Genomic DNA, 144,179 nt, shown 5'->3' with positions numbered 1-144,179 from the left:
GGAATTCCAAATGAAAGATCTGGGACTCCAGCCCTAGTATGCTGCCCTGTTAAGCCACCTTAAACTGTGAAACATATGGGGTAGACTTCAGTCTTTCAGCTTCATCCATCTCAAAATGTTGTCATGAGATCACTAATGTAGGACTACAAAGTAGAACTACTAATTTCCTACATAGAAAAAAAATCTATTGGTTCTAGATTGGAGTCAAAGTGGATACTACTCTCTGTGCATTCGGAAATGCTATAGACATGATGAATATCATATACATATTTCTCTGGGAAACTTTTCACACAGACCCTGGTAAAACGAATGGAAGAAGCTGATGTTGTTTTTGTTGTTGTTTGCTATACAGACCCACAGCTGAAGTTTTCTGGGTAGAAAGTATTCAAGAAATCCTGAAAATAGTGGGCTAATTCAAGTTTTAGCCATACTTAGAAGAGATGCATGGAGTGGGACTTAATAATAATTAAATTTCGTCTGCTTGATTTTGGTGGGTCTACTCAGAATTTTCTACAAAAAGGATGCAGGAGCAGCTTAAAAATTGTGTGCGCATGTGTGTGCACATGCATATGTGCACACACACACACAGTCTGCTCAGAAGCTTATGGTTTAAAGTGACACAAAAGAAAAGGAATGACGAGTCTTTCAGCAATTTGCAGCAACTTGGTGGAATGGCCCTGCTGACCATTCTCAGCTCTTTATGACAAAGTCTGGACCCAGCTATAATTGTTGTAAATATAATAAGGGTATTACATTATTATTTTGGTTTCTGTTTAAATCTGTACCGCGTTTTAAGCTATCAGTATGCCAGGGAATGAGTGAAACTTATTAAAAAATTGGCTTCATGTTGAATACCTCACATGGGATGCGGCCTGCTCACCTGGGATATGGTGCTTATTAGAAACTATTTCATTTCCTGTTATTGCAGCAGCTTGCCCACCCAAATGAAGCCTGAAGTGGCTGACAGTAATATGCTCTCCTAATACAGTGAATACAGTGATATCTAAACAACAACCAAATAATGTAAAAAAAAATTCTTACAATGTAATTTCTAACAATAGAAATGCTACAATTAAGTTGACATCTTTTCCACTATGGAACAGCACCTCTGTGGACTCCAATTGTCCATATGGAGAAAGTGAGATGTTTGCAATTATTTCCATATAACCAGTTTTGGTTTCACTGTAATGGTGTCATAACCCTGTACCCCAATACTCCACCCCTAGTTTCCAATTGGAATTGCTAGGCCAGGTGATGGTTACCATACTGTCCTATACTTCTAGTTCTTGCAGAGAAAAAAGAAAGGTATTTGGGAACTCCTTCACTCATATGCATAAGAACATAAGAAAACATGCTGGATCCTATCCTTTCAACTACTTAAATGTCGGTGACTAATAAACCAATGGGCATTTCCCTGATCAGGGTGGAGGTGGGGCCTCAAATGGCAATGATCTGTAACTTATTCTGGTCTGGAGTAGTTGAAGGAAGGATCCATATACTCTCTTTGAAAGAGGCCTAAAAATAGTACATGGTTGGTTTTGTTTGCAAGCCATATGAAATCTCATGGCTGCTCAAACTCCAGCATAATGTATGCTGTTTGCATGGGGTGCCAACTAAGAATGGGATGAGTATAATGAATCCTTCCACTTTTTATACAGTCATCCTCATCAGCCATTACACTTACTTTCCCGTAGTATATTTGCTGCATTTTTACTGAATGCACCCTTGAATAGCTTGGATAGATGGAGCACCACTGCAGCTTGAAGCCCTCCATGGGTGGACTGAGAGGATCAGATACATTACATAAACATATCCAGTATTCCCATGACCTACTGGCATGTCCTGAAAAAAGTGGGCATACAATGACAAAGATGAAAAGAAATCAAACAAATTACCGTTGTGTCCGAGAAATAACTCCAAATCATCCTGTTGCGTGTGCGTGCATGCATTTAGAAAACCCACATTCCTGTGATATCAGGGTTTTTGATGATTCCAGTTTCCCTCCTCAGTTTCCGTTCACCAGTGGTATTGTATATAAGAGGTGCGGCTGTCTTAATTTTTTTTCCACAGTTGGAACTAGTTAGATGTCACCCTATGGGAGTATGCTGTATTTGCTAAAAAATTAAGTCAACACGAATGCAGGTAACTTTGCAGGAGCAGCAGCGATAACATTCAAATGTTCTAGTGGGTGCAGTGATTAGTATCAAAGGCACATTGTCTGAAAATGGGCAGATAAAAGGGGTGTATGCTGCTGAATTCTGGGTGTGGTACAGTGACAAAGAACAAGCTCTATGAATTTGACTCCCACAGTACAAACTGTGTTTGGGGGTATACAGCAGTTTCTAGCTGGGACAGTGTCCATTTTGAAGTTTCTTGCACCATTCTTCTGGTTTAGTCTATTAATGGAAATGAGCTGAAAGTGGTCAGTAACTTGATGTTCACTGCATAGGTAACTGATGCTTCAATAGGCCAACTCTGTAATTAGTGTGCTACAAGGATTGCATCTCGGGGACAGGGAACTACCAATACCAATGGACCATGAGTCCGTCTAGCTCTGAAATGTCCATGCAGACTGGCAGTGGTTCTCCAGGGTTTCAGGTGGGTCTTTCCTATCCCTACCTGGATTAACAAATGATTGAACCTGGGACCTGCTGTGTGCAAAGAACAATACATGCTTTCTCTATTACATTGGAAGTGATGTTCAGAGGAAATTCAGTTGGACCTGAGTACATTTAAGGCTGGGGAAGGTCCTAATACAATGCCAAAGGCAGTCCAGTAGGCATATAGTACCAGGCAAGGAAGATTCAAAACACAAAGTCACATGATAATCTAGGATCTAATCTCAGGAGGTCCAGTAGTGGGAGACCATCAAGGCAAGAAGGTCAGGGACTAGAGTTAATGCAAGGATATTGTTCCAACAGCTCTTCCTACTGAGCACTAAGGCTTATAAACTGCAGCTTACAAAGCCCTATCCAGAGCTCAGCTGCAGAACATCAGAAGCTTCTGGAAGAAGTCTTCCTAGTGATAAGAGCCCTCCACATGAGGAGCCATTTATTCACAAGAAGTCTCCTTCTGGAACTGGGTACTTATTCTCACAGAGATAGTTCTGACTTGGACTTGACCCTTGTGATTCCACCACTCATAGGAGTTAGGTGGTCACTCATCCCCTCCCTCATGGGAAGGGATCCATAGATATCTCCCCCAAAGGTTCAGGCTTCTCCTAAACTGTTTCCTGGCCTCCTGGCATGGCCTGCTCCTTGCCTCTGGGAACTCTCTCTCTAAAGGGTATTAATCCACTGGGGGCCAGACTAGCAGGAGATACCACTGTTCAAATGTGCATCTGAGAATAACACAGCATCAGTGTTACTCTCTCTCCACCGGGTGTTCACTGGATTCATTCAGAAATGTCTGGCTAGTTTGAATATTTCTCAATTATTACCTATGATTTTTTTGGTGATCTTAGAATCCTACAGTTGCTGATTCTGTTGCACACCAAAAGCCACTGTAATATAATATGTACTTTTATTGGCATCAGCTAAAAAGTCACAATAGTGAGCTCATTATCTGTGACATTTTATTTGATCCAAATAAAGTTATTAACTCTACTATAGCACTGGGATGTTTTCCCAATGAGCTCACATGCGGTCCCAGATTAAAGCAACTGGAGGTCCTGGGCTAGGAGACTTTGGGAGGCCCAATAGCATCTGATTGTGAGAAACAAAACCTTGTTCTCTTCTTTATCTACTCCATAAAAGTAGAACATTATGGAATACTAGCACTGATAAAAAGATTGTTTATAAATTTATAGCCTTTAATGAAATTAATGAAAATGTTCACACAGAACATTCACAGGGAAACCATAACTATGTTACAACATTACACTATATACAAAGTCAGAACAATTTCTTTTGAGCTTTTTTTGGAGGCAAACATATAATTTATATCATTAAAATCAGTAAGTGTCAGTTTATCATTTTCTATGCAGAAAGTGCTTAGATCAGACAACCAATCTTGTGACAATGTTGACTGGAGATCGTTCTTTCTCCTTTTTAGTCTTGAAAATGATCTCTCACCTAGGTATGTCCCTGATTTTTATCATTACAAATGAAATAAAATTAATGGTAAAGAGGCCCTGAGCTGCAGCCTGCTCAGTCCATATGTAAATTTGGCACTGCTCACATGGATCTTCCTGTGAATTTGTGTCCTCCTATACCAGTTTCATTATTAGCTTCTTCTCAATGCAATTACCATTAGGAACTGTTCCTGTAGTAACATTGTCTCACAAAGGTTATATCCATTGGCTATCCAGTAAGCATCACATATTTGCTCTCTTTCCACTGCTTCCCAATAGGAATTTTACAAGGGGCATCCTCTGATGGAGAATGAAGGCATGGAATGTCAGCTCTTGTTACGTAGAAGTCTTGTCTGATAGAAACCACTGTTCTTACCAGTACCAATCGGTTGTATTTATTTCTCTTCATATAGTTGCTGAGTGTGTGGCTGGCCATGTTTTTGTGATGGCTTTCCCCCCATGAGTTGTAGCTGAGTATATCGTTGCTCAGCATTGCATCAAATACGCTTGACTGGAGTGATCACTGTACAGATGGCCATCAACCTGGATGGCTTTAAAAGGGGAATGGGCAAATTCATGGAGGAGAAGTGGTCAATGGCTGATGGCTATATGTTATCTCCTGATCAGAGGCAGTATGCCTATGTATACCATTTGCTGGGAATTCAGGCAGGAGGCTGCTGCTGCCCTTATGTCCTGCTTGTGGGTTCCCATGGGCAGCTGGTTGGACACTGTGTAGAGAAAATACTGGACTATATGGACCCTTGGTCTGATCCAGCATGGCTCAGTTTATAAAATGATAAAACTGGTCACCAGCACTTTTAGCTGAAGTCAATGATGTAGTCATAATTTATCTGGGAGTTGTGTTTCCCTATTGATCCATTTCATATGGTCTAATATTTGAACACTGTACTAGTATATTTTGTTTATATGTAAATCTTTGGACTGTCTTGAGTACCTTTCAATGTGGTACATTCTGTAACATATTATTCTTATTATTTCACAAGCATTAATAGAGTCACATACTTCCTTAATGTGGCATGATAATCCTTGAATATTATTTTCCTAATGAAGTGGCACTGACTTCCTTGTCTTAATCAGAATTATAATCTCTTTGAACAAATCTGCGTCATGTGTGTTTCATCTTTCTAACAGAAAGTTGTTGTTTGCTCATGCTAAAGGTCTATAAAAACTGGTTTGTCACATTCAGTGCTGTGGCCTGTACAAAGGAGCATAACCTTCATGGTCTGTAAAACCAAGTCCCACTATTGCAGGGCTGATCCATCCAAAATGAGTTGAGTTGCGTAACAGAAATTGCTTATATGGCCTAGAAGAGTTAACTATTAGGGAGAGAGATCCAAAATGAGAAGTGTTGCCCATTCCTTCCCCAAAATGTCTGTCTGTCTGTCCAGTATTTGTTTAATCTCTTCCTCAGTTAGGAACGATTGATTCATATATACCTGTCTGTAATGATGATGTGTAAGTTGATAACTTACAGCTTCAGCTGAAAAGCATGGTGGTGATGTAAGCTGATGTGAAAGTAAGCTGATACTGAAGTCTGGTTTCTGCCTCATTTTCCCCGTTCTTTCTTTTAATGATTTTCCCCCACCCCTTTGTCTGTGTGTGTGTTAACTTGCCGTCATACTGTAGCGATAGAGCAGACCAGGGACTTATTTTGTTTGTTTGTTTTTGGACAAGCTTCAGCATCCCTTTCTCTAAGTAGTTTTGTGACTGCACCCCAATTTCTCTGGTCTGCATGTAAATTAGCATACTTATCGTGTTATTCTTGTACAAGTATTAGTACAATTGTCAGATGTGCTTGATTCTTTTAACTGCTAGAAGAATGTACAGTATGGAACTGGCTTCTTGAGAGATAATAATCAGACTGTCTATTGTATTAACTAGATGGCCTGCTTCTTTATCAGATTAGAGATTAACATCCAGCCTCATAATACCCATGCCTTGTCCAGCTACCTAAACATACCACAGGCTTAGGTAATGGCCTATACATCATAAGCGCCCTGTAAATCATCCATCTTAAAGATAGCTTTCATTCAACTCACAGCAAGAATATTGTATTGACCATCTCTTGCAAATAAAGGTATCATGAATGGATAAAAGTTGAATTTGTTTCTAGGTCAGAGTTGAAGTAAATCAGTTGCAACAGAGTATTAGACCAGAATTGATGAGCCTGGAGTCCAGCAGGCCCCCTTTTACTGCTCACTGCAGTGCTGCTGGCTGAGCAGCTTGGCAAATTTATATAGCTCCCAAGAGCTATTCACCACGCAGGAGAAACAAGATTAATTTCCTAATTCTTACAGCCCTTCTGCCTTTCTAAACAGCAATCTATAAAATGACCATTTCCCCTTGTTTGTGTGTGTATAAGGGAATTTCTAACCAGTCCACAGGCATAGGGTGTGTGTTTCCATGGGTCCATATACCACATTTTATTAAGCTGCAGGTGTGCCTTGGGGCCACCTGCTGCTCTTGTCACCTCCCTATCTTCCCTCTCCCTAACATGGTCCTTGCTTGCTTAGTTCAGACATTCTTGGGAATTCCAGCTTAATGCAAGCTAGGATCTCTGCAGCAAAGTCAGTACCCAACAGGAGAAGCAGAGGGGAGAGGAGAGTGAAAAGGATCCCTGTGTATTTGATTAGATCTGAAGTATCTCAATGACAGTTTCCTTGGTAAAATCAGAAATAAAGTTACAGTGGCCTCTCTATATAGGCTATTGTCCTACCTTATCAACACCTGCCATCAACATCAGGTTGATTTCTCAGTGATCTTAAAGTTGGTTCAGCCTCCTATGGATTTTGCATTGATTTCCATGCATTTTAAATAGGAAAATGTTGCAAATCCTACAAAGGAGGTTACTGAGACAAAACATGAGTAATGATGTTAAAAATCAGGAAAACTGTAATACTAAAAATTAAGAATGAAGAACTCCCCAGCAATCATATACACAAAACCCACACCAAGCTCAGTCAAGGCACTAAAACCCAATAAATAATGACCATTTATCTCCATTTAACCCACTTCATCAATTCAAGAACCTGATAAAATACTGTTTTAGAGAATCACATGCAGAACAAGCACATCTTTAGACCATTTAAAAAGGACTTCTGTGTGACGGTGAGGCAGTGTGTGCTCAGCCTGGCGAAATACCTCATAAGTGCAGATCCATTGATGAAAAGTCCTCTCCTTTATGCCACCAGCCTCGTTACTCTCATGAGGGCTTTGTATTTCAGAATTAGTAGAATATAAACTTGAATGTATGTTTATCAATGCTGCAGTTACCTGGTGGTTCCTGGTGCTACCTGAATACTGCATTTGCTAGCCTGTTACCAAGTTTATATAAGCTAGTCAAGTTGATGTCTTTCTCAATTGGGGTTCATTTTTCCCTCCCTTTTGAAAGTGTTCATCAGTCAAGGTGGGTTTTTTTGTGCACAGATCAGCTGCATGTTCAAGTTACTGGGCAACACTGCATGCTGAACCAAAAGCGCAGGCACTCTTTCCAGGAGCCTGGTCTGCAAGTTCATCAACGGCATAATTCTATGCCTGTTTAGACAGAGAAAATGCCTGTAATTCCCAGCATGCCCCGGCCAGGAATAGCATTGTCTCTTAAGCCATCGCTGCAAATTGGGCCCAGAAATGCACTAGCGGCCAGTGCAAGCGGTATTATACAGGCGTCCAACCATCTAATCTTACGTAGCATTCAGGCAACCCTCTTCTGGACTGTCACATTTCTGAAACATTCTGGGGCTAAAATGTGCCCCAACTGAAGTGATTTGGGTCTCCTCGAGCACATATGGGAATGGTATCAAGCTGGCTTTCTGCTTGGTTGAGGATTAGCATATACAGTCTGTTATGCTCATTCTGGTATCTAGGGAAAACCGGTGCTCACCATTGTTCATTTAATAAGCTGCTTCATAGTTCATGGATGAAGATGAGGTTTAGATAGAGGCCTTCTTTTTCTCTCCATTTCAGAAATAGCACAAAATCAAACTTTGTGTCCAGACCACCAGTCTTTCTCTTGTGTTAACACTGTATCTGATGAATATAACACATTAAGGAGTTGCACCATGCTAGACTGGGCAAAGAAGCAATTTCCTATTCTAGGGGTGCAGCAGGGAAAATATTTACTCATTGTTAATTCAGCATAATGATTCATAGTATCGGGTTGTGTCATAGTATTATAGATACCTACAATGGTTATGCCCCTGCATTAACTTCAATCTGTAAACAACACCAGTATGTGTGTGTGTGTGTGTGTGTGTGTGTGTGTGTGAGAGAGAGAGAGAGAGAGAGAGAGAGGGAGGGAGGGAGGGAGGGAGGGAGAGGGAGAGGGAGAGGGAGAGGGAGAGGGAGAGGGAGAGATGGAGGAGATATGGGGGTCCTGTCTTCATCCTTGCCTGAAACCAGAGGCATTACACAGCAAAAAGTGCCATACCAACATACAGATAAAATGAGTAATCCATTTCTAAACATTTTATTCTGAAAGAACATTGACACTCCTCAAATTGCTTTCGCAGTCAGGTAGCCTGGACACTTCATTGTTTTCCTGCAAGTAGAACAGTTTTAATGTTCTGCAATAAATATGTTTTATATCTCACTTCACCTGCTTGAAAATGGGTGGGTAACTTCTATCAAACCTGGGACTCTTTTTATTATTGGCTAGAGAAATGGGACTTGGCTTAGATTTAAATATGTTTTATCACAAATGGAAAAAGAAGGGTGTGGGGACTGACCCAGCGGGCTCAATGTTTTTGATGATGGACGTTGTTTGTAGTTTTCTTTTCTTTTCCTTTCTTTAGGATTATAATTTCAAATAAAACTTATTTTAAAAAAAGAAAGAAAATGGGTGGGTAGATCAGCCTCGTACTTTCCAAATGTAATACGTAGTTTCCTGGGATAAGAGGGCTACATTACTCTTCTCCCCAAACCTATCCCAACCCATCACATGTGACACCAAAATTTGCTGGTTTAGCTGAGGAGGAGGACAATATCTTCATTTTAAAAGCAGAAAATGGGTTATGGCTTAAAATCGTCCCTTAAAATCTAATGAGGCTGATGCTGAATTTTAGTGACAGAAAATATATTGAAAAGGAGGTGGGGTTCCCCTGGTTGTACCGCTGAAATTTGGCAGTGACTGTGGGGCAGGTAAAAGGTTATAGAAAAAGTCAAGTGGGGGCAAAGAGAAGAGCATTTCACCAATGGGCTTGATGTTGTGCCCACCCTTGATTGATGACATGAGATGCTGAATTATGTCCTAACTGTACATACAAAATTTGAATTGCTGGCCTAGCTTTATGTTAAAGAGAACCATATCAAACAAGCTAGAAGCAAACAAATGGAAGAGGCAGACATGGATACTATGCAAATTAGACAAAGTCTCAACTTTACTCAACCAACTAATAATAATAATAATAATAATAATAATAATAATAAAATGATATTTTCACAAAGGTCCATTGTAAGCATAAAAATGATACTGGAGTCTTTTGAAAGCTTAAACACCAATCTTTGATAATGATGTGAAGAGGAAGTCACTTTGGAAGTACTGAAAATATGCCTTGCAATGCTGCGATAGCCCTCCTTTTCATTCATCATATTGCAACTGGTGACATTTTAGGTACATGGACACTGGAATAGGCTAAGCTGAATAAGAGATTTAAGTATGGAGGGTGTGTGTGTCATGTTGCACAATGCCATTAGTTCAGAGGAAGTCACCCTTCACTTGACCAACAATATTTGTCAGACCAGCAAGGGCTCCTAAGGGACAAAAGCTCCAGCAGCCCAGAGCATTCAACACTAACCGACCCAACTGAAACTCTGTTATCTTGCAAAAACATGTTGAGCAAACAACACCTATTAATGGAAACCATCTGATAAGGTCTGCCATAGCCTGCTGGTACACCAGGGACTTCAGTGTTCCCTTAAGCTTTGTTAGTAGTTTCTCTGCACCTGGCTGCAAAGAAGATACAATGTCCACCACGATTTGCCAAGTAATGGGCCTTTTTGTCTCAGCCTTGGGCTTTGCTGGCTGCATTGTTGCCACAGCATTGGATACATGGAGCACCCAGGACTTATATGACAATCCAGTGACATCGGTATTCCAATATCAGGGCCTCTGGAGGAGCTGTGTCAGTCAGAGTTCGGGTCTTACAGAATGCCGGCCTTATTTCACAATTCTTGGGCTTCCAGGTATGGACAGACAAGGGGCTAGCTAAGGCTTCCTCAAAGAAATAATGGAAAAGAAAGTGTTTTAATAGATTAGCAAGAAACTATTATTTTAAGCAGAGGCTAATGAGCTCTACAGTGTGGAGACAGATTTATTTATGTATATAGATACACTTGTCATACGGAGGATGTTGACATTGAAATATTGTTATGTTTACAAGAAAAGATGTCAAAATTGGTTTCAAGACTAACCAAGCTCTTTCCTGGCACCTGTCAAATCAAGATGAACTCAGTGTGTGTTGGTACATTGTCTAATTATTGACATGACGGAATGATTTGATACCATATCCTAGACATTGCTGTGCATCCGCCTGTAAGGAAGGTAAATCTTGGCCTGAAGATATTAGAGAACAAAACATGAGATTTAATCCCAGTCTCATATCAGTTCTGACATTTTCCTGGGAATTGTAGGCATTAAAGTGACTTGTGTTACTGGCAGAGTGTATGTTTAGTAAAAAGTAAATATGGACACATTTTGGTTTCCAAAAATGGTCTTGGTTTAAAACATGGGCCAGAGCAAATAAACTGCAAATGAAGCTCAACTTTGGAATAAAGAGGACCTGTGAGGGGAATAAGTTAGATGAGGCACATCTAACATTTTATGAATTTAATGAACTTATGAAATTTAATTTTAGACCATTATGAAAATAATGAATTTATTAACTTAAAGTTCTACATATTTCACATTTGGAGATGTTGACTAAAATCTAAATCTCATTTCTAATTTTAAAATGGGCAAGTTTGAAGTTGTTAAGATGAAACCAACTGGTGTTATTTTGATATACTTATGCTAGACGTATGTATTTTCTATCAGTTATATTCGGCTAGCTTCTAAATATTCTTGCTTCTGTCATTGGGTTGGAGAGAGTTAACTATCCAGTTATAGAAATAAGCTAGACCTCTGATAGATACCTTGATGCGTGCTGACAGTAGTTTACTGAGCAACGGTGCACAATATTTTAATTTGCTCACCCCTAAACTTGCAAATTTGAAAGTTTGATTGTAAAAACACTGGTCCTCCAATCCTAAAAATACTCCTAAATATTTTTGTTCTTAAACATATTTCCAGAATTTTTATACACACGGTTCCATAGAGCATACTGTTTAGAGAAAGTGTTAATACAGACCATGTATTTTATATGTTCGGGCAGAAGATTTCAGAAATCTATTGGTGAATGTACTTCCAGCATTTTGTCTATTCTCAAAAATTTAATTACTGCTGGAGCAATAGCTGGCATTTATATAACCATGCTGTTTCATACACATGCAATCACACAAAATTAAGGGAAAAGTGTTGATGACAAATACTTAATAATATAAAAATAGCATGCAGCGCTTTTATTCTGTCCATTACTAAAGCTAGGCAGAGCAAATCTAAGTGCTGTTGATGGTGGTGGTGGGAAAGTGAAGTATCAAATCTAAGCTTTCATCCTTGCTTGCACCAGCTAGGGCAAAAGAAAGCATACATGTGAATTATTTTTCACCAGGGAGGTATATATATTTCCCATTTTCTCCCTTTATTTATTTAAAGCTTTTATAAACTGTTCTTTAGTGAACACCCTCAGAATGGTGTAGGTTGATTAAAACAGTAGAAACATAAAACCAATGCATATATATATATATGATAGTCATAATTTTAAAATATAATATAAATCAAAAAAAGTAAAAACAACAACTTCAACAACAACACAAAAACAACTGATCTACAGTGACCAATCATCATATAAAAATTGGTATAAAAACAATCTACTATTCATCAATTAAAATGATGGGCAAATAAAATAATTATCCATTATCACTGTGAGGACTGACTACGTTAGCTTGACTGTTCTCGTAGCTGACAGAACCAGATTGCTTCTGTTTGGTAGAATGGAGTAATTTCAAAAGTGGGTCTTCTTTACCATGCCCAGTTTATTGTGTGGTGTTTCGTTCTTTTGGTTTTTTATTTTTTTATTTATTTATTTTTCGATTTATATCCTGCCTTTTTCCTACAAAGGGCTAAAGGCAGCTCACATCTCCTCCTCCGTCTTATCCCCACAACAACAACCCTGTGAGGTAGGCTGGGCTGAGAGTCTGTGACTGGCCCAAAGTCACCCAGTTGGCTCCATGGCTGAGCGGGGACCAGAACCCTGATCGTCTGAGTCCCAGTCCCATGCTCTTAACCACTACGCCACACTGTTGGTGTGGTACCATCTCCAGTTTGATGGTATTCAGCTGCTTCTGATGGGAAAACTGCTGTTGGCAGTTGTCCACTGTAGAGACCTCCACTGCAGTAGAGACCTCACTGTGTCATTATTTGCTTTTTGGCGCCAGACTAAGACCTTTTTATTTAAACAATATTTTAACAACTCTTAATAATATCTATTGGTTTTAATTTTGCAGCCAGGGTGATTTTTGGTTTTAATTAAATTATTTTATTATGTATATTTATTTTATGTGAGCCATCCCGAGGCTATAAGCGATGGGATGGCATACAAAAATTCTAAATAAATAAATGGTCTTCTCCACTGATGCAATACAATGGAGAAGCACCAACCAGCCATTATAACCCCTCCCTCCAATTATCAACATTTGGGGCTTAGATTCCACAGCACAATTCTAGAGTGTATATTATTCCAGGCTTCTATTTCTTTTTATTATTATTCAAATAATATCAATTTAAAGATGGTGTCTGTGTGCTACCCATTCAGATAGTGAAAGCAGTGTAAGTATGTGTCTATTTTTATAATGCTGTAATCTCAGTCCTTTAACTGTCAAAAGGGCATAGAATATCCATTTATTCTCTTCCTTTAATTTCCATGAAGCCAAACATTTATTCCAAGGTATTTTATGTTGTTTTCTTTTAACTGTCAGTCCTGTGCTAATGTTCAGTGTGTCAGCATGAAGGACACACAACCCACAGTTTAACGAAGTAATGAGGTTATTTGGTAGTGAGTAAGTGAGCAAGTGTGGAGGCTTGTCTGCTTCCATTGTGCTGAACAGTTTCATCCCTGGCATGTTTGGTGCATGATGCAAACCCAGACTTTAGTTTTATTAGGGATGGATCAATGCAAACTTGTGCCTTTCCCCAGAACCACAATTCTGTGGTCATACATCATGCGAAATAACCCAGGGATAGCGTGTCTCTGGCATGTTTATTATAGTGGGAGTGGGCAAACACCCAGCATATTTGTTTGCTCCTGCTCATTCACAACAACCTTGTCTTTGTTGTGATGTGCAGTCATGCCCAACTTATGGTGACCTTATGAGAGAAAGCCCTCCGAAATGTCTGTATCAGGCCTGCTCAGTCTTCCAAACGCAAGGCTGTGGTTTCCTTTATGGAGTGAATTCATCTCATATTTGATATTCAGTTTCTTCTTCTGCCTTCGACTTTCCCTAGCATGATGGTCTTCTCCAGTGTCCAGATTGTCTTCTCCTGTTTTCGCATGGTGCGCCCACAAATACAACAGCCTTAGTTTTGTCAGTTTTTTCTGCTAGGAAAAGCTCTGGCTTGATTTTATCTGGGACCCACTTGTCTTTCTGTTGGTCCAGCAAATTTCCAAAGCTCTGCTGTAGCGTTCTGTTTCAGATGCATCAATTTTCCTCCTGTTAGCTTTCTTCTCTGTCTAAATTCACACCCATACATAGTGATTGGGAATACAGTAGTGTGGATAGTCTTGTCCTTCATGGGTTGTTGTATCATCCAAACTGGGTCACTGCAAAGACTTAATAGGCTGTGCGTGTGTGTGCACACGTGCATGTAAAACTACCAATGACGGCTTGACCTACATATGTTGAGTCTAAATATAGCTTATGCATTGAAAGTTTGTCGGTGTATAGACTCAGTGTATACAGAACACTGGATTCATGAAATCCAGGGATTGCTTTTCCCTATGCATGTTAATCCTGCCCACAATGAATGACTGCATAATATCTGGATTGTTAACATTTGTTATCATGCATTGCCTAGTAAGATCTCTAGAATGAATCATCTAGCCTATGGAAGGCAGTAACCTATTTGTCAGATGGGCTTGAAACCTTGTAGATCCCAGCAGATTTCTGCAGTCCATTTTTTTCAAGTTGATTCCTAAATCAATCAATTTGCAATTTCTTGCAAAGCACACCTGGCTATGAGTGTAGTCCATATGAACAAGAGTATCCAGAATCTCCACAATGCTGCTATATACCCATCTGAGCACATTTCACTCAGCTATATTGTATACTGGTAGCTGTAGACGATACCCAGGAGGCTGCGAATAAGTCATGAACATCCACTGGTAAGAGCTTTAGAGCAAGAATGGGCAACCCAAGGCCCGCAAAGTTTGGCTTTCAACTTCCACCAGTTCTAGCTAGCATTGACAACGGTGAGGGCTGATGGAAGCTGTATGTCACAATATCTTGAAGACCTCAGGTGGCTCACACCACCATTTCCTGGTGCTGTGCTGAAAATTTCTCCTACACTTTTTCTGACCATTTTCATTCACTCTATTACAAAAGAATCAGAAGAAAAAATGGAAAAAATCAGTGATGGAGAAATTTTGGTTAGGTTTGTGGGATGAGTTGGCAATACTTAACTTAGCAGGTTGCCAAGGAATCTGCAGCACTGTCCTGGTTTGCACTGAATAATCAGTGCTATGGTAGCCTCCACAATATCCTGAAATTGAAGTAAAGCCGAAGGAAAAATGACATAAGATAGTTCCTTTGAAAGGGATACTGCAGATCAGGAAACGCAGGCAGCCTGAGATGCTGCTGAGCAAAGGAGGAAAGTGCTCTAGCAAGAAATCACACACACAACTCCCTTGGTCACCTTGGAGTGATTAGGCAAACGGAAACACTTCATGAAAATGAATTACAAAAGACCCTAAGATTAAATAAGGACATTGGAAGTGTCTCTTCTGGGGAAAGAAAAGTTTCTGAAAATAGGAGGACAGTTTTCGGCTCAACACTAACTCCATCCCTTTCTTGGAGCTGGACATAATGCACCTCCCAACTCTCCCCCCCCCACACCCACCTATATTGTAATGGCTGTTAAATGGGGATCAGCTTGCCAACACAACTGATGGACCACAAAGCCCCAAAAAGATTGTGGAAAAAGAAAGAAGCTGTACTTCAACTCTTGCCTAAGCTATGAGAAACTATTGAGACTTTTTCCTCCGTCTGGGGAAACACAGTGAAATTTTCTCTTCCCACAGTTTTTCTCCCATCAAATAGGGTGGAGAATTTTGAGAGGCCTTCTGTACATAGCTCTATCTTGTAAGTGTTTACTTATTGAGAAACCTTTTCCGTATTTCACTAGACATTTATTAATATAAGGATAAGATGAAATGAATTGTGTTTTAATAGCATTAGATAAACGTGCACTTTCCTTATAAAGGAGAGGGTTTGTAAGTCTGATTTTGTCACAAGGCTGAGATGTACCTGTGAATCAGTATGTGCTGGCTTTCTACAAGGTAGAAAACAACAATATGAACAAGAGCAAATCAACGAAAAAAGTGCGCATTGTGTGAAAATTCCGGAAAAATGCACCAGCCAGAGAAATGTGCTCAGAGGAGTACAAATTAAGTATTCTTCCTTGTTCTGCCCATGTAGAATGAGTGCATTGCGTGATGTTTGTTCAGCAAGTCAAACATGGGAGCAGGCTTTGGTTGCAAACTTTTTTTCAAAAGGGACTTTCAGTGCAGACTTTATTGATCATTGGAAATTTCTTGTTTCCTATGAACAACTGTCCCTAGCCTGGACATAAGAACAGTTTTGTCCGTGCAAGATTAGACCACAATCTGGGCTAGTCCAGCTGCCTCTTATCAGAAAGGAAACTTCGCGCATAATACTAAGTCATGGTTTATGCTTGTAGAGAGTAAAACAACTGGAACATGGCTTGCTTTCCCTATTTCTGCTTTGTTTCTCTCCTGTCCATTTTGCTGGCCTTTAGGATAGTTTCATTGTCAGGTCGCTCATGTGTGGGTGCCTTTTTCTCGGGAGGGACAAGTATGTAGACATGCTAGACATCACGAGATATAATTCAAAATAAAACAGACTTTTAAAACCAAAAACAAACATGGCTTCACTTTGTGGTTTATAGATGGTTAACAAATGATGGCATGTTTCAATGGATGGGCTCAAATACAATAGCAAACCTAACTTCAGCAAGCTTCATCATAAGCAAGCACGCCAATAGCTTTCTCTTGCTCTCTAGCAACCGATACTCAATGATAGAATGCTGTGAATACAAAAATCTGTTTAGCTATCAAATGGTAATTGATAGATTTACTCCATGAATTTGTCTAATTCCCATTTTAAACTGTTTAAGCTAGTGATCATCACCACATTTTGTGATGGTAAATATTTTTGTAAAGAAATTCTTGAATCAATAGTGTTCATGTGAATCATGTGTCTGTCTTAACAAACCGCTCTTGTTCTAAGAATTGTGAGCAATATTCTTTTGCTACTAATTTAATGCTCCCCCTTGTATTTTACAGCAATGTTCCAGGCTGTGAGAGCGCTGATGATTGTGGGCATTGTGCTTGGTGCTTTTGGCCTCCTGGTGGCTATTTTCTCCCTGAAATGTTTACGGATTGGCAACATGGAGGACTCTGCAAAAGCTAACATGACTCTGACTGCTGGAATATTGTCTATTGTTGCTGGTAAGTTATGGTTCCTCTGGGGCCCCATGGCCCTATCTGTTTTGTAAGAGGCAATAGGAATTAAGAGGCAGAAAACATTGAACAAACTTAGCAACTGGTGGCCAATAAAATTAAATGAACAAATGTTTTCCAATTCCCTGAGCTAAAATTTCATGAAGATTCTCCTGGCCATGAAACTTTCTAGCCCACCTGGCCTACACTCAGGACAACAAGGCATTCACTGTCTTAATCTCTTAGATACAGGCTTTTGAGTCTTATAAGGGACAATGTCATAAAATTAGTTGTGAGCCTGTTCTTGTACAGATAACTGAGGAGTTGTGGAACATTTGCCTGCCTGCCTTCCTTTCTGGATATATTTGGGATGAAATTGTTAAACTGAATTCTAGAGCACCCTAGCACTTACCAAAGATTTCATGCCATTGCTGGGTTGGGAAAAAAGCCCCAAACAATTATAAGGACATTTATTACTGATTTGTTCTGGCAACAACCAGGGTAGGCAGAAATGAAATGAAGCTGCAAAAGGATTTAACCACAACTAACACAGCAGTCCTTTTAATACATTGGGTTACAATTGGACTTAGTTCTACTCAGAATAGGCCCATTGAGATTAATCAGGATTAACTCAACCCACTGATTTCAGTGGGTTTACTTAATCAATAATGAAGTCTGGATTTAACCCATCATCTTTAATATCAGGGGTGAGGAAACAGTTACACACACTTTTGTCTCTTACGGCCTCTGAATATTCAAAGGCCTATCTGTTTCAACATCCTGTTTCCTTCAGTGGACAACCAGATACCTCTCAAGAAGACCCAAAGCAGCACATGAGGGCAACAGCACCCTCCTGATGTTATTTACTAGCCACTGGTTTCCAAAAGCACTCTACCTCTGATCCTAGGAGTAGCATGTAGCAGTCAAGACTAATAGCCACCAATATTCTTCATCCTCCATAAACATCTTAATAAAACCAACAAATGTGGCAAATCTTGCTATGGGAACATCTGCCCACTCCCACCTAGCTCATATACATAACTTGACACTGGAGGTGATTATGTCATACAGTTGGGTGATTATGATATTACCTGCTTTCTTCCTGTTTTGTAAGTAAAGGCAGACAAGCCTGGCATTGATAAACTTGAATTTCATTCTGGCCTTGGATTAATGATCTGTTCTCTTGGGCAGGTATCTGTGCTATCTGTGGAGTGTCCGTTTTTGCCAACATGCTTGTCACAAACTTTTGGATGTCAACAGCTGGCATGTATCAATCAGGAATGATGTCACTCCAAGTGAGGTAATTCCAGGTCCTTATATTCAGTGCTTATAGAGATCAAATGGTGTGCTTTAATCTTAATCAGGGCAGGTGTAATGAACAGGCATACCTACACCAAAGAAGTAAACATGGAATAGTCACTTCCTTCTTCCCAGGGAATTCTTTGAGATGTGCTTTCCCCAGTCTGGTGCCTTCCATGTGCTGCTGATGTCAACCCTTGCCAGCCCCAGGTATTATGGCCAATGGTGAGAAATGTTGGGTGCTGGAGTCCCAAACACCTGGAGCTCATGAGGTGGAAGAAGGCTGTACTCAGGACTGCTAGCACAATTGCCAGCAAACTGCATTTCCCACAACTCTTGTTAATGGTGGTTAAACTATATAAAACTGATACACCGTGTAGTATAGATGGACCTTGTACTGAGAGGGTTTTTAACTGATGGTATCATGGGTATACATGCTGACTCAAGCTGCATTATACCAGGTTAAAATGTTCATCTCCCTATGCTGGCATCATCTACTCAGATTGGCAGTAGCTCCCCAGCTACAGCTCCCCCAAATATGTATTCTATAATTGAACTGTGGTCCTTCCTAAGTCCCTGCCACCCTTTCTGAACTTCTTTGTGAACCCTTCCACTTCGTGTTCATTTAAATCAGGGTTGGGCAACTTGTGGCCCTCCACATGGTTTGGCCTACAGCTCCCATCTGCCCTAGCCAGCTTAGCTAGGGAGGGTTGAATGGAGCTGGAGGGCAAAACATCTGGAGGGCTACAAGTAGCTCAGCTCCAAATCAAATAATCAACACTCATGCCTTATGCTAGCCCACTATCCCTCCTAGCCATGCATGCATGGGGTGATAGTTTGCTGGGCAACAGGGCTGAAGTGTTGCAATTTTCTCTAGAGTTGTACTCAGGGTCAAAGGAAACCCAAGTGGGAAAGATATTAGGATACAGAAGAAACTAAAGTCAAGGAAGATGGATCCACAAACCACTTGGAGCAAAGCAGTTGCCTCTATGCTGATGCAGATCCACTGAATTCAGTGTGCATGAATGTCTCCAGTGTATGAATAGTACTTGATGCATATCTTTGGACAACTATATTTTAAATGCCCTTTCAAAGAAGCAGGATTGAAATATGTTGGTTTTTATTCAGGCTAAATTAATTATACTTTAGTGCCATTGAAATTAATGTGCCTAGTAAGTCATGATTAACTTAAATCTCACTGATTTCAGTGGGAATAAAATGGGACTCTTTTAAACTGGATCCAATCCATCAACTTGAGTAAAATATGTACTGTCACTTCTTATTTTACAGATACACATTTGGTTCTGCACTGTTTGTTGGATGGGTGGCCGGTGGCTTGGCCTTCATTGGAGGCATTATGATGTGCATTGCCTGTAGAGGACTGGTCCCAGAGGAAACCCAGTGAGTGCCCAACTATGACAGTTCTTCAGATTATGCTACTTAAACTTCTCTATCACAGGCTTTCTTTATTAGAAAGGGAAACTAAGTGTGTAAAACACAATAATAGCATCACGTCAGCAACAATTAACGTTTGAGCACAGGGAAACCAAAAGACAGAAGCAAAAGCTGGGGCATGCTGTTTGGCTTTGCATTTGCTTTGGTCATACTACAATGTCTTCCTAGTTGGATCATTGATTTCAGTGCCCATTAAAGCTCAGATTGCCAAAATGCCACTTTTTGTAATGAAAGTCAAACTGAATCTATTAGGTGAGCTTGTTACATACACATTGATGGTTATCTTCCTAGTTGAAATCTCACACTGTGTCCAAATCATGAACTGCTCATCAGAGAAATATCTGAAGAATACATGTGGAATGACCAATGAGCCCTTCAAATGTAATGCAGTGGGGCATTTACATAATGGGTTGAGTTTTTTAATGGAACAATGCACCGCAGTGTGGGGCATGTGTGTTGTTCCTACTATACATGCAAATACATGTCTCAAATACATCTTTTTAAATGATTTCCTGAAACACACCACTGAAGTTCAGCCTTTTAGTAATGATAGCTTCCTTCAAGGTGCCAGTCTTACCTATACTTACCTTGTAGTTGTGGAATCAACTCAGTGGAATTATTTCTCCATGGATATACATAAGCTCTGGCTGCAAGTATGCTACCAATACATGTTTTGGATAGAGCCAACTGCAGGATAACAGGGGGCACTGGAAAAATGGGGTAGAGCTTAAACTAGTATTTTTGCCAATTCATTGATTTACTCACCTAGCTACTTGCTCACTTGGTTGTAAGCTTACCTGGCAGTAGTGGATGAATCTTAGATGCTACCTGTCTTTTTAATTTGCCCACAATGGTTTGGAGTGACGCACTGTTGGATGGTCTGGGGGTAATGTGAGAAATTCAGGTTGGCAAATGGCAGCTCTGCTTGCCACCATGCATTTGTGATGAAGGGGGTGCACGGGCCAAACTCTACTAGTGGGACTTGCTGGACCTGCTTGGGCTCTGACAGCTGTCCAAGGTTACCTAGTGCCGCAACTAGTTCTTGATCTCACATGCATACCTCTGAACATATCAAAGATGGTTTTCCTACCATGGTCGAAGCAGCCCCAAATGTTATTCTAGTGAAATAGAAAATGATAATATGCATCACAAATTGTATAGCATGTACTACATGGCAAATAGTGCAGCTACGTATAAATGCCCCATTATCCTAGGGATTTCCACTAAGTAATATGCATTTTTTGTTTGTTTCAGTTATAAGGCAGTGTCATACAAGTCTGCTGGATACAAGTCTGGAATTGGATATGAGACCAAGAAGACCCCAGTAATTGACAATACCACTGTCAAAAGTGATGAAGGGAGACGCCCTTACCCTTCAAAATATGACTATGTATAGAGAAAAAATAGTTTTGTTGTAATTCTACTCTCACCTTCCTAAACCTCTAGTTTGAGACCAAAGCTAGACCTAAGTGCTAACTAGGGGCCTTTCTCATGTCTGCTTATTTACTTCCTTTGGTTTGGCCTGGTGATGCTGAGGATCTCTTCCCCAGCAGTTTAGAAATGCTCTCTCCAAGTGGCTGAGAATAGATCCTCCTGACATCATGCTGAACTCGAACAGAAAGACATTTTTTCCTGCTGCATTCATCATGAAAGGAAATGCTTCTGATTGTAATGATATTTGAGGGCAACTGAAGCACTGGCTATCCAATATACTATTTGCTGTTTTTTCATAGACATAAGCAGATATTCAAAACCAGAATATTAACAGTGTTTACTTTCACCAATTTGATGCCCTTCTAATGTTTTAGATTGCAAATCCCATCAGCCCCAGCCAGCATAGCCAATTGTCAGAGATGATGGAATACATAGCATAAAACATTTGAAGGGCACCAAGTTGGGAAGCATGAGTTCTGTTTCTTTTTTATATTCATTTTGTTTTACCTTTCTTTTTAAAATATACTTGCTGGCAGGACACAATCAGTGATACTCTTCTAAGTCTGTGACATGGAACAGGATGTATTGCAATTTTTACACTTCAGTCCTGAATACCTGTGTTGGCAAAATAGCCTTGTGACTATTGCTTGCTATGAATGATGCGAGTTATAATCCAGAACCTCTGGAGGGTGCTTGGGGGATGCTTTTGTAAAGAGCCGATTTTTGTTATAGGAAGGGAGTAATAAATCCTTATGGAATTCATTATTGCTGCAGTTATAGAAAAGAAAATGTGCCTTTAAAATTTTGGGGGTTTGTATTCTACATACACAATAAATATTGAAAAGGAACAGCTCTTGTTTAGTTGAAGTAGTTTGTGGGACAACTACTCAACCTTAATGCCGTGAAATTTATTGAAGAAAGGGTTTTTTGGGGAATGTTCCATGAGGGAAGGATATTCATAGTGCACAAAAATACCTACTCTGTTCAGCAAGGCTTGTTCCTGGGGTCGGTGGGACTGCAGCCACAGTGATTTGGAGGATACAAGAGTAATTGTCCTTTTGATAGATGATTAGGTTGCTATTTTGATTTCCATGGTCTGTAGCACTAAATGATAACTTGATTCCCACCTGCTTTTCACATAATTAACTCTTCCCTGCTGCGTTTTGAGGCAAATTAAAACAGCTATTTTGTTTGGATAGTTCTAATACTATGCACTAAAATTTACATTATTAAAAAATGTGAAGATTTATTCCTCTGTACTGATTTTGCAAAGAACTATGGGAAAGTTGGCATCATTACATAAGTCAAGACACACCCAGGAACATAAAAACTTGATGGCGAAAGAAATGGTACATCAAGGATGGAAAAGAAACTATTTGCAGAAGTCCCGCTGAAACTCAGGGTTGAAGGGAAGGGAGCAGACCATCTTCCATATTCCATGGGGCACCAAATGCGAGTCATGTTGCTATAGCAGACTACCAGTGCAGGTCCAAATAATTTCCATTAAACCCCCCATTGACCAAGTTTATGTAATGCTAACCGTGATTAAACACTATGCACATGAACTGAAATGAGCCTGGGGATACTTCTAGGCTCATATTCTTCCCTCCTGTGAGAAGCATTTGGCTGCATTTCCCCATTAATCTTGGCTTGTTGTGTCATATGAACCAGAGTTCATGCATATTACAAGCTCTGTTCATTTCCCATGCAAGACCACTTGGGGCCATGGGTTATAAAGCTGGCTTGTTTAATGAAACAGAATTTGTGATGAACCACCACCTTTGCTTTGTATGACAAGACAAGCTGACATCAGAGGAGTGTGAATATAAATAAATCCTTCTCCCTGTCATACAGGAGGAGGAATATGGAGAACATGTGAACTTGATGCTTTGCATGGACTCATTACTGTTCATCCATGAATTTGAAGGACAACTGAGTTTTGGGTGGTGTATTAGATATGTTTGTATTAACTGTGAACATATTTCTCTCTTGTTCCTAGAGAACAACCAAGGTGTGTGACAGCCCATTAATACTAATATATCTTAGAAGGGTCTAATGCTGTTATGATTTGGCTTTTAGTTTTATTCACCTGCCTAGTTATATAGTTCTTAAGAAATCTTGCATGTTTTTTTATTGTTGTGTTTTTATTAACTTACTTGACTAGTTTTCCATAAAACTGAAATGTTGGTTGTATTGAGTTCAATATTGAACTCAATATTAAGTTCTTGCTTATTAAAGTAAATGATCTCTGACTTCTCTGCAGTACTGCATTATGATTCTTTTAAAGACTTTTCAGTCTAATCCAGAACAATGGAACAAATCTGGAGTTTTGTTTCTCATGTCATTCAGACAATCACATCCTTTTTCAATTGTAGAATTCTTTATACAGTGCAGAGAACAGCATTTGAAATGTTGGCATCTGTGGCTCATACAATTCACACCTGAATATATTAATTAACAAACCTAGTGTCCTCAATTCCTCACAAAAAGAAGGCAAAGGCAATGACAATAATAAGAAAAAATAGTAATGTGATTTTCTAACCTTTGCTATCCCTTCATTTATGCAAGGATATTGAAACAGTTTTAGGGTTAACTCCTTATCATTTAAGAACACCCGCTTTGTCATAACACACAGTAATATCTCTAATATATAACCTCTGATAACAAATAGTTGCATCCTTTTCTCTCACTTCTGGAGTTCTAAACTCTAGGTTGCTGGGGATCTTGGGGCCAAAATAGGCATTAAATTAAATGTGGGTCTAGCAGTTAGGTCATTCTTTCCCTCACTTTTATTCTAAAGTAAGTGCAAGGTCCCTGATCTAGATCAGGACCCTATGGTATTGTGTGTTGGGGGGAGGGTGCTTTTCAATTCTGGTTTTGGATTTCTGTACCTACTCTGGAATAAAAATGAAAAAGCAGTCACAGTTGCTGCACACACACACGCACACGCACACGCACACATACACACACCAAGTCATGGATGTTTTGGCCCTTAAAGTGGGGTCTTGGCCAGTAAAGCCCATACACCTTCCTCCTTGTGAGAGCTTGCAAAAGAGTGTCTGGCTGAGCTGAATTCTGCAGCAGATCAAAGGGCTTCATTGACCCAAAAAATCCATTTGGCCATATAAAGCTGCCAGGAACTGGCCTGATTCTGAGAAATTTATGCAGCCCTGATAGAAGTTCAGCTGAACTTCCAGCTTTCCTGCCTGACTGTTCTCAGGCTGTTGACCCAAACATAAACTTAAGTGAAAAATAATTATATTTTCACATCCTGACATTAGATTTCTTTCCATTTTTTCTGTTGAAGAACTCAAAGAGGCCTACTTCATTCTCCCCCTGCTGTTCTCAGTCTTAGCCCCACAACCACCCTGCGAGGTAGGTTGGGCTCAGAGACTGGGACTGGCTCAAAGTCAATCAGTTCGTTCCATGGCCAAGTGGGGACTAGAACTCAGATTGCCTGAATTCCAGTCCTGTGTTCTTAACCACTACACCAAGTCCTACGAGATAATGTAGGGTGCAGTCCTGTGCATGCTTAGGCAGAAGAAAAGTCCTACAACTCCCAGCATGCCCCACCAGCATAGCCGTTTTTCTCTGCCCAAAATTGCATAGGATTGCACCCTTAACTGAGAAATAATGACTTGCCCTAGACAATGTATAATGACCTGTATAACTAAAAAAATAAGCAGGGCTGGGAGCTCAGAAAGGATGTTGGGCAGCCTTCTCCAACCCATGCAAGCCCTCCAGGTGTGTTCTGCTACAACCCTCACCCTCTCTAGCCTGCATGGCTGGTTGGGGAATAGTGGGAGCTGTAGCCAACAGATCTGGAAGGCACCAGATTGGGGAAGGCTGATGTTGGGCTTTCCTGGATCAGCTGAAGTAGGAGGTTCCACCATTGCGCTCCTTCTGAAGGCTCCCCCAAGCCCTCATAAAGCTACTTTTCCAGCCACTTGGGTGGCATAGCTGGATGGAACTGTTCCTCTTACTATTCTGCATCACCACAGCTGCACATGCCATTTTTGGCACCATGGCAGCAAAGATCTTCCTCAGGACTGGTTTCAAAGGGAATGCATGAAAAATGGCAAATAGAACAATTTACAACATAACTTCATATATCAATCTCTCCTACAGGGACACGGACTTATAAAGTATGGAGTGCTATAGATTCTTAGTGACTTTGACCAAGGGAGGCAAAGAACTGGAGCAGGAGCTACAAATTGGAGTATAAGATAAGCACTCTCCTGTAATCTATATGAAATTAAAGGACTCTATGTCTCGTTCTGTAGCAACAAGGTTATTGCTCTTCTACAGCTGAGCAGAGATGAATGAGACTATGAATAAATAGCCTTAAGATTTATGACATGGTTCTGGCCCAAATATTATGGAGCAGAGCTCTCCAGGTGAGGCATTCCAGCTGAACAAACTTGATATCATTTCCCCTTTCCTTTATTTTTCAGGGTCTGCATTATTTTGGTTAGTTTTGTTCTGTTTCCAAAGGTAGATGCTGGTGCCATTTGATTATTTCCTAATCGCCACTGTCATTTATATTCTCTATAAGGATTTCACTGGTAGACTCAGCCTAACATTTAGAAAGAAAGAAAAAAATGCCAACCAGGGAAATGCAATGCACACAAAAATACTGTTAAACAGTTGGACTGATTCATATGCTGACTGCAAATCATACAGGATAATTAGCCTTGAATATCAACCTATGTCAGTGTATATCAGGAAGAGATTGGCTCATAATGCTTGTAAATTGGGTCTGCCTAAAGATACAGGCATGATTTAGAAGCAGCAATTTTGGACACTCTGTTGAATAGGTTGGTGCACCTCCTTCCAAAGTGTTGGAATGTGCTCTGCATCCCATAATCTGGAGAAGTAAATGCAGACAGTTTGGTAGTGAGATTTGCCAAAGAACCTTTACAGGGACCAGCTAGACTGTGTTTTATTTAGAAAATTAAGTGTTACGGTTCTGATTTTAAAGTATAGCACCTTCAGGTGTGACTAGAGCTAATGTATGTGCAGCCAAGGGATGGGCAAAGCTCCCCTTGCTATACTCACACAGGTGAGTGTTGTGCACTGTAGTGTGATGATGATTGACAATATACTTTCAGTTTTTCTGTCTAACCCTTTTTGTCTAATCTGGGGCTTAGGCCAGAATTTACCTTTGAGCTTTCTGCTCCATCAAGTGTCTAAGTAAGACCTGGGTCTGACCCTGAATGGCAGGAGGAGGGATAGATTGGTGGGGAAACAGAAACATGTGGCCCTTCCCTTCTGGGTAGTGGAATCCACTTTCAGGGATAGAGGAGAGATCTTTACTAGACCATGTAATGGCATCTCCATGCACATACCAATTGCACTGTCATGGATTATTCTCTGATGTTCCAAAACATGTTCACGTGTCTCGTGTTCTCACTGTTCCAAAACATGCACATACAATATTCTGTCCTCGGTGCAGAAAAGCAACATATCAAACATATTCCACCTCAAAAGGCATCTTCTTTCTGGTAAAAAGGCCCAACACTGCTTGGTCTAGGCCCACAAAGTAAAGTCTGAAAGCTGCCATAGCTCTGAGACTTTTACACTGGGTGTTCATGGATATTGGAATTCAGAGTCCAAAACCTGAACTGAAGACTTAAGCATTGCCTGGATTAAAATTTATCAGCCCTGCTTTGATATCACAGCAACTAAACCAATGACTTCCAGAAGAGGCTCCACTCTGGCATGAAAGAAGTGGGGGCAAGGAAAGCACAAAGACAGAAATGGTGGTGGGAAAAGAAAATCGAGGCGAGAAGAGTGAAGTGGTGTGAATTACCACTAGGGTCTGGCTCTTCACCATTGACATTTATCCCAGCAGGGAGTCAATCTCTACATTTACCTTTCCCTAGTTTGGAGATTTCAGATTAGAAAAACACTTCTATGGTTCTCTTATCTTCATAGCCTTAGCAAAATTTTAATTTTGATCCTAAAATGAAAAATCAAATTATGATGTCAACCCTACCCTTTAACACTGCAACACTATTCAGTTTCACATGACAGAGAGAAGGAAGTGGGAGCAGGAACAATGATATCCCTTCTAGAATCTGCTCCCCGAAGCACTTGCATCATCAGGTTTCATAGCGAGGTTGGTCCTGGATATCGTCTTCTCTTAGCAAACCCATGGGAGATGGCATGAACTGTGTGCTTTCACCGGCTGCAGCAGTGGTTTGCTTTAGCTTTGTGCAGTTCATCACTCAAGAATCTACTTAGATATGGAGCAGTATACACACGCTGTAAACACGCACCCACACCCACACCCAATTTTCCTATCTTTCCAGCATAAAGGAAAACAAAGAGAGCCTTCTTCTGCACCCTTGTTAGCACAAAAAAATTTATGACCATTCTGTAAGATGAGTAAGTTTCACTGAGGATACTTCATCACTACTTATAGACTTCCTGAGTGGCAGCTGTGGGAAACAGGATATGGGACTGGTTCCTTTGGTCTGATCCAGCAGGGCTTTCTTATGTTACTATCTATTTGTTTACTGCATTTTAACTCACTTTCCAGACAAATATAATCTCCTAAAGTGACTCACATCAAGGCGGTGGGTGGGAGAGGAGCAGGCCCTGCCATCAGGTTTATGAGCTAAAATGACAAATCACACAAGGGAAGAGAAGTGGAGAGAAAAAGAAGAGAAGAGAGATTAATTTTTCAAGGCCAGAACAAAGAGCTATAAAGAGACATTTGAACGGGCTGTTCTGAGCCAAGCTGATCTTCTCTTGCTGGTTTTCTGGATTGCACAGTAATTGGTGGCCCTTTGGCAGTGGATGTCCCCAGTGAGCTCTTTCCCCTTGATATCTGCCATCCCAGGGCAAGTGTCAGTTGGAACTGCTCTTTCTGGCAAGAAGGAAGAAACAAGCACCCTCCACCCACTCCTTCTCTGGCTGACAGACAGGTCAAGCTGGTCTTCCCATTGGTTTTGTGCTATTCCTGGAAAGCAGGACCTGCAGTGGTTCTACATCCCCAGGCTGATGGCAGAAGCCAGAGTAAGCTTTGGTTCTTCTGTTCCCCAGTCCCAATGTATATGTTCACCCTTTATGGAACAGGTGCCAGTCGATCATCCTATTGCTATCTGGGGATGCATATGACATGTAAGGCTAAGCTGGAGGGAAAGTCTGGCATACCTAGAGCAGCAGTTGCTAAAGCAGCCTCCATTGCTGTGTACTGTGTTACTGCTATATTTTCCCCCATGAACTTCCTGTGTGTAGACAGTTCACATGGAATGAAACATAGGTAGACTAGACTAGGAAAGGAAACACTTCCATGAGGCAGAAGTTGAGTACTGAAGTTGGGCCATGACCTTTCATGTAAGACAGTCAACTAATTAGTTATGGGTGGTAAGCCAATGCATTTTGGGTATCACATGCTTCGGTAATGAAGTTTAAACAATTAGCCTTATCAAATTCATCGAAACATCAAGGAGGTTTGGACATAGGAACCCTAAGGAATAATAGAACATTAAGATTTGTTTTAGTAACACATTTGTTGCTCCCTAATGATAATTTAGATCAGGATGCAAAAAGTGGTGAAGCTAGTAGAACCAACAATGAAAGCTCTTTTCATTGATTTTATATTCTCCACTTGAAGGACACATTTTCATCCAACATTTTAGTCACTTAGATATTATTATTCTTTATGAATGCCCCTGTCGTCTCTTTCCTCCTCTTTCCAGTCATTATATGCATTATAGCAAATTAATATGTAGAGTTTAGCTGAAAGTATTTACTGTGTTTTGGGAACATTTTTCACAGTGCCAAAATTATCCTCCTCTCATAATAATGTTTTAGTAACATTTGCAAAAGTGTTGAAGCTTTTCTATTGCTCTTCCTCACTTCCTCAATAGGATCTGTTTGCCCTCAGTGTCATCCTCACATAGCCAAAACTAACTAGTCATGGAACATAGTGACGTCATCCCAGCCATGGCTTGATCCCTGATTGACGTACATCCCTCATGTAACTAACCCAGGGAGTATTGCTGTAATTCTCCCTTGTCTTTTTGGTCTGCAATGCTATCCCATAGCCATAGCCAACACAACTGACTTGGTTTTATTCTAATGTGATCCCTTTCACTCTGTCGCATCTGACTGCCTAAGACCACCCATTTGACTAGTCCAGGAAGAAGGAAGAAGCAGCAACGAGAAGAAAACTAGAACTTTAGCTGAATATTTTTAAATGGTGAATATTATTTATTTAATTAGTTTAATTAATTTGCCAGCCATTAGCAACATGCTCTCTATTAGTAAGTGCTTTATGAGGACATATTTCAGCCCCACAGTAATTGTCATGCTTAACCTGAGAATGGAACAGGCAAATATAAAACAGGTGTTTCTACTGGCACCGGTAGAGGCTTTTTGCTTTGCTTTGATCTAGTTGACCACCTAACAGAAGATTTAATTCTCCCTTCCAAGAACATGGCTGAATTTCAGTCAATCAGAATTTCAGCCACGTGTGCTTACACTAGTGTAAAACAAAATACACACTTCAGCTACATGGCACACTAAACGTGCATAGACATGAGGGTTAATGCCTTTCTTTTCATTTTTAAATGCTGTAATATCATGGCAAGTTTCCTACCATCCAAGACTCATGTGTTCAGGTAATAAATACATTTGGTTTTCCCAAACATGCAGCATTCGAACTTGTCCTGAGGTGCAGTGTCAGAGTTTTATTGTCTGTTGGGAGGAGCATTTCCTTATCTGCTAAGTTTCCATCTTTAGAATCCCACTTTCCCCAGTCTTCAGTTTAGGAAAAGAGTTGATGTGCCAATGGACTTTTCACTTTTATCATTCATAAATATTGGGAGTTGCACAGACTTACACCAGCTAAGGGTCATAACCAGAGATTCCAAAAGGCAGTTTTCTGTGTATTGTGCTTTGGTGCATCGCTGAATGCAGAATATGCTACAAGTCACACCACATATTAACGTTCTTAATTTGCATAAAATGCATTTCTACATTGAGTGTTAGCTTACCCCAATCCCAGTGGCATGTGCTGGTAATAGGATTTCATTGTCTCACGGTTGTTTTGGAATCTCATCTTTGCAGAAAGAGGGAAATTCATTTTGGATTAAGCTTTTGTTCCTTCCTATTTCTCTTGTGGGAAAGCTAAATTTGTTTTCTAATGCCATTACAAACAAATCTTTGTGTAAAGGAATTATCAGGGCACCTGTTTCTCCATTTAAACTCGATTAAAAGTAAGTTCCCTCCCTTCAATGTGCACTTTTTCGACATTGTCTCCCATGGATTTACACATTTATAGTTCTTTTCAGTTATTCTCTTGAATTCTGTAATCCCTTTGCTTCCTTTCCATTTCTCTGATGTGTTATAAATGCAGAGTACATCAAGAACATGGCATAATTGTAATGTGCAGTATATTAACTCTGAGCTTTAAAACAAGCACTACTGAGTTCCGGATCATAAGCATTTCTCCTTGAATTCATTTATCATTTTTATTTAAAAATCCTGATTTTGCGATATGGATATGCAATTCACAGGAAAACCACGATTCTGGCACCAGAAGGTGTATAGTACCACGAATGACCCTGTTACAGTCTAGAGTTGCCAGATGGCAAGCTAGAGACCCATTCTGTGCCTTTAGATCAGGGGTCTCAAACTCGCGGCCAGCGGGCCAATTGCCGGGATGGACAGGGCACGGGGGAGGGGCCCTGAGGCCTTCAAAGTGCCGGCGGTGTCCAGACCAGCCTCCGGGAGCGACGTGGGATGAGCGGCCCACCACCACCACGGTGGTGGAATACTTGATGCGGCCCAGCCTCAGCCAGACTGCCCCCAGGTAAGTTGAGTTTGAGACCCCTGCTTTAGATCCTCCAAAGCAATAAGAAATCAGGGAGGTGCCATTCCTCAGGCCCATTCTTTTACAATTGCTGTTGGCTTCTCTTTGCCTCCCTCCTTCACCTGTTGTAAGCAGCTGGAATCTAGGTATGCCACACAACAGGTTGGGGAAGAATTAAGCTATGACCAAGAAAAGGGCAACTGTGGGGAGGAGGCAAGTCGGCCTTGTCTGCCACTGTAGTATTCTATCCATCCATCCATCCATCCATCTAAAGTTTTTATAAACCGTTCATTCAGCAAACAAGATCTCTAAACAGTGATAAAACAGGGATAAAATAATGAAAAGGCAATATGAGATAAGCAGTTCAAAATCAATAAACATCAAAACACTTGGCAAGATCCAAAACATCATGAACAACAAATTAAAAAAATAAAGATAATACATATCACCAATGGCAATATACGTATCAATGACAATATGAATAAAAATCAGTGTAAAATTGAACAGTCATATTTCATGATTAGAATGCCAGGAAAATCAAAAGGTTTTGCCCTGGCACTGAAATGTATAAAGAGTCAGTGCCAGGTGTAACTTCCTGGGGAGCTGATTCCGCAGTCAGGGTGCCACAACCAGGAAGACCCTTCCCCTTGTAGCCACCTTCCTTGCTTCTTTTAAAGTTGGCTCCAGGAGAAGGCCTCCATAGATGATCTTAGGATCTGGCTAGGTGTACATGGTAGGAGGTGTTCCTTTCAATATCAGGGCCCTAAACTAAAGCACAGATCTATAGATTGCACTACAGGACTCTAACAAGGGCCACACTTTTGTATAAAAGGAAGAGACAGCCATCCCTTGATGATGGCTGAATGAAATGGATGATCCACCAGTGCTTATATGTCAGTTAGACAATCTGCCAGGGTGCGATCTAAAACCAGTATGGTGAAGAAAAGAAGTACAGATGAATCTGCCTGTTTCTGATCTGCATCACTTTCACATGTTTTTAGCCATAATTCTGTTTCATTTCCCCGTTAATATGTATTGTTTTTTCAACCCCCTCAAAATATGGATACATATTTGTACTTATATTTATTTAAATATAAATGTAAATAAATATGTATGTTCTTGTATATCTTCTATGACTTTAAAAGCACATTTTCTTTCAAAATTTAAATTATATTTCCATATATTTGAATGGCTAAGAACTTTCTTGCAACATTCAGGGAAGTGCAAAAGATAGTGGATAGCAAATTTCTGATATGCACATTAGTCTTAGAGGTCATCTTGGAAAGGAATTAATACAGATCAATTCCTCCAGAATTGTTCCATGTGAACAGCTGTTGAACACAGATCAGTTAGCCTGAAGAAATAAATGAGCACCATTACAAAGAAAAGGGCAATGACCTCCTTTGTCTTCAGCCAACAGTGACTGTTGTTGTTGTTGTTAGTTACGAAGTTGAGTCCAACCCATCGTGACCCCATGGACCACACTCCTCCAGGCCTTCCTGTCCTCCACCATCCCCCGGAGTCCACCCAAGCTCACACCAGCTGCTTCAGTGACTCCATCTAGCCACCTCATTCTCTGCCGTCCCCTTCTTCTTTTGCCATCAATTGTTCCCAGCATTAGGCTCTTCTCCAGTGAGTCCTTCCTTCTTATTAGGTGGCCAAAGTGTTTGAGTTTCATCTTCAGTATCTGGCCTTCTAAAGGGAAGTCAGGGTTGATCTCCTCTAGGACTGACCGGTTTGATCACCTTGTGGTCCAGGGGACTCTTCTGACTATGTGACTATGACTCACAGTGACTATGACTCACTTAATTCCTTGCCTGAAGGATAAGAGTATCCACCTATTTTTGGCCCAGCTGGACAGCAACTGAAAGTTTAAGTACTGATAAGAGCCTGGCATGGGCTGGGTGAAACCTGCCCCAGGAACAGCTTCAGGTGGGGCATTTGACTGAGGTGGTAGACCCCCATCTACCTTCTGACAGCTATTCCCTGTGCCTCAGCTTGGGGACTTTTACATACTTGCTCTCTCATTCTCTGGCCTCTGTGCTTTAGCCTGGATCTTACCTATAGCAGGACTGGTATCCCAGTGGCAGGCAAGGTAGATTTAAATTGACAAAACACAGATTGGGCATTTTGGAATTGGCCCCAAGCCATCACTCCCTGCCCTGCCAGTAATATCAGCCCTTCTCCTCAAACTTGAGCAATTACGGGGCACTGGTGCTTCATGCTCTTCAGCAACTGATGAAGTCCTTGAAGAACTGGCTTGGGACCTCTAAGGCTGAGCAGCAGTCTGAGTAAACTACTTCTCTTTGGGTACCTTCACTAAGGTAAGATGTGCTCAAGAAACCAGGAGGGAAGAGTTCTGGTTAGAGGCAGAGCTGTAGAACATTAGTAACTAGATTGTCTTGGAGGCTACTTCAGAGAATAGCATAAGGACAGCTGGTTCCATCACTTTACTGCCACCAAATTTATTTACTTGCCTCTGCTCACAGCATATATCCAGACAGGCAGAGACTGGAAATCCCTGGTTGGATCTAGCTGCCTCTGTGGAAAAGGAAGCTGCAAGCAGGAAGTATGAGAGTGGCAAAAATTCTTTGGATTCCTGGCAGTTTTCCCTCCCTCTTGAAGTGTGCTTTGGAAAGAATGCCTAGAGCTAATAATGTCCCTTTTGCACCATACCAGAAGACATTACATATGATTCTGAGTGCTATACTTGTCAGATCCATGGGCTGCCAATTACCCACTGATGGGCTAAGGCAGGAATGGGCAACTCGTGGCTAATGATGTGAGAGGAATCTGTTTGGGGAGTGGGAATCAGCCAAGTTCCCTGGGCTTTTCAGGATCTAAGTCTCATGTGACTGCCAGGAGCACCCCTCTTCCATGCCACAACCAGCAGCCATTTGTGCTGCTACATGGGACATGGAAAATGGTTGCCAATTGTGCAACCTTCACTCTGTGAACATTCACAGACGTCTTGGTTCAGCTCTCTAAAGACCAGGCTAAACATAGGAAAAAGTCTGCAAATCCAACATGAACTGATTCTGCTAGGCTTCATCCCAATCCTATTTGGGGCCCCTTAGCTTGTGGCCTTAACTCCTAACATTCCTCATCAGTTCTGCTGGCTGGGGATGATGGGAGTTGCAATCTAATAGCATCTGGAGGGCTATAAGTTGCCCACTCCTCTGCTAAGGTGAAGAGCAAAGTTAAAAAAAATGAAGGGCAGGGCGAGCTCTACCATGAAGCAAAGTGAGACAGCCGATTTGGGCAGCAGATTTTGGGAATATATTGTTACTGCCATGGAGGGGCAGGGAGATGCTTCTGACAAAGTGGCAAAATAACTTTCAGGGAATGACTAAATCTGGTACAATATGAAAGGCAAAGGTTGATGTTAAGCTCCAATATATGTGTCAGGGCTATTTGCATGCATTCCTGTATGAAACCCAGAAAGATTGATGCTTATTGAGTCACATTCTTAGTCAAAACATATCTCGTTTATCAGCTGGCAGCAGAGATAGCCAGTGATAATAACTGGCTTTTTGCTCTAATCAACTATAATGTAGCACAATCTCTTTAACATCTGTTATGTATTGTTTCCTGGCTTGGAAATTAGTGTTCAGAGGTGTCACGCTTATTTGTTTTGATCTGAAGGGATGGATATTGCAACCCTTAGTGACGCTTAATTAATGCAGTATGACATTCCCTGGGAAATCTATATATGATAGAGTGGCTTGTAGATGTGAAGGAAGCATCAACAACTTCTAGAAGATAAACGGTATTTCTATCAGAGTCTTGCATTCATGCTATGGCAGAGGGGCATACCATACTTCAATATTTCTAATTATTATTATCATCTGTATAGCTGTTTTTAAAGTCAAACCCAGTTTGCTATAATCTTGTGAGATAGGCTTGTAGAGAGATTGGTGATACATTAAATCAAAGCACAGAACACACAATATGAAGAAAAAACAGATTTTACCAGTTTATTCTCAACATCAGATACATCCAATAAAAGAAGCACCCTGAAATAAAGGCAGGATGCTATTTGCCTTGAAACTTAACAATTACTTTGGCAATTGTAATGTTTATTGTAATGATTGAAATCAGGTTTCCTTAGCCTTTGGCTAAACTTCAGGGCTGCTATGGAATGTTCTTAAACATTCCATCTCTTCAGAAGCAGAAGTTCGTTTGTAAAACATCAACAACTTGTCAACACATAAAGCCTTGGCTGATATCCAAGTCCAAAAATCCAAATCTAATTCTTCACTTCTGCAAATGGAAGGGACAACATTCATGGAAAAGATTCCCATCCTTAGCAGTCCCAAATCTGCTCTGAGAGATTGGAGGATGCAATGGAGCAGACATCAACTTGCATGTTCAATAGAGAAGGGATCATGTGTACTATCAGATCTCAATCAAGTATTATCTATGAATGTTAATATATTATTTACTGTGTAGAATCCCTTTCTTTGTTCCATTTCCAGCTTCAAAGCATACCATATGAAGGTTGATCATATCTCACTTCCTGCTCACTTGGTGTAATCCAGTCTCACACATATCCTAGGTGAGAAACTTGTATTAGGCTGATAATGGAGATAACCACATTCCAGTTATGGTTCTTTTCCTTCAAAAAATTATACAGCTACATAGGTGCTTTCTATTAAGGTTTTTATTGTACATGAAAGTAGTTTAAAAGCACCACCATGTGGCTAAATTCAAAATGATATCTTGCTTTTAATCCTTATGTGTTACAGTGTCATGAGAGCACCCTCATGAAACACAGGATGGGTTCACACGTCGTAACATGCAAATCGCTGTATGGTTACCACAGTTCCCAGTTATTTACCTGAATGTACCTGAAGGACAATCAGGCTCATGATGGTAACTCTACTCCCTCCTCCTATTTCCTTTCCTCTCAGTCCTCCAGGCAGTATCCAGGTGACACCCTGGGAAGGAATGAAGCTCCTTTCTTTGACGGCTGTGATTAAGAGCCATGTTTGTCTCTCCATGTCTCTCCAGCAGTTTCTGATGTGCAAACAGGTTCATGACCCTAGAAGCAGAGGAAGAGGGAAGATCCCGGAGTGGGGGATCTGCTTGATCCACACTCAGGCAAAAGAGGTGGAAATCCCTTGGGCGGTGCTGTGGAAGGGAGAGGTGTCACTCTGCTGATTCTGCCTCTGAGTCCTCCTGGGAGGGGTGAGAATCAGCTGCTCCTTTCCCAGTGCTGAGCAGCTTCCTGCCCACTCCTGCCCTAAAGAAGTCCTTTAGGGCCAGGTGCAACAGGAGGTGGCAGAGTGGGGACACCTCTGGCAGCTGAGTAGAACAGCAGCCACAAAGAGCTGGCTATCTCTGGTTATCTACTTGGCGAAAGCAGCAAGAGGCCACTCTTGCCAAGCAACTCTCTGGTTCTGACCTTGGTGTCACAATGAGTTGTGTTGTTCTGGGTTCATATGATACAGCAAGCCATCGTGGTACCAAGAAATCATACAACAGACCATTGTTTCTGTTTGTGGTTTCTAAACACCAAAAGTTCCACACTGAAATATCACAAAGGAGTTCAGATGACACAAGAGCCCAACAATGGTAAAAAACCACCATGGCTTGCTGTGCTGTGTAAACCCACCAACATAGTATAATCTAGCAAGTCTCATTAGTTTGTATGTCTGCTCCTTGGTGATTATTGGCTTTCTTTTCTTTTTGTTTTAATTTGTACATTTATAAGGCTATTTCAGAAATGAATGATTCAACTGGCTTAACTTTGCAGGTTTTTCTAAGAACCACTGAAAGAGCTTTGGCTATTGGGTGGTAAGGAAATGAAATAAACAATTACAGCCACCAAATAAATGAATAATTTGGTAATATGGATACTCATGTAAAGTTTTATCTCAGTTTCGGAACTTCAGAATGGTGATCTGAGGCTATGAAGATATAGTTATTGGCTGATTTTAAAAGAGGACAGATTTCAGACACTGATTTCATGAATTGAGAGTGAGACGTGAATACCTGTTTTCCCATGTATTGTTTAAAAATTCCAGCCCTCAAACCTAGGGTTTTTGCTTTAGGTTTATAAGTAAATTTGAATAAAATACCCGCAAATTATGCCTCTCATTTATGATCTGGACTGACATTCATGCACAGCTGGTTACTGGAATGATGTTTCCAGTTCATAGTGTCTGCTTATGGGTTTTGCCTCTACCTCTTGCACCATAGAAGAGGCTGGGCCACCTGTGTCATTTCATGCAGAATGGTCTGTCACACTGTTCCCAAGCAGTCAGCTGTGCAGCTCAATAATTGTAGACCCTGGACTTAATAACCCTATGCATATGCGTGCGCTCACATGTGTGCATGCATACACACTTTAGATGGTCATGTGTATTGCTTCATTTGTGAAGCCCACAACAAATTCATCCTCTAACTGCTACTCCTTGTTTTATAGCTGCAGCTCCATAACTAGTCAGTGCAGTGCAAAAAAAGCCCCGGAAGAACAAAACCTCGGTTTCAATAAGCGCTTTTTTTTTTAAATCATGATCACTTTAGAAGTGAGCTTGCATGAACCTTTGAACTTCATGACTCTTCTGCACGCAGTACTGGCCTTTCACAGCTTTGTTTCATATTGATTGCTTAAAAACACAGCAGTTTTCTGCATGGGAGGAAGGACATATCTATTCTACAGCTCCGTGTAGTAGGAAGTGATGTTCACTGAACATCTAACACTGTAGGATTGCAAATATGGATTTCCTTCAGTGACAGCTTGGGACATGGTTGCTCTTTCTCAAAGATAGCATTAATTAACACATGATTTGCAAGTGTGCTCCCTATTCTAATATGATTCCATATAGAATGGTAATTAAACATGACCTTGGTCTTGATCTGATTCACATTTAATTCATCCAGCTATTCTCTGAGCCATGTTCTCTCGTAATTAAGTATGCATTTAGTACCGTGCTCTTTCTGCACCTGTGACAGTGCCCTGGGAGCACCAGTTAATAAGGAGACACATTGTTTTTGTGCATGCTCCACCCTGTCCATAGATTTAGCCACTAGATTACAGTATTAGAGTAAAAAGGCACACTTTTTAAAGTAAATAAAGCTTCAATAATAGTATACCATCACAGTTATAGTTCCATTCCACATAGTTAATTAACAATGCTTATTCTTTTTCTCTAAATCTGTGTATTTTCTGAGCCAGTTTATTTGTTTGTGTTTGTTTAATCAGCTGTCAAACTGTTCAAATTGTGGGGATGAGCACTCATTGCAGAACAAATGGAAAATTCAACCAAAAGGATTTGGTTGATATTATTCAGTGCAATATCTAGTCATTCCAAAATGATTGTGTGTGTGTTTCATCATTCACATCCAGCTCTCCCCATTCAAGGATGAGGGGGCTTGCCTTTCTTAATGGCATCAAAGCTTCTTTTGGCAACAAAAGAAGGTCCTATGGTCTTCTTGACTCAGAACACCTTGTAGGTTGTGCTGTTCCAGATACCTGCCAGTAAACAGGGCACACATTGTGTTGTTGTTGTTGTTGTTCTCCTCTTCCTTTCAAGAAAGTTCTGGAGGATTTTGCTGCTGACAGGACAGTGCATTTTGCCAGAGGGAGCCAGCCTCCCCAGGCAAATGGCCACCCTGCTCTAGTCCATCATTTTATCTATGGCATGACAAATATTGTGTTAAGTAAGCAGCATTCTATGAATATTATTTGATACTTCATGCAAATATACAGCTGCTACATGAATTTTGCAAGGATAAATTAGGATAGCTTAATGCAGAATTGTGCATATGTATTAGTATTCTTTGATGGCAAAAGAAGAAGGGGGCAGCAGAGAATGAGGTGGCTAGATGGAGTCACTGAAGCAGTCGGTGTGAGCTTAAGTGAACTCCGGAGGATGGTGGAGGACAGGAAGGCCTGGAGGAATGTTGTCCATGGGGTCGCAATGGGTCAGACGCAACTTCACAACTAGCAACATTAGTATTCTGCAGGTAAAAAATCTTCACTTAACCACTATTAAACCATGAAAACTGCTGAAACCACAACACATTTTGCGATTTGTTAAACATGGGAATGTAATGTGTGCCTTTGGAATTTTAAGTTAAAGTCTAGTAAAAATGACTTTAATATTGAACATTTAATATGCTCACACCAGCTGCAACAAAACTTTGCATCAGAAAAACAAAACCCAATGTAGAAACAATTAGTTTTTGGAGATTATTCACCCCTTTCCTATCATCAGAAAATTTTACCAGTGATGGCTGATACTCTGTGGTTTGAATAATTTATAGACATTGACTGAAGTTTCCATGGCTGAAAAATTCCAGCATCCTTCTACAATAGAATCAAACGCCCGATTTACCACTTGGAGGAACTGAAGTTAAATTGTAATTATATTTACTTAAAAAATAAAATTCTATTTCTTGTCTTAAATTGGGAAACTTTTTTAATTGTGCAGTTTTTAGAGAAACATATAAACATATATTACTTTTTTGTGCTGCCAGAGCAAGGAGATCTGCCTGGGTAACTGTTCCTTCCCCAACCAATTCAGCAGTGTCTGAGAAGTCTTAAAATACTTTTTGTTTGAAGTGTGCTCAACTGCAAAGATAGCACATGCAAAGAATATGATTCTGGGAAATACTATAGCATTGCACAAAATAACAAAAATAAATGATTTTTTACTACTACTACTATTACGAAATGGTGGGGGTAGATTCATGATCAAGCCAGAGTGTTGTTATTGTACATTTCATTTTACACAGATGCTTATGATGGATCATTCAACTCAACTTCACTGTAATTTGAAAAAGCTTTCTTTAGCAAGAAGTGCCACTGGTGGAATCTAAAGATATTTCTTAAGTTGTGGTGCCATCAAGTGGCCAGCTTGATTCAACAACCTTCACTTTAAACTCGTTTCCTCAAATGCGCAACTATGAGCCGAACTCTCCGCATTCAGCTGACCAGGACTCTGAGGGGACCGCAAGTGGGGAAGGCGAGTGGGACCTTGTGGACACCCCTTTGGGAAGTTATACAAGTGTGGGACACATTCTAGCAAATAATGCAACATTTGGGAGGAAAATTATACCTAAAACTGGTGATGTTCAATTTGTTTTAAATCCCTTTCTTTTCTTTGTGAGTTTACAATAATTTTCTTTGGCTTTTCATGGGGTTCTGTTCCTTCTCAACCAGGTTATGTGGTCCGGCACAGCTCAGCTAAATACAGGAATCACCAGGCATCATTCCTGGGGTTGCTGGAACTCCAGAGCCTGATTCCCTGGGACTGAGGCAAATTCTGGCTATTCCTTGCATCTTGCTGCTTTTTCAGCCAGCTTTTGGTGTCCTGCTGGGTGACTTCCTCCAAGGAAGAAATCTCCAAGTCGCTGCCCTCCTGTTCAATTAACTAAAGCAAAGGGGAAGAGAGAACATAAGAAAGCAGTGCAGAAAACATACAAAAGCCTCCTAAACATTGGCATGTCTGAGGCATTGAATCTATGTGAATTCCAAGGCAAATTGACCAGATCCACACTTCCCAGAGTAATGTGCAAATCAGAACACAATTAACCTTCCAATTTTGCACTTCTCCCAATTTTTGATGCTTTTACTGGTTTAAAAAAGGTACCAAAGCAAATGCATATTTTGCAATCAGATATGTTGAGAAATGCATACATTTCAATAAAATGCTTTTAAAAGCAGCATTTTAATTTAAATGATTTTATCTGTTTTTTTAACACACCTTAAAGTAGAAATTGGATAGAAAGGACTTATGACTGAATATGTGTACAAATGACATGAACTAGAAATGGCTTGAACCATTCTTCATAACTATAATATCTAAGCTCTGGAGCAGGTGTTATTTGCTTCTTGAAAACCAGTATAAAATACTAAATATGACAGTTTTCTGGGGTGCCCGGGTTCTGAGCTGTGGATTAAATTGTTCTGTTCTATGCTCAATATCAGAACTTCTAGGAATGCTTCCTATACTCATTCATCACCTTAGAACTGAGCATATGAATGCCAAATATTCTCTATTAAGGGAAGAGAGGCATGCTGTGCACAACTGAAATAGAGAAGAACTATTCAATAGCACTCATGTAGTTCTTCACTAAACAATGGAAATCACTATTTCAAGATGTAGTTATTACATCAACTGGGATGTTTGGTCCAACCAAGTGAATTAGAGAAAGAGAAGAGGGGAAGCCCATCAATGGATACTAGTTGTAATGGCTGCATAATTCAGTATCAAAGACCATTTGCCCCTAAATGCCCATTGCATGGGAGCACATGGCTGTTTCTGTGCTCATGTCCTTTCTGTGCACTTCCCAGAGCATTTGGTTGGTCAGTGAAGAACAGAATACTGGACTAGCTAGACCTTCAATCAGGTGGAGCACAGCTATTCCTCTATTCATTTCCATGGGTCTTGTGCAGAAGAATTTCCTATTAGATTGTGCCTTGTTCAATCCTCAGCCATTGGCAGAATGTGGCCAATAGTGTAATGGTATCCAATAAATACAAATTTGCAAATATCAGAGAAGGTTAAATGGGTTCCACCAAAATGTTAAGCTCTTTTAATTGCTTGCTGCCTACTGTTGCTTTTGATAGAATGGCTATGATAAAGTTATGCTGTTTGCCAAAACACTACACACTAAAGCTACAAGACTATATTTACTAGGAATTAGGCCCATAGAACACAGTAAGTTTTACTTCTGAATAAATGTGAACAGGATTGTGCTCTTAGTAAACAGTACATAATGGAAACTGCACATGTGTGCATTAGAAGCCTTAAGAAATGAAAAAATGATGCCTACTGTCTGGTTTTATGATCAAATGCACATTGCAGAGTACCTGAAGTTTTTTAGATGAGTTTCTGGGCGTAGGAACTTTCTCAGTTTCGACAGAAAAGAGCTTCACTCTACCAGGAGGTTTTCTTCTAGGAGCACTCAGTGTCCGCTCCAGGTGTTTCGCCATTGATTGCACCATAGTTTCTATGCGGAATCAACTGATATCAGAATCTAATCACAGTCAATAGCAAACTTGTTTATAAGTGACTTCTTAAAGACCCATTTCTGAGTCAAGAAAGCTAAAGAGTTAAGGAAAGCACCCAGAATGACAAAGCTAAGAAATGGGCTGTTGGTGTTGTGAAATGTATGACAATAGACATGTAACATACTATTCCACTCCTCTGTGTGGCAAGAGTTTTTATCTTCACAAGAAACAGATTGTGGGCACACCACCCCTGCCTTTATGGGGCAGGAAATGGCTTTTAAATGCAATGGCAGTTGTGCGGAGCATCCACACTGGTAAGTCCACTGCTAACCAATCACATGTGAACTAGAGATGCTTGAGGAATTTCTCTTTGGCAAATTTTCTGTGTGAAATGTCCTGTCTGCACTTCTCAAAGCAGCACAGAAGTGATTCATATTAAAATATGTATTTAAATACATATTAAAATATACATTTTGAGATTTTAAAAATGCAGATCAGTGCAGAAAGAGAATGGAATGGAATTATAATGAAACGATATATGAAATGTGCCCATTTCTGCAATTCTAAGTGGGTGCCTTGTGTGATTACTTGTGGCATGTTGTGAGCAACAGAAACAGCAGTTCTGAGAGGGACATGAGATGGGGTTTAATAAAGGTGAGAAAGGGGAAGAATGGCAGAGGGTAGATCAAAATATGTGGGGATTTAATTAAGCTGAATCAAATTGCAGTTGTGCAGCTTGGAGTGCTAGCAGGCCTTCCCCCAAACTGGCATTCTAGATGCTGTGGACCAACTCCATTCTGCCCTTGCCAACATGGCCAAACGTCAAGAATTCTGGTAACTGCAGTCCAAAACTTGCCCAAACCAGGTTTTGGAAGGCTGCTGCAAGAGAAAGGGAAATAGATCCCTTCTACAGGGCTATAGTCTACATAGTAGAAACCCATGCCTTTCATGGATTAATGGGATATGCAAAGCTCAGATGCTGAAGAATGAAGTCTTGTCCTAGACATGGCAAGCAGCAGCCTTTCAGCATCTCATGCATGTTGGAACCTGTTGACACAGCACACATCCTCAGAAGACACCCACTTCCTGCCACAATGTTAGTATATGTGATTCATCCGAATTCCCATAATGCTGCTATTTCAGCTCAAAGAACTCAAAGCATAGTGAGTTCTTGCTCACTTGCTCCCACTTGCTCACAAGCCTCCTTGCTCCCACTTAAAGGAAGCAAAAGAAGAAAAGAAGTGACTTCATCCACTAGTGGTGACATGTGAACAGAACGTCAGCTCCTGAGCTTGTTGAAGCACTGCCTGAGAGTTGCCTTTAGTCTCTTGGCCTATAAATAAGTATTATTATTCACCTGAATTTGTTGCTGCTGTGGTGGAAAGAACTCTTCTTGAACTATCTTTCCTTTCAGAAGAATCTACATCAGATGAATCCCACTCACTCTCCTCTATCTGTGCTACTCTGGAAGATTCTGGTTCTCTCTTGAGGGGTGTGAGCTTTGGAGAGGTAACACTTGGATTTTTCTCACACTCTTCTTCTTCAGAGCTGAAAGGTGACGTGCTGATAAACAGAAACGTAACACAGAGAAACACTGAGAAATAAATATTCTTGTCTAGCCTGCTATACAGGGATTTGGATTAAGTTTTCATTGAGAACATTTTGGAGGATCATCAGAATGGTGAGAACTTGCCCTTCTTTCACAATGAGGGGGAAATAGCTGTCTTTAGGACAGGAATACTCAGCAGCATCACCACCATCATCATCCAGACACCTGAAGGGTTGTCACACAGAGGAGGGCCAGGATCCCTTCTTGATCACCCAAGAGTGCAGGGCACAGAATAATGGACATTTCTCTAAGCTACAAGAAATCAGATTCTGGCTAGACATGAGGAAGAACTTTCTAACTGTTCGAACAACATGATGATGGAACCAAATATCTAGATTATAGGCTGTCCCACACTGAAGGCAAAGATGCAGCTGGACAGCCATCTGTTAGGGATGTTTTAACTTGGACTCCTGCACTGAGCCCAATGGCCTGATGACGACAATGATGATGATGTTGATCAAGTTATACCTCATTGTCAGGATCTGGGCAGCTTCAAGGCTCCTCCTGCTGGCCAAACGTCAGAATAACCACACTGGCTCTGATGTTGCATTATGACTTGCGTTATGACTTGGACTATGATTTGGACTGGTAATTGGACTCTGGCTTTGTATCACCTTTCCTTGTTGCCTGGGTCCTGGTGCGTTATCTGTCATCTGGCCACTCATGCCCTGGACCTTACATTGCTTTACATTAATTAATTAATTCAAAGTAGCCTACAAGAACAGTTCATACAATACAACTAAGAGCAGAACAAGACATTTCAGCACGAGACAGGAAGACAGATTCTAACCCAGAACCTTTTAATAAAGGACTCACCTGGGATGATGAACAGCAGAGTGCTGCGGGGAAGTTGGGCTGCTCCTGGCTTGCTTTGGAGAAGGTAACCTGGGAGATTCCATGAAACTAGCCAAGGAACTACCTTTGCTCCGGGGAGCTGGTATGGGTACCTTTGAGGCATAAGTTTGTAATTCAGCCTGTTCCTTCCTTTGCTTGGAAGATGCAACCTGGATTGGAGCATGTTCACTCATTTGGTTTTTACCTGAAAGGAAAGCGTGGAAACATATGGAGGAAAACAGGTTGGCTAGTATGTGGCCTATTCTTACACTATTTGCAGATCACTCTTAATTCTGGAGAGATACCCCCATTTCAAAGGAGTGAAACAGAACATTACCATGACATGTGTTCATGTCCAAACAGGTCTAATTGATTGCAAACATATTAAAGACTTTGATTATATTAGATTGTTTTCCCTTTTTGGAAATCTGGGAAAGGCCAAGTATGTGTGTGTGTGTTGCCACGATTATGTGCTCACATCTCTGACTCGTGACCCTATGAAAGACCATCTTCCAAACTGTCCTGACCTTGACAGCCCTGCTTCACAAAGCAATAATCTAAAGGGAAATTAATACTAATAATACTAATATTAATAATAGGAATAATAATAATATCACCTCTTACCTGAGCGGACTGTGAATTGCAGGGGCATGCTCTCTTCATTTTTCTGATCCCAACGGATTCTTTTTTTCACTTCTTGCTCAAGTTGGTTTCTCAATTCAAGGAAATGGGGAAATGTGTTGCCCTTCTGTTGTTGCTGGATTTTAATCCCTTTTTTCAAGTGTTGATAGGTTTCAGCTGGGATACCTTTTGTACCCTATCAGGAAAAAAGAATCTGAATAACCATAGTGTTGCATAATTTTTATCTTGCTGCTCATTCAATCCCCTTTTCATACATTCCTCATAAGTATGGAAAGTGTATGTCGGTAGAGGGTTGGTAGAAGTTATCATAGTGGGAGACTCTTCCTCTGTTGAATGCACCAAATTTGCTTCAGTGTTGCTTCCAACACTGAATGGCATGTGCACAGGTAGGGGCAGAGCCCGTTACCACAACTCCTCTACTGATGCATGTTCACTATATGCAGAAAACAAATGAACAGAGCTCAGATCTAGATGGGACTTGACTCAAGGGGATCTTTTTGCTTAACTCCCATTCCTTTTAATGGAGAAAACACCAATGGATTTTTCCATTACCTCTTGTGGTTTTGGGAGAGACCAATAATTTTTCACTGAAAACAGATACCTCCCTCAGTTCTGGTATGATTAGTTTCATTAATAGAAAAATCTGAGAAACACCATACAGCACTGAGCTGAATTGTAGCTCATACGCCAGGTTCTCTGTTTGCTGCCCTTCTTTTCTAATGCTTAATTTAATTCAAAGCCTATGAGCCACCTAGGTATTTAATATCCCCAGGGTGGTTTTTTTTTTCCCCATAGGTAGTATTTTCCCCGACAATAAATTTAACTGACTCAATTCTGTAGCTGTTTATGAGCAGTAATGTTTCATTTAACATTAAAGGCAAGCATGTTAAAGTGCAGAATTAAACTGTTTCAATGCACAATGGCACACACACAATAAAAAGTTTTCCCCTTTAAATATGGGGTTGGTTCCAGAACAGACCACCCATGAACAGAAATGCTCCTTCTTGAAAGGAGATGCAGCAATTATTTTAGCTAATCCCTCCTTACAGTACCCCAGCCTCCCAGAGTAGATTTTCAGGAACATTTTCCAGAAGCTTCAGGCTGGGATTGAGAATTGGTGAAATTGTTTCCTTCCCCTTATATCTGTGGGGTCATTCAGTTTGTAGAATTGCACTCTTCCTTGCTCTGACCCAATCCAATGTTCACAGTATTGAATAATTCCACATTATCTGCATTGGATTTTAACAGTTTGCCTCGTTATACTTTTATTCTTTCCTGGCAACTTCTTTTTAGAAAACAGAACAATGGATCAATTGTTTTTGTTGTTTTTTCTAAGTAAATAAATTCATTGTATTGTATTGTGTGGTGTGTGTGTTTTTTCTCTGCCACAAGTATCCTTGAAAATGATATGAATTTCAAATAAGTGGGTCTTTGGATCCCTCCGGATAAATTCATATGCTGACTTGTATTACACTTTGGTCTTTTTCCACTTAATTAGATTTTCTACTTGGGAAATCTTGTCTAGATCCTCTTTCCAAATGGATGGCATTAAGCTCTTGGCATATTAAAACAGACAGACTTCCATCCTGTTATGATTGCCAAAAACGTTTGGTGGATAACATTATATCAATTACATTTTGATCCATTTTCTCATGCTAAATTGACTTTATGGCAAAAGGCAGACTTAAAAATTGATAAGATAATATTTTCATAGAAGATTTGGATGGATAAGCTGAGTTTTACTTTGCATCAGTTAGTGGGGATTGATTATGAGTATTTGTTATTTTCAGATTTGAGTAAGAAATGTTTGTCTGCTAAGGCTCAGTAGCAATGCTTATCTTTGCAATATTTGTAAGAATCTAGTCTTGGCCTTGTAGTTTTTACAGCTCCACACTCTCCATCACTGTTGGAACACTTGTTGAGGCTGAACAGTTATATCAACTCACCATCCATGTTTACAAATACTTATTACTGCTGCATAAATAAAATACATACCATGTAATGCAGGAATGCAATAGGAAATTAAATGTCCAATGCCATCTAATCAATGAATTGCACTTTAGCATCTATATCTGAAGTTGTGATGGTTTCAGCAAAAAATGCTTATTTCATGTTTATTGGAGATTACATCTTTTAAATAAGGGTTTAGTTAAGTCAGCTAACTGCTGCAATTATAATACCACTAATCCTTTTTTAATCATTTGTTTTGCACATGTCCAATGCTCACCTCTTTGAGGGAGGTGGTTATAATGTGATAAACATTGCAGTGGACACACTGCGTAATTTTTATTGATGTATACATTATTTTTAAATTATTTACCTGAAAGTTAATTTGTAGTCATCATAAATTGATTTTCCATGCTATTTTGATAGCTAACATTAATATTACAATACTGGAAAGAACAAATGTTCACCTCACATGCTTTCAATATTTGAATGGATAGCAGATAAGCACTTCTCTTGAATGGGTGTACACATGGATATTTGGTCTGCCTTTGTTGTTTACATATAATTGAACGTATTATTACTGTTATTATATGCATACCTCTTACAAGGGATCCAAGATGGCTTACAAGCATGTCTTCTTTTCCATTTCATCCTCAAAACAACCCTGTGAGGTCATTTAGGCTGAGAAACTAGGATTGGCCAGATATCACTCAGTGAACTTCATGGCCAATAAGGCCTAGAATCTGGCGCTCCCAGATTCCTAGTCCAACCCTCTAACCACCATGCTCCATTTTTTATATCTAATTTATTTTCTTACTTTTTTCTGTGGTATTGTTTCATTGCACTTAAAAATAACCCCCTTCCTCCAGTATTTCAGGACTTTTAAAAAGTGAATCAAACTACCACTCACGATTTTTAAAGGATCTCCTTACTCTTAGCCTTATGACTACACCTTGCAACTTCATTTCTTCCATTATTTGCAATATCTGTTGCACTAATCTAATCACATGTGTTGTTGTGATTCTAATCACTGCTAGCATGATTATTGAGTCCAGGAATGAATTATGCAAAAGGTTCCTTAACATGCACTTTGGGAAAAGGTACTGATTTCCTGATTTCCCCCTGGGGCAGTGGGAGGAATGTAGCCCCCTTCACAAGCCATGTTTCTCAAATAAAGATTCCTGGCATTGAAGAAGGAGAAAAGGCAACACCGTAGCACTCTTCTGCCTAGCTAGGAGTGAGTGGCCACACACACTGAGGATGATGCAGTGAGGTTTATGCTAAGATGTGACTCTTTATTACCAGACATATTAATAGGTATTGCAATCCTAGAAACAGGAATTCAGAGTTCTTTAAAGAAAGAGAAAAAAAGGAGAGAGAAAAAGCTGGTGTGTTAGGAAGGGAGGAGAACGTTCTCGTTCTCTTTCAGTGTTTTCTTTTCATGGATCTTACCTGCTTCACTCCCATTCTCTCCAGTTTCTCTTCAAGGATCTCTTCCAAAATTGTCCGGAACTGTTTCGGATTTGGATTCCTCCTCAGTGCTTCTAGAGCCCTCTTCTTCCAGTCCACTGAATCTGCCAGTTCTAGAGAGAAACCAGTCCTCAGAATGGGGAAACAATCTTAAACCAGGGGAAGGCAGTCTTTCTGGATCGCAATTACCTTTGGCAATCTGAGAAATTGTCCTGGACAGTACCACAAAATAGCTGCCTTGGTATGCATGGTAAATGACAAATAAATTGAGCATAAAGCAAAGCTACACGCTAAACAACACAGCATTTTACTGAAAGATATCTGCATTCTGAGTTTTGTATTCATTCAGGTAGTTCAAAGTAGATCAGTTTGCCTTGAAATGTGAACCAAATTATTTTTCCCCATCTGTTGCTGGCATCACAGAAATCTGCCTGTATTTTCATATTCCGGCCTATATAAGAAGAGATAATAAAGATTTACTCTTGATATTTTATTTTAAAAATAGGCTAAACAAGAAAGCCCAATGCCTGCTTGCCACGGTTGCTGGAAAGAATCCAATGCAAATAATACTTATAATAATGCATATACTCCTCAGCAGAAGTTGTAAAGGCTAGAACCAAATAATCATCCATTTTTGCACTACTTTTTAGTATAATTAGCCACTAAGTTACACGGTAGAATGTTTGAGAGGGACCCTAGCTCAGTGGTAGGGCACATGCTTTTCCTTCAGAATGTTCCATGTTCAATCCCCACCATCTTCAGGTAGGACTGGCAAAAATATGCCTGGAGCTCTGCTGGCAGTCAGTATCCACAGTATTAGGCTAGATGGACCAGTGGTCTGACTCAGCAGAGGGTGGCTTCCTTTGTTCTCTGACTATACATTGTCCCAGGCTCCAGGGCAAACAAATTAGCCTAACCTGGAACTTGTACTAAACTTTCTCATTCAGGCTGGGACTTTGAGCAACAAAAGGGGCTAGCATAAAATCAGAGCAAGAGTAGATGGAATTAGTGAAAGGTACCTTCTTCGGAGGACTCTTCTGATTTCTCTGACTTAGGAACCTCCTGGATTTCTGGAATTTAAAAGGGAAAAGGTCACCATATTCACATCCCAGTTGGAGGAACTCACAGATTCTGCAAATTGGCATAGACATGTCCCATTGAAATTGATGGCAGGTAAGAGAAGGTATCTCAATATATTTTCAAAGAGAAAGAAAGGTTTGAATGCAACTCTAAACTCTCTTTGCTGCATGGATTTCCATACATTTTTATGCCTGGTGCAAGTATATTTAAAAGGATCCCCATGTCCTATTGCACTTAAGCCTGTGACCAAGCTCAAACATGTGTGACTGCTCTTTCTCCATTTACTTCTGACTCCATGTCTTTTCCCCCTTGTTTGTTTCCCCGAACACACACTATGTTGACAGCTCTTCAGGGGAGGAAGTGTTCTTTACAGAGTGTTCTTGCACTCTGTAAAGCAGCACATACACAGATGGGATGGTGGTGTTGGTGTGGATTATTTCAGGTGAATTATAGACTCATACAGTTAGAAGAGGCCTAGAAGACCATCAGGTCCAACCCTCTGCTCAGTGCAGATTAAAGTCTCCCATTCAGATTCTAACCAGGCCTAATCCTGCATAGCTTCCAAGATTAGGCAGGCTCAGGCAATTCAGGCTATACAGATGATGATGATGGTGATATGAACTGATCATGAGCCACAAGATTTGTTTCACTTAAAACTGCTCGAGTCATCTTGGACTGATTCAGAGGTTGCTCATTTTGACACAGGGTTAATCCAAATCTGAATTAGAAAATCCAAACCTTTGTGCTTCCCACTAACTACTATTTGAAATCTAAAAATGATCTTAGCATTTTTGTTGTTTGACAGAATGGGAAATTTATAGGAACAGTAGCCTTTCTGAGGAAATGAAACCTGCCTGGTTCCAGATAAATCAGGTGCAAGATACGTATCTGCTAGATTCCATTTAATTTTGTTTTAAACCAATTGCCAATCACCAATTCATTCCTTGACAGAATTGTTTGAGATGTGCAAGCTTAGTTGCCCCTCCTGAGGAAATTAAACCTGCCATATTCCAGCCGAGGGGACATTTGATCAAGACAGGTTCAAATGAACAGGGGGAATATGCACTTTCCTTTTAAGGGGGACCCCCAAATATATAAGAGTGACCCTGGCTAAGAAATCTGCAAAATTTTGGAAATGCAAATACAGCAACTTTTGTGGAAGGGAATTTTGGGGTGGAAAGTGATTCAGGGAAATGGAATATAACATAGAGGTCTTCCTAGATAAGAAAGCTGAAAGAATAGGGACTAGAGAGTTCAAACAAATGAAACATGAATAAGACTTTTTTGGTTTGTTTTCCACTCGGCACAAACATTACAAGAAGTGAAACACCCTGTAATCTATTATTCCAACTTCCCTGCCCCAGAGCACTGGGATTGGAGAGCCCTGTTAAAACCATCTTCTGCTATTAAAAGCTAGAACTGTCAGTCTCCAAACTAAAACCCCACCACAAACACCATATATGTAAAGTTTGGGGAAGAATTTTTAGGGCCATCAATTTTTTGTAGGGTCAGAGATGGGGCCTGGGTCTAAATCTGGGTGCTTTGGAAGGTTTCTAATTAGGCTTTGGTCCACTTTGGAATAGTCATGCTCTGATTCAGACTTCTCATGAAACTTTCCAAATCATCCAGATTCAATTCAAGAGCAGGCCCTATCTGAAGTGCATCACTAATGACAGTAATTACACTGCTGTTTTTAGATATACATACGAATGTGGGAAGAAGGCTCAAAAGCACTTTACACTGAGAAATGGCATCTCTAACATCAGTCCAAAGTTTTTCCATTTTACTTTGTAACTCTGCTACAATTAAGGGATTAATTTGACTGCACATTTTGCAAGTCAGTGCCAGTATATTAGACTCTGCCAATAACAAAGAAGGATGAAGTTGCTATCATTCCAGAAATAAAACATCATATAGTCAACTAAATCTCGAGAGACAATTAAGGACCTCTGGCCTCTTAGTAGCATAATAAAAAGATGACTGTACAAACTCAGCCTTGTAGATGTGTTTTAAGTAAATTTCTCCTTTTAAATTGTCAAGTAGCCTGCAACTTGAGACCCACTATTCATCACTTGTCCTTGGTACTTATTTTGTATGAGTGCTTTAAGAAACTCTAGCCTCCAGAAAGCAATCTTTAGTTGTCGCTATGTACAACAGCAAATAACTATGGAATCCATTGGGCTTCTCCTGCTTCTAGGCCTGCTTCAATTTTAATTCCATGGGCACCGGGATCAAGGGTGAAATGTTCAGAATGACCTCAGAGCAAGGGCTTGATAATTAACTACACTGTGTGCTTTTGAATCACCGGATATGGCTTTTGAAGGATTTCCTTTCCTGCCTGCCCCAAAGTTGCCTGCATATTATACAGTTTGTCAAAAGAGAGAAAGAAGGATCTGGTGATAACTAGAAAAACTCATTTCTCTTAGATATTGGCCATTACCTCTGGCTTTGCTGGAAGACAGCAGCTTAATCTGCAAGGCAAAATAAGTTATTAAAAGAACAAGTTTCATTTACAACAGGGGCATTAACCTCTTTGAACTTGAGGGCCAAATTCCAGTTTGGAGAAGCTCTCAGGGTGCCATTCCATAGGGTTGTGAATCTGAGCATTATAATGATGAGGCCAAAATACCCCCAATACCAGCATATTTTAGGTTAAAACTTTTACTGAGGGTAATTGCACCATAGAAGAAGCATTTCAACCTTTTAGAATGGATGGAAAACTTCACAAAAGCCAGGAAAGGACCAAAATGGCTGGAGAGGGTACAGTTGGAGTCAGGGAAAGAGGGTTTGGCTATCTGGGGAACCCTGGAGACTTGGAATAGGACTGCTGGATTGGGCCCCTTGGCCTGAGGTTCTGCACCCCAATTTACAAGGACTAGTACTTGCTTACTTTCTATGACTCTCTGCATAACTGGGGACAATGGGAAGCAGTTAAAAGCATAGCTCCAAAAGGGTCCCAAACATATGTTATATCCTTTATGCTAAGGGATGGGTTGTAAAGCCAGAACCTCAAAGCTGTGCACTGCTGAAATAAATCCTATTGCAGTATGAAGCATTCCCTCCATCAAAGCATCTTGATTATCACAATCACCTTTGCAACAAGGAATGTTATATTAGGGGAATATTCAAACATGTGATTGGCCAATCACATTCTGAAATAGTTACTGGCCAACCGGTGTTGTACCACTTAATTTTGCTTATTGTATAGTTTGATTCTTGGAGCAAAGGAGACCTCTGGAGTACTACTGAATTTGAGCCACAAGAGGGAAATAAAGAGCTTCTTCCAGGACTGGAGGGAGGAGGTCATATTTGGCTTACTGTTTTCTCTTGAGATTGGATGATCTTGGCTTGTTCCCTGAGTTGTGCAGTAAACGATGCCATTTGCTGCTTGTTGTGCTCAGCCATTTTCCCTTGGCCAGAAGACAAGGAGGCACGGAGTCTCTCATTCTCAGCTTTCAACTGGGAGGAGAGCAAATTATTGAGAGATCTGGGAGTAATGGCCATTCTGTACGAGCAGAAAATTCTGACTTAGCAGAGCAGAGTGTTCTGAATGCAGCTACACCAGTCACCAGTTAAATGGTACTTGATTTGGCAGTAAGATCTTGCCATTTCAGAAGTATGCATGTAACAGGCATTCAGAAGTATGCATATAACTTTTAACTAAACCCTAGCAGAGCATTATGGAAATGCATTGGATCCTTGTGTTTTAGCTGTTGTGAACAGAATGTTCTCCCCTTCTCTTGGCTTCTTTTGGACACGGGCTGCACCAACTGGCTTTACTGTCCTGAATATAGTCACTTAGTGATAACCCAGTAGGTCTGCACTACTCCACTGAAGTCCAGTCAATGCCTATATATGTGTATAACTTCCCCAGGAGTGAGTATGCACAGAATTTATGAATGCAGAGCACAATGGCTCTCTTCACGCATAATGCTGAGCACAGAGAAAGAAAATGGAGCCTGCAGGCACGATCCTGCTCCTCCAGTATGTGTTGTGTGTACTCCAATGTGTTGTGTGTACTCCAATGTGTTGTGTGTACTCTAGTAACAGGAGAGAGAGCTGTGGGAGAACTCTTCAATGTACTCACCCCTTCCTTCTCTCTCTGGTGTTCTCTCTGAAGTTCCCTCAGTTTCCACTTCCACTCTGTTTTCTGACAAATTGGGGGGAAAAGCCTCAGCCTTATTCACACTTGTGGTACTCTTCAACAACAGTTATAAAACATTATTCAGAAATCATTTGAATGTATTTAAATGTGTTGTTTCCTTGCCACCACATTCTTTGCTGAACTGGATTTAGGGTGCTGAGCTACCTTAAAAGGAGGTCATGGGATCTTGTTCATTCTATTCATGGGATCATGGGATCGTGTTCATTCAGTGGCCTTGTGTGCCACTGTTCTGCTGAAAAGCCTGTGAGGACTGCTGGTGCCCACTTAGTTCAGCACACCTCTTCTTTGGGGAACCAGTGATCGGCCCTGCTGCTTAGGTGCCCAGTTGTAGAAATATGGAGTTCTGCAGGGCTTGGCAATAGGAGCCTCCTTGCGATGGAACCCTCCACTTGTCTACTCAGAAGTAACTTCCCTTGAGAGCAATGGGGCTTGCTCCCAGGATAGGAGGTGTGGATTGTAACCTTAATTACTTGTTGATCAGAAAGTTGATCAGCAAAATGTTGGCATGGTTCGGTGCCACTGGACCACAGAATGTATTAGATTGGAGAAGGAAGAGAGTATTGTTATGTGGTCTCCTACTACCTAGCTATTCTGTGTATGAAGAGGTGCTAGCCTGCAGATCTCATAGTACAGTGTGAGTGATCACATGCATCGCTGCATCCAGGTCCCCCACCTGTTGCTCAATATTTGCTTTCATTCCCTGTAGCTCCTTCTGAGTCTTCCTCCACTGTTGTTTATCAACACAATCGTCATCCTGCAGTGTCCCCAGATTGGAGACCATGACATTCTTGACTTGTAGTTCTTGGAGTTTCTGGAGGAGGAATAAGGTATATATGTAAAGGGTCAATGTCAAAGAGCATCTTGCAACAATCAAAATAAATAAAGAAAAAGGTATCTCTGAATTATTTTAGGTTTTCATGGCATGTTGTAAGTGAACGTCAGTGTCGCTAGGAAGGCCTGACCATATGTATGTGGAAGCACAAGAGGTGCAAGTTTCTCATTGTTTCAAGGACCATAAACAATCTTGATTGGAAAAAGATAGATAGATTTGGCATAGATGTTCTCCACCAATGTCATCATAATGAGTCACACAGAATCACAACATCGTAGAGTTGGAAGGGGCCAGAGGGCCCAACTCCCTGCCTCCACGTTATGCCACCCCTCTCAGATGGTTGTCCCGTTGAATCTTGAACTGATTCCATTGTCATACTGCTCTGACTGTCATGAATTTTTTCTTGATATCTACCTGGAATCTGGCTTGTCTACCAACTTGCTGTTCTTAGAAATGGTGTTGGAAAGCAGTGATAAAATTTGGCTTGCAGTGTTTCATTGTGGCTGTTCTGTGGCTGTCTCAGAACTTTTCTGAAACTCAGTCCTTGGACCGAAAGTGGTTCTATACCCATGCTTTAAAAGTACCTGCAAGGTATTTTCTTCTAAATATTTTCCTACTTTTACAAACCTTTGTGTTCATCCAAGTCTGCTCTTATCTCTCTCTCATGCCTGGATAATGTTTTTAAACCAACATATGGACAACTGAATGCAGTAATAGTGCAATGATTGTGCAGACTTCAGTGACTGAAGGAAGCAAGTATCTGCACACATCCTTACAATAATTTATGACTAAGAATGCCCAGGCATTCAAGAGAAGCATGACCTTGGCTTGTAAATAGTCCACCCTCCTGCTCTTACATTTCAACAACTTTGATTCGGGATTTCCTTTGTTGTCCTAAAAGACTTTGTCAGGCCTTGAAGAAAAAAATCCTGTTACTTACATCTGAGCATTTTTAGTAATCTGGCGCATTAAAAATCACCAAAGGTAGCAAATGCATTAACTGATCATGTGAACAGGAAGAGTGAGCCATGCATTTCTGTTACCCCTTCCAAGGTGGAATTCTTGCTGGAAATATCCTTGAATTCAGTGAGGAACAGTTGCCTGAGGTCTTCCATTTCCTTTTGAAATGTTGTCCTCTCCTCTTCCTTCCATCTCTCAAATTTTTTCCTTCTCTCTTCTTCAATTTGGTTAACACTTTCTGCTTCCTGCCAGGGAAATAACAATCCCAAGCTGGACGTAAATTGGTTAGAACAATTCTCTCAAAACTGTGACAATCCAGGAAGCTTTGAAGCTGTCTTTAAAACATTCTGTTCAACAGTCATTCAGAGTGAACTGGAGATATTTGGAGGCATAAGATGGGTGCAGACTTAAGACTAGGATTTGCCTATTTGGCTCCAGTATTCAGTAGGGCTTCAGCCCATAGGCTGGGGCAAGCAGGGAGCTGTAAAGAATGCTTTCTTTATCAAAGAGATTTGTAGCACTAACCTATTGAAGCCTACTCAAATGCAATCCCCATTGATTTCAATGGAACTTAATTGCTGTGTGTATAGTAGGGGAAGGCAGCCTGGTGCCATGCAGTTGTTGACATGCAAAAGCCCCCAGCCCACCCACCCCCTCAATGTTTCTGCACAGGGCATGAAATCTTCCCACTTTGGCTGCAAAACAAAGAGATCATAAAATCCAGCAAGCCAAAAGGTGTTTGGCCTTTGGGGATCCCCTAATTTATGTTCTTTTTAGTCCATACCTGAGCCCTGGACTGTCTCTCAGCCTCCAGCTGGGCATGGGTCTCCTTCAGCTTGGCTTTCAGGTCTACAATCTCACTTTCAATCAGTTCCACTTGTTTCTTCCTCTCCTCTACAAAGTTGATTCAAAAAGAGGCATCATGGTCTTCATTGCAAACATTTAAAGTGGGTATGGAAATGTTACATTTCAAACAGCTTCACATCTCCTTATCAAAAATTCTCTACAGTTTCAAGACTGTACTTCAGTTTAAAGAGTAAATAATTATTGTAATTGTACCATTATTGCATGTGTTCTGAGATGCATGGCACTCTGCAAAGTGCAAAAGAATACATTCCTACCCCAAGAAATTTGCAATCTAAAATCTGACATATGTGGGGGAGGATGAAGACAAACCTAAAAAGTGAAATTCAAAACTTTTACTTTAAATTTTTAAAATAGCTTAATTTGAAGAAATAGGCAGAGCAACCCTTTGCTTTCCAAAGGAGCACTTCAAATAGTCCGTGCTTTGAGAGCAGATGCTCAGCAGAGCAGAAGGAATGACAGAGCAATCTTTGCCTCTCCAGCGTCCTTCTATTGCTAGATGCAATTTGACCACATGTATTTGAGGGGTGGGAGAAGAGCTGAGAGCTTTTGGGATGGTGTGGATCCTCTGGGTTTCCCCTTCCTACCCCTCTCCCTCATTTGCATTCTCAGTTGAGGAAGGCACCATGATGATTTCTGCCACAGTTGCAAGGGGAGATGGGAAGAACCATCTCCATTTAGATCTTCCTTCTTGAGCTAATTTGATGCCTATGACCTTGGAAGAGGAATATCATCCTATGGTCAAAATATCCTATGGTCCCTGGGATACTTTTCTAATGACCATAGAATTGCTTCCTAAAATTGGAAAACTTTCTGTTAAGTAATTGAATTCATTCTCATGCAATTACAAGATTGACCTATGCTTCTGAAATGCTACATAATTGCTGGAGTAATTTGCAGAAGGGCTTGATGCTTGTTATGCCACAGAATCAGTTTGAACATGACAGAATTCAGATAACTGCTATGGATCAAGATGTCTTATATTGCTTTCTTTATTTGATCAAGCTAAATTTATTTGTTCCACTGAAATATTTTATGCTTATAAACAGGGATTGCTTCAGCTCTGACTCTGAATTAAAAGTCAGAAAATGCGTATAAGAGTAATTAGTAAAAATCACTAGAAATGGACCTAGATGCAAGGAGAGCATAAAAAAAATAAGATGCACCCAATATCAACAGCCCTCTGATGATCTTCCTTCCTATAATTTAGTTTCTGCCACCCATCCCAAACAGATTCAGGTAGGAATGACTCTGCCACTGCATCCTGAGTGGGCAAAACTATCTGTGGGGGCTCAAGCCCATGCTACCTCTAACTGGTCCTCTTCACAGTGATGTCAGTACAATCTACCCACTGTAATTTGTGTCACAGTGTAGGATTAGGTGATCTGGGATGGGTCCAGTAGGAATGTTTTGCCAATAGACCCAATTTGTCTATTCTACATTGCCTGAATGTGTGCCAGGGAGAAACTGGATTTAGGACTTGATGGGAGTCATGTAAATGGTGAATTAAAAGCTGCAGTACTTTGACGCATGATGTGATGTGGTTTTACCCAGACTTGTTATTTAGGGCTCTAAGAACTAGGAAGCAGGGAAAGGAACACCTTTGATGCAAACCTGGCTCATACACTTAGAATTGTGGGGCTCAAGGGCAGTGACTCAGGATGTTCTCAACCCTGAAGAGAGCAGGTAGGATATATTCTACCTCCAATGCAGGGACAGGTTAAGTTCATCCTAAGTCAGAGATGGTTGCATGACAGTTCCTAGAGTCCTAGGATCCTACAGTTCTAAGATCTTTTGTACATCTTTTGCTAAGCTGAAGTTCCAATAAAGTTGGGTCTTTAGACTGCAGCAAAGCAATGTGTCTTACTTCTTTATTATGGGCTTGAGGACAAGCAACCCTCCAGATAAACCTAGTTCCCTTCAGATGTTTTGAACTATAACCCCTTACCATTGCTGCCCTAGGATGATGAGAGTTTCAGTTCAAAATATCTGAAGGGCAGATATTTTATTCAGTTTTATCTTCCTGGAAATTAAAGGATCAATCAGTAATCTCAAATATTAATTCCTCATTAGGTGCCCTAACCCTAGAACCTCCTTGATAGGAAAGTTGCTTGATAGGAACTCCCACTGCTCACCAGCTGCAGTGGTTTCAGGGTGCCTCCTCTCCATGTGGCCTTGAAGAAAGGCATAGTTCATAAAGGTCTTGTCACAGAGCTGGCACTAGAGTAAATGACAGATGGAAGGATGAAAACTCACGCCCTGAAAGAATAAGCAGGTTAGACATGCTGCCCCCCAACACTCCTGTAACTTCTCACCCAAGTCTGTCATTTCTCAATCTCAGTAGGATAGGTGGGGATCAAAACGACCTCATTCACTTCCAGTCCTAAAGCAGAACCATCTTACCGACATGCTTAAACTATTTATTTATTTATTTATTTATTTATGGATTTATATCCTGCCTTTTTCCTACAAAGGGCTCAAGGCAGCTTACATCATTCTCCTCCTCCATCTTATCCTCACAACAACAACCCTGTGAGGTAGGTTGGGCTGAAAGTCTGTGACTGGCCCAAAGTCACCCAGTTGGCTCCATGGCCAAGCGAGTCCCAGTCCCACGCTCTTACCCACTACACCACACTGGCACCACACTAACCATGCATTCTGGGCTGTTTGTGAACTTCTGTAGAAAAACATGCATTGACACCATGGTAGCCATTAGTCCATCTTTGCTTCTGCTACCTTGACCGAGAGAGGAGGTGGAAGAAAAGCAGGATTCATTTACATGCCCTGTGACTGCCGTGCTCCAACTGTCTCCATTTATATCAGCTACGGTTCTTGCTTTCTCAGTCTCACTGTTATCTTTTTTGGGTGCTCTTTAGAAACAAAAGAGCAAACCCCAAAAAACCTTGCGGGGGTGCATGCTCACAAAAAAGAGTGCACAAGTTCCCCTTCCATCCTACTACTAACTGCCTATGTAAACAGCAAATGCAGATAAGTATGTTCAAATCTCGCATACAGCAAGCATTCAGCAATGTGTACTCATGACTGAAGGGGGGGCACGTGTGCCCTCAAAATCCTTACTGTGTTGACAGAAGTGCTGTCAGTGCCTAAGCATGCCTCAGTTTATGTATGTGAAATGTTGAGTGCTGTCACTGCCATTAGCTGAAAGAGTATCTTTTCCTCTTCCCCACTGAGACAGGGGTGATGCAAATCAGGCCTGCAGGCCAGATCAGATCCTCCATGGTTTCCCATCTGTCCCCCTTGGGGTTCCCTAGATGTCCATGACCCCTTCCTCTGGCCCTCTCCCCTTTCCCCCTCAATAATCTCTTAGCTTTTGTGCAAGTTTTACTCACACTCCAAAAGACAGAAATGCCTCGTCTAAGGCCTAAATTACTGGCCTGAAGAGCTTTAAGGGGGAAAAAATGCTGGTATTGGGGGTATTTGGCTCACCCACCACTGGACTGCAGCCCTCAGCAGTTTCTCTAAGCTGCAATTTGACCCTTGGGAGTTGATCCAATAACCCAGCCATGAAACTTACCTTGTGGTAGTTATTGGCCCCAGCTTGCAAGAGCAGCTGCTGGCTGGCAATCATCTTTTTCCGCCTCCTGCACTCTTCCTTAACATTCTTCAGCTCTTCAGCTTGCTTCTCCAAGTCACATTTGAGGTGCTTTTGGTCTTCCAGAGCTGCCTGGAGCTGCCCGTCCTGAAGTGCCAAGCTTGCGCTCAAGCACTCCTGGGAGTGCAGCAGGTACTCGATGATCAGCTGGGCCATCTTAAGGACCTTTAAGAGAACGGGGTCTACTGGCTGCTGACAGTAGGGGCACTTCTCTCCATCCAGGTTGCAAAAAGTGACGCCCTTGATATTGTCCTGGAGGGTGCTGAGATCCAGCTCACGAGCTACCCTCTCCACGTCAATGGCACTGAACCGTCTCCAGTCGATAGTTTCTTGCCGTGACTGGAATTTAAAGGCCGGAATCACAGTCGGATTGGCTAGCATGTTGCCAAAGAAATTGCCACTGCTTTGGAAGTTCACAGGAAATTTGGACCCTGGTATCCCTGTCTGATAATGTGGTGATGCAGGGTGTGGTAATGGGTAGTAGATATGAGAAGCAAATGGCTAAAAAAGAAACCAAAATGCATCAGAGTGGAAACAAACTCAGACCTGAATACATGTGATGGTGCAGCTAAGTAATTTCATACCCCCGACTTAATACTTGCAGGGTAGGCCCCTTTAGATGGCTCTCTGGATTGCCCGAGTTGTGAAGCACACCAACAACATTCCTCTGCCCTGCACTGGTGCACCTCAGCACCCCAACAACTATTCCATGCTCCACGACTGATTCTCCAGTCCTATTATATTAGAACATTTGCCACCCGTGACTTGCAAACAAGCAAAACACCTTGAGCATGGTCAATTTTTCATTTTAGATCACAGCACCATCATGACGACAGGAATAAAATGCACTTTGCTTTACTGCCTGCCTGATCGCCAGTCACTTTCTGGGAGGTCACGTCCTCTCCCCAGGTCCAGTCCTAGCTATAACACTGAATACGTACAGCACGGCATTTACTGATTTGAGAGTAAACGCAGCATGTACTCACTGAGCTCTGCAGAACTGATTTCCTTTGATGTTTTCCCATTACAATAATCAGTCCTTGAGTACGTGCATATTTTTATGTCAGCTTATGTTTTACCATATTGGATGGTTAAACAAAGACTGATTCATGACTCTACTAAAATGTTACGGAATCAATAAAATAGAAAGATAAATATGTGAATAAATGGAAATTGCTACTTTTATAGCTAAAAGGTTTGACTCATTACTTATTCATATTTAAAATTGACTCTCATTATTTGCATCTAGAGTACAAACAGGGTTCTCCAGTTTCCACATAAAAACAGGAGCAGGCTTGCACTATCCACAAGTTATATTCATATTTCGGAGGCACTCAAATGACTATAAAATGTACATAATTGTGTTGTGTGTATATCCCTACCCACCCATGGAAATCATGAAAGCTGCTGCATTTTGAGCACTGAAAAATTAATCCACTTGTAGAGAAAAATACATCCATGACATATATATTTTCAAGCTTGATTTGAAAATCTTTGCTACATAGAAATATAGTCATGCTGACCTCATAAGATTAAATATACTTCAGGACTGAGAAATGTACCTAGAATACAGAGAAGATAGCATTTGAAAGAGATAACCCCCAAGGAAACCAGGAAGCAGCAAATCTGTTAAATTCTACATTGAGAGAGTTGAACTCTGGCTCATTTGGGAATAACAAACCAGGATCCTGGTTTTGGATGCATTGCTTCCTGGTTAGTTTTATCCACTCACATAAAGTGGAAGAGTAAATAGGCTGCATGCGCTAGCATTGTGCTCATTCTCAGTCAGTCAGAACTCTTAGCTTATTTTGTGTGAACATAGCCTTTGTTACATAAATGACATAGACTTTGTTACATAAATGAGATGAACAGCTCATTAAGAGACAAACACATTTTAAAACTAGCAACATTTTTTAATTCCATGAAGAAGGCAATAAAGATTCCTTGGTTTCAGCATTAACTTTCAACTGTTGTATTTTTTCCACCAACAACTGCATGATAAAAATGGAGGCTTCCATTACCTTACAATATTAAAATATCATTTCAGACTCATGTCAGTTGGTTTTTCACTTCCATTCTAAAACCAACACAATTCACCAGGGATATAGCTGGATACTATCATTCCTGAACAGGAACCCATTTAGCTATAGTTAGAAAGGATGCTGTCTTACTGTTCACTAATGTCAGCTAAGGTGTTGTAGAAAATGAATCCATGGTGACATTTAAGCCAACTGAAGAATTAAAATAAGGTCATTTGATATTGGACCCAGAAGGAAGTTCAGCTACACTTTCTTTCAGGTAATTGTTAAGGTAGGGGGATATTTGCAAAATGGTACATACCATGTTTTCAGTTCAGAACTGCTGCCCTGATCTATCTGGACGGCTTGCTTATTCACAACAGACAGTTGTGTTGAGCAACAGTGGGTTACTAGGTGTGCCCTCCATGATGGTAACATGATTCCAAAGTTCTGCTTGCAGTAGAACAAATATGCCACTGCCAGGCAGAACACTCCAAGTGGCTAAATAGTTGTTCTCTGCTTTTTGTGTGCCAGTTTTAGGCTGAGGTATGAGCAAACAGGCTCAGGTGTGAGCAAACAGATAGGTAACCAAGTGATAATATTTTCATATACACTGCAGAGAAGCTGATCACTGTGTCACATTAGTCTCGTTAAAGTACCACTCAGGATTGGAGTCACAAGTAGCAAGCTGTTAATGTGCAATTTTTGGGAACAAGTAGGTTGGTACATCTTGGCAAGTGTTCTCGTGGGAAGTTAGTCATGCATTTTTGCTGACTCAGATTTCAAAGATGAATATTGCAGTGGGATTGAGGAGAGCAGGATGCTCAAAAGCCCTGGGACACAACCAGGGGAGATGGTAGAGCCGATGAGAACAAAGCAGAAGCAAAGATGGGCAGACAGACTCTGGGAGCATATGGAGATACAGGAAGCGGGAATGGCTGCTGAGACTGGGGAATCTTCAAGTGGAGATCAGCCCCTCCCCTCAGAGCTAGCCCCAGTGGGGAGGTGGCAGCAGAGGCAGGAAACGCAATTGGTTGAGAAGCATGTGGGAAAAAGGCAAGCTTGCTACCAAGCGCCCCTTCCCAAGGGTTGGGTTACGAACAGGCTCATTAGCAGGGTTTTGGGAACTGATCACTAGGCTGCTTTGTGCATGGTCAGAGACTTGACTGGATGATATACATGTAGAAAAGAGTTTAGCTGTGAATATCTCCAGCCGGTGATTTTCACTGAAGACACAAATGTTATTTATTGCAAGCATCAGAGAAACTCCCCAAACAAAAGCAGAAAGGCCCATTGGCTTGAACCTCACAGTTCAAGTCTTCTGGGCATCAAATATGACCCAATTTGCCCCATCTGTGCTCTCAGTGTACTGACCATCTTAGTTTGATGTTTATTATATATCATACAACCTCAACTTTAGTTGTAGGCCGTTACTGTTAGACAATACAGGGCACTTAAAGTATTCATCAATTAAAGGTGCTAAATTGATCTGCTTTTCTTATCTCTGCATATCCTGGAATTTCTAGAATTGTGTCTACTCTCCTGATATGAATTTTTCATTGCTAGCAAGAGGCAAACCCAGCCAACTAACTTGGGAACAGATGCATAATGTACCTTCAGCATATACAATTTAAGACAATGATGTTTTTATCACTCCCTAATGCTAGGAAACAGTGCAAAACAGAAAAGCTAAAAGGTCAGTAACTGGTTTCTATTTGGGATGTATGTGTTTAACTAGAAGCACTGCTGGCACAGCATAATAATCCATCACTTTTCAAAAGTTTAAAAAGAGAACCAGACATCACCTTTGGAATGATCAGATACATTGGGTTGAATGGAAATTAGATCTCCATCACTTTTAGACTTCCAGCTCCCAGCAGTCCTGACCATCGTCCATGCTGGCAGGTACTCCTGGTTTTGAAGGGCCAAACAGTAGGAGAGCTACCTTCTGTCCGTGCTGAGTTGCACAAGGGCAAAGCAGCATCACTACTGCTGGTGGAATCAGCTCAACTAAAATGTTCTTCCCCTTAATCTCTATCCAATATTTACTTTGATAATTGCGCCAGCCTTTATTTGCATCCTTTAGCACATCAGTCTCTGTGTTTGCTCAAATTGCCTGTTAAATTAATATTAACTATCAGAACGTCTGACAATATTACAGGCCAGGTGTGCTGTGGAGGAGGGCTTAGAAGCGGTAAAGTGCCCGGGAAGGCAGAGCAGGAGACCTTTTTGATTAGCATGGGCATTTATTAGCACCTACTCATTCACTAAGGTTTTCCCCAGGGCCCTCCTGTTGACTCCTCCAAGGATTGCTCATAAGGGGGCAAGGAGGCAGAGGGCCTTCGTAATGGTGACCCCCAGTTATAATCATCTCTCTGATGAAACCTATCTGGCACCAACAGCTATCTTTTCTGTGCCAATTAAGACCTTCTTTTCTCAGGCATTTGGCAATATATGATGAAGTTTTTAATCAAACCTTGATTTTTTCCTTGTTGTTGACAGTTTAAAATTGCTTTCAGATATATGTGTGTTTGTGAGCTTAAGTGGACTCTGGGGGCTGATGGAGGACAGGAAGCCCTGGAGGGATGTTGTCCATGGGGTCACGATGGGTTGGACATGACTTCGCGACTAGCAACAAATATGTGTGTTGTGTCTCTGTGGCATGTATATGTATGGATATCTATGACTTTTATAATGCATTTAAAGTATTTTCATTGTCTGAAAGCTGCCCAGAGTACTTTGGAAGGAGTATCAAAATGCAATAAAAGAAAAATGAATGAGATGAAAGCCTGCCACCCCTCCAGACTTCTCGAGCCTCCCTGAGTTTGGCCACAGTCCTCCTCCCTGAGGCTGGGCTGAGGGTGGGAAATGGACTTTCCCATCAGCAATATATTGTTGTGAGACATCCTGGCTGTAATGCAAGCATGTCTACTTAGAAGTAAACCACATTGATTTTAATGTGCTTATTCTTGGGGAAAGAGCTGTGTGTAATTTCAGGAATTGCTTTTGAGTGAAGGGGAATGGGAGTAGTGGATTTATTTATTTTATTTATTTATATTGAAAGCTTTTATAGACTGATCCTACTGGCATCACCTCATCAGAGGTGGGAGAATAGCAGCAAACAAAACCACAACCTTCCCCTCTTCTCTCCCTACCCCCTTTTCCACTGTTTTTGTGAGGAGGTAGGAGGAGCTGTAAATTGTTTTTCTTTTTAATTTTTTTTTCTCTGCTGGCTTGCTTCTTTGCACTGGCACATAGCCAATGGATGGGGAAAAATGGAGATGAGCCACTTCCCTGCACATATTCTTTTTCCAACTCCTCTGCAATTTCATTTGTGTGTGACACAAGATCACATAACAACACTGTGGCAATTGCATTGTATTCATTGTTCTGGGCTCCACATTATAGGAAGGATATAGCCAGCTTAGAAGTGGTGCAGCGTAGAGCCACCAGGATGGTATGAGGTAAGACTGAGGGAACTGGGTCTTTTCAGCCTGGAAAAGAGGAGACTCTGATAGGATCTGTTGGTGACATATAGGCATGTGAGGAGGTGCCCCACGGAGGGTACAGACCTGCTTTCCCCTGCGGAGGAGGGCAGGATGTGTTCCAACAGAGAAAAGCTCAGGGAACCAAGATTCAGTTTGGATGCCAGGAAGTACTTCCTGACAGTTAGGACCCCGAGAGTATGGAATGGACTTCCATGGGAGGTGGTTACAGCCCCATCGGCGAGGGTGTTCAAGGATAGGTTGGACATGCACATCGTCATGAGTGGAGCCAGCAGGAGCAGGGGGTCAGACTAGATGGCCCAGGAGACCCCTTCTGACTTGCTCTGTTTCTGTTTCTATGTTTCATTAGCATATGACCCTGTGATGAACATAAGAGAAGTCATACTGAATCAGACTAATGGCCCATCCAGTCCAACAATCCATTCATGCACTAGCATTTGTCCATAGAATCCCACAAGCAAGATGGGTACAAGAGTTCTACCTGCTCAAGTTCCTCAGCAACTGGTATATGTAGGCATGCCAGCTCTGATCCTGGAGGTAGTACCTGGCCAGCAACTGATAGCCTCCTCCTCCATGAATTTGTCCGATTCTCTTTTAAGGTCATCTAAACTGGTGGGAATCACTATTTCCTGTGGCAGTGAATTCCATAGTTTAACTGCATGTTGTGTGAAGAAATGTTTCCCTTTATCTGTCTTAAATCTTCCACCAATCAGCTTCATGGGATGACCCTATGCCCTAGTATTATGGGAAAGGGAGATAAATGTCTTCCTCATCCCCTTTCACCATGTCATGCTTAGTTAGAACACTTCTATCATGCATAAGGTCCAGAACAGGTACTTGTTCTGTATCCTCAGCTGTGAAGACAGATGAAAAGAATTCATTCAATGTCTCTGCAGTCTCCTTTAATGTTCCTTTAATTCCAGTATCATCCAGTGGCCCAACTACTTCTCTAGCTGGTTTCTTTCTTCTGATAATATTTCTTTATTCTGAATCTTGATGTTGTTAGTGAAAAGCTTTTCAAAATGTTTCCTCGCTTTTCTTATTGTCTTCTCCATCTCCTTTGTGCAAACTTGTGTTCCTTTTTGTTTTCCTCATTTGATAAATGTGTTTTGCATGAATGCCACCATGGGGCTCCCTGATAAACAGAAGGGGATCTAGTGTGGACCTCTCCAAGTGACAACAAATGAAAAGTTTAATTTTTTACTGACTGGCAAGTTACAGATTTACTTCAATCACTTGGTTAGGTGAGAGATGGAGAACCAATGCTCTTTATATTTACATACCTTTTTTGCTTGCTCCCACTTTTGCATTTGTCTAGTCAGGACGCTGTTTGTTAATTATGCAAACACGTGAGCAACTTGTGGAGATCCAGTTATTTTGGCCAAACAACTACGATCACCTTTAGCAAGCACCCTTTCATGTTGAGGGATCATGAAAGTGGTAGACCAAAATACCTGGAGAGTCACATATTGTCCACCCCTGTGCTAAAGGGCAATGAAGAAAGAGAAAAAGACAGATAAACAACATGATTATGGGTTGCATATATGGCAGGAAGAGCTGTATATTGCAAGGAATTTTGGAAGTGTGGACGATCCTCCTCCTTTGACATGTTTCTTCTCAGTGAGTGGGTCACCAACTGAGAAGCTGGAGAGCAAGTGATGGCCTCATTGTGCCAATAACCTCAGGTGCAGAGCTGAACACAGACATGGGTGGCGCTCACTTGTATGGAGAAGAACTAAATACATATACACCCAGATGCACATACACAAAGACAGACAACATATTGGAGGAGCTTGTTGGATTGATGCTAATCCTGCTCCATGATATGCCTGGCATTGAGAATCAAGCTCAGTGCTATTTGCATCACTTGCACAAGCCACATTGGTTTAACTTGCCTGGTCATGTCAAAGAGTGAGCTTGAGTGTGATGGGACTGGCATATCCTGCCCAATTAATGTGATCTGTTCATGAAGATACAGCTCCCACCCCTTTCTCATACTCCTGTTCCTGGGCCCTGCACTGCCTTCCATATTTTTACTTGGTTGAAGAATGTCTGAACTTGGGAGCTTGTAGGATTCAGAGACACATACAGCAGACTCCCTGCTTCAGACTCTGCCCGGCTATCCCTGGCTTGTCTGGAGGGAGCTAAGCCAAAGTTCCCAGCACACACATCATGGTAAACAGATCACGGGTGGCAGCTTTGCATTTGTTTCTCTAGAATCCTCCTTCTCTCCTCCCACCATTTGCTACTCCTGCTTCTCTAGAAGCCCCAGTGCCTAAGAACAGGAGGATGTAACAGCACCGTCCAGGCCTGCTGTCTTTCTCAGCCACACTCAAAGAAGAGGGAAGCTTCTCCTGGAACTGGAAACTGATGAGGAAGTGTTCACCAAGCAGTTGCACAAACAACAAAGCTGTTGCAATTAAATAATAATAATTTCAGGTTGTTTTATAACCAAAAGTGTGCCCTCCTCAGTGCTTCTACTTCCTTTCCAGTAAAAAACCTCCCTCCCTGCCACATCTCAAATCCTTCCCAGTGGCTTCAGATTCTCTATGGTCCTAAGGAAGCTTCCCGCAAATCTGATTTTCCAGGTAATGTCCTCAGTTGGGATGGATTAGCTTGGCGGCTCTTCAATTTGCTGATTAGTTCCTAACTTCACGATTCAGATGTTTCTCTTGAGGGTTGTGCTAAACACTGTGCAACAGCTGCTAATGTTTAACTGAGTGGTGGAAATATGCAACAGCCCTGAAAAGAAGACAAGAGCTAGCTTGAAGGAAGCGGAGTCCGTAGTCCCTCCCCTCCCCGTTCATTAGTCATGGTGCAAACTTTCAGTTCTGCATAGCGAACAAAGAAAATTCTTACCTGCTCTCAGAAAGCGTGTTTTATGCAGTGGGGCTGAGAGTGTGTGTGAGTGAGCATGTATGTGAGAAGTGGGAGAGGGGGGAGAGAAAAGGGGGCAATGGAAGTAGCATGGATATGGGGCAGAACTCTCTGAGCTGGAATCCTCCTTCTCTCCTCCCACCAAAGAAATTCAACACCATTCAGCCAAAGATCCCGGCACTGGTTCGCTGCAGCTGCAAATTGCTTTCTCAGTTGAAATTTGCCAAGTCAGGAGGAATCGTGAAAGCAGCTCCATGGTTCATCGCTGAAAGAACTTCTCCCTTGCGGAATGGAAACAGCTGCTCAGCTGTCCCCAAAGCCAAGCTGTTGCTGTAGTAACTTTCAGAAACACGGCACCTGATTGCCCTCAGCCTGCTTATTTCTCTATACTCTGATAATGCCACTGGCTAGGACCCAAGAGTCGAGGCGAAAGGCCCAAGGATCAGGCAATCACAGAGTATTAAAGCCCTGGCCCTCAGGAGTCTATTAGGGCTCTGCATGTTTGGTAACAAAGCTGCCTCCTTGTAGCTATAATTGGTTGCCATTGCTTTCCGCATGTGTACCTCAGAGGTATTTCTCAGAGCTTTGTGCAAAAGGCACACGCAAAAGGCCTCTTGAAATTCTCCCACCTATTTGTGGGAACTAAAACTGGTGCAGGGTGGGGGGAACTGCACAGAATTTCACTGAATGTCTCTAGGGAGAAAAGAAATTCCCAACAGGTAGGGTTCATGGGTTGCAGTGAGTCTTCTTTCTCCTTTTCCTGAAGGTTTCTGGGTCCTTTGTGCTGCAACAGCATCAGCTGTGTCGGCAGGCTGGACCCCATTTTGCATCTGCCACAATGCAGGTGTGAGGGAGGTGCTGTGTCCTGTCCTGGGGCTTGTGCTGAGCCAAACTCTGTCCTCTGATCCCCCCAAAGCTTCCCTCCCCTGAAAGAGGCCTCTATTGTTCTGCCCTGTTCTGAGGCTGCCTTATAATTCATTTCTATCGTGTTTCTGAGCTTACCTAATGACTGGGAGGTGGTTGAGGATGTCACGTGTGTGATTTCTTTTCAAGTCTCTCCATTGACCCTGCAGCCTCTCAGGCTGCCTGCACTTCCTCATCTGAAAGAGCCCCATGGCAGGAGTCGCTTCTTTGTGGCTTCCCCAGAGGCTGAACTGAAGTGCAGGGAGTGGAGGAGGGTGGGGACAGAGAGAGGAGTACCTTGTTTAGTGTCTCAAAGCAGAGGTTGCCAAGCAGGGAACTGCACAATTACTGAAGAATTAGGAGTTCACAAAATGTCATATGTTTTACATTTACATCCACCTTTTCTCCTGACAGAATGCCTAAGTGACTTTATCCTTCTCTCTATTTTATCCTCACAAGAACACTTTGAGGTAGGTTCACCTGAGAATCAGTGACTGGCCAAAATCACCCACTGAGTTTCATGGCTGAGTTGGACTAGAACCCACGTCTTCCATTCTAACACTCTAACTATTATGCCACACTGCAGCCTTGTTGGGCAGCCTTGAGTACCTCTTTTGGCAGACAAGCATGTATCACCACAATTCTTAAAGAAAGGAAGCTGCTCTGTCTTTTCAATGTTATGTAGGAATTCCTATATGGTGTCCATATGGAAAATCCATCCAAGGAACTGGAAGAGTATCATACAGACAACTCAGTAGTTAGTAAATTCTTTTATTTCTGCATTTAGTGACATTGTCATCACCAACCAGTTGTCCAGAGCTCATCTATTATACAGCAGGAAGAAAAAGCACCTATCTGCATGAAAATAAAGTGCCTGAGATCATCATTCACGTCAGGACCTATGATTCCTCTATCAATTACCAGTGCAATCTTATGCATAACTCTCAGGAGAAAGCCCCAATGAGTTCAATGGATTATACCCCCAAGTAAATAGGTAAAGAATTATAGACTTAAGGCACAATCCAATAAATGTTCTGACTAAAAAAAAAAAAATCCTGTGGCACTTAACATGCCCCAGCCAATGGAGGTGTAGAACTCCTTTTGGTTTGAACACTCACATGATTGCACCCTTAATCAAGTTTACGTGCTACTTCTGGAGGTCTTCACTATGGTTATCAACAGCGAGGCAACTAAGAGATGCAACAATTCACACAAAATAGTATATATAACCATAACACCCCCACCCCCCCGGAGCTCTTTCAGCATTATTTCTTTAACAAAATCATGCGTACCTTCAATAACAACAGTTGCACAATGTATAATTATCTGTAGCAAGTAACAGTTCTAAGTTCATACGTATATAGCAATGTTTTTCTAGAGCTGCCTTCATCCTTTTTTTTCACTCATTATGGAGAGTCCAGAAGACATTCTTTTCAGGTCACTGCGTTCCCTTGTTTTCATCTTATCTTCCCAACTTTTTGAGGAACTGCTTTTTAGTGATTTTTCTGCCTACAAACACAATTGTAGTACGAGGGTATCCTGTATGGGTTGGCGAAGCTGCATTGGTGGATCTAGCAAAAGAATGGCTTGTGCTGCTGTTGGTGGTACATTGTTTTTCTGTATGCCTTTTCTTGTATTTACTGGTTGCAAAGAGTGCCATTTCCAAGGCCTTGTGTGCAGTGAAGTGCTCCTATTACTGGAATTTAGCCTTTGAGTTTTCTTTTTGAAGACTAATTTTATTTTGCATGAAGTTGCAAAGGACACATTTATGTGTATATTTATCCTTATTTTTTGTTTCTTTTTCTTTTTTTCTTTTTTTTACAGAAGTGAAATTATGCCAATGAAAGCCAAACTAAACTATATGAATAGTTTAAAAACATGATTGCAATAATGCTACTGGTCAGGAGGAAAGAAGTGCAGGAAAGAACTAATTAAAAGGGCCATTTTTATAATGTTGGAAAACACAAAGGAAGTACTTGTTTAAAAACTACCATATTTTTCGCTCTATAAGGCGCACCTGACCATAAGATGCACCTAGTTTTTAGAGGAGGAAAACAAGAAAAAAAATATTCTGAATCAAATGGTTTACTAAACTATTTAATAAACTATAACAGAATACAGTAATACCGTATTTCAACCTTGTAAAGTGAACAGCAGTCAACAGTGGCATTAAGAACCATCATCACTGTCATTAACAAAAGAGAGACTTTAAAGTTCGAGTACTCTTCTAGTTTTCATTGAACCCATAGAACTCATCATCACTAGAGTCAGAATTTATGAAGCTCTGTTGCTCACAATCACTGACATCACTTTCTTAGTCAGTAGTGGAATTATTGAAGGACTCCACAATCTACACCAGTTATACAAGAGCTGCTGCAGACAATTCAATAACAAATCTAAAAAAGCCAGTAATGTCCACGCTGCCCTACTAGTAAATAATAGAAAAAAACTTCTGACAAAAAATGAGATATTGTACGGTAAATCAAACACACAGCGGACTAAGTAGCCTTTGAAGAATAAACTTCATACACGAAGGTAATGCTTTTCAAATATCCACTGATCCTAAAAAAAAATGTGTCTGATCAACTAACAGATAACTGATCCATGGAAAGCTTCTTGATAATCACAGGCACATTCCCCATCACTTCCCCATGGGCTTCATTAAAAGACGGGTTGCCATTTGAAAACACACACCGACCTGAGATTAACAGCTCTCACCTGCACCGGAGGAGGGGGGCGGAGCAGGGCGCGCTGAGCGCGTGCCGGCCAGGTGTGGTGCAGCTGGGCTGGCAGCATGCCAGTGGTGGTCTTCTGGGTGGCGCGGCGGCAGTGGCAGCGGCAGGTCTTCTCGGGAGGTGGGGGTGAGCAGTCTGGCTCTCCGAGCTCTCCGTGCGGCCGGCGGGTTAAAGGCCGCAGCTCCTCCTCCTCCGCCCGCCTCCCCCTGAGCGGCACAGCTCTCACCTGCATCGGGGGGGGGGGGGCAGAGCAGGGCGCGCCAAGTGCATGCTGGCCAGGTGGTGCCACATGGTGCAGGTGGCCGGCAGCATCTCGGGTGTCGGGCACACACGCATTCGCTCTATAAGACGCACAGACATTTCCCCTTCCTTTTGAGGGGGAAAAAGTGTGTCTAATAGAGCGAAAAATAGAGTAATCAGTTGATGTTAATGTTGGCTGTTGAACAAGGGTCTTACAAATTCCTTGAGCAAGGCATGGATCTGACACACATATCTTTGCACTGGAGATATTGGAGGACTACTGACATATGGACTGCAAGTTGAATTTGAAATCATTCCAGGCAGAGCTGGCTCCACTTGAGGCTTCGACCCACCTGAAAGGGTGCTTTCTGAGACCTCACACACTTTTCAACCTCCCACAAGCTTTCCATAAGTGGAAAGCTACAGACCAGGGAGAAGACTGGGTCTAACTTTGTGACTGACCAGTCTCTTCTCCCCAGGAATGCCTTTACCAGAGTTCTCCAGCCACATTGCTCTTGGAGGCAGCCACTGGAAACAATGGATTGGACGCTGTTCTTTGCTTTCTGTGACTGCTCCATCCATCACGGGTGGCAGCAGGTGCAAGAGGAGTGCGCCTGTGTTCTGTGGCTGGGAGCTGGTGTTCAGCTGCCTCTTCAGTGGCTTGACCCCTTCCTGATCAGGCATGTGGGGCTCCACCCTGTCGCACTATCCATACTCAATTGCTTCTAGTACATTCTGCCTAGCTGCCTCCCTCCTGTGAAATATGCTGTATGCCAGCAGCTTGCATTGAGAGATCGGAAGCTCCATTAGGCAGCCAGGGAGCATAAGCTGGGGTCTCAGGGGTACTGTCCTGGCCTGCTGCAGCACCGTTACACATCACAAATTGGGAGGAGGAAGGAATGCATTCGCTTTGAACTACTCTGCCAAGCGACACTCGGGTAACCTTTGGAATGGGTACTTCTTTGAATCTTGCAGTGGAGTTCTCCAATTTAGGTGTATTGGAAAAAGAGCAATTAGGGGAAATGGCATTAAAAGGAAACCTCACATGTTCAGAATGGACCAAACTGAAGACTTGGGAAATTCTCCAAGTTTGCCACAAACTGAACTTGCGACTGAAAGGACAAAGGGAAGTGGGGGGTGGTGGTGGAGGGAGAGACCGAGACTGAGACTGAGAGAAAGCTGCCTAGAGAGCCCTTGGGCTATGGGGCAGCATACAAGTGCAATGAATACATAAATGTACCAAAATGGAAAGGCAGTGCTCTTACAGGTTTTTTACAATTGGCATACATGCACTTTACTGAACAAAGGCAATGATACTTAGAAAAGAAAGAAACAGGGCAAAATCTTCACAATTTAAGGGTCCCCCTTCCATAAAAGGCCCAGCAGCCTTTTGTCTGAAACTGGGCAAGATCTATCCCTTCACAAGAGGCAGATGCCCCAAATTGGGAAGGACAGGGACTGAAGGGTGGGGAGGGGGTGGCGCACAGTAGGATTCCAGGGGTGTGACCAGTAAGCTGCAGCCATAGGAAGCCCTGGCATGTCACACCAGGGCAGCTTGGCATCTTCCATCCCTGTTCAGAGAGGGCCTTACGTAAACCTAGCTGCTTGTGCAGGCTCCATGGCACTCATTGATTCCTTTTTGCCTTACCTCTCTTATGGTCGGAGCATCTTAGAATTAAATTAGAAAATAATGCTCAGTTGAAAATGTAAAAGCAGAAAACTGACCTGTCTCCTGACCCCAGTGAGACTCTGTTATATGGATAGGTGCTATCTTGGTAATATCAGCATCCACATTGTCCCTTTTAGATCATGAAAGGAAGCTGTGTGTGGAAGGGGGTCTTTGCTTCCAGAAGACTTCTATATGTCTTGGGCACAATCTTAATGATCAATTCATTTCCTTCTAGTCTTGATAACATTAACAATTAACTTGCAAGGTCTATTTAGATTATATACCTAGTATTATGTGAATAGTAAAGTATAAGAGCCATTGCTGCTAATCCATTGCATCTACTTTTGGTTTCTTTGTGGAACTGAGAACCAGGCTCTGTACATAGAGCTTTTCCTTTCCTGATTTTCCACTACATAATCTCTAGAAGATGTTTTAGTACAGTGGAATTACAGAATTACACAAATGGGAAATGGCTTTTGTTTTGCTTTCAGAAATAACACTGAATTTTCCCCACTCTTAAAAAAATAAGAATCAAAACCAGGAAAGCATTCTTTAGAAACAGACATGACAATGGAGGTCATGATGTGGTGAAAAGCTGGGTAGAACTATCCAACTGTGTTTTACTGGAGATTATCACCTTGTTTTATTTTGAGACATCTGTTCACTTCTTTGTGCAGCTTGAGCAAGGCTCCTGTAGGTAGTAGGACAATATGTTTTGAATAGGTTTTCCACTAGTGTGTTACTTCCAACAGTTACATTTTTTTTCTCTTCCTGGTTCATGAAGTTCCACAAGTGCAAAGCATAGGAATGATTGAAGTTCGGCCTTGAATCCCATACCTTATAGTACTGCATCCATTGTTGAAACGGGATGGGATAGAAGCGCTCAGGGTGCAAGAAGGAAATATTCTGACATCTCTGATCCTTCACATCCTCAAAATTGGTGAGATTACATATCTTCTTTAGCATCCTTGTGATCAAATAAGGCCCCTGGTTTCCCCAGATATTTCCATTGTAGTTCTGAACAAAATCTTTCATGCAATCCCAGAGGAACCTATGATGTGGCTGAAAACCAAGGATCCCATTGCTGGAGAATTGCGAAGACTGGGCTGCCAAAAAGTTGGTTACAGGGATAGGTCTGATGGAAATGACATCTGTGTCCATATAAATTCCACCATATTTCCACAGCATTGCAAGCCTGATTGCATCTGAGATAATATAGATCCAGTTCTTCTCCTGTGTTGCATTGACCTACAAAGTTCAAAATGGGCACAGAGTCATGGGATATCATTTAGTTCCTGACTGCTTTTTCCCCTTCCTTTAAATTTTTGCACAATAAAGGAGCCTTGGTATTGTGGATCAGCTTTGGTTTCACACACATGAGCCTGCAGAGTCTATCCTGGATGCAAAGACTCACTGGATAAGGCTTGTAGGGTCTCCCACCTATATAGTCACACCTGAGGCCAATCAAGGGCAGTCCCTCAGCCAATCAAGGTGTTGCCATTCACCACTTATCCTGGTAGCTAAGCAAATGGTGAATTATTTGTGCTAACCAGGATGTGTGAGAATTAGGCATAAAAAAGCATCCATAATTTTCTTCTGTCATAGATTGCCATTTTTAAAAAAAATCCCAAGAGAGAGTTTAAACAAAACAAAATATACTGGCTTTTAAAAAGTCAGTATGATTTACGGCTCAATCCTATGCCCTCAAAGCATTGCTTGAGAGGTCATAGGAGTCTTCAAATTTCCAAAGTTCTTCAAAGATTCTGTGATCTCAGAGCTGGGATTCCAAAGTCCAAGCATTCTGCCCACTGCTGGTGCAGAAGGAATCGACCTGCCTGTACCGCTGAGATTGCAGCTGGGCCTTAACAGCAGAAAAAAATGGGAGTGGGGGGCAAGCAGCTTGGCAGGGAGGGAAGGTAGGTCTGAGATGACACTTAGGAGAACCCATCTATCTAGCATTCATGAACTTAGTAGAACCCATCTCTCATGCTTGGCCCGGTCTTGGAAGGTGAGCCAAGCTGAGAGAAAGTCCACAAATGTGCATGCAATGAAGATTGCAAAATTGGCAACCCCTTTCCATGTCAGGTGCAACAACTGTGAAATCCATTTTCACTACATCTACCTTTAAAATTACATTTCAGCCTTGCTGTAAATCAGACCTTTGGTAGGAACAGGGGGCTAAATGTATCTTTATACCAATGACTATTTCCCTACCTGCAGGAAGATCACCATCTGCCAGAAAGTTGCATTTTGATTATCTGTGCATCCCCACTTTCCCCTTTACCTGCAAGTACCACGGGAGTAGAGGTGTGTCCTGGAACAAACTGTCCATCTGAAGGGGGAAAATGAAAATATTTCTCACAGCAGATAGGAAAGAAAGTGGTGGGCATGAAGACTTGAGATCCTCCATCGTATTATTGCCCAACCCTTTCATAAAGTAAATGACAGGCCTGTCTGGATAGATTCTGGCAGCAGATTCCAAAGAACATAAGACCAGTGGTGAAGGCTGTAAATGGTCGGTTGTCTCCAGAAGGATTATGCTTCTGCCCTGGGCCATGATATCTTTGTGTGTCAGGAAGTGCTTAGGCATAGGTTTGCAGGAAAAGAGGCATCCTGGTGCTTGGTAAAACTCATAGAATATTCCAAATGCAGACAAAAACGTGATACACAGGCAAACCTGAATCTCCTTCAGCATATTGACTGGTCCTTGAAACTTTGATCTGAATAAAAACATATTCAGTATTAGGAATACACTTAACTCTGTTTCTCTCTCTCTCTCTCTCTCTCTCTCTCTCTCTCTCCTCTCTCTCTCTCTCTCTCTCTCTCTCTCTCTCTCTCTCTCTCTTCCCCCACCTCCCACCACAAAGAGACTCTTTTACACTCTTGCTTTTCAAAGCCTTCAGCAAGAAGCAATAACCTATCACTCTCCTCCTAAACAGAAGGTCAGGAGCCTTGAATCAAGACTTCACTGCTGCACTGTAAATGTGGATAAGGAGATGTGCTTGGAAGGGTCCAAGTAAGGCTGAGCCTACATTTCTCAGAAGACATTTTCCTGAGCAAATTTCTGAGATTTTTTCTCCAGCTGGGTCTTTTTTGTAGTGGCCACCATTTCCCCCCACAGAGTGTCACAGAAGGGCCCTTGGTCCAGGGCAATGAGGAATGCAGGGGATGTAGCCGGGCTGCTAACACACAGTTTCCACTGTTGCCACTTGTTGCACCTGGCAAAATAAAACACAACTCAGGTGAACAGAAAGAAGCTGTGCTGCTGCCATGGTGAAGAGTGAGCCCTACCCACAAGAGACTGTTGGAGAATTTCTCCTCCACGTGCCCAGAAATAGGGTGGGTTCTTTGCAAGGCTCTTCCGTATATCTCTGCTCTTGAGTTGCTTCAGTCCTCCTGGAAAAAATGGTGTTGCTTATGTGGGGTAAAAGCATCTGGTTACTGCTGATGGTGCAAACCTATGGATATTAATCAAAAGCAATTAGTATTGTTTTCAGTGGTGCTTACTTCCAGGTCAGTGCATATAGAATTACAGCTTGAACCTTGTGAATGTTCCTACCGCAGTTTTATCTTGGTATTTCTAATGAGTGCGATGGGCTTGAAATTTATATAGGCTTCTCTATATGAAGCATTTATTGTATGTGTGAGAGAGAGATCCTTCACTCACAGAAGTTTCAGGGCCTTTTCTTGATTCCATCCTCCACCCATGTTTCCCCGCCATTTTTGTGGGGTTCTTTGGGCAAGGAAAATCAGGTATTAAACTTCAAACAAGAACAAATGCTTCATAAAAATCCGCAAATACCTCAGTGCCACCAACTGGTTGTTTAGTAGAATATGCAGAAAGGCAGAGAAATGCAAATCCAGGAAAAAAAACTGGAATATAGAATGTGTCTCCACTGCCTATGCCTCCACCCCTGCTTCCACAATGAAAAAGGAAGAAGCCTTGAGGCTTCTCTACTTGACAGGGTGAACGCCCTGCCTTGCTGAGACATCTTCTTTCAGTTGCATTGCAGAAGGAAAAGTTCATCCTTTACATATGTGCCTCCCAGCAGGGTTTGGCGTTCTCTGCCTTTCTACATAGTCTGTTAGCCACCCACAAGCAGATGTTATAGTTTTCAGGATACTTTTGTTGTAGCTTACTTCAGTCTGAATTTTCATAGCTGACTTTCTTTGCTCTCCAAAGATGTCTGGAAAACATGGGAGAAGTGCTAAGCAACAACACTGCTGTAGCAAGACTGCACAAACTTCAGTGAATCAAGGATCACAAGCACACAATAAAAGTTTTGTGTAGAGAAACCCTCCACAAAAGAGTGGATTAAACTTCTCAAGTAGAGAAGGCCTGTTTCTCCATGCCATGCCAAAAGTTCTGATACTCACTCAAAATATTCATGCAATCTATTTGCAAATTCTGAAGACAACATTAACAGACCCTCCAGCAGCAGCATTATGTGTGGCAAAATGCAAAACACATTTTTTAAAAAATCCTCGTTACCTTTTTCTAGAATTTTTCAATGCTCCCCCTTTCCTCATGTTGCTACCATCTTCCTCAGATTTGCAGTAAATGCAACTGTTGTTGCTAAAATACTGAATTCCAGTGAGAATTATGAATTTCAGTGAGAGCAGATTCTCCTAGCAGATTCTTCTGCTAAGGGGCTGCCTCTCTTTTCTTACAGATCAGATGCTGATTGGCTAACACTGTGCTAGCTGTTTGTCCCTACTTATTATGAGTATCTATTTTAATAAGATGCAAGCTGTTCTGAGTGGATCAAGACAACAGTATCATTCTGGTACAGCAATACCAGAGAAGAATTGTAGCTACATAGAGTTCTTTAGCGATTGCTCAAAGATATAAGTAATTTTGAAAACTCATCCCCCACCCCACCCCCATTTAAGTCTGTCCTTCCTGAAAATAGATTTTTCGGGAAAAAATAGATGCAACTCCATCCTAAGTTACAATGTATTGAAATTATGTTTGCTCCAACTTACCTAGCTTTTGTAGCTATTTTGAAAGAGCCATAGATCATGATGAGAGTGAGGTCTTCTTCAGAAGATGCCTGCAATTTTTCAGACCAGCTATCTCTGTGGGAGACTTCTGAAAGATGCAGCAACTGGGATTCCTATGGGTTAGCATCCTGGATATTGTTTCCTGTCTTTGCTTTCAATACTAGCTCCTCTCAGATCAGAATCTTCACTGAATTCAGTTCTACCTCCTGATTAAAAGGCAGCATCCTCCTTTTGGCAGTACCTTAGAGCCCCATCCATTTTGGAAGGACAAGTCACAGCTCTCCATCATTCCACTGCATCCACATTTTGCACTGGGATGAGGTTCCTCACCATGAAAAGGATTTGAATTGGTATTGCCTTTTTTCTGTAGCTCTGCTTGGAAAACAGTCTTTGCTCATCACTGTAGACTGGGTGGAGCTTTCAGGTCAGCCCTCCATGGGAACCAGGTTCCTATGCTGGTTGCTTTTCTGCTTTGGCTTCATGATAGGAGCATCCTATCACAATGGAAGCCAATGGCATTGCCAGTGACACTGGAATCAATTCAAGCATTGCACTGTTGAAAAAGGGCTGCAGCCTTTAAGTGACATGAATAATTTAATGTTCTAGCAAGCATCTGATTGTCTGCCATTGCGGCATGATTCTGCAGAAAGGAAGAAGGGGGCATCACAGCCATGTGACAGATTCCCCCTCCCCACCCCCAAGCATTAACCATTCTGTTGTACCCACAGTCCGGGGGTTAACAAGGGGTAAAAGAAATTTGCATTTCCCAGCACATGTATACATGTGTAGATTTTTTTTTAATTCTATGGTAGGGATTGCAAGTATGGTAATTATGCCAATTACTCCAGCTGAAAGAATCCTAACTCAATGAGCATGGTCTTGTATATGAGTTCAAAAGAATCTTTTTAGCTGAATGGTAGCATTGGATTAGAAAAGGCTAAAGGAACAGGAAGAAGTGTTGGAATGTAGAGAATGGAATTGATGGAGTTTGCAATCTTTCTTAATACAACAAGGAATATGAAAAACTTCTTGACCAAAGTCACCAATCAATATCAGCATTTTTCTGTCTACTTTATTTATATAATATTGGTGTGGGTAAAGATATTTGAAAATTAACAATTACAGAGCAAGGGGCAACTCTAATCTATTATTATTATTATTATTATTATTGTTATTATTATTATTATTATAACATTTCTATGCCGCCCCTTGCCAAAACCTCGGGGCGGCTTACAACATGATAAAATACATTGAAATACAATAGTACATAATAAATTACCATTAAATATAACAATACAAAAAATACATTGATTTACAAATACAAAATTAAAATTATCAGTATAAAATAAAAATATAGGAGGAGAAAGAGAAGGAAGAAGAAGTTGCCCAGGCCAGATCATATGTTTTAACAATTGAAATGATGTTTAAATAAAAAGGTCTTTACCTGGCGCCGAAAAACCAGTAACGACGGTGCCAGGCGGACCTCTTTGGGGAGTGAATTCCATAGGTTGGGCGCCACCGCAGAGAAAGCCCTCCTCCGGGTACTTACTCTCCTAATTTCTTTCATGGAGGGTTCCCGGAGAAGGGACTCTCCCGCAGATCTCAAAGGGCGGTCGGGCATATACGGACGTAAGCGCTCGTTCAGGTAGCCAGGACCCAAGCCGTTTAGGGCTTTGTAGGTCATAATCAACACCTTGAATTGGGCCTGGGCTTCAATGGGAAGCCAGTGAAGCTGATGGAGGACTGGAGTCATGTGGGCATAACGCCCCGTCCCGGTCAGCAACCTGGCAGCTCTATTTTGCACCAATTGAAGTGTTCGGACTGTCTTCAGGGGAAGCCCCACGTAAAGCGCGTTACAGAAGTCTAGGCGGGAAGTCACCAGCGCGTGTGTCACCGTCGCCAGCTAGTCGTATTCCAGGTAGGGGCGCAGCTGATTAATCAGCCGAAGCTGAAGGAAGGCGTTCCTTGCTACCGCTGTCACCTGAGCTTCCAAAGAAAGCTCCGGGTCGAGGAGTACTCCTAAGCTGCGGACCTTATCCCTAAGAGGGAGTGTTGCACCATTCAGGACCAGGTCAAATCCACCCTCTCCGAAACCCGATCCGCCAACCAACAGGACCTCCGTCTTGTCTGGGTTGAGTTTCAGTTTATTGGCCCTCATCCATTCCCTTACCTCGGCCAAGCACCGGTTCAGCACAACCACTGCCTCACCTGGATTAGTAGAGAATGAGAGGTAAAGCTGGGTATCATCAGCGTATTGATGATTCCGCAGCCCACACCTCCTGATGACCTCTCCCAGCGGTTTCATATAGATGTTAAATAGCAGAGGGGATAGAATGGAGCCCTGTGGTACCCCATGGCATAGCTGCCATGACGTAGAGACATGGTCCCCCAGCACTACCTTCTGGAATCGACCGTCGAGATAGGAGCGGAACCACTGCAAAGCAGTGCCTCCAACCCCCAATCCCGCAAGTCTATCCAGAAGGATACCATGGTCGATGGTATCGAAAGCCGCCGAGAGGTCCAGAAGAACCAACAGGGATGTACTCCCCCTGTCCTTCTCCCTGCACAGGTCGTCGTACAGGGCAACCAAGGCAGATTCAGTACTGTACCCGGGTCTGAAGCCGGACTGAAAAGGATCCAGATAATCAGTTTCCTCCAAGAGTGCTTGGAGTTGTCCCGCCACCACTCGCTCCAGCACCTTGCCCAGAAACGGGATGTTGGCCACAGGTCTATAGTTAGTGGCCATCTCTGGATCCAGTGACGCTTTCTTCAGGACCGGTCGTATTACCGCCTCCTTTAAAGGGGCAGGCACTCGACCCTCCCTCAGAGAAGCGTTAACCACTTCCAAAATCCAGGTCCCAATCCCGTGCTTGGAGTTATTTATTAACCAAGACGGGCAAGGATCCAATAGGCAAGTGGTGGGACGTACTCTTCCAAGCACCTTGTCCACATCATTGGGCCGCAATAATTGAAATTCCTCCAGTAATTTTGGACCAGACGGTGGCATTGGCGACTCCTCAGAGACCTCTGATTCATTAGTGGAGTCCAGCTCGTGACGAATCTGAGCGATTTTCTCCCTGAAATGCCTGGCAAAGTCGTCACAGCGGGCCTTTGAGGGTGGCATCGGATCTTCCTTAGGACCCGGGCGAACCAGGCCTTGCACCACTCGAAAAAGCTCCGCCGGACGGCATTGTGAGGAGGCAATGGAAGCGGAAAAAAACTTCTTTTTCGCCGCCTTCACCGCCACAGCATAGGCCCGATAGTGGGCTCTCAAGTGTGTTTGGTCAGATTCATCCCGTGATTTCCTCCACCTATGCTCTAGCCGTCTCCCAGCTCGCTTCATCACCCGTAATTCAGGTGTATACCAAGGGGAAGAGCGGACTCTGCCCGGTGGGAGACGCTTATAGAATTGTTTCCTTCCATCTGTGAGGAGGTGATATTGTCCACTCTCCCTTCCCTGAGTGGTGGAAAGTCCTAGTTGAGTTTCATTTGGATGAGAAAGAATTGGAAGTTCAAAGAATTAAAAAGTCGAAGGGGTCTTGTCAGCGATCTACACCAACTTCCTGCTCCAAGCAACTGATCAGGGGCTGCTACAGACTCAACGAGCAATGGTCTGTCCTCTGCTTGGAGACCTTAGGGGAGGGAGAGGCCACAAACTGTCTGTCTAAGCAATTATTTCATTTGTCAAACTGCCATTACCATCAAAATGTTTCTCCTAAAGTTCAGATGAATTATACCCTTCTGTGGCTTAAAGCTGTTAGAACTAATCCTGCCCTCTGGGGAAGCAGTGAGCACATTTTTGCCCTGTTTGATGTAGCAGCCTGTAAAATGTTTGAGTAAGATCATGTCCCCTTTCAGTCAGTCATTGGGGTATTTTTCTAATGTTGCTTTACTTAGAAATACACAAGGAGAATATAGTACTGCAATATATTTTTATTTTCAATACCCTTTTTCTACTCCATTATATATCCAATTTAAGATGGTCTACCGTGATGGAAGCTGATGTTCCAATTGGTTTCCATGTGGGGGGTTTTTGGGGAGGGGGAATCCAACCAAAAAAGTTTTTGAAGTTCTGCCTAACCTACGGAATATGGAGATGGTCAGGAAGTTAACAAGATTGTTTCTGAGCACCATCTCTTCGCAAAATCTGGTGGTTCCATACTATACTATGCAGGTTAGAATGATGAAGAAAAATGGGAGACATCAAGTATACAAGTGGAGAATGGCTCCTGATGAATGCAATCAAATCACCAATATGTGATCAACACTGAAACTTTTTTGTGGTGTTGAAAGCAGCAAAGAAGCACTAGATCACATTCTTCTCGTGCTGTCCAGCGGAGCTTTTCCTTGTAGTTTGAGGCCTATTGTACATTGGCCCAAAGGAGGTAGTTGAGCTCTTGGCGGCCTGATGTAAACATGAGGATAAAATCGCATGCTTATATCAGCATGTTGACTCCCTTTTTTTAGCTGATCAGTCTGATCAGATGTCCAGAGTGCTGTCTGCTCTGATATTATTGGATGAGTTTCAATTTGTAGAGCTTTGGGATAAGGACAAGATACTTGGGTGAGTAAACACAATCACTTGCATGTTGAATTGTTGCTCTTCATATTTGTGAAATCTGTCATTGAATGGACAGCTGTTTGGTCCAGCGAAGTGATAAATACCTCCAGATGAGTGTCAGTGGTCATGAGTTGCTTGAAAGAGGTGGAATAAAACCACACCTTAAAAAGTCCTCTCTGAATCTGGAAGATCTGGCCAATTTTAGGCTGGGTGCACAAATCTGCCTTCTGGCCAAGGTTCTTGAGTGGGCAGTTGCTGACCAGGTCCAGGCATTCTTGGATGAGACTGATTTTCTGGATCTATATCAGTCGAGGTTCTGGCACAGTTGTTGGTAATGAGGTTGCCTTGTTTGCTTTGTACGATGATCTTTGTCAGAGAGAGACAAGCAAAGCTTGTTGCTCTTCATGTTTACTGTTGGCAGTGTTTGATACCATTGGTCATGGTGTCCTCCTGAACTGGTTCTTTGAGTTGGTATGCTTATGACATGCAGATCTGCTTCTTTCAGGAAGTTTTGGCAGTGCACTAGATGTGAGCTAGTAAACTGAGGAACAGCACAGGCAACCCTTGAAACTCTGCTGTGGGATGGTTTGCCTTGCTGAAGGAAGTGCAGCCAGCTCTAGATGGAGTCACAGTCCCTCTGAAGGAAGTCTGGGTGTTCCTGTCAGTGGAGGCTCAGGGGGCAGCCCAGTTGCAATATTGTCTGGATGGATGTAGCCTCAAATCAGTGGTCTGTGCATGGGGTTAAATTGAGTTAAATTGCTGCAAACGTGTTGCCTTTGGTTCAGAAACTGGAGTAGTGCAGAATCGAGAGGCCAGGTTGTTGGCTGGAACAAGGTGATATGAGCAGATAATGCAGTTCTGACTCCCCTGCACTGGCTACCAAATTATTTCTAGGTCAATTTCAAAGAGCTTGTTTTGGACTATAAAGCCTTACATGGCTCAGGACCTGAATGCTTCATGGACAGCTGCTCTCTGTATGAACCTGCTAAATCGCCGAGGCCCTTCTCCGTGCACTCTCTCTGAGGGAACCTTACGAGGCAGCGGTTTGCAAATGAGGCTTTCCTGGGATATGGAGTACTCTTCCCATAAAAACCTTTTCTGGAGCTGGCACTTTCATCATTTCTGTGCCAGGTCAAGAGGTACTTATTTTCCAGGCATTAGTTACGGCCCAGTTGTCATGGACTGTTCTTGATTAGTTCATTCTAGATTGCTTGTCCTTGGAGATTTTGTGCATTTGTAGATGAATGCTTTTCATACAGTATTAGTTTTAGATTAAAGTTTTATGGTGTTTATTTTTATTAGTTTCATTGGGCTGAATATTAATTAATTAATTGGTTGGTTAATTAATTAATTAATTAAAAGCTTTTCTAACCCATCCACTACAAACGTCTTGGGATGGCTTACAATAAATGAGCAGAATAAAGCAAACATCACAGCATCTGACAGTTAATATACTAAAACCCCAATTAAAATCAATTAGACATTAAAATAGCAGGAAAATAAAAAGGGTTTTGCATGATGCCAAAAAGAATATAATGTCAGCACCAGGCCAACCTCTCTGAGGAGTGTATTCCGTAGTCAGGGCGCCACCACAGAAAGGGCTCTTCTCCAGGTACTCACCCTCCTAATCTCCTTCAAGGAGGGCTCCCAGAGTAGGCCCTCTGCCTCAGATCCCAAGGGATTGGAGGGCACATGGGGATTATGGTTTATATTGAGTTCTGTTTTTTTCCTCTCTCTCTTCTTCTTGAACTAATTATGGATTTCTGTATTGTGTGTCAGTCACTTCAGAACTCTTTTTATAGTGGGAAACAATGCATTAATTGTAATAATTGCATTTACTTAACAATACTAATAGTTTTATGTATTTATTTAACTTCTACACTTCCCAACAGCCAAAGCAACACTGTAGGTCAAAGGCTATTAATATCAAGCTAGAAATGCCAGGATTGAAGAACTGTTCACTGAGGGCATCCAACCTCCAGATTTTTTTTCCATTTATAAAACTGACAAAGAAGAAAAACAGACACATGAACTAGAGAAGGAAGATGGTAAAATGTGTATAAGCCACATAATGGCTTCTTGGTGCACAAAGGCAAAAGAACTAAAGAAGTAGCTGATTGCCAGTACTGGAAACAAATAGACATCATTTCAGTAATAAAAAAGCCAACTGCCACACAACTGATTTTGCATCCGATTGTGAGAAAGCAGCTGCTTTAACCTCCATTCAAACCATCAGCCTAGTCAAGGCTGTTCTGTCTTCAAGTCAAGCTGTAAACTTTCTCCAAATTATTTCTCTCTCTCCTCCCTTATCTCCGAGGAGTATCACATTCTGAAGACTGGGTTATATGCCAGCAGAATATCATAGAATCATAGACCAGCAGAGTTGGAAGGGGCCTGTAAGGCCATTGAGTTCCAGCCTCCTGTTCAGTGCAAAACTCCAGTTGAAGCATCCCTGACAGATGGCTGTCCATCTGTCTTTTGAGTGTGTCCTGTGTGGAAGAGCCCATGTTCTCCCTAGCTATGGAATCATAGAATTAGAATATGTCATTCAGTGTGTCCACTGATTAAAAACCAAGAACCAACCAACCAACAAACCAACAGTCAAATCAATCAAGGGATAAAAATAAAGAATAATAAAAAAGGATAATAAAGGATGGTTTGCCAACATCAGTAATATTGCCACACACCCTTTCACTGCAAATTCCCACATGCTTGCTTTGTATCCTTAAAAGAATAAGCTAACTTAAAGTGAGCTAGACTCACACAGGTCCTGGCATCTAGAGCATTGGCACCCAGCACTAATACAGACCAGCAACAAAATCATCAAAATGTTTCAGAAATTATAGCTGGGCAAATAGATATTTGCCATGTAGAAGTTCCCACAATGCTTAGGACCCTACGTTAACTCTTACGAATTAATATGTTTCATATTTCCTTATCCTGATATTGCTTCTAAAAGGCTTTTCTGCAGGGTTGAAAGCCTTCCTGAACCTTTTGGAATAAGAGGATTGCATCTATGCAGAGCAGGGGAATTACCCCCAATTGCATAGACCACTGCCTGATTTGGGGCAATTCTCCTCCCCAGCACCCAGCAGCTGCACTCCATCCCATACTGTTTGAGAAAGTCCTGGTGCTCCAGAGATCGCTTTTGAGGGCATAGCAGGCTGCAGTGGGGAAGAGTGGGGCAGACACATTCCTCCCATGAACTTTCATTTAATTTCTCCTGGAATCCAAACCAATAACTTTTCTGTCCTGTTCATTGCATGAAGGTCAGGTATAGATGGCTTCTATCATGTTACTTAGAAAATGATAATCTGTCCTAAGGCTTAGGTAATAGTGCACACTCATACCAAAAACATATACCTTTATAGCATAAAACCGTTACCAAAAATTCAGCATCTGCATTCTTTCCTATTGTACTATGGCTTCTATTTCTACGAGTTGTTCTGAACACCTCCTCTGCTGTGGACAAACTTCATGTCTCCTGATTATGATAATGGATTTCTTTTCTAATATTACATTACACTGGAGCTAAAAATCATCAACACACTTACCTGAGGCTAAGCCCAGTTGAGTGTCGTGGGGCTTGTTTCTGAGTAGGGTAGCATTATAAAGCTGAAATCTAACCCACACTTTCTGATACCCACTTACCCCAGAGTAATCATATAGGATCAGGCTATTTGCACATCCTTTTCTAGTTCTGTGTATTATTTCAGGCACAAGCATTATGTTCCTGGTCTACCAAAGCAGGTTTTTTTTCCACTGTAGCATGCTCCATTTTGTAGACATTTCTACACTTTCTTGAAGTTACCATACTATTACTAAGCATAGAATCATGCACTGTCCTGTAGTTCCAGTCACTCACAGAAATCCTAGCCCTCCAAAAATATGGTTTATGTGATCAATTAACATGACTGATATTTTAGGTTGCTAAGTATAAGCAAAAGGGAATTATTCTCTAATCTATCTTTCTTATTATCCTTTTAAAGAAACCCTTTCCTGCACCACACACACACCGTATGATGCATCTTAAAACAAATTAGAACATACCTGTTGTGATCAGGTGAAGCAGGCTGTGCTTGAAAATTGGTCAAGTCTGACCATCAATTGGAAAACGTATCCTCCGGAAAGCTATTGCTAAAGTTGGGTAAACATAAACAGGAAATCCTTTTCTATCCAGGACATGCATGACTGCTTCTAACTTCAAGTGCAAAACCTTTTTCTAGAGTGGATAGTTGCATAATATTTACCCTGAGATAAGAAGAGGAAAGAGACCTGATTCCATCCCCCCCTCCCCCCCGACACACACACAGAGCTTTTAAAAGGAAAATCTTACAGGTAAGGAAGCTGTCAAACAGCCAAGACCTGTGCAGTGTAGTGAGAAGAGCTTGCCAGTGGATAAGTGGAGTACAAATAGAACATAATAAAGAAAGATGTAATAAGTAATGTAATAAAATATTAGCAATGTACCCAGAATAGCAGAAAGTCTTAAGGCAGGTAACTACAGTGCAAAGGTGAGTATATCCAGAAGCTCTGGAGCAATGCTTAGAAACAGTGTCACCTTCTTTTCACTGGTTCCCTCTTTGCTGAATGATATATGGAAAAGTATGGGATGGTATAGAAAAGTTTTAAATTAAACAAACAAACAAATAAAATTCTCGCTTAGCCTGCCTTAGTAAATGATGTTACTTAGCCCAAAAAGACTATGTACCAATCTTTCTAACGTCCTCCTCAGCCAGCACAACATGCCCCATAAAAAGATCCAAATATTTCAAATTAATACAGGCATCAGAGTTTTGCTGGTTTGGAACTTCCTTTTTGCCTTCTTTTGACATATGGTGCGAGCCTATGCATATTTATTCAGAAGTAATTCTTATTTGTTTGGTGTGACTTACTCCCAAGAAAGCATGTTAGGAATTGTTGCCTTAGAAGCCTCTTTCACATGTTGCTCATATGAATGGGACTCCATGAATGTACCAATGGTCAGACCTGCCCCCAAACTCAAGAATGCTCATTAATTCCGCCCCAGTCATGATCCCATCAAATCTTGAGCTTGGATATCTACAGTTGGGTATCTCTCTGTTGACCTCTGTGCATGTAGGCTTCCAAATGATCTGAACACTGTGACCTCTAGCATTAGGCTGCAACGCTTATCACAGGCCGTGCTGCCTGGGAAGGCTGGGAGCTGAGGTCCTACACACTTGGAGGGCACTAGGTTGTGGAGGACCATCCTGGAGTGTATCCATGATTCAGTGGTCTTACCTAGTTAGAGTACCGGAACATGACGGTTGCTTTCACAACCTTGTTTAGCCATGCATTTATTGGACAGATTCTCATTTCCTTGAAACACAATATGGCAGATATGATCAACTAAAGCACATTTGTTACTGTGTGAAGAAGCCAAACACAACTCAATAACACACCATTCTGATTCCTTGGTCTAGGAGAGACCCAGGTGGCACCAATTTATGTCGCTTGTTAAGATAGCACTTATCAAGTCATCAACTTACCATTTGATAAGATTGCTTCCATTCACAGCTGCCACATTCATGTTATAGCAAAGCTGTTCCTACTAAAACTTATCTTTGCTGTCATAACTAATTCAATAACCAAATGATCACTGTGAGCAGGCTGCTTTTAGAAGAATAAGCCCTGCTTACTCCATGAGACTGGTAGTCATAAGCAAGGTGGTTTCCTTGGGACAAAGTGTCAAGAAATGTCCCCAACAGGAAAGGAAACCACTGATCTGGTATGTACTGCCATTGTCAAACCAATCAAAACTGCATATGTGGAAAAAGGCTCAAGGCAGGTGCGGGATAAAAAGAACTCATCCTGTAAGAGTCTCAACCCCGCCAGCGGATGAAAAGTCAATAGCTTCCTGATGTAAGAATTGGAGGTCTAGCACAAAAATAGCACTATCTCCAGATGTGGAAAAGCTCCCACCCCCCCACTCAGAAATCAGTTGCATTGTAAAGATAGTTGGTAGCACTGGGAGTGACATCATTGAGCTCCTGGTTTTCTACAAGCAACAGCCATGACGACTTGTGGAGAATGCTGCGCTTTTTTTCATGAGAGCCATAATGTCAACATCTTGGTGCGAACTAAATCCCCACTACCCTGCCAGTTTTTGTGTTCTGTAGTCTATGGGCTTGCTGTTGATTAAGTCTGGTATCATCTAGATCCTTGAACCCCACTTTGATCTTGCCACTGCACTGCCGAAAGGTCTGTCATTACCCCACATGGACACAGACAAACCCCAGGGTCCCTCGCCACACTACCCTTGGACAAGCTCCGAGAGAAAGCAGAGCATGGAGCGTGAGTTCTACTGCTCCTCCATCACTTTTTGCCCAGTCTTATCCAAGCCTGGTGACTTAGGGTCTCACTTAACGAGGGAACATCTTTACTGCTTTACTGGAGCATCTTCTGTTTTCATTGTGGGAGGAAAACAGCTTCCTTTACAGATGTTCCTCCCACCTCTGGGTTGAATTTCTCTGCTTTTCTATATATTCTACCAACTTAGCACAAGATGGTGCTGGTATAGCTTCAGTATAGCAGATTTGCAGCAACAGGCGAGGCTTATCTTCCAATGTGTCCTGCCTTAAAATTTAATACCAGACTTTTGTTGCACCAACCAACAAACCACACACACACACACAGGTTGGGAAAGTATAGGAGAGGTTCTGAAGGCCAACATCATCACGAAAAGGACTCAGAAATTTCAGTGAGTGAAGGTTACAAGTGCACAGACTGAGATCTGATGCAATAGCTTTAAATGGATCTAGTGTTCCCTTCCTTCCAAGGATCAGGAATCTGGGTGCAACCCAAACTGCATGTATCTTTGGATTTCAGCAGCATTATTTACAAATAATGTACAAATTTACATTATTTACATCTTTTCCTCTATAGTGAATGTGCATTGATGGGTTAATTTGGTCTAGTTTTAAACTGGTGGCAGCCTCAGCCACTTTGCTCAGCCTTTCCTAGCCAAACTAATGGAAACTATTGCAGCTGAGAAGGGGAGAAATGCATCTCTTTGTCAGAGTAGCCAACAAGAGAGAAACCTGTACAGGCATAAGTCCATCTTCCCACCTTGTGAAGAAATGGGATTGAAGTGCTCAAAGCATTACCAGTTGGTGAAAATGTGTTTCGAACTTCCTTCACCCATTTTTGCATTAGGATTATCCTGTGCACTACATCTCTTGCTTGGACAACCCTCCCTGAAATCCTTTCCCCACTCTTCCACACCATTCCTTTCCTTTCCTTTCCTTTCCTTTCCTTTCCTTTCCTTTCCTTTCCTTAGGAACTCTAATCTAGTTCATCTTCACCTCTCAGCCACTTCACACCCATAAGCCCATCCTCATCTGGGCTGAAATATTTATGCAGATTTGCAGCCTAGTTTTAAGTACTGTAGTCTTTGCATTCAGCCACCAAGAGAACTGAGCTAATTTCCCCACAATCCAGTTTTCTCAGCATCTGTTGAGGGTCCCCTCACATGTTTATGTATGTGGTTTTCTTGTTGCGACTCAAAATGCTCTACCAAGTTGATTTCCCAAGATTGAGGCTTGCTCATTTTCAATTCCTCATAGGTTTTCTGAATTCCCCCTTGTTTGAAGAAGCCTATCTGTGTTTGTGCATGCACTTTTATTGCTCCCAGAAAGCTTCCACTACTATTTATAGGGCAGGTGGATTGCTCCACTTTACCTAAAGCTGCTCTTTTGCCATACTGGGCTTCTGTCTTGCCTTTGTGCCCTTTTTTCTGAATTTGATTTCTAGTTCGGATATATCTTGCTCTGTTTCAGAAAATCCAAGTCTCCAGGATTGGTGCCAGATTTAAGAGGATCCTTGGCAAGCAGGTGGGGTGGCTTCTGCGGCATCCTTGGCATCAATGAGTAGCCTTTCCCCTCTTTCTCCTCTTTTTACTACCAATAGAAGGAAGGTTTATCAGAGGAGGGTGGTAGGAGTAGTATCTTCTCCAGTGATAATGGCCATCAACATTGCCTACAATGCCTCAGAGTGATGCAATATCACATTGGTCATGGCCCTGCGCTCAGCAGAGCATTAAGAAAAGGGCAGCCAATGCTGTGCCTATTTGAGTCGTTGTGCCTATTTAGGAAAAGCCCTCAAAATAATGTGGTAGTCAACTGCAAGAGCAAAGCCAAAATGGATTTACAGGTGCAAGGGGTGGATCCATAGAAAACCTTGTGGATTGTGGGTAAGCATGATAGAAGCTATTATACATGAAACCGCTGGGAGGGGTCATCAGGATGTTTGGGCTGAGGTGTCGACAATATGCTGACAATACCCAGCTCTACCTCTTGTTCTCATCTAATCCAGGTGAGGCCGTGGATGCACTAAACCAATGACTGGACTTGATAATGGACTGGACGAAGGTCAATAAACTGAAACTTAATCCAGGCTAAACAGAGATGCTGTTAATAGAGAGTCTGCCCAACAGGATGGAGGGGCATTCCCCTGTCCTTGATGGAGTTGCACCTCCCCTCAAGGACAGAGTTTGTAGTTTGGGGACCCAGTTCTGTCCTGGAAACCCAAGTGGACTCAGTGTCCAGGGGAACCTTCTTGCAACTACTTCAGATTTTCCAACTACGCCCCTATCTGGATGGACAGAGCCTGAAAACAGTCACCCATGTGCTGGTAACATCCAGGATAGTTTCTTGCAGTGTGCTCTACTTGGGGCTGCCCTTGAAGACAGTCCGGAAATTGCAACTGGCACAAAACAGAACAGCAAGAATGGTGACTGGTGTGCCCCATAGGGTGCACATCACCCCAGTGCTTAAAGAATTGCACTGGCTACCAGGTTCTGCCCAGGCCCGATTCAAGATGCTTCTTATGACATATAAAGTCCTAAACAACTTAGGACTGAGCTACCTGAAGGACCACCTCCTCCCATATATGGAAGTCTGCTCGTCCCCTAAGATCAGCTCAGGAGGCCCTTCTGCAAGTGCCATCCCTCAAAGAGGTAAGAGGGACAGCAAATAGAAGGGCCTTCTTGGTGGCTGCTCCCTGCCTTTGGAATAGTCTCTCTAGGGATGTCTGCCTGAGCTGTCTCTACTATTGTTTTGGTGCCAGGCAAAAACATTCCTTTTTAACAATTTTTTAAATAACTGATCCTGTCCTCCCATTCACTATTTTGTTAAGGTGTTGTCATTATATGGTTTTAAATTCTGATTATAATGTATTTTATTATTTATTAATGTATGTATCTATATTTTTACTGTAAGCTGCCTTCAGACCTTTGGGTAGGAGGCGACATAAATGGAATGACGAAGATGACGACAATGACGACGCTGATAGATCAGTCATCCTCAGCATGGTTCTTCTCAGGTGTTTTGGATTGCAGTCCCCAGAACCCTCATTTAGTATGGCTAATGGTTAAGAATGCTGGAGATGAACCAGCATTAGAGGGTCCCCACAGTGTGGTAGATCAGTTGGAGGCCTGCAAGAATCTGAAGTTTACTGGTTTTTCAGACCACTCTACTGGTTGTCAGACAGAACAGTTTGTTGGTCAGTTCAGCAAAGAACTATCAGCAGGTTAGCAGTTCCAGCTATTGCCCAGGGTTCTTTGAATGACCAGAGCCATCTCAAACGTCACAAATTTGTTTTCAACACATATTTACCAGCCATAAAAGTATTGAAATTTCCCTGGGAGTGAATTGACAGAAAAACCCCAGGTATGATAGGGAACCTATATGTTAATTTTTGATAAGTAGATCCTGTTATAACAAACACATGAAGGATGTGGGACATATTACTGCAGCTAGAACAAAGGAAAGCAAACATACTGTGATATGGTATCAGGAATTTTCTCCTTTAATTGATGACTAATAATATCATAGGGATAACACCATGCTAGCTCAGCATAAGGTAAAAGAGTATTTCACAAACTGTACCATAGTGCTAAAGTTTGAAGCACAGGTGTGCATTCTGACATTCCCCATAATCATCATAAGATGATTCTAAAATTGCAAGTAGCTGCTTTAATTTGCATGTGTGTGCATTATATATATTTGCATGCATATACACTCTGTTCCTGAACAGCTCTGGTGCATATCTTCTTACCCAGTTTATTAGAATAAGTTGATCATCACAGAAGGGTAATCCGGCAAAGGGCAGTATTGTGCCATGTTGGACTTTGGAGGCCATGTTGAAGAGAGCTGAGACCATATGAGAAAGGCAAATGGAATCAGTCCCCAAACAAAGTCTGAAGGAAGAGGTGAGTGATCAAGAAGGAGTTTACTCTTCCTTTAACAAATGCTCATGTTCCCCCTTTCTCAATAAAAGAAACCGAGTTCTACTTGCGTCCCTTAAATGAAATCTCAGTTGCAAGGTAAAAGCATATAGATGGAATGTCCCATGGTGAGTGAAATCTAAACTAAGGTATGAACTTCTTGGCAAACTAGGGTTCTTCACAAAAAAATGAGAGATTGCACATAGCAAACATTTCCACATAGGCAAAGTTTGGCCTGTAAATTTGACCAGAAGAATTTGAAAATTCAGGGCAGACATGAAATATACAAATTTAACCCCCATCAGCTTCCCCAAAAGCAGTAACCTCCAAATGTGTTAGAGCTTCAGCTCCCAGCCTGGTCAATGATCATCTTGGCCAGGATTTCTGGGAATTACTATCCATTGCAGCAGGTTGGTGAAAGCTGTTTCGATAAGAAAAATACATTAAGGATGACGGTCACCATAGTCATGCCCTACCCCTTTGCTTGCACATGTACGTTGCTGGACGCCATTACAGAAAGAATGCTGGATTTGAAATAAAGTACTTTTACTCCATGAGCTTGTGTCAGGTCCAGTGGGAGCAGGGAGGCAGGAGTCAGTTATCACTTAGCTAGCGATGTGCTGACCAAGCACAAACATGCACTGTACATTTGCCCCACCAATTTGTCACATACTGTGTTCCCAGCTGTATTTGCCTTTAGGGCATTTGAAGTCTGGATTTCTTGGATCGACACAGTGTGCATCCTGCCAAGCCATGTGAGATGCTTGACCCTTGCCCCTTTTTTGCCCATAATGTTATTCATGGTGTGGAGAACCTCATTAGGAAGGCATTTTTCCTTCTATTCAGTTGCTAGAACTTGGGGTCATCCAATCAAGTTGAATGGTGGGAAATTCAGTACAGCTGAGCGAAAACCCAGTAATTTGCTCAGGAAAACTAGAAGAAGAGAGCCATTTCCCTCATATATAGCTTGGTTGTGGGCTTCCCTGAGTCATCTGGTTGGCCACTGTGGAGAACAGAGTGCCAGACTTTAAAATCCATTTGGTCTAATTGAGCCCAGTTGTTATGCTGTATGGTAGTCCAGACAGGCAGCAAAACCAGGAAATTTCTTGATTTCCTGATGGCCTGCTGTACACGTGCTACATTCAGATTAGTGGGACACAAATTGAACAAGTCAGCAATGATGGCTAAGGTACAGTATGGAAAAATGCCCCAATCATTAAGCAACAGAACACTTAATAAGGTATCAGTTTATCCACACTCTTAGATAACATTATAACAACAGGATCTATTTAGTCAATAACTTCTTCCATTCCCGAGGTCACTTTGGTAAGATGCCAGTGCTGTACAGTTGCATATATGGCTGAAAATAGTAATCCAGAATGTGCCAGATGGGCCGCTGATATGCTTCTGTCATGGTGTGATTTGAAAGGCAGACCCTGAGGATGAAAAGGACAACTAGAACCACAGTCAGGAGAACCACCAGCAGGATGCCTGAAAAGTGCCACATAACAATGAAGATCCAGGCTATCTTTGTCCTATGAAAGGAGAAGAGAGTCCTGAAGTTAGTCAAGTAGTCTCCACTCAGCCCCAAAGGACAATTCTAGGACGGGGCAAAATGAATATGTAAGTAGCTCGCAAGAGGTTGTCACTGAATGCTAAGGGCATTCAGTGGATGACCCTAACAGCACCTTTGGGAGCCCTTTTCACACGCTCTGAGCACACTGCTGCTTTATCTGTTCTTAATGTGCTGAAGTACAAGAAAACCATTTTGGCTAAAAAAGGAATATACATTCAAATTAAAGAGGCAGCATGTTCCAAATGGATGAAGGAAAAATGGAATATCCCCTCTCCATGGTGAAATTGCTTAAAACCTATGGGGCAGTGAAACATCTGGCTCCTTTCAGTCCAGTTTGGTGCGGCAGATAAAGCTGGCAGAACCATTTTCAAGTTTCCATAGTTATGATGCTCACTGAGGGACTTAATCCAGGCTTCCTTAACCTGGCACCCTCTGGTTGTGTTGGACTGCAACTCCCATTATCCCCAGGCAGCATGGCAGTTGGTCTGCTTGACTGGAGTTCTAGTATCATACATCTGGAGAGTAGCATGGTGAGGAAGGCAATTTTAGGTGAGGCAGCATTTTTCACGCTAACATAGCTCGCTAGACTGTTATGAAAATATGAGAGAACAATATTAAGTACTTTGTAAACCATATTTTAGGATGATGATGATGATGATGATGATGATGATGATGATGATGATAAATTGTGCTTCTCTCCTCCATCCATTCCATGTTTAGCTTCATGTCTGCTTACATGCAAGGAGATGTTCTTCCCCAGGAACAGGGTGATGCCATTCCCCATTTTACACCCACCTAGAATAGGCCTAATCTTTAGAAGATGTTGAACACCATGTCTGGTAAAACAGGTGGACAGAAAGATGAAACGAATGCAAGCTAAGTCGGACCACTGGTCCATCTAGTCCAGTATTCCTTACTCTCACTGGCCTCAGCTCACCAGAGCTTCAGACAGAAGTTCAGCTGATCACCTACTACCTGGTTGTTTTAACCAGCAATGCCACATAGAACTTGAGACCTCCTAAATGCAAAGCGTGTGCTTCAACATCAAGGTACAGTTCCTCTCCTGAAGTGCACATGACATTAGTCTTGCAAAAGTCTTGTGGCCTGAGGCTTTTGAGTTCTACTGGCTAACTCTTTCCATGTATTTTGAGCGAAGAAAAGAAAAGTCTAACTTAAATACCTGTACCTATTGATTGATATTTCCAATTTTCTGATATTAAAGAAAAATAATTTTAAAAATTATTTAGGAACAGTTCTGTCACTCAGCCATTGAGGAACAGTTCTGCCATATCTCTTCACAGGAAACAAACACTGCTACTTATATGTGCTGTCAACAAATTCATCACATGCATTACTTTCAATGTCTAGTAACACTAATGATGATTTTGAAAAGCCACAGAACTAAAACTAAACCAATCTCTTTCTGCTATGTATATTCTATAGATGCCTCTTACAAGTTCCTATAAGAGGACTTGTCCACTCATACTTTCTACATTACTGGTTCCCATTTCATTGCATTTGCTGAATGCTAAGGGAGAAGTGACTTCTAGAGACAATTTCCAGAGGGTTAGCTGTATTTAATTACTTCCTCTCTAAATAGAAGTCCAAAACTTAGATTTAACAGCTGACTTACTCTCTGGTAAAAATGACAGAACTTTTGGGTTCTATTCATGGAACAGTTTGGGAGAAAATGGATACTTTCTTGTGGACTCCACTGAACTTCTAGAATGTGATCTATTTCAGTTGCCAGGAACTGGTACTGCTCCCAGAGCCTACTAGATTCCAGTAGACCCCTCCAGGCATCCTAACCTACTGTGTTGCCATGATACCACATCAAACTGGTGGGCATGCATGGCAGATTTTGGAATGCAAATGAAGGCTACCAGGGTCTGAGTGCATTTGGTAAAGCCTGGCATGTTCTGAAACAGTTCTGCTACCATGAATGAAACTGAAAACCCATTAATGGATTCCAGTTATTTTCAGAAACTGTTATCATATCTAGTTAAACATTGGTATAACATTTTGAAAATCCAAGGAAAAATCACTTAACTAGTTTCTGCAGATCATAATTAGACCATGTGAAAGAAAAGTCATTGCGTATCAAGGCAAGTTATTATTTCTGCAAATATCTACACTGTTCCAAGTATATGGGTCTGTTTGTTTTTCAATGGAAAATCAGTAGCAAATATTCTTCACTAACCTACCACCACAAAGCTGCTTCGTCACTGGTTTTTCTCCACTTTGCATTTTTTCTTCCTGTAGGTAAAATTAAATTTGATAGTTGCTGTTGGCACTTATAATTGCATATACAAACAGAAGTCAGATATTTTATTACTGAGGTGTTGAAAGTTCTTTTCTGCATGAACTTCCAGAGTGAGGTGGGAAAAGTATCACCCACGATGCAATTTATCTTTGACCAAAATGGGCATCCATCCAAACACAGCATGAACTTGCACCATTGCTTTAGCTCCTGTGGTGCAGGCATACATTTGTACCATAACAGGTAAGGAAGCAGCAAGGACCATTCATCATTTTTTAAAGAAGTGCATCATCAGATCACAAAATATTCCTGCTGGACCAAACCAAAGGCCAGTGTAGTTCAGCACTGGATTCCCACATGGTCCAAAAAGAACATGAACTCACTGCCCCTGCTCTGCTCTTGCTTCCCAGCAACTGGAATTCAGAGGTATACACTCTCTGATCCTGTAGAAAGCATCCATCTGCCATGACTTGAAGTCTCTGGTGACTTTAAGTATCTCTTATGTTGCATATCTATGCTATGGAGGGATTTCCTGAACACTGGCACAAGCTCAACGACTTTAATTGTAGGGATGCAAGAGGAATCTGATAAATAGGTGAACATTCTATGGATTTTATCATCTCAGTCTTATGGACTGAACTTTACACAAATCTGAAATTAATGGTCAGAAAATTCAAGGTGGAATGTGTGCATATGGGGTGAGAGGAGGATGCTCTCATGCTAAATGCTACAAGCAGAACAAAAAGAACAGTTCAGATTGAATGAGACAGCCCCAGTTTGCACTAGGGACACACAATTCTCATCCCGATTTGTACAATTATTTCAAACAGTTTTGTGGAAGCAGAAGACCCGCATTCCTGTAGTAGCCTGCTTTGAGCGTCAGGTCAGAAATGTGCATTGTGTTCAAATGAATGAGTTTTCCAGCATCATACATCTCCATAAATACCAAAGGTACAAATATATTATCTGGTTTCAATCCTCCTTTTCACTAGGAAAGAAAAGGCAGTCAACCCATGGACCAGATTTGGAGGTCTGCAGTCACTGCAGTGTGGACCACAGCACTAGACTGGTAAACTAGAGCTTGATTTAGGATTGCATGCCCCCAATCTGCTAATACTAATACTAGAATAGTACTAGAATTATAGTAGAATACTAATGTCCCTAGAATTGAAAAGAATTCACTGCCACTAGTGAATGGGGTGCGTTTGTGATGCCAATGGCTCTTCAGCCCCTTTCACTTGGCCACACATCTTATAAAAGCACTGAATCTTCTCTCTTCTAGAAGCTGTTGTACTGAACCCCATTTGTCTTCACATCCAAATATAAGAGGTAGCCAAGGGGCAGATGCTGTTGTCCAGGGATGCTGGGCTCAGTTACAATAGTTGCATTAATTTTATGTAAAACACAACATCAGCTTCTCTGTCACAAACTAAAAATCTGTGCTCACAAGGACGACCAGATAGCTTTCTCTGTATTGGGTAAAACAAGGTTACTGACCAGTTCAGCCCTGGCTATTTCATACATCAAGCTCTTTGGGTGTAGATTCAAAAACTTGCCTGGGAACTTGATCTGACATCTGAAGGAAGGAAGGAAGGAAGGAAGGAAGGAAGGAAGGAAGGAAGGAAGGCAAACAGGCAGACAGATTAACAGATTTACTTTTTTGCATTAGTTTTATCTCCATGTACTAGGGGAATGTCCCATTCCCAAACCCAGCAAGGGCCAGGCACAAGTCCTTCTGGTTTCTGGATGCTGAAAACAGCCAAATGTATGCAAAATGAGCCATACTTCGCAATATGAGATGATGTTATACCAATATACTAGAAATATAAGTTAAGTTATATAGTTAAGTCGTTGGATGCTGTGCTGTTTTGTTTTATCTTATTTGTTTTTTCATTGTAAGCTGTCCCAAGACAGAAGTGGGGGGCAGGTTAGAAACGCTTTAATAAAAAAATAATAAATATATCACATTATACACAACAAAGTTAACAGAAATGTGCACTAGAAACTGTTTTGTTCCTATTTCCATATTTTTTGGATTTTTTTAAAAAAATAAAAACACTTTTGCAATTTCTTTCTTGGCAAGACTTCCTATTGTATTTCATTTATTATGAATTGTGTATCCCTGAATGTGGATTAAATGAACACACATCCCTAACAGCCAGGGTTGCCATAATGGATCAAAGCCCAGGAATGATTGAAAATCACTTTATAGATATTCTCATGGAAGTTATAGTGATTAATAAGGTGGCAGAGATAAAAGATACTACAGGACGGGTTTCCTTGACCTTTTAAATATATTTCAGGAGGAAGAATGAATCCTGGGCGCAGAGCACAGGGCATCTGTCCAAAGCTGGGCAAGGCGTGTGATGACCTTCAGCCTGCAATCTGCCTTTGCATTTTGTAAAGGTCCATAAAGGTCGCTTCTGAGTCGAGCCCTGGCACTGCCTCCTCAGATGCAGCGTAAAGAAATGATACAAATCGCCCATTTCCATGATTACTTACAGAATAAAATAAAGGACTGACTCAACTGTCCCCTTTCCTGTGGTAGCATCTGTATTCTGTAGTATTCTCCAGCAGCAGAATAATCATGACTTTAATTCATCTGACATACTTCAAGACCAGACCCTGGCTACAGGGGGAAAAAATGGAATCACAGAGGAGTCTTACTGAGCCTTGTCTTTTGCAACAGCTGACAGCTCATCCTGCAGGGCTTTCTCTCTGTCCTGAAGAACCTAAAAGCAAAATAGTCAGCATGCCCTCCTCAGTTACTGCATTTTTCCTTCCCGCTCCACAGCAATGTCTCTACTTCACACAGCTCAAGTCCTAGGGGAATTTTTTAAATATATTGACCACATGCTGGCTACAGAAAGGATGTGTGAGCTGCTTCTCACTATCATAGCCAGAAGTGTCCAGAGCAGCATGTGCCAGTCAAAGGGCTTTTGGGTCGGTGCAAGTGATGATAAGGATTTAGAGTGAAAGTGAATGGATGATGCTTGATAGCAACAGGATTCTCTGAATATCAGCTTGTTGCTCATCTTGTGCCCAATTCTAATTTTTCTTTGAGATTACTGATTGCTGTGTGTGAATGGAAAGCTTAAACAGCAATGGAGCAGGGCTTTTATGCAGATCACCCAAATCCAGGCAGGCTTCCTCCATAGACCAAAGTTGCTGCTGTTGATTTTTGGAGGAAATCAGCTTAGGAAATCTGAACAAATCAAATTTTGGAATCCTCAAATGGGCATGCTTGCATGTCTCATGAGCAAATGTGAAAGTTCATGAGTTCTAAGGGAATAGCTCAAAATGAAGTAGTAATAGGCTCATCACTGAATAAGCAATTCATGGCTTATGGACCTTTCCAAATCCAGGGTGGATCTGGATTTTATTTGTATTATGTTTTATGTTATTTTATGTAAACTGTCCTGAGGCTATGCAATGGGATGGCATACAAATACTCTAAATAAATAAATAAATGTTGCAGAACTCTTTCCAGAGGACCCATGAAGAAAAAAGCTAACCATGGGGTTCCTTTGGAGTAAGGCTGGGATGAACCATATCAGCTTGTACTCCTCCAACGTTTTGCACGCTTGCTCGAGTTCAGTCCAGCCTTCAAACCAAAAGGAAGTCCATGAATGCTCATTGACCCTGGTTTTGCAACTAGCAATCTTCTTCCACACCATGTGCAGCAGCCCGAGAGAGACACACTGACTGCTCAGTGGATGCAGGGAACGGGTTTCCTGGCAAGACCCCACAACCAGTGCTCAGAGTCAGTTGCGGCTGCTCAAAGAGTGGCTGCACTTGATGCGTGAGGGGGGTGCTTTTAGCCCAGTGTGCGAGGCTTGATGCTAGATGAGTGCACTGTGAACAATAGGCATGCTCACTAGGGAATTAGATTCTTAGCAGATGCAAAGCAGACCGGAGACTGGGGAGCCAAGCCCAGGGGATCACCTTGGAGGACTTTTTATGATGTGTGTGTCTCATCATTATCATCATCATCATCTCTATACTGCCCAAAGCCAAAGCTCTCTGGGCAGTCAGCAACATTAAGTCACCCATCCAGACTTCAACAAGCCCCAGCTCTGCTTAGCTTCCAAGATTAGGCAGGATCAGTCACTTCAGGCGGTATATGGAAGCTGCCTAGATAGCAATATAGCTATCTTGGACACGCATTTAGGTAAACCATTCTCCTGCACCTCCTATACCTCTTCTCAGTGCCAATCAGCAGCATAACTCATGCGGGTGGGTGGCGGGGTTGAGCTTTCTTTATAGTACGGCAGGTTCCTACTAACAGGGATCCTGCTCTACAGCAAGACAGGTTTGACTCTGCAATAGATTTGGCTGTGTGATGATATCACTGAAGGGAAGATAAGCAGTTTTAGACTGAGGCAATACAAGCTGCGGAAGCACTGTTCACATTTGGAATTATTTTGATTTGTCTTTTGCATGCTCATTGCACAGCCTGGCACTCTCCCTTTCTTTGAAATCGCCTTTTCCACTACCTAAGTGGGGGAACCAGTACCAAAGGGGGGTATCAAATTCAGCTATCCAGGACCACCACTGTGGCTCATCACAGCTTAACAGTGGAATCCCTTGTATGTTTGTTCAGGCATACATCCCACTGTGTTCAACTGAACTCATTCCCTAGCAAATGTGTTAAATGTGTTAAGAATTACAGCCTAAATTTGGCAGCTCTTGATATTCAGTCTGTCTAAAGATCAGCTTTCTCACATGGATACCTGTATTTTCACTTGGTATTCCTGTACATAGCCTTCTAGCTCCCGGATCTGGTGTTTCATCTGGAAAATAAATAGAGATCAATTTTGCCACATGCATCTAGTGCCATTTATCTTGTGCACAATTACAATACTTGGCTAGTAGAGTCACAAGAATTCCAGGTGCCCTGACAAGAATCGTATTTCAGTGTCCACCACCTGAGACAATGTTAGTGGACAAAATGAAAACCACTAAAGGTGGTTGAGCACTTGGTGCTTGTCTCTCAAATCAATCAGGTGCTCTGAGCATTTTTGGAACCTTTGAAAAGCCTTGTGGAGTACTTCAAAAAGTACTTCATCAATGATAGTTCTTTACCTTCTGTTACTCCTCCTCTAAGGAAGAAAAAAATATATTTGGAGAAAGGGGATGCTACAATAGAGATTTATTTTTCATTCATTTCACTTCTACATCACCATTCCTACTAAGGGAGCCCAGAGCAGTGCACAAAAATGAAAAGAAATGAAACGAAACTTTACAATTACATTCAAACATATATCTAAAAGAAGCAATATTATACAACATTTGCAGACTCCAATAATAAAAGCCCCTGGCCAGATTACACTCCCAAAGATGAGGTGAACAGATATGTTTTAATTGCCATCTAAAACTTAGTGATGTGAGGGGCACTTGTACTTCTCTGGGGGTGGGGTGGGGATTTCACAGTTGGGTGCTGCCATGGTTAGGGTCTGTCTCAAGTCACCATGTTCTCTCCTACTGGTGAGATCAGTCAGGATCAGGGGACTTAAGCCTAGCTGAGCACAATGGGAAAATTAGAGCAAATCAGTAGGACCCCTGTTGGCTTCATGTTGGCTGGCTGGACTGTGTCCTATGCTTATGATAATTATTTTTACCTTTATAAAAACTTCATCTTCCTCCCCACAGGTAAGTTTGGATTCCTGGAGCTCTCTCTAATTAAGAAGCAAGCAAAACAACCAAAAATATTTCATCATTTAGGGCATCTTGGAAGCAAATGTATTTAAGACTTGTCCTTACTAGTATAGCCAAGAGAAATAGATCTATGCATTACATGAGACAATTGAACTAAGAACAACTTTAGGAGAATCCTCAATAAAATAAGAGGTATGGTGGTCTTGCAAGGGGAATGGACAATTCTGCACTTCTATTTATGTGAGTGAGGCCTTAGCTAGAGACACAGGTACTTTTAGAAAAGAATTTTGTTGTGTAACCACCCTAGCTTATTTAAGAAAATATTTGAGGGGAGATGCAGAGTATTCAGAAAATAATTTCTTCCAGTTGTTACCTTTCCATGTTTTCCCACCACTTTTCTTGTCTTTTTCTTACTAAGGAAATGAAATCTCTGTTGGAAAGAAAGCTGGAATTACATGCCATGTGCTTCACTGAATAGTGTTTGGAGCTGGATATATGGAGCACTCTTTCCCAGTAAATCCACTCTGTTTCCCTAAATCCGTGTGACTGCCAGCAAAATATAGCAAAGAGTTTTTCTTTAAAACTGTTAGATTCCTAAAAGCCTTATGTAAAACCTTACAAAATTACCCAGAGCATTTTGGAACAGCACCAACAACACTGGATAATTTTGTTTGGGCTGCATTTTAAGAAACATTAATATAATTTGCAGTTCCTGGACTAATGCACCTATCAGAACACAGCTATTTGTATTCTACACTTCTCCAAATTTTGCAATGTAATTTGCAGCTCAGGAATCATATGCAAACATGCATATATTAAAGCAGGAAGAGGCAGACCTCAGGCTTTTTACCAGAAGGTCGGCTTGACCACATGCAAACCAGTGCCTTTGTGGGAAGGGAGAGCACATGCAATTAGAATTAAGCAGCAGGATTGTCTCTGACCACATGCTCACTCCAGCAGCTCGCTGGAATACCAGCAGTGAGCTTCTCATCCCTTCACAGAGAAATCCACTCTGCATTTCCCTCTAAGCATTCTCTGGTTCATCAACTCAACGTAGAGGAACCTTTCCGATTTTTGCAGCAGTGTGTCAGTCTACTGCCAGTCGCCCAGGTATCTGGGAGGAGATTGCAAGCAGGCTCCTGGGCTCCTGTTACAGAAAGATATGTACAAAATGCATAGATTTTCATGTGGTTTTTATTTTAATTTTAAATTGTATGGTAATGATGAAATTGAGTACATTTAAAATGGGCATGGACCAAATATAGACCGATGCACACACTCATCGTCCTTGTAAGTGCAAATTCATAAATTCCTTCCCCAGCTCTAGCTATCTTTTGCAGTAACTTCAGTGGTCACTATGTGAACAGAATGCTGAGCTAGAGAGATCCTTGGTTTGATCCAGCAAGCCTCTTCATGTATTCTTATCATCATAAGTAAAACATACACTTCTCCAGTGATACAAAATGAAAATGTATTTTGGCAGTATGAATTAAAAATTAAAATTCAAAATTGTTGTAGATGATGTGCTTTGTTCTTGTACCACTGACCTGAGTCCTACCCCTGAACGATGGGATAGAAATGATTTTAGTAAATAAATGAATAAAATTCATTCAACCAAACTGAGAAGTCTAGTGCACCTTGACACCTAGTGCAGGTGTTAATGAATAGGTCCAAGAGAAGTTAGAAAATAACTAATTTAGCAAAGAACTATGCAAGGAGTTCCATGTAACCAGAAAAGGTGAAGTGACCAAAGCAGGGATATATAAAACTTCAATTTCCCCATGGATTGTCCCTCCTCATAAACATTAGATCACATGTTCAAGTCAATGGTCATGATGTGTAATATTTGCATCTGGCTATTTCAGTCCACTGAGATCACAAACAGGCTCTATTTAGATATGGACAAATCTGTCAATGTCCGTTTCCCCCCATTTCTCCATTTTCCAAAGTTAAGTTCAATTTCTCCTGAGCTTTGATGTTTTTCCAGTCTTAAATTCTGTCCATCATGAACTTTCAGAATTGTTTAAAAGCTTGTATTAATTATATGCATTTTGTTGTGCATTCATATGCGATTTTCCTTATATAACTATCAATTTCACAAGCAATTTTGCTAATAGAATGCATGCTTAATATTATCTTTAACAATATAGGACTTTCATGTGCATTTCTCCCAGTATACACATTTTTGTACTCATTTTTTGACTGGAGAACTCCATTACTAAGTTTGGGCAAATGTGAATTTTGAAAGATAACTTATTTTCAGTTCACATATTGGTTTTGGAAGTACTAATTAAATGAGTATCCCCCCATCTCTCACTATATTTCACATTAAGCTTAATGGACACTTTCCGAGGCATTATTTCTTCACATGAACAAGTCCCTCATGCTATTTCAAGTCTTATTTGATCCTGGTTCTAGATTTACTTACCCTCAGTTTATTGACATGACAGCAGAGCTGCAGGTAACTCTGCTGGTTGATCTTCCTGGATGTTGTCAAAGTTGAACTCTAGTTTTTGGCACAAAAGCACACGTTCAGCTCACCAGTATACATTAGTCAGCTCACTAAGGCTCTTTCGCCATTCTGTGACTTCCATGGTTTTCAGGAGCCAAGCCAAATGGAACTCTGGTGATTCCAATCATAGATGTACACTGCTGCTTTGTTTGAACAATTAGCAGTCTTTTCCCTCCATGGAGCAAATGAATCGTTGCTTCAACGTGAGTGGTGGTTCAGGGATGAAAGATCGGGGAAGAGATAGGTTAAATGCCCTCTCCTAGAGACCATATTCCTCACTTTTGAAGAAGTCATGGTGGGGGTGTTTGTTAGTCAAACAAAAACAGTCAGAGAGCTTAATTGCAGATCTGCCATGGCGTGCTTTGTTGAGCTTTAGATGTGTATCCATTTCCCAGTGGGTCAATGGGAAAGTGTGGACTGAATGACACAAATAATCATTCCAGTAGACATGGGGGAGCATTTGGAAAAAAATACAGGCTGGGGCAAAAGAGCTGCAGTCTTTCAAAATTTGGTGCTTCTAGTGCAACCAGGATTTCTGTGACGAGAGAGCCTATGAGTGCGATATTCATGCTTCATGCCAGCTTGATAATGGCAGATGCCCCATGAACAGACTTTCATGCTAAAGCAAGCTAAGCACTGGCGAAATAACAACTGCAGTACATGCTTTGCAAAAAGCTTTTTGTCACTCAACAGGAGGAAACACACACACTAATGAGCCACTATGAATTTGCATTTTACTTCAGAATGGAAACTGAGTGCAATTGTTCTGGCCTAACACAGTGTAACAACTAGTGCATGTGACCAAACTGGCTTGTTGAAACCATACGTTGAGGAAATGGGATGAGTAGATCAGGCACAGCTGAAGTGATACGCAAGCCAGAAACAGGCAACCTTAGGCTTAAGGAACATTCAGAACAGTTCATGGGACCAAAGGTGTTCTTGCTCACATGGGCTCCCCTCCACACTTACAGGCATAGCTAGAGAGTAGCAAGAAGGGCTATGCTGCCACTGGGCTCAGAGGCAGGCAGGGTATGATACGTACACAACATTATGCATGGAGTGGAGAAATTGAATTGGTACTCATAAGGCTAGAACCCGGAGTCACCCAATAAAGCTGAGATTCAGGACAGATAAAGGGAAGTACTTACTTATTCACAAAGCACATACTTAGACAATGAAACTTGCTATTCCAGAAGTAGAGATGACCACTAAGGTATGTGGCTTTGAGAGGGCATTAGGCAAATTTATGGACAATGAGGCTATGAGCCCATTGTTCATAAGTGATGTATCATACCTCCAATATCTCATGCAATAAACCTCTTTCTATCAATGGCTGGGGTGCCACTGCACTCACATCATGCTTTAGGATCCCTTAGAAAGTGGCAGGTCACCGTGGGAACAGAATGCTGGACTAGATGGACTTTTGGTCTGATGCAACACAGCTCTTCTATTGTTCTTTCCCTTCCTATTCTAAATGAATGGTGATCAATAGAGGTAACTGGGCTGGGTTCTCTCTAGCTTGTCTCATGTGGCAGCTTTCCAAGTAAGAGATGCTTCTTACAGAAGGCTTCTAGAACATTATCACTATATCATAGTAATACCATCTGAAAAATGCCTGCTGTCTTTTGCTTCATGTTCTATGCTGAAATGAAAATTCTCCCAGGAGATGCAAGTAACTTGTATTACATACCTTCTCAGAAAGCATGAAGATTTTCAAATGCAAATTTTCATTGTCCTTTTCCTGTGGGTGGAAAAAAGAACAGCACAGTTAGCTATACACATTCTCTCTATATATCTATAGAAAGAGATGCTTCTGCATAGCCTGAAATGCTTGATCCTGCCCAAACTTGGAAGCTAACCAGGGTCAAGCCTGGTTGAAATCTGGAAGGGCAACTTAAAATGTTGTGAACCACCCAGAGAGCTTCAGCTACGGGCGCTATAAAATGTAATGAGGTATATATTTAGCCTGTTGATTGCCTGAAGAGGAAAAAAGATAACTGCAATTCACTAAAAACCCTTGCCAAATTCCTCCAGAATTCAAAGTCCTGAAGCATCCTGTGCTGTTGCTTCAACTGGATGTTTCAGCATTTTATGTTACATTTGTTAGAGTTATTCTAGTGCAACCTTCTCTAGAATGGAAACTGTCGTCCAAAATGGCTACACAATATCAGGTTGCATAATGTTACTCTCATTAAATGAGTAGCATGCCTTAAACATTTACGCAGGCAGATGCCATAAGGTGAGAATGTGCCTTCTACACAGAATCTCTTTTTCATGATGGTGTGCAGAAAATCAGACACTTCACCTGGCACAGAGCTGTATGTTAATGCATCATGATATGGTTACATTTTCAGATGATTGCTCTGAAATCGGTCACTGGGCAGTTCCTTGTTTGAAAGAACAGAGCTGCATGTTCAGAGGGTTGTCCTTCAAGTTTGTGCAAGTTATTCTCTGTACAAAAATGAAGTATGTTGCATGTGCTGCAAATGGTTGGATATATTTGGCATGGACTATGTAGCAAAGAAATTAAAAGACGCTTGCTCCTGGAGAGGAAAGCTATGGCAAATCTAGACAGCATACTAAAAAGCAGAGACATCACCCTGCATACAAAAGTCAAGGCTATGGTTTTCCCAGTTGCAATGTATGGCTGTGAGAGTTGGACCATAAGGAATGCTGAGTGCCGAGGAATTGACACTTCTGAATTGTGGTGTTGGAGAAGACTCCTGAGAGTCCCTCGGACTGCAAGGAGATCAAATCAGTCAGTCCTAAAGGAAATCAACCCTGACTGTTCTTTAGAAGGTGAAGCTCAAATATTTTGGCCACCTAATGAGAAGAAAGGACTCACTGGAAAAGACCCTGAAGCTGGGAATGATTGGAGGCAAAAGGAGAAGGGGACATCAGAGGTTGAGGCGGCTGGATGGGGTCACTGAAGAGGTGAGTGTGGGGTTGGGTGTATTCTGGGGGATGGTAGAGGCAGGATAACCTGGAGGAATGTTGTCCATGGGGTCACAAGGAGTGGGGCACAACTTTGTGATTGAACAACAACAACAACAGATTTAGGACAGAACTTATACTGAGTCAAATCCTGCAGGGTAGGAGCCGCAACCACCTATCAGTATTGATGCAATGGAAATAAAGTAAGTTTTTGGGTTGTCGCAAATATTGCTGGAGACTGATGATTCCACAGGAGGGTCGTTCCAGCCAACAAACCTTACCAGCTGCGGATGATGGGAGTTAGAGCTCAACACACCTGGAGGGCACCGGGCTGGGAAAGACTGACTAAACAAATGATCCCTGGCTAGTGCTGCCTGCTGTTTTTATGGCGGGGGGCATGCAAAGCCTCCCTTAGCTCAGCAATATCTACCTTCAGGATTGCCTACCAGCTTTTTGAGATACTGTTCCTCTGCAGATGCCACAACACTCTGCTCTTCCTGATTTTTCTTTACTGCTTCCGTCTGTTTTTCTATGAAAGTTATTTTCTCTTCAGCTTGCTTTATCCTATATATAGTGCAGGAGATGATGGCGATGATGATTGCGATGATGATGATGGATGATGATGATGATGATGATGACGGGAAGAGTTTATTAAAGAAAATATATCTATCTACTTTTCTGACCAAAAATAGTGCCCTCAGGACAACTAACAATATTGAGTAATAAAACTGATAAGCAAAGTCAGAATGCAAAACAGCAATATAATCATACCAGATAAAAAACTGAAATGCAGGGATGCCAATGTCAAATTTATTTCAGAGAAATCTCTAAGATAATTGTCCGCTGAACAACAGCATCTTCGCTTGTCCCTAAAAAGCCAAAAGTGGGGTGGGAGGCATGAACAAAATTGCCTATACCAGGTCATCTTTCACAAGGCAGGGCAGAGAAATCATCTCCTGATGATCCAAGCACTCATATGGGAGAAGATATAGAAACATAGAAACAGAGTGAGTCAGAAGGGTCCTCCTGGGCCATCTAGTCTGACCCCCGGCTGCAGCAGGCTCTGCTCATGGCATGCCTACCATGTGACAGGTATTTAGGGGTTGTATTTAGGGCTTTGAAGGTTAAAACCAGCACTCTGAAGTGTGCCCAACAAATCAGGGGCCAAGGAAAGGTGAGCTGCATAGAGGTAGGTGTCAATGGTCTTTAAACCAGGTTTGAACTGCTGTAGTTTGTACACATTGACATTTTCAAACCCTTTTCAGAGGCAGCTTGTGTTGGGTGAGCTGCATGAGGCTTGCATCCAAAATTCTTTGTGCCCCTCAAGTTTGCAATGAACAATGCTAGCCTTATTTACTTACTACTCCACCTCTCTCCTCTACAGAAAATAGCAGCACAAACACAGAGAAATTTACACAGAATGGCTGGCTGGGGAATACTGTTAGTTGTAGAAATTTTCCTCATCTAAACATGGAGTCCTGCAACAGCAGGGGGTTGGACCTAATGGCCTTCATGGCCCCTTCCAATGCTACTTTTCTGTGATTCTATAATTCTATGTGCAGGATTGTGCCCTGAAAGACTAAATCCACCCCACACCATGATTATTGATGCATACCTTTTGAGCTCAGCTTTCATGTTCTTCATACTTGCTTGTAAATCCCAAATGTTTGCCTTGATGATGTTGCCTTCATTAATGAGGCAGTTAACTTGCTCTCTCAGCCATATGTTCATATGCTTGGACTGGAAAATAGAGGCTCCCTTTGCTGCTATCCAGGTGGCTCTTAGTTGGGATTTAAAGAACATAACTGAGTTATTTATTGCAGGCATGGTATCTGGGAAGAAAACGTGTGGTGGATATCTTAAGGGAAAAGGCTGCACATGACAAACACAATGCTCAGCCTTTGAAAAACCCCGAACATCAATGATTTGTTATTATTCAAAAGTACTAGTGTACAAAGCCACGAAAAACTTGTGACCAAGATTCCCAAGAAAGACTGTGCCTTCTCCCTTAACAACCTGGCTGGTCGCTGAGGTCATCAGAGGGCGTTCCCCTGGTGGTCCACGTGGTTCTGCCCTGATTGCAGTCCACCAGGGGAACAGCCTTTGGTCTAGCAGCTCTACTTCTCTGGCACTCTCTCCCCCTGAAGGTCAGGCAGGCTCTGATACTGTGCTGTTTTGGGGCATCTGATAAAGGCATCTGTGTTTTGGGAAGTCTTTCTTGATGACCAGGAACAGTTTTAACATTTTAATGCATTGTCTTGTTCTTTTATCAGTCTCATCAATTTATTGTTCACTGCTCTGGAATCTGTCTAGATATGGAGCAGTATGCAATTGTTGCAAATGAATAAAGAAAAAAATTGAGAGAGGAAGCAACATTATCTGCTTGTACCCCATTTGGAGGGTGGTGGGGAGATGATTCTACGTGGTCCCCCACTCTTCCAACACATGCTTATTATTCCCCTTGCAAGCTTGCCATCCTAGTTCCAGTTATCCTAGCCTATGAACACTTACCGGGCATTCTTGGTTCCCGTACTGACGGCTACGCAGGCTTCGGAAATCTGCTGGCGGCAATAAGGGTCTTTTAGCATTTTTAATCAGTCCATCTATTACATCTCTATATCAACCAACAGCCAAAGTTCTATGGGTGGTTTAGAAAGGTTAATACACTATACATGATTTAATACATTATACATAATATAAAAACCATACACATCTGAATGCAATTCTGGACAGCATGCCGACAGACATGCATATATTTACATAATTTGAAACAATCAGTTACAAGAAAAATATGATTAAGGGCCTTACTGTATGGTACCAAATACCTGAGAAAAGAGGAAGTTCTTAACCTGGCACCCAAATGATAATATATTTTGTCCAGAGAGGGACACTGCTGAGCCTCTACCCAAATCTGATAGGAGGCACTCTGTTCCAATGAAAAAGGGCTCCATTCTCAGGGCCCAGAAGGGAGAAAAAAACACTTTTCTCTGATCAGCTGCTGATCTAAACTAAGAGCTTTCTTCTGCCAGGGCAATGGAGTAGGGGTTGTATAGGAAGTTACTAAGAAATGCAATTGACTTACTGCTGAGGTTTGTATTGTGCTAGTGCTTCTCACTTCTGGATAGGTAGGGATCACATTTGCCCAAGCCATCTCTGCTTTTCACAGAATCATAGAACAGTAGAGTTGGAAGGGACCAAGAAGCCATCAGGTCCAACCCGCTGCTCAGTGAATGACTCCAAATTAAGCCATTCCTCTCAGATGGCTGTCCAGCTGCATCTTGAATGCCTCTAGTGCAGGAGAGCTCACAGCCTCCCTAGGTCACTGGTTCCATTGCTGTGCTATTCTAACAAATATGGCCAGTGAAAGTAGGTGGGAATTTAGTTGGGGAGCTAAAATGGCAGGCTCAGATCACAGTCCCCAGGTGTTTGTTTATTTATTTATTTAGAAAATTTCTATGCTGCCCCATTCGCCGAAGCCTCGGGGCGGCTCACAAAACATCGATTAAAATATAATACACTAAAAATATAAAACGAATTAACAATAATAACAAGGTGTTGTTGTTCTTTGCTCAATGTTGGAGTTTGGGCAACTGTAGCAAGTATTGTGGGATGTCTACAGTGTCAGTGATGGGCCATCCTGAGAGTTTAGCCTGTTGTCAACTGCACAGTGGAGCTGACCTCAAAGTAGAGACTTTTCTTCCCCAGGCATGTGTGTACAACAGTTTGTTCCATAGGCTTTGTTTGTGTGGGTACTGATGAGCAACAGTCTTTTCTCCAGGCAGAATCTAATCTTCTCTTCTTTGACCCTGGATTCTTTGCCTGATTTCTTACTGAAGATTTATTTGATCTTGCTTGATTTCTTACCAAAAATTAAACACCCAAGCACCATTCATCCACTAAGCCACATTTCATTTTGAAACTGTGTACTGAAAGATCTCAAAAAAGTTTTTCCAGCCTGAAATTGGTTCAAGCAGACAGGAGGGGAAGCAAATGACACGTGGGTGTGGGTGTGGGAGGGACGGTTCCCAGATTGTACACACACAAATGCAAGATTTGTATTTTAAAAACCCATTTGTAAGGAACTTGGTTGCACTGCAGATTTGCACCTTGGGCTTCCCACTTGGTTCCAAGTGTTTGCTGAATCAAATGTGTTAAGTGACCCTTACCTATTAAAAAAAGGGGGGTATTAATTTTGACCAAGTCTTGATTTCTATTTTTAATTGCTTTTGGGTGATAAAACAACAATATAATACGAATCATTTGCTTTGTTTCAGACAAAACAGCAGCAAAAATATTTGGATCTGAAAGTAACATAATGATGCATGGACTACTGAATTTACATAATGTAATCTATTCTGGTGCTTACTTCAAAAAGATTGGTTTTATACTTCTGTAGCTTTATAATTATGCAATTATTCACCTGACTTCCTATTACCTCCATGTCAATTATCCTATTTATATATCTATCTGTCTAGAAGAATACATATGTCAAGTGGCTCTTAGCATAATCTCAGCATCTACTAGTCCCACTGCAACTAGTAGGGCTGTTACTATATTACCATTATTGTGGCATCAATATACTATATGAAGGGGATGTATGTCTTATTACCAGACCAACAAGATTTTGTGGGCATTTAATAGCTTTTTCTGCCATTGAATAAAGCAGAGGCACCTTCTCCTGCCCAGAGCTGGAGATGTCCTATTTATATTTCTTACCTTGAAAACCCTTTATTGAAACAATCCAAAATGAAACAATACTACCAGAAATGCTACCAGAAAATGAGTCTTCCATTTGGAGGGCACTCAACCAGTTACTGGGAAGGAGCAAAGGGCAAGTACAAATAGTGCTTTTACTAATGATGCAACTAGATCAGAGCTGGAAGGAGGTCTATTGGCTGATATGAAGAGAGCTGAAAGGAAAGTCGAGTGCTGCACAACGCATACAACTGGAACGTGAAATGTGAGATGTATGAATCAAGGCAAGCTGGAAACTGTAAAACAAGAAATGGAATGGTCAAACATCACAGTGCCTGATATGAATGAACTAAAGTGGACTGGAATGGAACAATTTGATCAGACAAATACTAAGTATTTTTCTCTGGAAATGAAAAACTGAGAAGAAACAAAGTGGCTTTAATACAAAGGCATGATGCAGCACAGGCAGAAAGGGGCTATAGTGCAAAGTCTGACTGAATCATATCAATCAGAAATCTTGGAAAACAACATACCATAATTCAAGTCTACACTTCAACAATAGATGCTGAAATAGTAATTGAAAGCTTTGTGGAAGCTTCCAAAAGGAAGCTGATAACACACAAAAACAAGACATACTGATCCCCATGGGTGACTAGAATGCAAAAGTAGGAAACAAGACAGAGTGCAATGTTGTGTGAGAATCGGTGTAAGGGTCAGAAACAAAGTGGGTGAATGATTCGGAGCCAACAATCTGTTTCCTGAAAATACATAGGTTAGGCAAGCGATCAGGTGATTGTACACGTGGATTTCCTCAGAAGTTCAATATGGAAATTAAATAGGTTTTGTAATTGGAATTTGGAAAAGGAGAAGACCAGGAGGAGATTGTGGTCATGACGTGAACTATTAAGTGTGAAAGGTAGGGCATGCCTTGGTGCGTTCATAAATTCAGATGGAAACTGCAGCCACGAAATTGGAAGAAGACTGAGACTTGAAAGGGCAGCAATGAAGGAACTAGAAAAAGATGATCAAAGTAAGGATGATCCAGAAGCCAAGGCCAAGAACATTCATACTATTGTATTCTTGATTACTGTGTACAGACATGAAAACTGAACAGTAAGGAAAGCTGACAGGAAGAAAATCAATGCATTCAAAATATGGTGTCAGAGGAGAGCTTCATCAATATCCTGGACTGGCAGAAAGACAAAAAAAGTACGTCTTAAATAAATTCAAGTCATAAATTTCCCTGGAGGCAAAAATGATAAAACTGAAGCTGTTGTACTTTGAGCACATCATGAGAAGGCAAGCCTCATCAGAGAAGACCATCATGCTAGAAAAAATTGGAGTCAGAACAAGAGGAAGACCAACCATGACATGGATCAATTCCATCTAGGAAGCCACATCCTTAAGTTTATAAGAGCCAAATAGGGCTGTCAAGAACATGACATTTTGGAGGGTCATAAGGTTGCCATAAGTTGGAGATGACTGGATGGCACATAATATTTAATAAGTATAATATACCACTATTTTGAGATGAAAAAGTCTTATACAACAGTGGCAGGTTCTTATTGGCTTATAATCTATTATGATTCCATATTGTATTACAACAACACAGTTTATAGCCTTAGAATTTAGGGCACAATCGTATGTTTAAACAGAAAAAAGAAGATATACAGTATTCTGGCTGGGACATGCTGGGAGTTATAGCTCTTTTTCCTGTCTAAACTTGCAGTAGACTGTGCCCTTGGAGTCTTAGAACTATAAACAGCCACATGGAAACCTACCTTTGTTCAGAATTTTCAACCTTACCTTTGCTTCACTCATGTCATTCTCTACCAGAAATCTATTCAGATAAGTCTAATTTGATTTTCCCGGGCAGTTGGCTGAGTCCATGCATAACCTGGCAGTGTTGTGGGCTATGTATACCTCTCTGTATCTCTCTCTGTGTAGTATCTCTCCAGTCTCTGAGGTCACAAAGGCTTTCCATCCCCTTTCGTCTGCACATGGTGTGTTTATTACATCGTGTTTGTAAGAATAAGTGGTGTATATGGATGGATCTTCAGACAGTGTGCAACTTAGGAAAAATAGTCAAGTACAGTAATGGGTCTTTGTTTCCCAGGGTATTCACAATCAGAACAGTTCTTTTTAAATAGATTTGGAAGCTGTGCAGATGTTCAGAATGGCAAAGTACCTGTAAAGCAGACATCTCTGGCCAGGTGTCCTCCAGAAGTATTGGACTACAACTCCCATCAGCACAGGCCAGCAACCTCTGGAGGACACCAGGTTAATTATATTCTGTTTGAATTAGAGTAATGCAGTCTGTCTGGGGGAAGAGGTGGAAGAGAGAGCTACAGTGAAGTGAAAGCTCTCCATCTTTCATCTCTTTTCTTGTTTTATTATATTTATTCTATTCATATCCCAGCTATCCACCAAAAATAGTTCTTAAGTCATCTAACAATATTAAAATAGATATTTCTGCCATTGCAGTGGTGGTTTTATTTATTTATTTATTTATTTATTTATTTATTTATTTGATCCAGAGACAATAACCACAGTTGTGGGTAATGGTTAAGGATTTTTATTAGCAGACTATAGGAAACTATCTATACATTCCCTTCATCTCTTCTGCTTTTGGGAACCCCTCAGAGAAATGATGATGGACAGGCTCATGGGCAACACAAAAATCCTTCTGCAGCTAGGTCTGCATCAAGGTTCTGCTCTTAGAAAGATTCTCTGACCATTATATAGGCTGTTTATTTATGTACTGCATTTTTATAGCACTCAATAGTAGAAGCTCGCTCAATGGCTATACAAAGAAGGTCCAGACATATGGCATGATTCCTCACAATCACAGTTGTCTTCCAGCGTTCTCCACTACAAGATTAAAAAAAAGAATTTTGAATGAATAATAAAAAAGCAAAACCATTGAAATGCAGTTAAAAGCACAGTAATAGAACAAATGAACTCAGCCAGTTAACTCTCTTTCCCCTTCTGCAACAAGTTTACAGGCCATGGGCTTGCCTGAATAAAAGCACTTGCCTGCTACAGGAATGTTAACCAAGATGGAGTCAACCTGCTTTCCACTGGTTGGGAGTTCCAAAGGAGGAGTTCAACAGCCTGGGAGCCACCACTGACAAGGTCCTCTATGGTATGGTAGTGAGTTCAAGAGAGGCCCATGTGGGAAAATGTGGGCTTTCACATAGCTTGGTTCCCAGTCATAACGTTGTAGGTAATAATCAGCACTTTGATTTGTGTCTGAAAACACAGCAGGAGTTAGTGAAGCTTCTGTGACAAGGGAGATGCATAATTACTATAACCAGCCTCAGTCCAGAGTAGGGATTTGATGATGCTCCGCAGGATCTGTCCCTCTAGTGTTCAGGGACTTCCTTGCATGCTTGGTCCTGTCTTGAAAAGGAAGTTCATGAATGCTGGTGGAATGAAGGTTGTGCAGCTGGCAACCTCCCTCCATGTTATGTCCAGCAGCACGAACAAAGGCTGCTTTGGAAGAGGGGCACTGCTTGTGCAGTACGCAGGGCTGGCTTCCTGGGATTGCCAGGCAAATGCTGGGCGTGCTCTCCAGGAATGCAGACTTGTGGCCAGGTCAAAGTGAACCAGAATCTGGGAAGCAGGAACCAGGGGACTCGATGCATCCCCACCCCCAAAATGGATTCATCACACAGACCTAGCCAACAGCCTGGACCAGGCGAGGTTCTCAGTTTCAGAGGCAGCCCTCTGTGGAGCATGCTCCAATATGAGATGGAACTAAGGCATGCATGGCCATCGCCAGATCTGACACCTCCAGGAATGGGTCCAGTTGTTGCACTAACTGTGCATGGCCAGGGAGAAGGCCAGGAGGATACCTTAATTGCAAACCTTTCCAAGGGAGTGTAACTCCATGCAGCACATGTCGAGTCCTTATTGCCTGATTTGCTTTTCATTGGACCAAGTGAAGCTCTGTGCACCTGGCTTGATTGAAAGTCTTTTCACCGTCATAGAATTCAAACAGGGATCCAGGCACCGGGCAGGGATATTTCAACAGGGTCGCTTGGTCCTTGCATCTGGATACATCTTTTTCTTGTCACTAAGAGGCTTTTGGTGTTCCAGTGAGTGTTGCAAGATCTCCCAGGTGATCACAACCCTGCCACATCAATTTTGTGCCCACCTCCAGCATCTGTAAGTGCCCCGCAGCAGCTACTCTTTGCTGCCTCTTGCCCCCTGGGTTCCTCCCCCAGCAAAGATGCTTGCTTGCATGTGCCTCTCCTCACCCATCTCCCAGCTAACATCCAGCTTAGTCTAATGTCTAAGAGCAAATCCTAGTTATGCCGTGTCTCATTGGACAACTTTGGCAAATTACTTTTCCGCAGCTTCACTTTGATCTGTCCATTGTATTATTTCCCAGGATTTCAATATAGCTTTGGAACTGAAACTGACTAAAACACGTAAAGTTTCTCCCGTTACTGCTGTGATTTGATGGACATAGTTGTGCTTGCTAGAATTCGGCACTCTGTGCCGTGGCACTGCAGCTTCACAAGCAAATTCTTTCCAAGAGGGCATGTTGTGACTTTGAAATCCACTAGATGGCACCACTGCTCCAAAAAAATATTCTGCTAGTATAAATATATTCTTAAATCTGTATGAAAATAGCTTTGCTTTGTGTCTCTATCCCAAATCAGGAAAGATTCAGGAGACTTAACTTTTTCATCACCATATTGGAAGCACCTTAGACATTTGGCCTGCACAGTTTCTAGAGAAACTGGGACGCAGCACCTGCAATATCCAAGAAAGTGAATTGGGGAAAAAAGGCAGTTAGGAGTAAACAGCTTAGCCATTCTCTGGAACTTAGTATAGTCACATAATGGACTAGATCTCACCCAGCTAATAAATCTATATCTTGACTATACCAGGCCTGGGACCTGCCTCAGAAGGAGCAAAGTGTGTACAATAAACTGCTCACTTTCCAAAATGGGGCTAAAGATGTCTGTGGAGAGTCCCTTTTCAAGCAGGGGACTCCTGGGATGATTTTGACCAAATCTGTTGTAGAGAAAAAGAAAATTCAACTCTCTGCTCACCCCACCCATAGTGGGAAATAGTGGCTGTGGCTTCTATTTCCACAACACAATGCAATCTCAGTGTGATTGCAGTTAACATGCACACCTAGAGAGGGTGGTCCTAAAATTGAGTTAGAACACATTTATGCCCTGGGCTGCAGATTCCGTTGTGTACAATGGATCATATGATGCTGCATAAGAAAGCCAAAGAGACCCCGTCCCCCTGCTATCCCTGTCTCCGAAGATGTCATTTCTGCTTGTTCACGGAACGGTGTGGACCTTATTGCACCTGTACTGAAGGAGGCACATTGGCTGCCACTCTGCTACTCAGCTAGAGTGGAGGTGTTGGTAGTAGCAGGAGTATATAAAGTCCTCAAGGAATCTCTCCCCTTGTACCAGGGTCTTGGGCCAATCAATCTTGAGGAAGGGCCTTGTTCCCCATGCCGTGATTGCTTGATTTTCAGGGTGACACTGGACCTCCTCTGCATTGGCACCCACGCTGCAGAATTATCTCCCCTCAATGGTGTGCGCAGTGCTGGCTTGTTTTAGGCATTAGCTGAATATCTGTCTTTCTGTTTTGGTTTTCTTCCAGCCATGATCTATGCTGAACACTTTCTAATATTGTATTATGTCGCATTTATTGCATTGTCCTATTGATTTATGGTGTTTTGTAAACCATTTTGTCCACTTCCACTGCTAAAGGATGAGGCTTTATTACTGTATGTTCTCTAGTTTGCAGTATAAAAAGCAGGGGTACTAGATTTCTTTTAGCCTGAGGGGCAAATTCCATTCTAGAGAAGTACCCTGAGGGGGGAGGTGAAAGGGGGGGAAAGCAGGGCCAGAATGGCAGCATAACTGATGATGAGGAGGAGGATGATATTTTCTTTTTGGCCCACTTCGTTTTCTCTTGTGAGGAACCCAAGGCAGCTTACCTAGTTCCAACTTATCCTCACAAGACTAACCCTGTGAGGTAGGCTAGGCTGAGAGGCAGTGACCGCCCCAAAGTCACCCAGTGAGCTTCATGGTCAAATCAGGACTAGAACCGGGATTTCCCAGGAGATCTGCCCAACACTCTAATCACCACACCAGAGTGCTTAAACCTCTTTTTGCCAATGACTACGCCTTAGGAGAGAGATTTCAACATTTCAGAATGGGGAAAACCTTCACAAGAGCCAGGGAAACACCAAATAGGTGGTTGAGAGAAGGAGGGTGAAACCAGGGAAGGGGGCCATGGCCAATCAGAATGCCTCAGGGGGATGCAGTGGAACTTCAAGCAGGCTAGATCTGGCCCCTGGACCAGGGGCTTTGCACCCCTGATAGGGCCATACCATGCCCAGAAGGAATCACAGATCAAATCTCCAGTAGTGGCTGATTAGACCAGATGAAATGCAGCTTTTTTCTTGTTTTAATAGGAAAAGAGGAGTGCAAAATTGCTGGAGCATTTTTATGGATTACAGGCATTGCCTGTGAAGTGAAACAACCTGTAACTAAATTGAATTAGTTTAGATAGAACAGAACTGAGGCTTTTAAATGGAGAGTACTGTAGCTGCTCAACGGAAGATGTCTCCTTGCTAGCCTTTATACTTTGCAGTACAGTTGGGAGGTGCATGTGCTCTTGACTCTGGGAATGCCACACAATCAGTGGAATAAATGTGACAAAGCAGCGTCATGCTACAGAGAGAGAGCCAGGAGAAGAAAAAAAAAATAGGTGCACAGCACTGTAGCAGTGTCAGTAACATATGTCATCACAGCCCCTTCTCATGCGATGGCAACAACCAATTTGCTTCTGCTATCTGACTGCATACAAAATCATCAGGGGTTCAGCCGGAAAAAGCTTAATTTGTAAACTGGGAAAAATCACTGCAATATAATTTGATAGCTGTAGTTTACGTTGGCAGGGAGACTGGGATTTGTGTTCATTATTCACTGTGTTAAGAAATCCTTGTGTTTTTTCTATCATGAATCTAGTGCCAGTCAATCAGCAGGCAAAACCTGGCCTGATTCCATGAATGAAAATGCTCACCACACCAAAGCTTATGGATACTGCTGAACTGATTAATAGAGGCAGTTTTTCAGTGTTCCAGGAATGAGGCTTGGGCCCTTAACTGAATTAGTGCTTGGAAGCTATGGTCAGGTTGAGGATTAATGGGCAAAAGATGAATCCAGACGGTCAGAAGTGTTGCCAGTAATTGTTTTGACTCCTGGGATGGGTAGTCTGCTTTTCCTGAGATCACTGAGATTCTAAGCAGACTCTGGTGCTTTCCTTCCCATGATATTTACAGTGAGATTGTCATTCCTACTCGTGCTGGTTTATGGGTTCTTCAGGCAATCCTGTGACCCTCCAAGTTCATTTCTGTGTCTTACCAGAACTTTCAATGGCTTTTTTTCCATCAGAACAGAGAAAATAGTGCAAAAATGACATTCTCTGGTGCATTAGCACAGCATAGCACCGCCTAGAAGTATGTAGCAGAAAAGCAGGAACAAAAATCAGTTCTGCAATGAAACTGAAAATAGATGCAACTGATCAACAGCTGTTTAACAATCTTGTGGAATAAAAATCTGGGAGTTGTTCTTGATCCTGTCTTTTTTTCCAATAAGCAGATTGCTGAAGCACAGCGATGGGGAAGTCCTGGCCCTCCAAATTCTGTGGGGCTTCTTCAGCTCTCTTCAGCCCCAGCAAGCATGGCCAAGATGATGAGACTTCATGTCGATGATATCTGAAGGGCCTTAGGCTCCCCAGCCCTGTTGTTCCCAGTTTAAAAAGCACTTTTGAGCAGTTCCACTTGATGTGCAGGTTTTACCATGCCATCCACATTATTTCTTGATCCTTCTTCACTTTCTCCTTCGTGTGCAGCGCCTCTGTATGCCTGCATTGAAGTAAGCTTGCCCACTTTGTTCTCATCTTTAGGTGAACACATTTGGTGAGGACTGGGACAAGCAGGAGTGAGTCTGTTTCTCTTGTCCATGCCTTCTTATCTCTGCAGACATTTTCTGAACAGGAATGCTGAGAATTGCTGTTCAAAAATAGTCAATTAGCATGACTATTATGCATGTGCATAATCCTGAAAACACACAAAGGGCTTCTTGGCTTGGACCCAAGTATGTTTGTTTATCTATGTATCTTCTGTATTTTTATCTGCCATGGTCTTCCAAAGAGGCTCACATAAATGAAAATGAAAGACAGGCCTTCTTGCCATCAGGCACGCAACTGAAAAAGACAGGGGGAAGGGGCTTGGGGGAAAAGGATGAGGGTGGAGATCAGTGCTTCAGGGCCAGAACAAGGCCTTGAGCTAAAAGCAGACATTTAAATGGACTTTGGGCAAGTCTGATTGCCACTTGCTGGTATTCTGGCTTCAGGTGAAGCTGACTCTTAGTAAAGCTGAAACCACTCTCAATGGATAGAGATGATACTACTGATGTTCCGTGCCAGCCGGAATTCCTGCATCAGGACTAATTCTAGAGCTCGGGCCCTTTCTGTGCTGTAGGAACCAGAGTGCCATGCTCTGCTTGAAGCATTCCATTTCAAGTTTTCCATTTCTACTTGTCACTCCATTAATGCTTAACACATTCCTTTTGCTGGGATTCTGTCCCAAGGGCTTCTTGTGGATTGTGCAGCACTGTACTTTGCTGTCATGAGAGTGAAATGGCAAAGCATTCTTCTCTGCAAGCTCCTCTTTTTGAGAGGGGGAAAAAAGAGGGAGAAGAATGTGCTTGCTTCTCTCAATCAATATTATCCATTAAGGTCCGTGTCTAACAGTACTGAGTCCAAATGAATAACTGAATGAACTGCCTCCTGCTCTCTTAAACACTTTGAAACAGTAAATGCACTCTTAAAAGGAGCCATTTGATATCTCCGCTCTATCTAGTTCAACAAAGGGTGGCTTCTTCAGATGAAATATGGGAACAAAATTGCATGCTACTTTGACAGGGACAGAAAGCAAAGAGAAACATCTTCATTTTTCAATTGGATTAATGACACAGAGGCTTGTGCTCATGGGCATCAGATGCAGTAGATTGGACAAAATCTGCAGGGCTGCGTCGAATAGCTGAGTGGAAGCTAATCTTCCCATAAAAAGATCCATGCATGGCCCAACCCGTAATGCAGGTAAATCTAAATTCTTTGGCCCATCCTCTCCTCACAGAGGCCCTTTGCAACCAACAGCCCTGGGATTAGGACCATAAGGAAGCAAGCTGTCACTCTCACCAGTTCTTCTGAGAGGTTTGCAAAAATGCTTTGATTCTATTTCATCTCTTTCAGCCCCTTATTCCCTATCTGTCATGTATTAAAGTTAGACTAGATGGAAAGTACTATCATGCTACTGCTCTTTCTAAGCCACCCCAAGAGCATTTTTGGCTAAACGGAAAGGCTAAAGGGAAAAGTTTTAGCATTTCTAGCATTTAGAAATGCTATAACTAAGCAAACACATGGGTTTAAGTCAGTGAGTAGGACTAAGCGCCTTCAGTCTAGGGCCAGATGTCCAGAGAGTCCTCCAGTTTATTTCCAATGGTGGCCAGCACAGTAGTAGAAAAACTGGTAGGCTTACGTGTGTGTGTGTGTGTGTGTGTAAGAGAGAGAGAGAGAGAGAGAGAGAGAGAGAGAGAGAGAGAGAGAGAACACACGTATCTAGATAATAGCAGTGGGACACAGTGAGACTTTGGGGAGGAAGTCCGAAGAGAAGTCCTACCACTTTATAGCAGCAGTGTGGGCAAGGTGGGACTTTGGGGCAGAAGTCAGAAGAGCCAGTGGGCAAAAGAGCCCTCAGGCAGAGCATGGCTGGCTTACTACATTTTGAAGTACGTGGAGTAGAAGGCAGTGACCTGGTTCACATGGTCATTTTCAGCTACCATGGTCTGCGGCCTGCGCTGGGTGCCTTTGGGCACCTGCTCCAAAAACCAAACCCCAAATCATAGGTTGTGTCATCTGAACTTGGTTAGACAGGGTTGTTGGTGTGGTTAGCAAACGACTCATCACCCTAAAACAGTCTGGAGGTTGTCAGCAGTTTGTTCCCCATGCCAACAGCCCACCCTCACTGCATTTAGACGGCAAAACAACCTACCAGCTCTATCTGGAATATGGGATGAGCACCTGAGGGCACTTAGCATGCACCACTGAAAATGAACCTGTGAGCCCACTCATCTAAAAAGCACCCCCCCCCCACACACACACACACCCCGTCAAACCATTATATTATAATTCAGAGTTAGCTCATTGCCCTGCGGATTGGAGCTTGGAATGGGTGAAGCTCTCGAGCTCAATTTGACTGAGGTTCCCATTTTTTCCACTGTTAAGCTTGTTCCAACTCAGATCTAATTCATACTGTGAGAAATTTTTGTTCCCTGCACGGAAAGGGACAAGTATTTCCAGGAAACTTTTTCAAATGTACACATGATTGTGAATTCATTTCTCCAACGTGCACTTTTAGTATGAAGTTTTATATAGAGAATACTGAATCTGTGTGCATTGTCGGGACATAGGCATTCTTTGTATGCAAATTTGAAATGAACACTTTTTAACGTTTGCATACATGTTCAGTTTTTAGCTTCCTCCCACCTTTTCTGAAACTCACTGTAAGCCTCAGAAATGTATGGATTTCATAATTCAGATGTGTTTGATTCTGTTTGGTCTTGGGAAGCATGAAAAGGTTATTCTTGCATAAAATACGAACCAAATAAATACCCTTCCTTAACTGCAGTATGTGTATGGTATAAGTCAGTGGTATGGAAAACTAAATTCATAATTCCCTGCTGCATTGCCCCTAAGAGAATACCTGCAGCATCTCCAAGACAAGAAAGGAAGAACAGCAATGCTACCAGAGAGATGGCCTCCCCTCTGCTTTGCAGCAGCAGAAATGCATCTCCCTCCCTCCTCCCTCCCTCCCTCTGCGTGTCACTTTCTAATGTGCCTCAGGTAAGTTCTGTCTCAGTCAATCATAGCCTTGGACAATGTATTGTAACAATGAATGGAGTTTTAATGACTTTAACTGGGAGGGTTTTTCCCCCTACTGCCTAGAAGGGCATTCTGGCACATTTGCATGCAATTGAGGATCTGTAGTGAGGGAAAGGGAAACATTTTTTGTTTAGGCAAGCTTGTAAGTATGCACTGCAGGAGTCTATGCAGCACATAGCAATCTGAAATCCCTTTCCTTTTTCTCTTTTTTCCAAACCAAGAGTTTGCATCTGCTTCTGCAGCCACTGAATGCTCTCCTTGAGTGTGATTTGTGTCCTCTATCAACTGCACCATTAGGCGTTTGCTTGGTCAATACTGTATTTTTCTAACAATCAATGCTTTTTGCCTGTGAATGTTACCTGCATTTTTCACATTGATATTCTTAACTCCATTTCTGTACACAGAAATGGAAGTGGATGGATGGTTAAGCTGCATTTATTTATTTATTTGATGGATGTTTGGCCTGCTCTTCATCTGCGCAAAAGCTACCAAAGTAGCATATATGACCGCCCTGGCATTGAAATCTGAAAGATAAAAATATGAAAGGGGAAAGGACTGGCAGAGAGGAGGGTTCCCTTTTATCTCAGCACTAGTTCTTCATTTAAAAGTTCTTACAGTGAAAAGTCAAGTGCATTCAGTTTGAGGACTGGAGGAACCACATGTTTCTGGTCTCACAGCTGAGTCAATGGAATGACCTTGCTTCTCATGTCTGCCTCTGTGACTGCCTACTGCATTGGGTACGAGCCAGGCAATAATAAACAGAGGGAGGAGCCTGATGGAAGTGGCTCCTCAGCTTAGCCGTGTCTCCCTTTACTCTGTTCACTGTATTACCTGTGGTCCCATCAGCTACTACCCCTCAGCTTGCATATGGTCCAACTCCTTGCAAATGGACACAGGGACACACTGGTATATTGGTGTGCAGCACATCTATTTAAACACCACAGATCATGCAGCTTCACTCCCATCACTGAAAGCTCTTCTCCACAAACTATGTACTGTGCTAAGTTAATCTGACATAGCCTGCCCTGCACTGCTTTAGATGACAAACCAAAGATAACTGTTTACATTAAAAAGACAGAGTAATTCAATAGAATTTTAATCTCACAATGGATCTGATTATATTTATTATGGAACAGCTGCACTGGACTTTTGGGAACAGTTACCATTGGGATAGGCAAGGATGGAAGGAAAGCCCTGAAATTGTGTGTCCATGCACATGAATATGCATAGAAACTAGGGAAAAGAGGGATCTGTCCTGCACTGAGAGATTTATCTCCAAGACACCCAGAAAAAGTGGCTCTGGCAGATGAAGAAGTCTGGTGTATGTATGTGCTTGGCTAACTAAATATTTTAAAGGGATTGGCCCAAAATTTCCCTGAAAAGCAAAATATATGCATATGATAGCATTTTACTGGCAGAATGTAGCACTGAATTGAAACAACCCCTCCTGGAAATGAAAGAAGAAAGTGCAAAAGCAGAACTTCAGCTGAGCATGAAGAAAACAATCATGATTTCAGAACAATTACAGAACTTTACTGTCAATAATGAAGAAATTGAAATTGTGAAAGACTGTGTGCACCCTGACAGTCATCAATTCAAAAGGAGGCTATAGCCAAGACATTAGAAGAAGACTGTGAGACCAAAGCCAAGATCATTCATACAATTTTATACCTGATCACTCTGTATGGATGTGAAAGCTGGACAGGGAAGAAAGCTGACAGGAAGAAAATTGATGCATTTGAAGTGTGGTGCAGGAGGAAAGCTTTGCAAATACCCTGGACTGACAGGAAGACAAACAAGTGGGTCCTAGATCAAATTAAGTCAATCTTTCCCTGGAAGCAAAAATGGCAAAATTGAAGCTCTCATACCTTGGACATATCATAAGAAGGCAAGTCTCACTGGAGAAGACAATCATGCAAGGGAAAGTTAGAGGTAGAAGAAGAAAAGAAAGACCAAACAAGAGATGGATTAACTCCATAAATGAAGCCACAGCTCTGACTTTAGAACAGCTAAGCAGAGATGGTATGGATAGGATATTTTGAGAGCCTTTCATTGACTAAATTCATAGGGTTGCTGTAAGTCGGAGATATCCTCATGGCACACAAGAACAATGACATAAGGAAATAGGGGTATCTAATAAATATCCCTAAAGCAAGCACACGAGTGCATACAAATGCCAGTACAGACCTGTATAGATGGCATTTCTGAATGGGTATACCTTCAGCCAGATTGCATGCTTTCACTGTGCAATCCCAGTCATGTCTGCTGAAAATTAGGTCTCACTGAATTCAGTGGAAGTTCCAGGCCACTGTGCCTAGGGTTGCTGGTCCTTTGCACATACAAACTGTGTAAGAGGCAGTGCTTTCCAATTGTGTGGCAAAGCTATTCATTTGTAAACTGTGCATGTGCATAGAGCCTGTTTCAGTAGCCAAGGGAAGAGATGTATGTCTGGGCAGTGCCTTCCTCTCTGCTATCATTGCTTCTTCCTACAGGAATATTCTGAATAGGAGTTAATTTATCATTTACATCACATTCTAACGTGCAAAATGACTCTCAGCAACTCTGAATGAGTCAGCCTAGTATTAATCCAAATGTGCCATTTTATTTGCCTTTTTATCTGTTGCTTGTTGTAAACCATCCAGAGACTCCAGTAGATGGATGGTCTATAAAAGCTATAAATAAATAAATGTCAGTTAAAGAAGCGATGCCCCAAATGCCACCTGTTGAGTCCACTGGTGTGACTTGAGTAGAAACCTAACTGACCTGAAATCCAGAGGATTCAAAATAGGGCATGTAAGTACCACTTTATGAGTCTGTAACTAAGTACCTTCTTTTAAAATGGTCACTTACATCAGCCTTCCCTAGCCTGGTGGCCTTCAGAAGCATTTGGACAGCAACATCCAGAATTGCCATCCTGCAGGGCCATTGAGTGGGAAATCTGGGTGTTCAGGCCAAACATTTCTGGAAGGCACAAGGCTGGGGAAGGCTAACTTAAATCATTCCTGTGCAAGGGGATGAGACGCTATTGGAAAGATCCTTTACCCTAACATTGCCTAACTAAAAGTCTCTGATAGAGCAAACCTGCCTGGCAAGGCGTTGCCTTTAGGCAGAGTGAAGCAGAAGCCTCGAGTAGCTGATCCTGGATATCATGAAAGAGCAAAACATTATTAGTTATTCAATTTTTAAAACTGTTGTTGTATTTCTGCTTCTGGGGACAGTGAGTGGTACCTGTGAGATTTATGCCAAATAATTTTAGGAACATGCTGTTTTTTCTCATGGCAAATTTCTGAATGTACTTTAAACTTTCCATATCTTGGCCTGATTTTTGAATCTACAGTTAGGCTCCTCATTAAAAAGGGAGTTATTTGTGCCCTTCTGTACTGACATAATGAAGAACATTGTCACTCATTCTTCAGAATATGCTGCCTGGCATCTCTCAACTACTGTGGTTTTCTGTGGCAAGGTGCTTCTTGAAAAACTGAAGAAAATGTCCCAGAAGGGTGCAGTTGAATCCATTTTCAAGTAAGCTCAAATCAGTGGCAGCGTTTTGGACATTCTGGAGAGTTCCCAGGTTACAACAGTCCAAAAACTTCAAACATTATACGAAGTGCTCTCCAAAGGAGGAAATTAAAATATCTTGTAATGAATTATGAAGGTATCTCCCCAAAGCAATGCTGCTGTATGAAAAACATATTTTAAAGCAGATAGAGTTATGATGGATATGGAGACAAAATGAGACTACTGAGAAGAAAGCAGAAGGAACCAGAATGCTGAGGGAAATATCAATGTTCGCAGAAGAGAAAAAAATCTTTAGGAAAAAGAAAATTCTAGGAAGGAACTCCTGCACGAACAAACTCACTGAAGATTGAGCATGCTCCATGGCTACAACATCCTGAATGTCTGTTACGGGAAGGGGACATGGCATGGAATATCCCAGAGAAAGAACATGGCTGAATGGTTGGGATACTGAAGATGGACACTCCTGACTCCAACGTTTTCCTGCAGGTCCCACTTGTAAGATCTATTTCTCAAAAAATGTGCATGATATTGTACATTTCAAGTACCATAATATGACCCCCAATGTTAAAGAAAATGTTTTGAAATTCTCATTATGGGAGATTCTATTATCTAAAATGTTTCATTAAGTAATATCATGAACATGAAACGAATATCTACTCCAAATTATCTTTTCTTTACCAAGCAACTGGTGTGCGACTTATTACTGTAAATCACAGAAGCATATTTTGGAAAGAAATTGAAGATAGAAAAATCCAATCTTCATAGCTGATCAATCACATTGCTAAGGGCAAGTGCTTTCATTTAAGTTGCCATAGTTCATCCAAAAACTGATGGAACTAAATCAACTTAAGTCTAATGCCTTTTGGCTGAATTGGCCTGCAAACTTGGTTTTGCTGCTCTTTTCTTTTCTTCAAAGACATGGAAAAGAGTATCAGCCCAGTGAGCACAGGTTTTGCATACAAAGGGTCCAAAATTCAATTCCTAGCATCTCCAGAGAGGACTAGAAAAGGATCTTGATTCAAATCAGGGTTGCTGCTAGTCCATATTGTCAATACTGAGGTAAGCAGACAGGTGCTCTCAGGTGCTGTGATTTAATATGCAGTATATGGCAGATGGACATACCGCAGTATCAGAGTCTCATTTTTTCCAAGCTTAAATGCAGTTGCTCCTGAACACTGACAAAAAACAAATAAACTAAACCAAATCTTCACAGGAAAATTCATTAGCATTTTTGTGCACATTTCCCCCTGTGCATGCAGTTCTTATGCATTCTGCCTAAAATGTGTGTTTTTGCCTACTATGCACATTTTTGCTAGCAATTTTGCTAATATAATGGTTTTTTAAAATGTTATTTTCTTTGAAATATGCAGTTTTATAAGCATTTTTGACTGAGGAACTCTACTGTAAAAGCTGGAGAAGTGAAAAGTGCAAGAAATGATGGAGTTTTGGTTCACATAGTGCTTTTAAAGCATGGCATTAGATAAACAAGAATTAAGTTGTGAACTGAACGAACATCTCCCCCATCTGAGATGACGGATTCCTAAATTTAAAACTATTAACCTGACATGGGCACATGAACATTAGAAGAAAAAGAACTCTAGGAAGGTCCTCTATCCCCAAGCCATATGCAGCATCTACGGAAATGAAAACCCCACGGGCACTCTTCCTTTAGTCCTTTTCCCCATTCCTTAGTATAATCTGTCCATTTTCTGATTTGTGCCATTACTGAAGAAAGGGTTGAAAATGTGTTTTTCTTCTTTGAATTAAAGGGTGTTTTTCTTTATCCTAGAGAGATGGTAAAAGCATATCAAATTGTGTTCTGAATCATCAGAGTACAGCAGATCAGTATCTTATCTCTGTATGAAATTGCATGTCTATGCAATAGTATTACACCAGCTTTCAGTCAAGACATAAATTCATAGCATTGCTGGCTCTAAATAGAAAGCTTATTGGACCCTAAATTGCAAGTGAACTATGTATGAGACAATTTCAATACTAATGAGCACTGTTTGCCATACAGCAGTCGAATGTTCATTATGTACAGTGTTTCCTATTGTGAGGCAGGCCTCTGTCCTCAGTGCATTCTTTGAAATGTCATTAACCTTAAAAATGGGGAAGATGGAGCTGCATACACTGCAGGACACACCAGCAATCTTTCTGGGAAACTGCTGGAGCTAAACAGCTGCTAAACAAGTGTGATGGCTCTCCTGTCCATGCTACCAGTGCTGCCACCCTATATGATCTAGGAGCAAGGATAGACAGAGGGTTCTGTGCATGGGTTGCAGCCTGATTGTTCAGTAAGGTCCTGGGAGGAACCCCACAGCCAACTCACGTAGCACTAAGCCAGCCTTCCTCAACTTAGTGCCCTCCAGGTGTTTTAGACTTCAACTTGCATTGGCTTCCACCTTCATGCCCAGTAATCAGGAATGCTGGGAGTTGTAACAGAAAACATTTAGAGGCAACAAGTTGGGTAAGATTGAATTAAAGGGAGTATTGATGCTGTCGGTTCCAAGCACTTTTCAGGGAGGTGGAAGGCATTGATTCCAGGCACCTTCTTTCCATTAAATGTTCAAATTGATCACTTGTTCAGCAGGATGCTTCTGTCACATAGCCCATTCTTGTGTGAAAGCATATCTGAATGTGCTTTCTCTGAATGTGCTGCATTTCTGGATGTATTGCCTCTCTACTGGCGACACCTGAGATTGAATAGATCTGTGTGGTGAAAAATACAAAAGTCACAACATGCATATTTTGGAATGAATGCACAACTAATAAATGGGAAGCCTGCAACTCAAGACTTAATCCTGGGCAAACATGCCAGCTGGGCTTGTGTGATGGAAACCCAGCTGGGTGAGTGAATTTAATCCAGTTTAGCTCACCAAATTTCCGGATATGGCAAAAAGCTGCAGCCAGTGGGTGAGGGGCATTGGTGATAGCCACACATTTGGGATAGATATTAAGCCAAGCCATTTCTTGTGGCCCTCTGCCCATTGATTTCAATAGGATTCAAGACAGGACCAACTTTAGCTGCTAAGATTTACTGTGTCTAAGTAACAATCTTTTATTACTGTCTTGACTATAAGTATTCTGGGAGTCCCACATCCCAATGGGCTGGAGGCACAGACTGTAATAAAATAAGTTTTTCACAGCACGATTATTGATGTTTCATTATGCTGGTGTTAGGATCTGTTATTAACTTGATGATATATACTTTCTTACATAAATTGTTCCTGTGCTTAACTCTGCTCTAAATTCTATACAAGTTATCAAGACTACAAAACAATGCTATAAACCCTGGGAAAAATGCCAATTCAGAACCAAAATGATAACAATGAAAAAGCCCTTCCCTTCATTATAAGACTACACTGAAATATTTAAATACCTTCTCAACAGCAACGAAGTCACCCACTGCAGAACATTTAGGTAAACCACAATGGTCTGCTGGGGAGATCACAGTACCCCACAGCTGTTATGAATGCAGCATGCTGGTCCCTGCTGCCCGATCACTCCTGCTGTAACTGGGAGGAGCTAAACACTGTGGGGACACTCCATCCCTGCTTTATTTAGCATGAGGACAGAACCAGGAATTCTGGGTTGATTGGGATAGGGCAGCTCAGAGCTGGAACCCATGGACTACTGTTCCCCCAACAACCTAAACTTTCCAGCTGGGATATCACTCTAAACCATGAAGGCATGGGGCATCCCGGTGATTGGGTGGCAGAAACCAGCATGTTCCCTCTGCATTTCTAAATGTCATAGACATAGAAATAGTCATTGAGAAGAACATAGAGCTGGCAGAAGAATGGATGTGTTACAGTTTTGAGGGAACTGAAGAAGAATGAATGGGGAGAGTATCACACTCAATCCTGTTCCCCACAAACTAGAAAGGAGCCGCTTGGCTGTTGGCTGCAACACCATGGAGCTTGAAGGGGCTAAGTAAAGTGCTGACTAATATATGAGCTGAGCACAGGGGGGTCTCAGCCAGCATAAAGCTACTGGGTTAATGGGAAGGGATGCAGGGAGGTTCAGTACCCAGGACCCTCATGAGCACATCTGGGGCATTGTTAGACATTCATCCACTACTCCTAGCTTACAGTCTAAATCTAGCAAATTGATCTAGCAAACATGATCCTTTCTGCCGCCTCCCCTCCCCTGCTCAAAGTGTCTTCATGATTGATTAGAGATGTCATTATTCTCCATTTGTTTGCTAAATCGTCACTTTCAGGGCTGAACATGACAACCAACACAGTGAGAAAAAGGATAAATATGAGAGACGTTCCCAAAGTACCCTTCAAAAAATTCCTACTATATTCATGAGCAGACAAATGCAGGGAGGGAATAATACCACATTTCCCCAGTGGGAAGAGAGATCCTCAGCTTTTTCTCACCAGTAGGGCTTAGGGGCTGTACCACAGCATCTTTCTTTTTTCCTAAGAGTTTCTGGGCCCCTTGTGATACAGCAGCATCAACTGAGTTGGCAGGATGACCCACAGGCTGCATCCATGCAATGCAGGTATGTGGGGGAACAAAGTCCAGTGGGGGAAGAGAAAGAGTTAGCCAGTTCAGCCAAACTCTCTTTTGCCCCATGAAAAAGGCTTCTGCTCCACCTTAGGGTGAGCTGTAATTCATTTTTGTGATGTTGTTGAGATTACCTTCTAACCCTGGGGTGGCTGCGGAGGCCATGTTTGGTTTCTCTTTATTTCAAACAGCCTGCTCATCCTGAGCTGAAATAGTCCCATGGGAAGGATTATCTCATGATGTCTTTGCCTGCGCTTGAACTGAAGTGCAGAAAGCCAAGGAACCTGCCAAAGGAAGGATTGCACAGTGAAAAACAAGACACTTGCATGCACCTGCTAAGTAACACAAGAAACCCAAACCCAGCCCATGAGAACATCTCTGAAATCTCCTCACTATTGAATTTCTTTTTGGAAAATGATATCTTTTCTATCTAATTGACCGACTTCTAGCCTAGTACGTTTGCATCTTGTGCTCGACCAGCAGGACAGATGGAGGATTTTGTCAGTGTACCATCCACCCTGTGACCCAAAGTTCTCCCTACCTGAGCTGACAGAGCAGGCTTTGAACCAGCTCCTAAATGTAACTTTCATAGAGGAAATGGTGCCAGGACCAGGACCTGGCTATCCCTGCAAGTGTCTGCAGAACAGGAACACCTTTGCAGCTACTTGCAGGGAACAGCTGAGGAGCAATTATGCCGTGTAGCTGGGGCCCTGGAGAGCAGCCTAAAAGGCCTCTCTGCTCTGCTGCTCTCTGCCACAGCCATGCAAGTTGCCTCCATGGCTGTCTCGTGGTCTGGCGCTCTGCACCACTGCTCCTTGCACCTGCACGTTCCCGCCTGCTCTAGTCCTTCTTGCCTTGCTCCAGTCCTGCTCTGCTTAGTCCCTGCCTAGCTCCAGTTCATCCCCACCTTGCTACCACTGTACTCCAGCCTGTTCCTGTCTGTCTGCTGCCTCTCAGCTCAACCTCAACCACCTCCATGGGACTGCTTCCCTGGCATTTGACCCTTGGACAGTTTCTTGTTCTCTCCCTCTCATACTACATCAGACTGCCTGCTGCCTCATTTCTGATTATGGACCTTTGACCGTGCTGCCAGCCTCTAGCCCTATGGATCCCAGCCTAGCACCAGCGCCAGCACCCTGGTCCTGGCATTCTGCCCACGCCTGTCAGCTGTCTACTCCTCAGTCTTCAAAGATGGTGGAGATGGTGGTAGCTGGTGATGGAACTGTACCTCCAGTTCTAAGAATATTGTATGAGTGAATTAGAATATTGTGTTAGAAACGTTTTATTAATTTCTTTTATTAAATTCACTCTCATTTTTGGATTTGTCAGGCACCTTTCATTCCATCATCTGCTCATGGAAAGAACTGGAAACTTTTTTTTCCAGAATCTTGTTCTAATTGTACTAGTTCACATTAGCATAAGCGCTCATTAATGTTAATGCATGCAGGCACACTTACGTGCACTCACATTAATATGAATTACTGCTACTATGCACAAAAGTGAAAAATCAGACTGTGAAAAACTACAGGTCTGTGGAAGATGCATGACTTGGAAAAAGCTGGTGGAATCACAGAATTCCAAACACATTTGAATTGGTTGCAGATTTCCCCAACATCCCTACTTGAAGGGAAGGATGTCAATTGCTGCGATGGTGCCTAGGCCAAGGCACGTGTGTTGACAAGAAAAGACAAGGTGCTTTTCTGAACAGTGGGCATACTCCTTCTTTTTAGTATAAATGAACATAGAATGTCAGTACAGTTACAGGAGCTGTTTGGTTCATAATGTATACTTATTTTTGATACATAAATAATAGTGAATGCTTTTATGATTGTAAATTAGTAACTGTGGCTGTAACTTGAGAGTTGTGTTGTATCTCCAATGTTCCTAGTAAGTAAAGGGAATAAAATGGTTTATTTGTGGGTCTACTCTGCATGCATATGAACGAACATATTTATCAGTCTAGAGAGTACATTGAATATGCGCATGCATGATTTTCATATTGCTTTGGAAACCACAAGGGCATTACATTGTACAGGTACCTTATTAAATTGTTCTTGAAAGAATAAGGGGTGACAGGAGGCTTTAATTACAAACTCAATGTGAATCTGAGGTGCACGTGCTCCTCCTAATCTCAATCCAGCAAAACACTTTAAATTTAATTTTAATCATGGGACTTAGGGTTCAATGTAAGTCTTACATTTCAGACAGTTCAGGGCTATTTCCTACATAAAATTTTCATTTGGAGAGTGCTCCCTGAAGTCACTTGAATGACAAAAATCATAACACAGGAAGGATTAATATAGCAGTACCTACTTGAAAGTAAGACATGGATGGGCTGAGAATTCAACAGTTATTTATGGAAAGACAAAGATAAAATTAAAAAAAAACAATTTCTTCATGAGAAGAATTAGACCATCTAATGTAATGGACAGAAGTATTTGACTATGGCCAGGATAACTGGGTTCAAATTCTCAGACAGCCTTAAAACTCCTGTGGTTTTTTGTTATTGGAGTGGCTCACAGAAGCCAAATAATATAGGAAGTGGGTAGTGGATATACATGAGCAATTACATGTTACTACTTCACAGTGTTCAATCACCCACCCCATTTCCATTTCTTCTACACACTTTGTTCCTTTTGGCATCTCCAGTAATTTTCCTATGCCTTGTGTTGCTCAGGCATAGTTTAAAAATAAAACTAAGGCCAATTAAGTTTGAAGAGGTTACTTCTGCCTTTTGGTGCATTTCCTCAGTCTATGACTGCCCCCTGCATCTTCTCCTCACTCCCTGAAAACCAAAGACCAAAACAGCTCCAAGACCACAATGGACAAACTTCCTGATGAGTAAAGCCATATGATGGACATATCTTTGACCTGTGGTAAATGAATGATGGGAACATGGCACCAAACACATTCAACATTGAAGAACAAATGGTAGATAAATATAAAGCTCACAGCTTGGATTTGACATCTGGTGGCAAGGCAACCAGGAATCCAAACTTGCATTAAAGTATCTCCCTCAAGTAGGAAAATAATTGCCCACATGAAGGTGTATCTGAACATAAAGTGGTCAGTCAAAGAGTAGGGAGTAAATGAGGTCATGAAAATGGTTAAAGGCTGGGACAAGGACAAGCTAGACAAACGATAGGCATAGACTCTGGCTGATGCCGACAGAAGCTTAATTATTAAGGTTAAACATTCCAAGTCAAATCATGCTTCTCTGCAGTGGACTTCCTGTGGGTATTAAGAGTTAGTATTCATTACTGGAATCTGGAGAAACTAAAGTCATGGCTGTTTAACCACCAGCACTTCAAAATCACCATCAATAAAAACATCATCATCACAACCAACTTCTGCTGGCCTTTTGTCTCTAAGCGTGTTTCCAGCTTCTCTTTGAGTATTCTTGGGAGGGAATAGCCCAGCCAGTATAAAAAAGCAGCATGATATTGCTTGGATTTTTAAGGTTAATCATTATCTTGCCTGTCAGCTTGAATGATGGATATTGCTGCTGAATTTCTGCTCTGTCAATTTTTCAGCACGTCGGCCATCTGTCTATTGACCTTATGGGCTGTCAGTATCTTGAAGTCAAACATATGGACCCAACAAGGATCATGCATGCAATTTTATATTTTCATGAATGACAGTGATGGAGAAATGAAGATTGAGCAATATTAATCTGGGGGGAGAAAGGAAAGGAAAGGAAAGGAAAGGAAGTAGAAAACTGCATTCCATAGTATTAATATGTTTTCTACTGAAATACATTCAATGAAAATGATATTAATCCATAATGAATTATTATAGACACATAGATAAAATGATGGTGGTAATCCAGAACATAGCTTGCAAAGTGTTTAAATTCAGAGAGTTCACAGATTTCTATTAATTCATTCTACATTTCTACTTGAAAAAACATATCTAAAATTACCATTTGGGTATGCACTGGCCCAAGGATTTGGTTTGAGTCACAACTAGGTGGTTTAGAAAACATCTTGTCTTATCTCACAACAGTTTGGAAGCTGCCCAGTTCAGTACAAGGCTGAATCAGAAGCCTGATTTAGATTTGGAGTTTTCTGATAATCTATAATCTATCATTGGAAATCAGTGAATGAGTATAACTTTTTTTCCTAATTGAGAGAATTAGATTTAATTGACTGGAATAGTAGCTCCCTATGATGGGATAGTCAAGAAAATGCCAAACACTCTAATTTCATTTTAAATAATGCATGCATTTTGGGCTAGACAGCTGTAAATTTGAACTTTTTAAAAGGGCAGCTAACAAAATATATACACACACGTTTTAAATCTTGGCAACATTAGGTGAAAAGTCTTTTTAAAAAAGCCTCTGAAAGAGTCAAGCCTTCCAGTTTTCTGATGGATAGGTTCTGGGGTATTTGTGCAACATGAGACTTTAAAATTGGGGAGGTTCTCTCTGCAAAAGAATGTGCTAGTTATCCTGTGTTCTTTGTTAGCAAAATGCTGCACATCATAGAAGTGTTTCTAGGCAATAAACTTGCAAAATATCAGGGCAGGTGCAGGAAGAGATGCTACATGAACATCATGTAAGCCCTTACATTTGTTTGTTTGTCTATAGGAACAGAAGGACCCAAGCATGCAATGTTTTGGGGTGAGCAAGCAATACTTCCCAGAGTCTACAGCCTCCACAAAAACATCCCTGCTACTAAGACAGAAATCTAGCAATGATCACAGAATGCTGAAACACTGTAGTATATTCCCACAATATTCCAGACTCTAAAGCACTGGAATTAGCAAGGGAGGCAGGTGACTCCATTGTTTGTGGGGCTTCTTATTTATTTCAGCTTTTATTCTTTAGCCTTATAAGCACTCTCCAAGTACTCCATGGTGATGAACCTTTTTTGGGAATGAAGTTCAGCAACATGGACAGCCCCCTGTTCAGCATCAGGGGTAGCTGCAAAGATGATTAGAGAACCTGATAAAACTACCTACTGGGAGGATTAACATGACATAACAAGTCATGGTAGTTTTCTACCATTGTTGGGCTGTCATGTTGTCCAAACTCTGCCATGACTTTCCACTGTGGTAGATTTGGTCTTCAGAAACCACAAAGAGAAACAATGTTCTATTCTAAGTTTCTCTGCACCATGCTAGCTTGCTGTGGTGTCCAAACCTTCCCACCCCTGTTGCCTAAGTATCAATTAGACCTCCCCTCTGGAACAGGAGGAGATCAGCTGCCTCCTCTTCTCAGCTTCAGGGCAGGAGGCAGCTGCCTGTGCGCAGAACCTGCTTGACAGCGGCGGTGGGCAAACATGGCTTGTTTCCTCCACTGGTGTCCTGGGACAATATTGATAGTTTCATAAATTTTGCTCCCAGGGTCAGATTTATTACTAAAGGCAAGATCAGTAGATAGTCTAAACACAGGCAGTTCCAGGAAAGATCTAGGTGATCAGGGAAGTAAAGGGCAAAGAATCTGGCCTTGTGGAACTCTGTGACTGGGTTTGTATGATTGTGACTTAGTAAGTCACAGTGGGTTCTGGCATGTGTGGGTAGCCATTTTGAATATTCAAGTCCCATATGGGGTTGTCATGATTCGCTATGTCATCCAAGCCTGGGCAGCAGGGGCAGTTTGCTGCATTCAAGGGATAATTAAAGGTTGTTTAATTCTCTAATGGCTTAAATAAGCCATGGAGGCTTTCAGTGATAATGCAGATTCGCTCTGTGCCTAGAGCTGGTGGCAATTAAGGCTGGGCCCCAGCCCAGAGGGCAGCTGCAGGTCTCAGTGCCACCTGATGAATGGCTGACTCCAAAGCCTTGCTCATGAGTACACATTTCAACATGAGTGGTCCTCCTTTCTCAGCAAAGTTTGGCAGCTAGCTGAGTCTGGACCTTTGTACAACAATGTCCTCCTCCAAAGACAAGTCTTATGGGGGTGATGGGGTGGTAATATTAAGCCAGATGCTGAGTACAAATACTAGTACAGGAGGTCTGTTGCCTTCAAGCCCTACTCTGGACAGTGTTAGGAATAAGGTGCGAGGCCAGATTGACTTTTGATGCAATCCAATCAGGCTGTTTGCATGCATTGATGCTGTGCATTAAGTCAATTAATGTTTATTTCAGTTTGGGGTGGGGGTGTTAAATTGCAACACTTCAGCTGAGACTCAAAGTAACAATAAGTTAGTGTTAGATCCAACAGTATTCAATCCGTTCATGAACTGATAGCAAATCAATGGAACAGGTACCTAAAATTTAAACTGAGCATAATAGATCAGAATCCAGGTTGCAGTAAAAGTGCTGAGGAGGAAGGAAACAAATACATTAAATTAATAGAGAATAGTTGGTAAGCACTTACAATTCAGAGAAAACTTTGGTAGGTAGAGTGTTGAATAAACATCCTCACACGATAATAGCAAGATGTTCTGTAATACTGAAAAGAGCCAGTGTCATCCTACCAGGGATGTCCATTGGATTCAGAGAAAGCCTGAGCAGAACTAGCTCCTTTGGACTGTTACTGGCATTTCCTTAAGCACAGCAGGCATCCCTCCAAAGCTCTCTGAACTCAAGTCAAGCAGAAAAAAGGCTGTATTGCTGATTAATGTTCAGAGGTGCAGACGTTCTTTCTCCAAATAATTTTCGTTTGTTTCATTTCCATAAAATGCTGATGAGTGTTGAGTGACTGACAGGCCCACCTCCTAATTTTGGGTAGATTTTTCTAGAAGGTACTGTCCTATGGCTTGTGGGAAGGCAAGAATGGGGCATTTAGATTGCCAAGCAATCAAGCTTCAATATATGAAAAACCTTAAAATTTTGCAATCACTCCTGCATCTATTCTTCTGAAACTTTGCAGGTTTCTTGCCTGGATATACCTGTTTGATGCATTTCATTTCCATGTATGTTACTGAAAATACTTTGTGGGAGGGAAGGAAAGGGAAAGTGGAGCTTAGATAAAAAAGGGAAAATAAGGGGAGGCATGGTTGAGGTCTAGCTTTTCTGCATGGATTTGACAATGGGCACTTTCAGAAATGTTAAGGCCACAGGATATTTGTGAATCTCCAAGGTATCCTTTGACTTTTACCTTAGCACTGGCTTTTACCTTTAAATCCTATATGTGATGTACCTACTGCCCCTCCTTGCAGTTTTTGTACAAATTTTCCAAAAAAAATATTTCTTTTTAAGTCTATTCATATATATTTACCCCAGTGAGGGACCACTTACTGCATCTGATGTGATAAAACCAATTTCCCCAAGGAGATGGAAAGCAGGCGTAACTTGGTGATGGCCACCATCTAGCTGCTTGTTCCCGCCCTCACCTACCTCCACTGCTTTCACCAAGCCTCTTTCTTCCCTACCCACATTTTTAAACTGCAGCTGAGACCATGTGGAGAGATAGTGCCAGTGTTCAGCTTATCACAGTATGCTCACCGTGGTAAGTGATGGGACAGATCCACCCACTGTGACCTTTATTAAGTATGCCATTCAATAGGAAGAATAAAAGTTAATGTATTAGGACATCAAAATGATTTTTGCTTCTTTTACAGAGTATTTCATTTTAAAAATAAAAAGCCCAATTTTTATTTTTCTCTCTTTTTTTGAACCTTGTCTCTATATGTCAGACCCTAAAATACAACACTACTGTCAGTCTGAAGAGGCTTTGGAAGTGAATGCTGCATTGATCACAATTAGTACAGAGCAATTTAAAATTATTTGAAGTGTCCTTACACCATGAAGTGTCCCAATAATTTGTAATTACTTAATGTTTCACCTGCTCCAAACCCCATTTACTTCCCAAATCAGACTCTTTAAGGGACGTGAAGTGGCACATTGCAAAGTGATCAGAGCAACCTGGAGTAGTTGCTAATTCTAGATGCACTTCTGGAGCTTCTGCATATCAAGTAGTTTCTATGGATGCACTTCTCCAAAAGGTCACTTGAGGATTACCTGCCAATGGGTGACAGGAAACGTAAAAGTGGTAGAGAGAGAATTAGAACACAATGAACATCAATAGCCCCATTATCTGGTCTCCATGGACTCAGCTGCAATTATAGCAAGCACAGTGCTGGGGTCACAAGGGAGAACTAACCCTGTGATCAAAGGCAAGAAGGATGGTGAAGCCCAAATCAGCAAAGTAAATGCTAATGGCTCTGCTCAGTGAAAATGCACATGGATAAAGAGATGCACGGAACTATTGTAAACACGCATCTCATCAGCATCTTCAAAATGTCCCCAGGCAGACAGCCTGCCCAACTGGCATGGCTTCTACCCCATCTATTCCCAATGGGCCCCATTAGCAAGGCTCTGCAGATGCCAAGACACTGTTAGGTGTACGGGAAGAGTCAAGGAGAACCTCTAAGGGCCCAGTCTTGTGCCCAATGAATCCATCTGTGTCTGGTTTCAGTGGAGGGTGGGGCCAGAGAAACTCATGGTCTTGAATAGTCATGGGGAAGTCAAGAGGGGGGTTTCTTTTGGGAGTGGTGTTGGTATATTGTGATGGCACTAGTTTTTCATGACCATGTTTCCTTCTAGGATTGGGCAAATTTGTCAGTATAATTTTCTCTTCCATTCTATATGTTTGTTTCCCGGATAAGAATTGTGTGATTCTGGCAGATTCTTATCCAAATGAAACTGAAATTAAATTAAGTTCTCACCAATCTTCATTGGCCAAATATATATAACTGGTGCAGCTATTCTCTCCATAGAGAGGACCATGGTGCATGTCCTGTGATATAGCTGCCAAAGATGAGGAATTCTTCAAGGGACAAAAGGAGAGGGGTCAACCCCAGTTAAGCACTAATATGGTTTTGTTCACAGGGCTTCAAGTCCACACGTTAAAGAATTTATCATTCAAAACCCTGGGCCTGAATGGCTGAATCTGTCAGTTTCAGTTTTTCCCACATTTGCCTTTCCCCAGTCTCAAGCTTGTTTTGTGCAGAATATGGAGAACTTCATGAATTCAGATACAGTCTGAACAAAATGGAACTAGGACAAAATTCTTTCTCTTCTCTATAATCTTCATGCCTATTGGAAGATCCAGACATGACTCTGGATCCTTTCTCAGACCTCTGAAGTGCTTTCTACAGGTACCGTGGAAGAGGAACAGGGGCAGGGACGTTTTTAGGGGGTTTCGTGCTACTTTCAGAGTACAAGATACAAACCCTTAAGTCCCAACTCAAGTCTCTGCATGTGCCAAAAGACTCAGAATGGCAGGGTTTGAGAAGACACAGAAGACGTAGCCCTAAACTGCAGACTGCCCAAACAAACTAGTAAGAGAATGGTTGGAGGAAGGCCATCGGAACCCAGGCATATGGTAACTGCAGGAATCTAAAAACTAATTAAAACTAAAACTTTTTTCCTCCTGGGCCTGCTGCTGTTTGGAGGATCTCACCATTGCCTTTTAGTTCCTTCCTTACTCCTTTCTTCTTCACTTCCCCAGCTTCCTTGTAATTGCAGTACATTCCATCTCAGTAGGGTAGAATATACACGAGTACAGTGCAAATTAAGGAAAAAAATTACAATTTTGTTACCAAAAATAAAAGGGGGGGGAAGGGCAGTAGGGACCACATTCCTATACAGAGTGCTGACTACCAGTCCAGGAAAGCTCTAGCCACAATTTAATAGTTAGTCTTCAAGGTGCTACACAACATTGTTCTTTGCAAAGGTTTGCATCTCTCAGTCCTATATTCTAAAAGCAAACGGCTTCTCCATGTCTTTGCCTCTTTGTCTGTGTGGGTGTGGATGGGGAGGGGTATCCTGGAAGAAGGCAAGGGGCGTTGACTCAACAGGAACACTCCATGCCCCACCATTTTGTTTCAGGTTGCCCTTCTTTTAATTAACTGTTTGAATCCACACTGACAAATGCCTTGAATGCATACACAGGGCATGGAAATACTGAACTTTCCCATGTCTTGACATAAAGGCAATGAGTAAAGCAGGCAAGCTTATTTCAAAGGTCTCAGGAGCTCACATGCAGAGTTTTGAAAAATTCCTTACCTCTTATTAAAAGATGAAGAGAGAGCTGGATCTGAGAACATATGAATAAATCAAAAGTACACAAAGTCACCCTGAACATAATCCTCAGTATTAACCCTAATGAATAAACCCATGAAGGAAAAGCAAATATTTGCAATGATGGTCTAAAATGGGCAAATAAATTATCTTAACACGTTCACCCAATGTTATATAGAGTCTCCAAATAAGTTTTGGAGTCAAGTTTTTCCTCTTGGCTCTAACTTTTGTTAAAGTTTATTTCAGTCCAAGCAAATTCTTGCAAAATGTAGATTTTCTTTGCCAAAAAGTATTATCTACAGGAACATTTAATTACATTTGTTCTAACATCACATTATGATGAATCCCAGACTTAGGGTAGCAAAAGAAGTGTATTTTCATTACAAATACAGTCACATTAGATTAATTCTTGCCTCTTTTGCAAGTTCAAATGACTTTTTTTCATCCACATGCCTCAGAAGCTGTGAATTGCAGCAATAACCCTCAGCCTCCAGCATAAAGAATCCAGCTCAGTGATCAAATTTAAATTACAATAAGCAGTTTGAAGCATTTCCTAGCCAGAGAAAGAAAGAGAGGGTAAGTCTTAGACAGCGTGATCTTTGCATTAGTTCTGTGAGGTCAGGTGCTTAGCTTGGAAAAAAGGACAAAAATGGGGCAAAATTAACATTTTCTCTTAACTAAGAAACTTGCCTTGTTTAGTGAAGCAGTTGCAAAAGCTAAATATGCTTAGATGGTGTTGGCTGGATGGGAAATAGATCAATTGCCTCAAGATGCTATCAGGATGTCAGCATCCGGAGGAAAAAGATAAACTTCAAAGTGCACCCTCATATTTCAGTAAAATACAATCTCATATCTGTAGCAGCCTTCCACATGAAAATCAGACTACTAAGAGCCAAACAGAACTCAGTGATTCACTCCAAATGTACAGACAAAAATTCAGGAATCAGAAATAAGAGCACAACACAAAACAATGGTGGCTTGTGAACGCCTTAAAATGGAATTTTATTTGGGAAAACCTTCACATTATACCAGTGCTTACTAGTAATGAACATCTCTGGTGGCAGGAGAAGCACTTCCAGTGGAAAATCTGCTGCTTCCAGTGTTTGTGGTGTCCCTTCATAGTAGCTTTTAGCAGCAACAGGTACGAGTATTACATCTCCTCTCAATCCTGACTTGGAGCATGAGAGCCTTGCCACATGTTCAGCTGTGTTGAATAGCTAAAGTATACTGAGCAATGCATTAAACGAGAACAGCCATCTTGGGAACCCATAAAAGAACATGACAAGAAGTGCTGTTTTGGAATCTGCTGTCCATATTTGTTTAGCATCTTCCTGTGCACTGTAGTGCAACTCAATCTGTCCCCTGGTCACCCAATTTATCCTCATGGTTGAGATACACTTACCAGTGAAGAGCATCCTCTCCATAGACCTTCTCCATCTCCTGCATGCTCCCAAATACGAGTACCTCTTCCCATCAGCCTCCCATTGCTATGCACAAACTCTCCTGGTAACTGTAGAATAATAATAAAATTTGCTATTGATCAGCAAACCTTAGGAGTGCATTTTAAAAAAACAGAGATTTTAGGAGTGAATTCCTGGAGCTGTAGGAGCAAGAAGCCATGAAAAATGTATGTGATTCCTACAGATAATCACAGAAATAATGCATGTTTACTGACAAGGCTCCCTCTGCATACAGAAGAACCCCCCATTTATCCAATGTATCCATTTATCTGGAAAGCAGCTATCAGAGTAAACAGAATGGCAACTTACAGGCAAGGGAGTCCAGAGCAATAAATCAGCATTTGTCTGAATGGCAGGCCTCAGTGTAACAGCTTTGTTTTTAACTCAGAAAAGTAGACAAATCTCCTG

General features: G+C 41.7%; 3 protein-coding genes across 3 annotated transcripts; 1 reads left to right on the top strand and 2 right to left on the bottom strand.

Moving 5' to 3' along the window:
* Positions 1-10,053: 10,053 nt before the first annotated feature.
* CLDN18 (claudin 18) lies at positions 10,054-21,070 on the top strand. Its single transcript, XM_044449912.1, has 5 exons — positions 10,054-10,273; positions 16,765-16,929; positions 18,112-18,220; positions 19,510-19,620; positions 20,929-21,070. The coding sequence occupies exons 1-5, from the start codon at positions 10,054-10,056 to the stop codon at positions 21,068-21,070; spliced, it is 747 nt and encodes a 248-aa protein (XP_044305847.1).
* A 19,073-nt stretch (positions 21,071-40,143) lies between these two features.
* On the bottom strand, positions 40,144-72,879 carry DZIP1L (DAZ interacting zinc finger protein 1 like). Its single transcript, XM_044431167.1, has 17 exons — positions 72,658-72,879; positions 59,839-60,417; positions 58,439-58,523; positions 57,114-57,116; positions 56,224-56,333; positions 55,523-55,684; positions 54,321-54,458; positions 53,570-53,632; positions 52,801-52,941; positions 51,923-51,953; positions 49,422-49,472; positions 48,385-48,515; positions 44,968-45,160; positions 44,326-44,548; positions 43,258-43,463; positions 41,760-41,899; positions 40,144-40,317 (listed from the first exon to the last, which is right to left on the bottom strand). The coding sequence occupies exons 1-17, from the start codon at positions 72,877-72,879 to the stop codon at positions 40,144-40,146; spliced, it is 2,652 nt and encodes an 883-aa protein (XP_044287102.1).
* Positions 72,880-74,497: 1,618 nt separating this feature from the next.
* On the bottom strand, positions 74,498-111,203 carry A4GNT (alpha-1,4-N-acetylglucosaminyltransferase). The gene is made up of 9 exons (XM_044431153.1): positions 111,127-111,203; positions 109,062-109,293; positions 107,372-107,422; positions 105,598-105,675; positions 103,133-103,189; positions 102,245-102,304; positions 78,851-78,918; positions 76,149-76,584; positions 74,498-75,112 (listed from the first exon to the last, which is right to left on the bottom strand). The coding sequence occupies exons 1-9, from the start codon at positions 111,201-111,203 to the stop codon at positions 74,498-74,500; spliced, it is 1,674 nt and encodes a 557-aa protein (XP_044287088.1).
* Positions 111,204-144,179: the final 32,976 nt, after the last annotated feature.

Source organism: Varanus komodoensis, unplaced genomic scaffold (assembly GCF_004798865.1).
Source record: "Varanus komodoensis strain SLA01 unplaced genomic scaffold, ASM479886v1 scaffold1, whole genome shotgun sequence".
NCBI lineage: Eukaryota > Metazoa > Chordata > Lepidosauria > Squamata > Varanidae > Varanus > Varanus komodoensis.
Note: the sequence above shows the minus strand (reverse complement) of the source record. Positions and strands in the feature narration are given on the sequence as shown.

What these genes read in the sequence shown, in the direction of transcription:
- CLDN18 (XM_044449912.1), top strand. Translation starts at nt 10,054, where the DNA reads ATGTCCACCACGATTTGCCAAGTAATGGGCCTTTTTGTCTCAGCCTTG. An exon ending in AATATTGTCTATTGTTGCTG is followed by an intron (nt 16,930 to 18,111) that starts GTAAGTTATGGT and finishes TCTCTTGGGCAG; the next exon opens with GTATCTGTGCTATCTGTGGA. An exon ending in ATGATGTCACTCCAAGTGAG is followed by an intron (nt 18,221 to 19,509) that starts GTAATTCCAGGT and finishes CTTATTTTACAG; the next exon opens with ATACACATTTGGTTCTGCAC.
- DZIP1L (XM_044431167.1), bottom strand. Translation starts at nt 72,879, where the DNA reads ATGCCTGATCAGGAAGGGGTCAAGCCACTGAAGAGGCAGCTGAACACC. An exon ending in TCCAATCTCAAGAGAAAACA is followed by an intron (nt 51,954 to 52,800) that starts GTAAGCCAAATA and finishes TTTGCCTTGCAG; the next exon opens with ATTAAGCTGCTGTCTTCCAG. An exon ending in GCAATTCACAGTCCGCTCAG is followed by an intron (nt 44,549 to 44,967) that starts GTAAGAGGTGAT and finishes CTTTCCTTTCAG; the next exon opens with GTAAAAACCAAATGAGTGAA.
- A4GNT (XM_044431153.1), bottom strand. Translation starts at nt 111,203, where the DNA reads ATGCTAAAAGACCCTTATTGCCGCCAGCAGATTTCCGAAGCCTGCGTA. An exon ending in GTCATGTCAATAAACTGAGG is followed by an intron (nt 103,190 to 105,597) that starts GTAAGTAAATCT and finishes CTTCTTAATTAG; the next exon opens with AGAGAGCTCCAGGAATCCAA. An exon ending in AAGATGAAGTTTTTATAAAG is followed by an intron (nt 102,305 to 103,132) that starts GTAAAAATAATT and finishes TTTATTTTCCAG; the next exon opens with ATGAAACACCAGATCCGGGA.